The 122,804-nt window shown below is 35.8% G+C and overlaps 1 protein-coding gene across 1 annotated transcript; it reads right to left on the bottom strand.

Moving 5' to 3' along the window:
• Positions 1-2,096: 2,096 nt before the first annotated feature.
• Smurf2 (SMAD specific E3 ubiquitin protein ligase 2) lies at positions 2,097-111,090 on the bottom strand. Its single transcript, XM_027946292.2, has 19 exons — positions 110,798-111,090; positions 62,516-62,554; positions 55,805-55,913; positions 49,999-50,132; positions 47,246-47,311; positions 45,298-45,382; positions 42,805-42,888; positions 39,611-39,813; positions 36,958-37,042; positions 30,576-30,734; positions 20,768-20,963; positions 19,265-19,368; positions 16,568-16,682; positions 14,447-14,625; positions 13,135-13,272; positions 10,185-10,305; positions 7,136-7,337; positions 5,832-5,907; positions 2,097-5,497 (listed from the first exon to the last, which is right to left on the bottom strand). Exons 1-19 carry the CDS (start codon positions 110,847-110,849, stop codon positions 5,398-5,400), a joined length of 2,247 nt encoding a protein of 748 aa, XP_027802093.1. The 5' UTR covers positions 110,850-111,090; the 3' UTR covers positions 2,097-5,397.
• Between the last annotated feature and the right edge of the window lie 11,714 nt (positions 111,091-122,804).

Raw genomic sequence — 122,804 nt, forward strand, 5'->3', positions numbered from 1 at the left:
ACACACACTCAAGAGGATTCCCCCCATCTCCCCCAAATTGGATAAAAGCTAGAATATAGGCTGGTCGTCAGAGGTAGACCTTTGAGTTGAGCCTTTATAGTGTATGTGCAGGATTCTTGCAACACATTGGAAGATAAAAGAAGCATCATGGCTTCTATTGGGTGGGAGAAGACAGCAGTGAGAAGCAGCAAAGGGTATAAAGCCAGACAGTTTGCACATGGACTCAAAGTGGACAAGAGCACACCAACCCAGTCTCTGGTTTGGGCATGTGGGGCAAGAGAACCCATGCAGGGATGGTGTCCTCCATAGCAAGGAGGCTTTAGAGAAGGCCAGGAGTAGAAAGCTTCAGGGCAATTATGGATATGGGGGCCTTGCTAATCAAAGCAAGTGGCGGGCAGAGGGTACCACAGCAGGGATGCAGGGAGGAGAGAGGTTCCCGTGGAAGGCATGGGGAGGAGCTTGTGAGTGAAGCAATGCCCAAGGAGGCAAAGAAGGGGTAAGATCTGACTGTCCTGGAGTAAAGTAAGTGATTGGATCAAATACTGTGGTCTCAAGTGCTGCCCTCTTGGAATGGCAGCTGATAGAAAGTTGAGCTACCAGACAGAGACATTTTTGCTCCTGGAGCAAAACCAATTGCTTTCTCAGCCACATCTCAACAAATTTCCTGAAAAAAGGCTTAATCATGTGCTCCTCCCATCTGAACTGATTCCTTTGCTGGATGCAGACTGAGAACTGACTTTTGAGCCAGTTTGAATTTGGCCTTCACTGAGACATAGGCTGAAGCATTGGTTTGGAAATTGAGTTTTCTAATAGCCACCCACAGCTATGACACACAGCCTCATATACAGGAGGAAAGCAGTAAATATCTGCTGAATGAAGAAGTCGCATCTACTGCAAACAACACCTCCCATATAAAGTTTAACCTATTTTTTGTTTGCCAAGATTGCTAACACAGGGAGGTAACCCTTTTGTATAAATGCCTCATCTATCCTGGTGCTAGGCTCCCGTCCAGTTACATTTGTCCTTGTAGACATCTGGGATAGAAAGTACAAATAAATGTAGTGGGAAATAAAGTTAACCTTAATTATAATTAGCAAAGGGAGAAACTTCTCCGGTTACCACACAGCAGAAAAACTTCCAACAAACATTAAATCAAACTTTCAGCTAATTTGTAGACTATTAAATTATCAAAAATCTTTACTAAAACCTTATAAATTTTAGCTAAAAGCAGTTAATGTGGCAATGAGACAAAGGAAAATAATAAATTTCAAATGAATATTTAAAAAGCATAGCATGGGGCTGGGGCGGTAGCTCAATGGTAGAGCGCTTGCCTTGCACATGTGAGGCACTGGGTTTGATCCCCAACATCACATAAAAATAAGCAGATATTGTGTCCATCTACAACTAAAAAAAAAAAAAAGCACAGCATTCCCACTCTTAAAACTCTTAATACATGCTGCTACTTACAGGTCCCCCAAGTGGTCCATTCTGTTGTAGCCTGTGCTGTATAGACTCAAATAGACTATGTTTTCTAGATGAAAAAAACATACCACATGCATTTCTTTTCCCATTATGTATTTTAGCTGGATTTTCATTCACTAGCATTTACGGAGTTGTAAATCACATACCTTAAAATTCTTGGCGTTTAAGGAGAGTAGAACTGACTTTTCCTTTTCATTTTGAGGATTTTATTGCAACACCAAGGCAGGACTGGCAAATGTTGAGGTCCCTACCACAGCTCTGCCCTCCAGACCCAACAGTCCTGGGTACAGACTGGTTTCAGGACCATATCACTCTCCCTGCTAAATCCAGACAGACCTCACAGCCCTCAGCAGGCACAGGCAATTCATCAAATTGCCATGGCAGGAGAAAACATGCACCTTCCTGCTCTACTGGAGAAAGAGAAAGGGTCCTGAACTCTCTAATGTGATAAAGGATCTGTAATGATAAAGCTCCTTAATGTGATAAAGGAACAACTAAGGCATGCATTAACTTCTCATTTTATCACTCATGCTTATCACCTTTTGTAGAGCCAATCAGATTTTTTCAAGACAATTCATTACACACAATATTCTTTAAAAACTTTGATGCTGTGATAGTGCAAACAGCATTCATTTTATTGCTCAACTTCGGCATGGGCACATACATAGTTAATTTTTAAAAACCATTTATGTAGATGTTATTGATAAAGCTCATGTAACTGAGTGAAAATACAAAGAATATCAAAGCTAAAACACTCTGTAATAAATACAAATACAATGAAAATGATAAAACTTTGTTTTTAAAGTCAGTTCAAGAGAAGGAAGAAAATTACATAAAGTGAACTAATTACATCTAGAAATAAAACAACTCAGCATTTGGTACAATCATCATCCTAATGTAAGAATGTTAAATACCACAAATGGCACCCGTTGACTACGCTGCAGCTTAAACACAGAAGCAGAGGAAGCTGCTCTACCAGACCACAGAGGTGGCTGGAACCATCTCTAACTCCCGCCAGTGCAATCAGTCCAATGCACCCGAAGTTTAAAGCAGATTTAGTGTTGTAAAATAAAGCAAATTACATTGTATTTAAAAGAGGAGAAACTTGTGCTCTGGATTGTAAATACAAGAAAGAAAAAAGGACTTGATAAAAAAAATAAACCCATTCAGGGCAACAAACTATGTGCAAAACAATGTACACTATACACAGCACTATTTAAAAACTCTTTACATCAAGAAACAAGCCCTCTGAATCAAAATGCATCGCTGTACTACATATAAGCTCTACAAAGTAATCACTGTTCAAAATAATGAATTCATGATGGAATTGGCAAAAGTATGGAAAGGTGACACTTAACATTATCCGAAATAATAGCTAGAGAAAGGACAGGGAAGAAAAACAGTTAAAGGGATGTGTGGAAATAAATATTCACATTAAACATGAGGTGCAAATCCAAGTTTCAATGACACACTGCGTGTTTTTGTTTGATTAGCACCCATTTGGAAGTAATCAGTTAATGTAATTTTGAAATTGAAATCGAAATCATGTTTTCATTTATTATGTTGGTGGTACCATAGACATATTATGTAGGATAATTTCTTTCTCTTTAAGTTCTATTAAGTCATTATTATAAAGTTAAAAGGCACTCAAAAAGAGATGACATTTGCCTGTTTAATTTTTACTTATTCATATTTATTTATTTGTGTGTACGTGTGGTACTGGGGATTGAGCCCAGGGGTACTCTACTACTAAGCTAGATCCCTATCCCCTTTTGATTTTTGATATGGGGGTCTCAGTAATTTGCTGAGGCTGACTTCAAATTTGTGATCTTCCTGCCTCAGCCTCCCAAGTAACTGGAATTACAAGTGAGCACCACGCGCCCAGCTCTGCCTTCTTTATACTGTACATGAAAACTGTTAATATAATTTTATTATTACGGCATCCCTGTCAGTTATGAATTCTAGAAAGTATTCATCGTGTATTTACTTTTTACTGAAATATTATAAGAGTAGGCACAACTACAAACTGCACTCGTGCTTTATAGAAAAGAGAGATGGACCTGTAACTAATGTACTTTCACAAAAGCTAAAAATTACTGATAATCAAATAGCATTTCTGTACATTTCAAGATTTTCTTCAGTACTAAGAATGCAGTAGGAAAAACAGTGGGAAGAAAGGTTGGCATAGCTGCACATTACTGCTGCACAGTTATTATGACTAGCTTTTGTAGCAGTCAAATTTGGCCAAATAAAATACATTAAAATACTCAGAAAATTGTTTTTAAAGCAGCAAAGTCTCCACTTGTTTTATCCTACTCATTTCCCTACCCGCCCCCCATACCAACACACCCCAGGAAAGCTTACTTAGAATTCCAATATATAAAAGAAAAAATAGAAGCTGCTTTGGGTGAAGGGGGAAGGGATGAGGATAGGCTAGGCTTTCCCTCCCTTTCTAAACCATCACTCATCAGGCACCTCTGAGGAACCCTTTGGCTTCAAAAACACAGACTGGAACCCACTATATCACATGAACCAGAACATAAATGTTCTTTTCACTTGATATTTAAACTGCAAAATCCAAAAGTTGTCCAAAATATCACATCAATGTTTTTAAAAACAGAAGGTATATATTTTTTGTTGGCTGAATTTAAAAATCCACCTGTGATTTCAGATTTTTCCAAACTCTCACCCCGGAGTTTTGATTGCCTTCTGGATTGAATGACATGCCACGCACCTTGAAAGTCAGATGCAAATTTTCAACACTTAGGGAACTGGGATTCCTTTACTTCCAAAATTAATTCTTCCATTTTAAAGTGATTTGTACCACAGAGTAAAGCTTGCTAAATAATATTTAGAAGAAAATTTTCATTCTTGATAATTTTAGTTGAAGTTATGAGCAGCTAAACAAAGCTCCAGCATGGTTTACTTGATAGACACTTACACTGTAATTAAAATATAAATTAGGTGCTCTTATTAGAGGCTTTGGTTTATAAGAGTAGTATATATACTAAAGACAAGCTGACCCAGCAAAAGAATGAAAATTCTATCCCTTCCACATGCTCTGAGAAACTATAAAAATGCACTATTTCAATTTAAGGTGAAAAGTAATTCCAAAAACTCCTGATCATATTGATTCAAGATAAAAACATCAGTTTTTTTTTTTAAAAAAGTCTTCTTAAAAACAGGAACTCTTGAACATATCTTAGATAAGAAATAAACTACTAAGTTTAGACTAAATGGTTGTATTATGAATTTGATAACCAAAATTATACAGCTGTATTTCCAGGAAATCCATGCTTGAAAAATATAAAAACAACCCACATAGGCTAGGTTGAACCACATAATGCAAAATATAATGCTCTATAGAAAAACATGATTAAACATGTAAATGGCTTAATTTCTCAAAGATAATGATTTTTTTAGCCAATTGTTTACAAAGGTAGAATAATTCAAAATAACTTTATTTATTTATTTTTACAAAGAGCAAGTACAGGAGCTGTTCAAAATCATGTATTCAATCAAAATGAAATGTGACTTGTACCGACTGCTGAAGTTGTCTTGATGTATGAAAAACATGAAATCTGTGAAGCGTTCTGAATAGATTACCTTTTATAAAAATAGTAGTAGTCTTTAACTGTAGAATACTGCCTAACTCTGGAAATGCAGGAAAAGTCAGCATTCTGTAAGGTTCAAGATATTAATTTTAATAGCAGCTGAATGTGTCCTCATGGCAAAGCATAAAGACTTTTTTTTTCCTTGAAAAGGAATTTCAAAATTGTCCTTTCCCCTCACAGTGTCCTAAAATTTAAAAGGGGGGTAGGGCGTTTTCCTGTATTTCAGCATTCTTTAAACTCTGCTGAAGGGAGGCTGTCAGTCAGGGGTATAAATAGAGTCTGGGTAAGTCCTTGAAGTTCATCATTCCACAGCAAATCCACATGTTTCTTCAATGGCTGTTAGCAGCTTTTCATAGAGCTTTTCATAGCTTTCATAGGGCGGAATGTCTATTCGATTGAAGCTGTGAATAAGTAAATCAGATATTACAGAGTTCATTTAAACGATCTATATACTAAATGTGTACTACTAATACAACCATGTCAATCTTTATGTCATACAGAATGTTAAAAGGCTGTATTTCTTTAAAGTATAGATTACTAATTTGGGATTAGTAATCTATACTTTAAAGATTACCAACTTCTGAATAATATTCTTTTAAATTACTTAATTTGAGTTATTTATCATTCCGTTTAAGTGTCAATTTACTGGTAAAAACAATAAATGAAAAATCAAATCTGTTAGGAACAAACACACACCTACACGGGACAGGGAGCAAAGTTACAAAAATAATATACCAGGTATGGGCTTTTGGCAGGTTGTTAGTACAGGCATCGATCTGGTGGATGGTAAAGAGGCGTGGGCCTGCAGCACCTGCAAAGGAAAAAAATGGGTCAAATCACCATGGGTATATGTCTCCATCTCTAAAATCTTAGATTAAAACTGGTACATAAGCCACAGGATGTAGGGATAGGAGAATGCTATAAATCCACACATGCTACCTCAGGGGCAGCAGAAAAAGAATCTGGGTTTTTAAAGTTGGTTTGGGTAAGGCTGTTCGCCTTAATATGCTAGCATTTCATTTTTGGAAAAAGTGCTGAATTGAATCCTTTTGTCAAACTTCTTTTATAGATCAATATTCCAAAGAATGAGGAAAAAAAAGTAACTGGGTAAATTCAAGATAAAATACATATGCACAATTTTTTTTAAAAAATGACAACCTAATGCAAATTTAGATTTCATGACTCAAAATGGGCTAAGAGCAGATTAGTAGTTTATCATATACAATTTTAACACAGATGCCCCATATAAATATATGGAGAAGGAATACAATTTTGAGTTCTCCAAACAGGGAAAATAAACACAACTCAAAGGACACAACTTTGCCTGTGGAATTTCAAGGTATGCACTGTGCATGGCACTGACATTATGTACCAGTCTTGCTTTGTATATCCTCTCTCATCACCAGTAGCAGCAGCTTTTAAAATGAAGAGCTTAAGAGGTAAGGAAAGCACAGTGAAGTACCACAGTCATTAGCAATATTACCAACTCATCCAAAATTAAACAGCTTATTCCTCAGAAAACATTTCTTAAAAAACTGGAATATTGTTATACATCAATGGTCTGAGGCCATGCAATAATTGAAGTGCTCTGACCAAACAGATGTTTTCCATGACCCAAACTGCCTGTTTCTATTAAAAGAAAGAGTAGAGGGGAGAGGCATGCAGGAAGGTAAATATTTTGCGAGGTTGAAATGTGAACATGAAATGAACAACTTCCACTACAGGAATGTGCAACAGAAGTATAAGCAAGCAACCAGAAAACAAAAGACAGAGCATCACCATGAATAGTCCAGTCTAGCATGCAGCACTCACTACAATCACAGAGAACCCGGCAGAAAAGGCTCTTAGGAGGGGAACAAAAGAAGGAAGGAGAAGAAGATTTCATGGTATGTATTACAGATAAGAAACAGAGTGAAAAGAGAATCTGTTTATAAGCACATGGTTTGTAAAATATCTGTACAAACTAAATATTGCCATCCCCACCTCCACAAGCTTACAAGAAGCTTAGAGAAGCTGTGCCAGTCTCTCCCTCTTTTTACCTTGTAGTGCTTTGAAGCCCTGCAGAGGCACTCTAGATGATCCTGTCACAAACTGAAGCAATCGTGCTCGTCGCTCTTCATCAAAAAACTCCACAGCTTTCCAGAACCACTTAACGACATTGCTGTCTGGTGTACAGTGTTTTAACCGGGTGTTTACCTTCCAGTCATTGACATCTATTTTTCCAAGTCCACAAATAATGAGCTGTTAAAATATTGCAGAAGTAGATGAGCCACTAGAAACCAAAGCCACATCAAAAATTCTTCAAAATAAAACTTAAAGATTTGTGGTGTTAGTTCTCACTTGGTGCCTCTTAATCAAAGGTGCACATGATAAAACATTCCAAAATATATACACCAAGTCCTATGCTCAGAGGTTCTAATTCTTTGCATCTGGGTGACAGGATCTATATTTTAAAAACCAACAGAGGTATCTACTCACTGTAGATTCCCTCCCCAGGATCTGAAAATCACCACTGTGATGGACTCAACAAGACAAAAGAATTGTGAAAATTCCACAGTTTTATAACAGAATTGCATTTTTTTAAAAAAGGACAGAAATTGAGACACATAAAGTTTATTTGTGCCTTCCACAGACCCACATCACATTCTATTAGTTTCAACACTATTAGCTTTGTGATTTGGGGCATTTCAATTCCATCAGCCAACAGTTTCCTCTGCTGTAAAATGACAGTTACATCTACACCACCACATTCCATGAAAGTGACTCACAGTACACAGCAACTCATGAAATGTTGTCTTGAATAAGTGATTGACACAACTTGCTTAATAATCTTAAAATTATATTAAAATATGAAATATATGAACACATTGATATAGAACTCTGCTTAGCATCCTAATGCAGGGTTAGTAGAGATGAACTATATCAAAATCATTTGAGCACTACTAATACATCTCTTTAGGGTCCAAGACTAAGTCATCTTATTAATCTAACATGTTTATAATGGTGAATTATGAAAGTATATAATATAAAACACAATGTAATTTGTGTATCCTAGATTATAATTAATCCTATTAATCCAGTGTAACTCTAAAAAGTTTAAACAATTTCATTAGTAGTTGAAACTATAAGTAAATCCCACCCCTACTGAACAAGATCTCCAACAAAGTTTGTATAGGCTTCTAAAAGATTACTGAATCTAAGTCACTGGGAAAAGGTTACCCTAAAAGGATTATGGATGCATTCAGAACACAAAAGACACCTTCTAAATTCTTTGCTTTCTAATTTCCATTCCTCTAAAGAAAACTCATTTGTTTCATAAACAGATGAAAAGGTCCTGTATCTCAACTTTAGTGCCCCTTCTGCTGCTAGGTGTCTCTCCCCTTCCTGATTACCTCCTTCTGGCCATATTACTATGAATAATAAGTTGCAGAAGGAATGGAGATAGCACTAAGACAAACGAACCTTTTTAGATTTATTTGCAAACAGCACATTTAGTTAGGACACTGATATTAATGAATACATGTTTTAAGATAGTTGTAGACTTCAAATATTTATGCTATCCCTAATCACTAAATAAATTTGGAATTTTTGGCAGAATAAAACCTCATTAATTTTTCAAAGTAGTTCAGAAGAAACTTCAGATGTGTTTGTTAAAGATGTTTATTATAACTTTAACCAGATTGTTAAACTTTAACCTATTAAAGATGTTAATCATTAAAGGTGACTATTAAAAGATGTTAACCATCTTTAACCAGATCTGAGGTGCTAAAAAGACTAGCTTTAATCAGAAACAAACTTTTAACTGTTGAGTATAGCTACTGTTGGTATATGAATGTTTCTAAAGGTCTAAAGGTGATTAGATACTGTACAGTTTTCCTAAGTGTTTTATTTATTTCCTCTAATGATCTGTCTACTAAATGTTTTCTAGCAAAGTTTAGTACAAATCCAACTGAGCTTAGACCTTTATCCAAATAAAGTTCAATATGATAATTGACAAGGCTTTATTTAGTTAAATCAATAACCACTAAATCATGGAACGGAAAAAAAAATTGGAAGAATATACACATAAGACATGAAGTCTGTTTAAGAGAAGAAAGGACAAAAGGAAATTAAGAATGTTCACATTGTGCCAGGCATAATGGTGCATGCCTATAATCCCAGGAGGTTGAGGCAGGAAAATCTCAAATTCAAGGCTAGTCTCAGCAATTTAGCAATGCCTTAAGGAAATTTGTAAGACCCTGTGTCAAAATAAAAAATAAGAAGTGCTGGGAAGGCTGGGGTTGTGGCTGAGGGGTAGAGTGCTCGCCTAGCAAGCTAAGTTCGATCCTTAGCACCACATAAATATAAAATAAAGATATTGTGTCCACTTAAAACTAAAAAATAAATATTAAAAAAAAAAAAAAAGAATAAGTGATAGGGATTGTGGCTCAGTGGTAAAGTACCTCTGGGTTCAATTCCCAATACCAAAACAGGAGAAAAAGAAAAAAATGTTCATAATGTAAGCTTACTCAAAGATATTCCAAGCATAAAAGACTTCCGGTGAATAAGAATTCTCAAAGCATTGAACCATAAAACTTTCAAAGCAGGGAGGAAGAGCATGAGAAGAAGATTACCACTAAATAGGGAAGAGAGGTGGGAGGGAAAAGAAGGGAGAAGGGGAATTGCACGGAAGATGGAAGGAGACCCTCATGGTTATACAGAATACATGTATGATGTTGTGGGCGGGGGAAGTGTATCACATTAGATTGGGTAGAGAGAAGTGATGGGAGGGAGGGGAGGGGAAGGGGGGATAGGAAGGGCAGCAGAATAAAACAGACATTATTATTGTTATATGTATATAGGTGACTGTATTGACAATGTGATTCTACAACCTGTACAATCAGAAAAATGAGAAATTATACCCCATTTGATTCAAATGTATGAACTGTCAAGATCATTGTACTGTCATGTGTAACTAATAAAAAAAATTAAAAAAATAAAAAATACACTTTCAAAGCATTAGAAACACAACTTACCTCTAAAAACTAAGAAACAAAATAATTGCTAATCTTATCACGCTAGATGATGTCATAACATGGATGTACTGACCTCTAACTCTTTCTCATCAAATGTCTTCAGCAGGTGCTGGGGAATCACTTCATTAAACCCTTTCTGCAGAGCCAGGAACTGAGCCTCAATGCCTCGTAAAAATCTCCAGTTCACATAGAGCCTATAAACATCAGGCAGGGGTTTTGTATGATCAGATATATTTAGATTTGGTAATTAATGTGAATCACTTCTTCAGCAACACTGTACTTTATAAACATCTAGCATCAAGAATTTATTCTAGGGCTGAGGTTGTGGTTCAGTGGCAGAGCACTTGCCTAGCGTGTGTGAGACACTGGGTTCGATTCTCAGCACCACATACAAATAAATAAAAAGATCCATCAACAGTTAGAAAATAATTTTTTTAAAAAAGAATTTTTTCCAAAGTTTTTTTTAAAAAAATCTCAAACTAATGGGGATAAATGGATCCCAAGCTGTGAGGCAGTTCAATCTTGATAAAATGTAAACTTCCACAAATAAAAGCAATATCAATGAAGCAATTCTTCAAATCAGAGAAACTACTAGTAAACTAGAAGTCTACTAGAGCTCAGATAGTCTGAGGTTCAACTCCTATTGGCTGAGGGTATAGACCTGTGGTACAGCACGTGCTTCTTAACATGCACGTGGCCCTGAGTTCAATCTCCAGCAAGCATACACAAACAAACTTGATAAAATTTCTTTCTTATACCACACATTCCAACAAACCAGAAAAAAATAGCCCACTGACTCAAAAGATGACCATTTTTTCTGGCTGTATTTGAAAATGTTATCAGAATGTGTTGCTGGGTCTTCTGTTTATATCTAGGGCAGGACTATTGGGGAAAAGGAGGTAGGGAATCTTCATATCCAAAATGAGAAGAAACTAAAGCCAACAGCACTTTCTGAATAAATATTCATTGTTCACTGGAAGCTGTAAAAACTCTGGAAGATGTCACTTTACCCCCTCCCCGCCCCCCCCCCCCAAAAAAAGCACAAAACTATACATCAACTGTATAACTTGTGCTCTGACTGGAGTTTGTCATTTAAAAATAAATTGCTTTCATTTACCTGTCTACCCAGGAAACCTCTCAATCTAACACATCAGGACTACTTTTCTGTCAAATTTGTTATCAACATTTCCTTTTCCAAACTTGGATGACTATTTCTCTAATTAATAAATAATTACTTAATATTATATTGTCTGGAGGATCTGTTTGTTGGTTTAAAGGGGCAGCAAAACCATGTAACTCTTGTCCTTGTTTATCTCACTCCTACAGTTGCATAGGATTTATTATTGTGTTGATAAACACATAAGCCCTGGAGAAAGTAAATCTAAAAACTGAGGACACACTGGATCCTAGACTGACAATGCAGCAGGGATGAGAGAAATTCCCAGCCATTCTTACAGTTTTTATCAGAAATGTAACAGAGCAATCACCAATATAAAGAAAAATCAAACATTAACCATGGAGACCAAGTGAAACCTGAAAGTCCATTCTTCTGCCCTCTTTACCCTCCCTATTTTCAGGCCCCCACCTCTGCTCCCTCCCTCTAGCAAATACTATATTTGGTATAGAACCAAATAATTATACAGCCATATAATTAAAAAAAACAACAACACAATTTTGTCCCTAGGTAATTCTTCTAGAACTTGCTTCTTAAATCTTATAGCTTATACAATCTCTCTTCTTAAACATCCACATAATATTGTACTGAATGTATAATCATTTTACTCCAAAAACATTTTGGTAGTTAATTTTTCTATAAGCATTCTTTAACTGAATATCCTTATTCATATTTTGTTAATTAGATGTGTGTTTCTGTAGAAGAGTCCCAAAAACAGAACTTCCAGTGAAAGGGCATATGCAAGTTTCCTTTGGTAGCTGTATCAAACTGCTTTCCCAAAATCCCACCAACAGTGTATGAAACTGAGAGGTCTCATTTTGAAAGAAGGAAAATTTTATCTAATAAGATTTGGGGATAGGGGCTGGGGTTGTGGCTCAGTGGTAGCGCGCTCACCTAGCACATGCAAGGCCCTGGGTTCAATCCTCAGCACCACATATAAAGGTATTGTGTCCAAAAAAAAAAAAAAAAAAATGATTTGGGGATAATAATATATACAAAATAGCAATAGTATTCATGTTTCTGTGTACCTATGAAGCTCAAACTCCTAAATCTGATCCAGTTTTATATTTAGAAGACTTTAGTTACCATAGTAAGTATTAAACCAATTTCAAAATTCCTCAATTTGTATTTTATAAAACATAAAGAACATTTTCTTATATTTCTCCTTCAAACTCACTAGGTACTCATTTATAAATAGGCAAAGTGCTAGGAATACAACACAAAGTTCCCTGAAATAGCTATACTACACATAGCTTTGATGCTCCCAGTCTCTGGCATTCCCACCTATGTGCAGCCCCTCCTCCCCAATGAACCTGGGCTGGTCTGTGACTCACTTCAACCAAAACAATACAGCAGACGTCATGTTGACAGTGCCATGCTAGTTTTTAAAAAGATCTGGAAGCTTCTGCTTTTGTGCTCTGGAAAGCCAGCCACCCCCAAGAAATCTGACTGTTTTGCTGGAAGAGAGAGAGAGATCTTTGATGCTATAAAGGGAGTACCAAGGAGCCTAGTGGCAATGAGGCCCCAGACAATGCCCTCAGATGAGAGTTGTTCCTGCCAGCCCACAGCCATTTGAGCCATCCTAGCTGAGTTCTCACTTGTAAGAATGAAGAGGCCACCATGGCACTTTAGTCCAGCTGACTATTTGTGGAACAGCAATGTGCCATCCCTATTATTCTTCGCCCAAATTACTAACCCCTGGAATTGTGAAAAACAACAGTGACTGTTTTTAAGTCACTAAATTCTATGAAAGCATATTTTATAGGAATAAAACTACTTAATGTTTGTCCATACTGACATTCTAGAACATTACAAAAATTCTCAATCTTGAGAACAGATAAATGTTTACCTGACATATTCTTTTTTATTTTCTTCATTAACAGGGATACTCTTGCCATTTGGTTTGAGTTCATGCTGAATAATTTCACCATATGCGTTATGTTCAACACAGAAAGTATGGTCCAAAACACCTGTAATATCATTTTCACTGAACAGGAAACAGAAAAAGATACGTAACTGGGAAACCTAAAACATCAATCCTATAGGTTTATTAACTGGTGAGACAGATAAAACTAAGATAGTTTTATGACATGATAAACATAAGGTCAGATTCATCTTCTACTTTTTATACTACCACATACTTTTCTTGGGCAAAAAGTAAAAAAGCTTTAATATAAACACAAGTAACATTTCACTTCCTTAGTAATGAGAAATAACCTCGATCAAAGCTGAACTTTGCTAGGACCACAATGTAAGAAAAGTTCAGTTATATTTTGACATTCAGATAAAAGGCCTTAGGGAATCTGGGAACCTCCTTCACTGACCTGAGTAATCCAGAGAAAGTAATCTGTACATTTCATAAAAGTAAGTACTACCAGCATATCTTCCTAAATTATTTATTAACCTAAATAGAATTAGTTCTTATTTATGATTCTTATTTATGATTCCAACAATCAGCACTTCATTAAAAAGCAATGGATTCAGAAATTCGCTATTCTACCACATGCAAAACAGGAACAGAACTTTATCACATTGAGGAAATCATTACACATAGTACTGTATACGTAAATAGCACAGAATATATAAATTGAGTATCCCTAATTTAAAAATCCTAAATCCCATAAGTTCCAAAATCCAAAACATTTTCAGTGCCAACATGATGCCCCAAGTGTAAAATTCCACACCTGACCTCATGGGAGGGGTCAAAGTAAAAACATAGGCACACTAAAAAATAAGTATAAAATTACTTGTAGGCAATGTAGATAAGGTATACCAAAAACATAAATGAATTTTGTATTCAGACTTAGGTTCCCCCCACCACCACAAAAATATCTTAAGTATAGACAAGTATTTCAAAATCTAAAACAAATCCAAAATCTGAAAGCAATGCCAGTTCCAAACATTCTGGATAAAGGATACTCAATCTGTACTAGAATTTCTTCCCTTTTAAAGTAATAACACCTGCTAACTTTAAGGAATTTGAAATGTATAGGAAAGCAGCAGAAAGGGGGAAAGTCTTATGTGGGCCTATTACTCATGTAACTACATTTAATATGTTTTCAGCACATATTTTTTTAAGTTTTAAAATAAATAGTTTTGAAATGATTTTTTTTTAAAGCTCATATTCTAGCTATAATAAACAGATATAAGATTCCACCTACAGTATCCACACCAAACTGTTATGAAGATCTGGATCAACTAACTCCATGTCATCCAAAGTAATTGACTTTCCAAGCAACTGTTTATAAAAAGGCAATGTAAAACCACCATCAATATAATGTCCATGAAACACAGCCATTCCCATTATTCGTCCAACGAAGTGGAAATATGATAAATGTTCCTGAAATTGAAAAAAAGTTTATATAAATACTCAAGCTAGAAACTATCAAAGAAGTTTTTAAATAAAAAGTAAATATTTAAGTAGGCATTAAGATTTTTTGATAAATATCAAATTTGTACTCCGTGACTATTTAAATGGAACAGATTGTCACATCAAAGCTCAATAAAACTCAGGAATGTTTCTGTAGGGCACATTCAAGCTTTTATACATCACTATAAAATAACGTGTTACAGTTGATGCCTCTCCCAGATGGTAAAGGTACTTTGTAAAATTTCTCTTTTAGAAATCAGTCCAAATTATAGTCCCACTGCAGCTTTACTTAATTGCTTGTAGATAGGTTCTCTTCCTAAGTTCATAATAATGTATAATAGGGTTTAAAAAGTATAGCACTAGCTGGGGTTATGGCTCAGTGGTAGAGCACTTGTGTGAGGCACTAGCATGTGTGAGGCACTGGGTTAGATTCTCAGCACCATAAATAAAGTCCATCAACAACTAAAAAGAGTATATTAAAAAAAAGTGTAGCTCTATACTAAGTTCGCAATGTACAAGGTCCCACTTAACTCTCACACTCTTCTCTGAGACATGAACCATACTTATTATTTTTAGTAATTAAAAAATTGAGGCTTAAGTTAATGAGCTCACCCATATCACAACTAAGTAAATGATGAGAATAGGATATGATTCCATGTCTTCCAATCCCAGAATCTGTGTTCTTAACCATTTCTATTATTCTGCTTTATGTCATAATTTAACCAATCTTCCTTCTTATGGATAACTGTTTTGTTTTTCTTTTTTTGTTCTTCTTAGATATACATGACAGTAGACTGTATTTTGACACATTATACATACATGGAGTATAACTTATTCTAATTAGGATCCCATTCTTGTGACTGTACATGATATGGAGTTTCACTGGTCATGTACTCATATACGGACATAGGAAAGTTATGTCCGATCCATTCTATTGTCTTTCCTATTCCTATCTACCCGCCCTTCTCTTCAATCCCCTTTGTCTAATCCAATGAACTTCTATTCTCCCCCCACCCCCACTGAGTGTTAGCATCCTTATATCAGACAAAATATTCAGCATTTGGTTTTGGGGAACTGGCTTATTTCACTTAGCATGATAGTCTTCAGATCCAACCATTTACCAGCAAAAGTCATAAAGTCATTTTTTTATGGTTGAGTAATATTCCATTGTGTATATATACACCACACTTTCTATATCCATTCATCTTCTGAAGGGTACCTAGGTTGGTTCCATAGCTTAGCTATTGTGAATACAGCTGCTGTAAACAATGATGTATCTGCATCACTGTAGCTGATTTTAAGTCCTTTGGGTATATACCAAGGAGTGGGAAAACAATCAAATGGTGGTTCCATTCCAAGTTTTTGAAGGAATCTTCACACTGCTTTCCATAGTGGCTGCACCAATTTGCAGTCCCACCAGCAATGTATTGAGTATACCTTTTTCCCCACATCTTCACCAATCTTATGGATAACTATTGTTTTCAACTAGGGCTATTATAAAGAATAAACAGCCCTGTGCTTAAATTGTTGCATATATCCATAATCATTCACCTGAGAAAATTTTCTAGAAGAATTACTGAGTCAAAGAGCATGACTAGGACATGAACAAGTAATTTCTATTATAATAAACTATATTGAGCCAGGCATGGAAACTTATGCCTTTAATCCCAACTACTCATGAGGCTGAGACAGAAGGATCCTAAATTCTGGGCCAATCTCAGAAATTCAGTGAGATGCTGTTAAAAATTAAAAAGAATAAAAAGGAATGAGGAGGTAGCTCAGTGGTAGAGTATACTTGGGTTCAATCCCTAGTACCACAATCAATCAATCAATGTAATAAACTTCACTTGATATTTAGAGATAAACAAGCACTATAGGTCCCAATTCACATCATTACAACTATAAATCATACCGGATTCACTGCAGAATCAGGGTTGATCTGCAATGTATAGATGTCATCTCTTGAGTACTGGAAGAGGCCATAGTATGGATTCAACATTTCATGTGACAGGAGATACAACCATTCCCTAGAAAACAAGATATGACAAAAATTTTTTGTTAATCAATAATGTTTATTGATATACCATTCAACATTTTAGCAAATATTTTTCTTTAATTAAGAAAGGAAAACAGCCAGGTGTAGTGGCACACGCCTGTAAACCTCATACATAAATGTTTCTCATTTGTCTGGTTGTATATGATGTAGAGTTACACAGGTAATTTTGGGCAATTTTATTACATTTTATTACATCAGAGAGTGTAAACACAGCTTAAGGCAGGAGGATCCTGAGTTCAAAGCCAGCCCCAGAAAAAGCAAGGCACTAAGCAACTCAGTGAGACCCTGTCTCTAAATAAAATACAAAATAGGGCTGGGGAAGTGGCTCAGTGGTTGAGTGCTCCTGAGTTCAATCCCCATACCCAGAAAAAAAGAAAACAAAGTACTAACTGTAGTTATACTTAAGTCTCTGCTCACTCAATCTGGGGCAATTTTTTTAAATTAATTTTTTTGTACATTTTTAAAATTTGTTCTAATTAGTTATACATGACAGTAGAATGGATTTTGACACATCATACATAAATGAAGTATAACTTCTCATTTGTCTGGTTGTACATGATGTAGAGTTACACAGGTAATTTTGGGCAATTTTAATACATTTTAGCATCAGAGAATATAAACACATTACCTAGCAGTTCAGCTACTCATGAAATGCTACAGCCCCATAGTCTGCTACTTTAAATGCTAAGTAAATTTGTAATCCATGATAAATACAAAATGAAGGGGAAAACATGGCTTTATTTCAAAGCATCCATGTCATGTAGACTATCCTAATTCACTCCCATTGTGGCAGGTTTATACAAGTTTATATGGATATACAACATTCATTTACTTTTACTTTTGGACAGTGGGGTGTTTTGTTGATGATATTGTTTTAGTAAGAAAAATTCATCATCGATTTCATTATATTTTATTGAATGCAGCCTAAAGCATACCATGATAAGAATATAAGAAATCAGAAATTCTAAGGCACTTGGCATAGGTGTGAATACAAGGACCAGTCTGCATTCTCTGGTTATGATTCACACTACTTCTTCATTTCCAGTGTACTACATCAACGTTTTCAAAAACTTCACAATAAATAGTACTACTGTCCCAAACTTAATAAATCCTTGATAGTTTTCAAAGAATAAATGAATACTTGTCACTCATCTTGGTAGAAATGAAATAAAATCACTAGTCTAGAACTTCAGAGAGACAGTTCTAATCCCAATTCTTATTCCTGAGTTACAGAAAATTATTTAAAATGGTATGTTTTGACATTATGGATTAAGTAGCTTAAAATGATACATTTTTAGCAAATGGGGTAGAATTCCCAATTAAAGGAAAAAATTTCAAAATTCAATAATGTGATAGTCTAAATCAAATTACTATCATGATATAACACTTGAAAAATTACCATAGATAAAAAAGAAGTGAAGTCTCCACATATGCAGCATCCCAACAACACAATACTCACTGATATACCTTGCATGTGAATCTGTGTGTTTTTGTCAAAGAAAATCCCAATTTTTGTTTTTTTGCCCAAGTTTTTAGAATATGTATAAGAGAAGAACTTAACTATTTGGGTGTTCTACTACAGAATAAAGTTCAGAAAAAGCCATTCACTGCTAATCCCATTTATTTTGCCAAAATCTTGACAGTATATAAGGTTAAGAAAGGATTTTTATAAAAGACTACTATTTCTATACACATAGATACCACTAGCATATATTGTTTTCCTACAAACATATGAATTCTATTTATGAGTAAATCATAATTCCACAAGAACTACTAAGTTCTAAATATGATGTCCAAGAGAACATTTTTTAAAAATATTAAAAGAAATTAACCATTTGCCATAGGTGACAGAATGAAGATAAGTCTACAAATGAACACAAGTGATATTAAATAACAGCTATAGGACTTAGTGGAAGCACTATTAAATGTAAGTTGGCTTTAGAATAAGGAAACAGAATTATTTCGATAGTCCTTTCAACATTTCTATTCAGAGATATATTGTTTCTCCTACATATACATAAAGTGAATTTTCACACGTGGAAAAAAATTCTAATAGTATATATGCCATCAGAAATAAATCAAATGGTAATTAAATGTGTAATTATGAATGCAACAGAAACATTATAACTTCTGTACTGAAACATTCCAAGGACCATCATTAGACCTGCCATACACACAATTATTTAGCAAGGTAAAAAAAAACTGGCAATGGAAGAAAAAGGAAACAGTAATTTAGGTAATACATCATTAAAGTCTCGAGATTATTCCTGACAATGTAAAGCAGAGGAAATAATAAATGCTAAGAAAGAGAAATGATGAAAACACAGGGCCAGCTAGTCCTACCAACAGTCCATGAAGGGTTGCAGCTATTTTCAGAAAAAGTCTCACTGTCCTATCCTCATGAATGTATCTACAGAATTTTCCCTGTTTTGCAAACATTAGGGAATATAATACTAGAAAATAAATCTCCATGACAAAGCTATATCACAGGAAGTGTCTTAAATTTGTAAGTATAAAGATCTACATATCATTAACTGACAAGCAAGTCTTTACCTGGCAACCCCTCCATAATCAAGGCCTTCTTCTCCACGAAATTTTATCATTAATCTCTTCCAGAGATCTTTTGGTCTCATTTTCATGACCTGTCGATATGACTCCTGAAAAAAAAAAATATATATTATTATTAGGTGTTTTTAACCTATTAAACTCTCCCTCCCATCTCACTCACAAAACACAATTTAAATAAAGTGAAATTTGTCCATTAAATCAATGAATAAATTCCAAATATTTTAAAACGCACAGCATTTTGAAAAACAAAATAGATAAATATTGTATGAAAACCCTACTAGGTACTAGTAATGTTTCCACTCACAATCAAAAGAGAATTTGGTAGAAGAGCAGATTTTTTTAAAAGTTGGTTGAACTAATCTTAGATTACAGGCACCAGTAAAGTAAGTGTAAGAAAAACAAAGTTCCAAAAGAAAATAAGCAATCATAAAGTGGTCTTCATTACATAGACAGCCTTATATCATTTTAAAATATGAATAGTAGACTACAAACAAGGTCAGAACTGCTCTGAAAGTAAAAAGTGCATCCTAATTTAGGAAAAGGGTTATCAGGTTCCAAATGTCTTTTGTACAAGAATCCTCTAATGAATGGAAAACCCCTACCTTTGGCCTCTACCACGTATTATGACAAGAATTTTGAAGCTGGCATTAGGACCATAATCCAAGGATAAAAGTATATAACAGAAAGATTTTCAATAAATTAAAGAAGTAGTCCAACAGTAATCAGACAAAATAATTATTTTTTAATTAGAGTCCCTTCACTTTCAGAAGAATCAGAAAGCAAGGGATAGATAATACTTGGGGCCTTTATCTGTTATAATCTATACTAACATGGGCTGGGGCTGTAGCTCAGTGGGAGAGCACTTGCCTAGCATGCGTGAGGCACTCGGTTCAATCTTCAGCACCACATAAAAATAAAGAAACAAAATAAAGGCATTCTGTCCATCTACAACTACAAAAAAAATTAAAAATAAATAAATAAAATTCACTAACAGGTCAGGTGTGGTGGTGCATGCCTGTAATCCCAGCTGCTCAGGAAGCTGAAGCAGGAGGATCACGAGTTCAAAGCCAGCCTCAGCAACTTAGTGAGAACCTGTATCTAATAAAATACAAAAAGGGTCTGAAGATGGGACTCAGTGTATCAGTGTTCCTGGGTTCAATTCTCAGTTCCAAAAAAAAAAAAAATTGAATTAATTAAGAAAAATAGAATTCACTAATAAATAAGAATTTGCAATGCAGAGACCAAATTGAACCAAGGGGAATATGTGGCACTCTTCATTCCATTTAATGCCTATATCACATACTGAGTATCTCCAATATTACTGCCTTTACTTCCCACAATTAAAAAATATAAATGAGAATGCTTCCATTTGAGAGGGATATGAATCCCAAAAAAGTATTCTTCAAAAAGGGAGAATAAAACACTAAATTTAATTTTCCTCTGTTTTAAAATAAGACTTGTCAAAAAAAAAAAGATTTCCAAGTTTACCTCAAAAATCTCTTCCCTGGAAACCTCAATGCGGCAGTGGCCAGCCTGAGGCTGTTGTTGGGAAAGTTCTTGCCGCAAGACTTTCAGTTTCTGAACCAGGTCTCGCTTGTACCTTGGCACTGTCAGACACTCTGTCTCATCAGGGCATAATGAAACCACTTGCTGTTGCTGTTGGTCTTTCAACTGGTTCTGCCGACTGGAAGTAACAGAAATGTTATTATGAAAGTATTTTAAATTAAAAAGAATGCTATTATACATTTAAAATATCAAATACCATCAGACTGTAAATCAAGTCTAGCTGTATCATTTGCCAAGCCTTATTAGGACATATGGTCAGCCTAATTTTTTTGGGGGGGAGGGGGGCAACAATAAACCAGTTCCAAAGTTTGTTTCTTATCATCCACATGAACTGATAGAATTAGATAATGAAGTTTTATCCACAAAGCTTTATACTGCTGCTGGGAACAAATTTTTCAAATACCATTTCCATTTTCCTCTACATTTTTCCATCATCCATTTTAAAATTCAGGCAGATGCCACCACTGCTTGCTATCTGTCTGTCTTTATGTCTTATGAGTCTGTCTTTCTGGAAGAGCCAAACAAAAGTTTAAATTGGCAGCGTGGGAGAAACTCTTCTTCCTTTATCTGTTATAATCTATACTACAACAATTTGGGAGATCATGTTTAAGTTATTGTCACAGAGAAATAAGCACTTTACAAACAAGTCTAAGTACTTTATAAAAATGACTATTTCTCTGTATGTATATGTGGTAAAATAAATATAAATAAATTTCAGAGACACTAAGAAAATTCACTGTTGGGCTGAAGTGACGTCTAACTACACATATAATACCACAACACGGAAATAATGTTCCAAGTACATAATAATAACAATAATAATTTTAAGAGACACTTTACCTACATATGTTTTTATTCTCCTGACACAAAATATTCTAAGTTGCACTTGAGATTTTTAAAAAAGAACTCTATAATATAATGAAGTAGTTAATTCCAAAAGTTTGTCAGAAAATAAAGTTATAATTTATTACTGATATTTATGCAGACACAGAGTGACAAAGATGGAGTTTAAAATTAATTTTACATGCAATAGATAAGAAAATAATCTCTCTTAACCTAAAGGAAAGAGTAATGGTAGTGATGATAAAATACATGAAAATAACTCAATTTGTTAGCAGGTCATCCTAATTTACTTTACATATAGTGATTCTCACACCAGGCCAAATTTCATGTCTAAAACATAACCATACAAACAGCATTTTTGAAAATATCAGTATTAACTGTTCTTCTAAACATAATAATAAAGGTGTTATTACACATACACACACACACATACACACACACACTCAATGTTATAAAAAGTATTCCCTCGGGCTGGAGTTGTGGCTCAGCAGTACAGCGCTTATCTAGCTTGTGCGGGGGCGCTGGGTTTGATTCTCAGCACCACATAAAATAAAATATAGGTATTGTGTCCAACTACGACTAAAACAAAATATTTTTTAAAGTATTCCATAAAAATTATATAACCCTATTTTTAAAAAATTAACTTGGGGGACTAGAGACATGGCCCAGTGGTAAAGAACTGTTTGGTGTATGTGAGGCCCTGGGTTTAAGTCCCAGTACTACAGGATGGGTTGGGGAAAACTTGGGTATATTTCATACCAGATACAAAAACTAACTCAAAATGGATCATCGACCTCAGTGTAAAATCTAAAACCTTAAAACTTGTAAACAGAGGAAAATATATTTAAAACCTGTGTTAGGCTATGATTTCTTAGATAACACAAGAACAAGTGAATAAATTAAACTAAAAAATTTTAAAGAAAATTTCTGCTTTTAAAAATGCACCAACAAGAAAATGAAAAGACGAATCATAGACGAGAAGAAAATCTTTGGAAAGCATATATCTGACGTGTAAATATCCAAGAACTCTCAAAAATTCAATAATAAAAACTAAACAGCTCAAGGGGGCTAGGGTTGTAAGCTCAGTGGTAGAATACTTGCCTAGCATGTATGAGGCCCTGGGTTTGATCCCCAGTACCACATAAAACTAAAATTGCTGGGAGCCATTAGCCAAGTAGGTATGACAATTTCCTTGCCAGCGTACCCCATGTTGCAGTGACATTGCATGTAGGTGACCTTGCTCAAGGACCAGGGCGGATTAGGGTGTTCCCGGTTTAGGATAATCGGGTTTAGGGCGTTCCCAGTTTAGGGCGTTCCAGGTTTAAGATTATTCCTGCTGGGAATAGGGCGTATCCTGCTGCCTGAGTTCCCCTTGAGTTCTCACGGGATTCAGACAGTATTTTTTGGGAGACAGAAGCCCAGTGGAGGTGGATTTGGGCAGAGAACGTGGATTTCCCCAGAACGTGATTGTAGACGGCTGGTGTGAGTTCGGGAATAAAGAGTCGCTGTTTGAATCTACAAGCTGTGTGGTGGCCCGTACGGGGAACTTCTGAAGCTTAGAGGTAAAATAAACAAAATAAAGGTATTGTGTCCGTCTACAACTAAAAATATCTTAAAAAAAATAAACTAAACAGCTCAAATGAGGGAGTAGAAGACAAAGATTTCCCCAAAGGAGATACATGGATGGCAAAGAAACACTTGAAAGATGCTCAACATCATTTGTCATTACAGAGATGCACACTAAAACCAGAATGAGATACCACTACATACCAATTAGAATGTCTAAAACATAATCATACCAAGAGTTAGTAAGGATACAGAGCAACACCTCATGCATTGCTGGTGGGAATGTAAAATGGAACAATACTTTGAAAAGCGATCAGGCACTTTCTTTGAAAATTATACATAAATCTACCATATGATTTAGCCTTTCTACTCGTAGGTACTTTTCTACCCAAGAGAAATGAAAGCATATATTCATACAAAAACAGGTACATAAAGACCTTTATCTTTTATAGCCAAACACTGGAAACAATGCAGATAATATTCCATTGTAACACTAAAAAGAAATGAACTATATATGTAAGAGAGATGAAGCCCAAAATTATTTTGGGTAAAAGAAAAGAAATCAAACAAATATACTGTTAAGATTCGATTTATCTAATATCCAAAAGGTAGTGTTGTGGGTTGTTCCCTCCCAAAACATGCTGAAGTCTCAACTCTTCAGACCTGTGAATGTGACCTTATTTGGAAATAGGGTTTTTGCAGATATAATCAAGTTAAGACAAGATAACAAAGCACTGGGTTGGTCCTAAATCCAACTAGCATCCTTATAAGAGAGGGGAAATTTGGATGTAGATACAAAGAAAAGAAACCTATAAGATGACTGAAGGCAAACATCAGTGAAATGTCTACAAGCCAAGGAACACCAACGTTTCCAGAAACCACCAGAAGCTAGAAGGGGGCATGGAACAGATTCCCTCAGATCTTCCAGAAGGAACCAACCCAGCTGACTCCCCCAGTCTGGACTTCCCTCCAGAACTGTGAGGGAATGAATTTCTTTGTTCACCCAATTTGCGGTGTTTTGTTGCAGTAACCCTGGGAAACTAATACAAGGTGAAAGCAGCATAGGGAGGGAGAGGAAAAGAAATTACAAATGGGCATGAGGAAACTTTTCAAGGATGGATATGTTCACTTTCATGTGATGATAGTTTCTTGGGTATATAACATGTTAAATATGTTAAACTGTATAAAAATTTACAGTTGATTGTATGTCAATTATATTTCAATAGAGCTGGGGTCTTTTTTTTTTTTTTTTTTGGTACTGGGGATTGAACTCAGGGGCACTCAACAACTGAGCCACATCTCCAGCCTTATTTTGTATTTAGAGACAGGGTCTCACTGAGTTGCTTAGTGCCTCACTATTGCTGAGGCTGGCTTTGAACTCTTGATCCTCCTGCCTCAGCCTCCCGAGCCGCTGGGATTACAGGCATGCACCACCGCGCCCAGCTTCCAGAGACAGCAAGCTCATTCACAAAGCCTTGTGTGGAAGACTGTCTGAAGACCTGCAAATAGAAAAGGCTTAAAACTGAAACAGTAAATAATCTCAGATTCAGCCATCAGAAGCTATTACTTCTCATACACACAGGGAAAAGAAAAATACAATTACCCAATAAAGCAGTCTGTCTCTTCAACTGTACTAGGATGCAAAAGGCAGTTATGTAAAGACTAATGTCTGTGCTAGGAAAGAAACACTGCAGGTGTCAATCCTCTATCCTTCAAGATGTCTAACAATGCCTAGTGACTTAATTAGGAAATCAAACAATTTTCTTAAAATAAGTGAACCTGACATGCAAAGAAGACTCAAATTGTAAAGTCCTTGCCCATAGTGATCTTTAAAAAGAAAAAGTGAAAAGCTTCCTTTATAGTAATAACTTCCTGCAATGCCAATCAAAGGAAAGGAAATAATTACTGTTAAAAGAATAAAAACAGGGGGGCTGGGGTTGTAGCTCAGTGGTAGAGCACTTGCCTAGCACATGTGAGGCCCTGGATTCGATCCTCAGCACCACATAAAGATAAATAAATAAAATAAAGGTAATGTATCCACCTACAACTATTAAAAAAAAATAAAAACAGGAAGAGAAAAAAATACCTCTCTACAGTCAAACTGGTTGAATTCAAATCCCAGCTCTCACGCTTTTTATATATCTCTAGACAACTTATGTAACTGAGGCTCCATTTTTCTCATTGGTGAGAGGGAGACAACACAGAGTTACAATAAGGATGACACAGTGCTCAGAGCACACTATGGAGAGTGAATGTTAATCATCAGAACTGTAACGATATAGTTACTGGGTTAAAAAAATCTATAAAGTTTGCTTAAAGCAGGAAAATTATTTAAAAAAAAACAGATTTTAAATTATTTCTTAGAAGAATATGTCCTTAGCCAAGTTATTTACTGAATCCCAATGACAACATTTTGCAATAGTTTATCAACACTGTACCATCACTGACAGAGTATGTGCTGAGGCCTCACAGGTACTGCATAATCTTCATAATATAAAAAAAAAAATAACACCAATAGTATTTCAGGAGGGGCTTGAGAGTTAAGGAGGGAGAGATTAAAGTACTATATAAAAAAGGACTTAAATAATATTCTCATAAACATTTTATATATAATAGGCCTAGTACATATTTCTAAGAGTTAACTTTTCTTATCACTTCCTTTCAAAAATTTAATTATTAGTTCTTAGTTTGAATAGGAGAGTCCTCTCTAAAACATAACTTGCTCCACTACATTATTTTCTAGCTCAGATAAGTACCCTTTCTATGATTGACTGCAATCAGTTCTCACTTCCTAAATGTTGAAATAGGCACACACACACAAACAAAACCTAATTAAAAATCAAAATCATCTAAAAATATTTATGAAAGTTATATAACAATAAAATCCATACATCATAGCTTCTCCTACAATTCAGACTAAAGGTTAAACTACTTTCACCAATTCATAATTAGCCTAATAGCAATAGCAATACTCCAATAAGATTTTTTGGAAAAAAGAAAAAATTTCAGACAGAAAACAGTAAGACTACGAAGTAAGAGAACAATATATTTGACAGATCAAAGATATAGATTCAAAATTCCTTTAACCCAGACTTTTTTTTTTTTTAATACCAGGGATTAAACCCAGTGGTACTTTAATCGCTGAGGCACATCCCTAGGCCTTTTTTTTTTTTTAATTTTGAGACAGGGTCTCACTAAATTGCTTACAGCTTAGTTAAAAGGCTGAGGCTAGCTTTGAACTTGTGATTCCTCCTGCCTCAGCCTCCCAAGTTGCTGGGATTACAGGCATGTGCCACTGCACCTAGGCCTAGTACATATTTCTAGTACATATTTTATTGTTATATAACTTTCATAAATATTTTTAGATGATTTTGATTTTTAATTAGGTTTTGTTTGTGTGTGTGTGCCTGTTTCAGCATTTAGGAAGTGAGAACTGATAGCAATACAATCATAGAAAGGGTACTTATCTTTAACACACATTTAAAACACATCCCCAAAGTCTTTTAAAATAGAAATAAAGCATCAACGTAAAAAAGGAGTCTTCTATCCAATATATCCTAAGATATACAAGGATTAATGTAACAACAGTTAAATTTTAAAACTGATGCCTTATGATGTGGGGGGAGGGTGTACTAGGGATTGAACTCAAGGGTACTTAACCACTGAACCACATTCCTAGCCCTTTTTTGTATTTTATTTAGAAACAGGGTCTCATTGAGTTGCTTATGGCCTGGGTAAGTCACTGTGGCTGACATTTGAATTCATGATCCTCCTGCCTCAGCCTCCCAAGCCACTAGTATTATAGACATGCGCAACTGCTCCCAGCTGAATATCCTTTTTAAAACTATAATCTAGGTTAAAATTGTTTCCTTTACCTCATCATGATAAATTCACTTGTACATAAAAATTTTGTTTTACATTTTATATCTGAATAAAAACTAACTCCTTTATCACTTCTAAGTTAACTTCTGATATAAATTTAAATGCTGTGAATAATTTTTATATATTTATTCTAATATAACATGACTATAAACCTCAGAGAAGATTTATCAGGTTGGAGACTTTATAGATGACACTCTGTCAATTGTAGTTCTGAAATTCTGTCCTTCTTAAAAAACAAAATGAAACAAACAAAAAAACAGATACACAAATGTTTAAGCTTTTTCACAGCATAATAAGTCAAAGATATTAAAGGGAGGAGCAATACTTTGATACACACACCATACACACACAAACACACACACACACACCCCCAAAAAAAAAAAACATTTTCAGGACAGGCAAAATGGTGCCGGCTTGGAATCTCAGTGATTCAGGAGGCTCAGGCAGAAAATTAGAAGTTTAAGTCCAGCCTCAGCAATTTAACTAGGCATGTAGCTCAATGACCAACTGTCTCTCAGTTCCACCCCAGTGCAAAGAAAAAAAATTCACTTAAGAACTATCTACTAGGAATGACCATAAAACTTGGAGATAAGACAAAGGCAAATGTTGATGATATTAATGCTACTTTCTAAACAGAATTGTAAAAATAATAATCATCAGAAAAGCAGTCAATTGTTCTTCAAATTACCTCCTATAATTTACTCAAACAGAAAAGGCAACCGACATTTCTAATCATCCCATCTAGTCCTTTCTTCAGAACGCTAATTTTATTCAGTTATTTGATACAACTAACTACTCAAAAGACAGAATACCTATAACTATTCTACTGAAATGTTCACTGGCAACATCAAGTCAAACTCCAAATTCCTACTGCCTAAAGAGGTGATTCTGAGGACAGAAGATAAAATAGAGTACCTCCTGAGGCTTTTCTGGGCCTCCAAAAGAGCCAGAATTCTGAATCTTCAATAAATACACATCTACCAAAAACTTGGGTATGCTACATACTAAAGAAGGAAAAATGTATAGAATATGGGCACTCTTCTTAAGTAATTCAGGGTCCAGTGGGGTAGAGGAAGCAGGAAGGTAACAAATAATGATAATACTAAAACAAAACAAAGTTCTCTATAGAGAATGTCAACATCTCATGTATACCTTATCATCTCCCCAAATCCCAGTTAGTTACTACCATATGCCACTTAAATCCACACACAAAGGAAAAAGTCCCAATAGATTAAAGACTTGCCTAGTAAAGAAAAAAACTATAAATGCATCAAAAATTCATCTACACTTCAAATTTTAAAATTTAAAGGGCATATTAGAAAAGTAAGCAAAGGATAGAAACTATTTATATGAAATGTCATACAACTGATCAACAGGACAACAAAAAACTGTTCGATCTGAATAGTCCATGGTCAAAAGATGTGAAGAGGACTCTACCAAAAAAAAAGAAAAGAAATCCAAGCAGCCAATAAACCTATAAGAAGGTGTTCAACCTCGTTAAAAATTAGGAAAATGCTGGCAAATTATAATTACAAAGCATTAGTAAGCAAATACCAAATACTAGTAAGGTTCTCAAGCAACAGGAACTCATAAAATGCTGGTAAAAGACTCTAGAAAAACTGTGCTTCTATATTAGAATGGGAGAAAAAAATACTCTGATATTGTAATTCAACCACTAGGCAAGTGCCCCAGAGCAGTGTTATTCAAAGGGTAGACAGCAGATCCTAATGCACAGAAAAAGCCCATACTTCTCAGTATTTCTTCAAGTGCTTACAAACTGTAAACCTGCCAAATACTTGTGAATTTGTAACCAAAATTTTAGAATCTTCTATCCACAATAAAGTAAGATCTATTGACATAATGAGACTGCTAAGATAACTATATACATTTAAAAGGAGGAACCATAGATAGATATTTTAAATGCTTCATTCTGTTCTCGTAAACAACTGCTAGATACCTCTCATTTAAATGTTTTGTTTTATGAAACCTAGCTCCAAAAAAATTAATGAATCAAAGATATTTTCCATTCTGAGTTATTTAAGCTTTAACTACTTGGGGGTGGGAAGAGGGGTGGACTGGTTACTGGGTATAAAACCCAGGGTCTCATACTTGCTAGCAAATGCTTTACCACAAAACTACATCCCCAACCTTTCAAAACACTTTTGTTATGAGATAGGGGCTTGCTATGCTGCCTAGGCTGGTTTCAAACTTTCAATCCTTTTGCCTCAGCCTCCCAAGCAGTGGTTACAAGAGTGTGCCAACATGTACAGTTTGTTTTAAAATTTTAACATTCTTCATAAGTATTTGACTTTTGAGTACTTATGATGTATGTTAGGAATGAGGAAGACAGACCACGTAATATTTTTTAGACATGATAGAGTAAGTTATTCTGGAGTCAGAGAGAACCTTGTTCTTCAAAGTCTAAGGCCAAGAACCTTGTTGATATACTATTGTCAAAGTGTTTTTGCCGGGGCTGGGGATGTAGCTCAGACGTGGTGTCGGTCTCTCTCTCTCTCCCCCTTTCCCCACTCATACACACACACAACAGTTCCATCAAAATTGTTGAAAAAGATACTTTGGTGCTTTGCTTAGTAATGAAGTTTCCTTTTCTCTCTTTATTTACCCCTCCCCTTCCTCAGAAGGCAATGTAGGAACTAACAAAGTTAGGAAAAAACTAGATAGCTGAAGAAAAAAGAAAAGCAAAGATACAAATAACACCTACAAACAATGCTCAATAACATAGTTAACAGCCAACTAAAGCCAGGATGTTCGGTATGAATCTGGACATGGCCATTTACTGCCTGGTGACCTACAGAAAGTCAACCTCTAGATTTCAGTTTCCTTATACATATAAATGGCAGTAACTACCTCAAGGAATTTGTCAGGGAAAAAATTGCTAACATATATATAAAGTAAAAGAATAACACTTCACAAATAATAAAAGCTATTGAAAAGCCACTAACATTAGTTGTGCTGCAACAGCAACACAAAAATACATTGTTCAGCCTCAACTTCTGTCAAGCTACTGCCTATCGGAAAAAACACCCTCTCACTTGAGTACTTTCTTTTTTTTTTAAGTTTTAGGTGGTCACAATATCTTTATTTTGTTTTTATGTGGTGCTAAGAATCGAACCCAGTGCCTCACGCATGCTAGGCAAGTGCACTACCACTTGAGCCACATCCCTAGCCCCTCACTTGAGTACTTTCAATACATACCTTTACCTAACATTTCAAGATCAGTTCCTACTTAAGCATAGTAGAATTAAAATACTCATATGTCTGAGTAAACTCTGTCACACTCTTACATAAAATTTGATCAGTAAAAATAACTCATAAATTGAAGAGAGCAGACATTCTTTCACATTTATTATAGAAAGTATCCATCAATTTCCTCTTGTTCCAGCAGGTATTTTTATATGTATTGTTTCAAAAAACTTACTTTAAAACTAAATGCAAGTTGGCAGAGAGTCGAGGATCTGTAAATTGTGTTGTTCTGTTGTTATGGTCAACGAAATAAACTCTGCCTGTTGCAGTATTACGGATCTCCCATCCAGGAGGCAAAGGACCAAGCTCTTCACAATTGATGTTGCTAAGATCCCTGCAAAAACAAATATAAAGTAAAAAATACCTCATTGCTGTGCCTGCTGAGCCAAGCAAGTGTAAATGACATACAACAATTCCATGAAGTCTGAGAAAATGTATTGTTTCAGAAACTTGAGATGTTGAGCTGGAATCTTTAATTCCCAGTGGTTTAACAAACTTGCATGTTCAAAACCCAATCCATAAACAGCTCAGAAGAACTTATCACAAAGCCTACATTTTTAGTAGGTTAGTTTCTCGACTTTAATGTAACACAGATTTTAAATTAATATAAAAGTAATCACAACATTTGCCAACATAAACTATACTTCAATATTTGTTTGACAGAAAATACTGTGTTACAAGTATCAGTGATAAGAGGAATTAAATGTTTTCTAAAATTTCCCTCAACTATTTCTTTCTTTACTACATCAAAAATATGTGTAAATAATGTCAATTCCATGAGTAATTTTAAGCTCTCCAACAAAGCAAAACTGGAAATGTTTTTGAAATTATGATCCTATCACAAGTTCAAGGCTAGCCTCAGCAACTTATCAAGGCCCTACACAACTTAATGAAACCCTGTCTCAAAATAAAAAGGCTCAGTGGTAAAGCACCTCTAAGTTAAATCCCAAATACAAAAAAAAAAGAAGAAGAAGAAGAAATTATGATCTTGAAAATAATCACAGCATTTTTTTTAAAGGATAACTAGTTCATTTTGACTTTTGAAGTCTATGAACTTGTGAATAAAGAACCTGTTTGATACACCAAAAGACCAACACACTAAGGCTTACTACTTACTGCTGCAATGAAAAAAAGCTAATAAACTTTTGTGGGGGAGGGGGTGGGGATACCAGGGATTGAACTCAGGGGCACTCCCAAGCCACATCCCCAGCCCTATTTTGTATTTAGAGACAGGGTCTCACTGAGTTGCTTAGCACCTCACTTTTGTTGACTCTGGCTTTCAACTCTCAATGCTCCTGCCTTAGCCTCCCAAGCCGCTGGGATTACAGGCAGTTAATAGACTTTTTTTTTTTTAAGCTGTATATGGATACAATATCTTTATTTATGCTTTTATGTGGTTCTGAGAATCGAACCCAGTGCCTTGCACATGCTAGGCAAGCACTCTACCACTGAGCCACAACCCCAGCCCAGTTAATGCATTTTAATGAACCAAAGGCCACTGTTATTATATTGCACACACTTAAAATACTATTACATATAAACAAGGATTTATAGGACCTTAAAGAATAAGATAAGGAGCCTCAAGTTATTAAACACATTAAGGTGCTAGGAAGTTAATACGCTCAGAGTAGGCATGTCCTATACCTGACACTAGGCATTGCTTCCCTTTGGTTATTCATAATGAAACCGGCAATAAGGACTATAAAATCCTATCCTCTACACTGTTAGAACAAAAATCTTTCAGAGTGCAGATCCCAAAGTTACTGTCATCATCTACTGGGACAATGAAGTCACTGTCTTCCATGACCCCACTAAAGCCTCATGTAACAATGAGTAATATGCTCAGGTCATTTCAAGCCCAAGTGAACCACTTCAGGCTACTGGAATTACCCGTAAATGCTAAGGAACTGCCATTCTTTGAAAGTGACCAAGAAAGCTCAAGCATCTAGACACTAAAACTGTTTGCCTTTTGTGGTCTTTAGGGGCTTGGGGGAAGAGGGCTTGAAAAGATAAAAGCAGCATGTCTAATGTAAATTTAAACTAGAACATAATTGTGCTGATAAGATTCTTCAAAATCACGTTTTAAAAGTTAAACTAGACAAAGATTTCCGCCCCCACCCCTCCTCAAGTAACAGCTTGTTCTGGGTGAAACATGATGATGGGCACATATGGGCCCTCATAGATTTGTTGAAATGATGACTTTGACTTTTGTTTAGAGGTGCTCCAAGAGGATTCTCCTGACCTCCTCCAGGGCTCAGGATGCTGAGGGAGGAGGATGGTGAGTTCAGAGACAGCCTCAGCAAATCAGCAAGGCCTTAAGCAACTTAGTGAGACCCTGTCTCTAAATAAAATATTAAAAGGGCTGGGGATGTGCATCAGTAGTTGAGCACCATGGGTTCAATCCCCAATACCAAAAAGAGAGAGAGAGAGAGATCCTCCTACTACAAAACAACTAAAGTTTAAAGGGAAACATAATATTTGAAGACATAGCTAGTCACAAAAGAAGCAAGGGAAAGCTCCAAGAATCCTACTAAAAGAGGTAGGTAGGGAGGGAGAAAAAGAGGGAAGGGAGGGAGGAAAATGAAGGTGGAGCTAGTACCAGAGTGGCCAGTGTGGAGAGAGAAAGGCCATCAGCAAGGTTGGGAAAGGAAACTAATAACTTCCCCCAAAAACTGAGATCTCAAAATAATGAGGTAATTCCAGGAAAACTACCTAAAATTCTACTTCAGGTCTCAAAACCCCAACTAATCAAGATCAAATAATAAATTCACAATCTAAAATCACCAAACACTTCAGAAAAGAACAACACTGTTAAAGTCAGGAGAAATAATAAACCAGAATCAGATCCCCAAGCACTGTCAGAAACCAAAAAGAGAACAGCGATGATATGCAATTTTTTAAAAAATTAAAAGGTACCATTACAAAATGAACTATCAATGAAACATTATTAAAAAATAAATGTAGGGGCTGGATTGTGGCTTAGTGGTGGAGCACCTGCCTAGCATGTGTGAGGCATTGGGTTCGATCCTCAGCACTATATATAAATACATAAAATAAAGGTCCATTTACAATTAAAAAGAAAAAAATTTAAAAAAATAAAAATAAATGGTGATATTTTCTTAAATGGAACTTTTAGAAGTAAAAAACAATGATAGAAATCAAAGAATGAGAATTCTATTGATATAATGTAGAAACTAAATTTATATTATTTTATTTAGAATTTTATTGATCTACAGTCATACATGGGAGAGGACTAACTAAAAACGTAAAAAACTGGAAATATTTTTTATGTCCAACTGGGAACTGATTACAGAAAAATGGAATGTTATGCAGCCATAAAAATACAAATCTGAGCCAGGCACAGTGGTGCATGCCTGTAATCTCAACAACTCAGGAGGCTGAGGCAGGAGAATCACAAGTTCAAAGCTAGACTCAATGATTTAGCAAAGCCCTAAGCAACTTAGTGATACCCTGTCTCAAAATAAAAAATAAAAAGGATGTGGATCACTGGTAGAACACCCCTGGGTTAATCCTTGATACAATCAATAAATGAATCTGAACTTCAAGACTATAGCCAATATGCAATAAAATGAACAATTAGGCCTTAATCATTACTTTAAACAGAAATGCAAAGCATAATAAAATGGGACTTCTCAGACAAATTTAAGTGTATGGATATCTTTAAATGATAATTCAAGTTTATCTTTCTCAATACCGCAAAATCATTTTTCTTCTATATACGTCTTACCAATGACTTTAAATAATTTTAAAGAAAAGCTCATTATTTATATTCAATTTGATAAACAGAATCCAAAACACTTCCTTTCATAATTTAACAAATTCTGATTTCTAAAAGTTAGGACCTTAAATTTTTTTCCCAAGCTTAACTTAAAAGATACAAAATTCTTTCTCTACTATTAGTTAAAATTTAACATTTATACCACCAAGAAATTGCAACTTGATACAGTAATTAGTGATTGCTGGCTGCCACCCTCAAAAGATTCTAATTAAATTATATAATCAAATATTTTCATTATAATAGTTTTATTTATAAATAAATAGCAAGTATCAGGGCAACCCAACATCAGCTAGTCACATCTGTTTTTTGATTCAGTTACAGACAGAAGTCTGGGTCAGCTTTAGGAAGGAACGTTCTCTTGACACTCCCTGGGTTTTTTTTATGTTGAGGGTTTTTTTTGTTGTTGTTGTTTTTGTTTTTCTCTCTCTCTTTTTTTTAATTGGTTGTTCAAAACATTACAAAGCTCTTGACTTACCATATTTCATACATTAGATTCAAGTGGGTTATGAACTCCCATTTTTACCCCAAATACAGACTGCAGAATCACATCGGTTACACATCCACATTTTTACATAATGCCATATTAGTAACTGTTGTATTCTGCTACCTTTCTATCAAAACATCCTCACTTTACAAAGGTACACATGCACCACAGAAAGTTGATTTAGAACTTAATTTTGAATTCAAAGCTTTTTGGCAAATCAGGCTGCACTACTTGGTACTTTGCACATGCTCATTAGAAAATAACTCAACCTTGGCTGGGATTGTGGCTCAGAGGTAGAGCACTCGCCTAGCATGCGTGAGGCACCAGGTTTGATCCTCAGCACCACATAAATATAAAATAAAGACATTGTGTCCACCTATAACTAAAAAAAAATAAATAAATAAATATTTTTTTTAAAAAGAAAGAAAATAACTCAAGCTAGCAGTGAAACATGCCTATAATCCCAGGTCTACTGGGAAAGCTGAGGAAGAAGAATTGCAAATTCAAGGACAGCCTGGGCAACTCAGGGGGACCATGTCTCAAAATAAAATATAAAAAGGGCTAGGGACTTATCTCAGTGGTAAAGAGCCTCTGGGTTCAATCCCCAGTTTCAAAAAAAGGAGGAAAAGAAAAAAAAAACCAAAATGTTTGAAAAACTCAATATTTAGTACCAGAATGTATTTAAAATTACACTAATTATTAAATTGATTTGTGTGTCATTCCATATTCTTGAAGCCAGAATACAACTAATATTTTGGTTAACAAATGCAATGCCTACAGTTCAAATGTATAAGTTTTAATTTTTAAATAAAATGGAATTGGAATTAACCTAAGCTGTTTTCTTTATTCTTTTTCTGGTACTGGGGATTGAAGCCAGGGGAGCTCTACAACTAAACTAGATCCTCAGCTCTTTTTAGTTTGTTTATTTGCAGTACTGGAGGTCGAACTCAGGGCCTTGTGCATGCTCGGCAAGTGTTCTACCACTGAGTTATATCCCCAACCCTTTATTTTTTATATCAAGACAAGGTCTCACTAAATTGCAGAGGCTGGCCTTGAACTTGCCATGACCCTGTCTCAGTCTTCAGAATTGGGATTATAAGTGTGTGCCACCATGCTCAGCCACTTGTTTTCTTTTCTGCATCAAAATGAAACTATTAAGGAACACATAGAAGATCACTGAATAATTTGTATAAGATTAAAATTTTTTAACTTAAAAAAAAAGCCTGACCAGAAATAAAATAAAACTTATCATCTCCTACCTATTTTTCCCGTCTTTTTAAAAATTAATTTATTTATTCTAATTTGTTATACATGACAGGAGAATGCATTTCAATTCATAGTACACATAAAGAGCACAATTTTTCACGTCTCTGGTTGTACACAAAGTAGAGTCACACCATTCATGTCTTCACACATGTACTTAGGGTAATGATGTCCATCTCATTCCACCATCTTTAATCTCTACCTATTTTAAACGCAATGTTTTAGCCCATATTTTGGCTTGCCTTTTTTTTGATACTTGGGATTGAACACAGTGGTGTTTTACCACTGAGCTACATCCCCAGCCCCACTCCCCCTCTTTTTGTTTCCTTTTCCCCCAAAACAGGGCCTTGTTAAATTGTTGAGACTGGACTTGAACTTGATCCTCCTACCTCATTTAAAATGAGATTGCAGGGGTTAGGATTGTGGCTCAGAGGAAGAGCGCTCACCTAGTATGCATGAGGCACTGGGTTCAATCCTCAGCACCACATAAAATAAAATAAAAGTATTAGAAAAAAAAAAAAAAAATGAGATTGCAAACTGCGGGCAGTGGTGCACGCCTGTAATCCCAGCAGCTCGGGAAGTTGAGGCAGGAGGATCAAAAGTTCAAATCCAGCCTCAGCAAAAGTGAAGCGCTAAACAACTTAGTGAGACCCTGTCTCTAAATAAAATACAAAATAGGGCTGGGGATGTGGCTCAGTGGCCAAGTGCCCCTGAGTTCAATCCCTGGTACCAGAAAAAGGGTGTAGGTGTGATTGCATATGCCACAATGCTCAGCTGTCTCACTTTTTTTTAAAGGGATCAGAAAAGGGGACTGGACACTGGTGGGGGGAACTGGTGAGACTTCAGAGAAACAGGTAAGACTTTCTACTGAATGTCAAACTCAAATGATTGTCAGAGCCAAACATATATATAAACTATTTTTAAAAGTTAAATATCTTTTTTAAAAACTGCAAGAAACCCAAAGTAAGATATATATTCATTGTATGAAGAGTACTTAAAATATATTCTTACCTAGGTACTCTTGGATCATGCCATGTGCTCACACCAGTTTGAGTGTGTAAGAAATATACCTGACCTTGTTGCGTTGTCCTCTGTTCTGTAAAATAAAGAAAACTAATAAGAAGAACAAAATTCAGAATGTCCAAATCAAATACTTTTACATACTCTGGGATGACATACTAATAGGGAAAAATTTCCAAATTACCAGTCTATTTCATTATGAAAACCAGCTTCACAAATCACTTTTTCTGTTTCTTAGAAACAATTATATGAAAGTTATAGACCAGATATCTAAAACCTAACTAAACTTATAATGTAGTGCAATCGCAATGGAAAATAGAAAATAAGACTGTCACAACACCAATAAGTAAACAAGACAAAAGGTAAAGAAGCGATCTCTTTTTTTGGAACTAGAGACCGTACTCAGGAGCACTTAACCACTGAGCCAATCCCCAGCCCTTTTTATGTTTTATTTTGTGACAGAGTCTCACTAAGTTGCTTAGGGCCTATGTTGCTAAGGCTAGCCTCAAACTTATGACCCTCTTCCTCAGCCTCTGAGTTGCTGAGATTAAAGACATACACCACCATGCTGGGCCAGAAATGTATTCTTTCAACTATATTTAGGCTAAACAGACACACAAAAAAGAGGAGCTACAAGGAACACATTATAAAATCACAAACAGGTAAAGGGCTGGGATTGTGGCTCAGTGGTAGAGCGCTTGCCTAGCAAATGCGAGGCCCTGGGTTCGATCCTCAGCACCACATTAAAAAATAAATAAATAAAATAAATGTATTGTGTCTAACTACGACTAAAAAAATAAATATTTTTTAAAAGTTTTTAAAAATTCAATATACAAGACAACAAAACCATTGTTAATATTTATTAGCAGAAATTTATTTATAAGCTTCTAATTAAATCAATAAACTTAAATTGCAAACTTTAAAAAATTTTAAACATAAAAATGTTTAAATTCAGTTACAGATGACAGCTGTAATAATTTCAGCCTTGGTATCTACCTTATTTCTGTTTTAGTTGTACAAAATTTTTTTAAATCTAGATCACACGATATTATAAAAGTATAACTACTCCTATTCCAAATAGCTTGCCTTATAATCTCAAAGATAAAATAAAGTATCTTTTGCCATTTAAGATCTATACATTGACAATAACAGCTAAATTTTATTGAGCACTTTCTATACCACTCTTTCAGATACTTCACATAAAATATCATTTATTCATGCAATAAACCTACACTATTGGTACTATTACATTCCCCATATGTTCACAGAGGCTAAATACTATGCTCAGTGTAACATGGCAAAGCTGGGATGTGAACTGAGGTTTGTCTGTTTCACATAATCTAAAGTAATCTCTGAGGCATAGCACAGTTAGTGGACAGTTTTTTTTCTTTTCCAAATTATAGAGCTAAAAATGGCCCTGCACAATGGTGTATGCTTATAATCCCAGTGACTTGGGAGGCTGAGGTGGAGGATTGCAAGTTCAAGGCCAATCTCAGAAACCTAATGAGGCCTTATGTAACTTAGTGAGACCCTGTCTCAAAATAAAAATAAAAAGGGCTATGGATGTGACTCAGTGGTAACGAATACCTGGCTTCAATGCCCAGTGCCAAAAGCAAAAAAAAAAAAGAGCTAAAATATGTTATTTGTTGTTGTTTTTTTGGTACCAGGGATTGAACACAGGGCACTTTATACTACTGAGCCAAATCCCCAGCCCTTTTTTATTTTTTATTTTGAGACAGAGTCTCACTAAGTTGCAAGTTGTTGAAGCTGGCTTTGCACTTGCAATCCTCCTGCCTCACTTCCCAAGTTGCTGCCTCCTGTAAAATATGTTTTAAAATAAAATTAGAATCATGAATTTGCACAATAGTTTTTTAAATAACTCAACTAAAAATAAGAAAACTTAGATCAGGCAATTCCCAATGTTGGTCATTAGGTGTCACTATCAGCCCAAAATAATTTATCTACAGTCAGTGCTAACAGGGCAAAAATTTAGTTAGCTTTTTAGCAAGTAAGCGATGCCAGTCAAGTTCATAAAATGCTAGTGTTTGCAAGGAGTGATTTAGAAAGTCTGTATTCAATTAGAAGATTCACATTATCTTCCACATGAAATTCTATAATTCCAGGAAATTACCTAAGAGTAAAATCATCTTATACAAAAAAGTGACTAAATCATTTACGATAATCCCGTCACTCGGATAATCAAAAATTATAGATAACAAAGAACAATAGACACCATAAGAAATACACCTTTGAAATTATTCCTAAATATGTTTATCCAAAACCAAAAACCACACTGTATGTCTAACTTCAGATGACCTTTATCAATAATAATGCTACCATACCTTTATGCAGTACCTACTTGCAGAGTTGTCTCACTATGATTCAGGTTTCTCACAATACCTTGTGATAAGGTATCAGTCACATTTAATTTTAAAAGAGCATAAAATCTAAAGTAATTAGTCAAACATTGGTTAGGTAGTCTTCTAACACTTCAAAGACTTTTCAAAGTTGGGAGGTTTTATATTTGCTTTTATTTTCATGCAGAATCCCTAAGCTCAGGTTAATAAATGTTTAAGTTAATTTTTGTTCTTAGAAACTAAAATTAGTAAGCCACATTTTATTTTTCCTTTGCTAGTAGTCATACCATAGCCTTCTGGTAGGTCTGGAGGAGTGTGTAAATGTGTCCTGCTCATATAATTTCTATGTCGTTGAGACCTGACTCTCCTCTCTGCCAGCCTGGGATCTGAAGACTGTCCACATGTTGCACCATTTGTTCCACTAATTGGAGTATTCTCATCAACAAAGCAGCTAAGAGGTCTGCCAGGACTAGAATATTCAGATGCCGGTCTATTGAAAAGTAACAAGGAAACAAAGTTATCAATTTAGATATCAAAAGTAGAGTTCTCTACAGTAACAATCACTTACCACATAAGAAAATGGAATGACTGATACAAACTTAATGATTTAAGAACTCTGGCCAAAGCAAGCCTGAAAGCTTTAGGTGCCAGAGAAATGCATGTCAATTATATATTTAAATATTGGTTTTAATTGCTTTTTATATAAAGTCCAGATATTTATAGATTTGAATACCAGATTACAAAGCATAACTTGACGTAATACAACCGACCTCTCAGACCTGATTTCCCACCATTCTCCCTCCCAACTTAGCTTCTGCCACACTGATACTCTTTCTGTTCCTTGAACTTCTCAAAAGTCATTTTACCTTTAGTCCTCAAAAACAGTACCTTTTCATTCCACCTAAAATACTCATTACTCCTACTATCCCTGGGCTTGGTTCTTTTTTATCATTCAAATCATAATTTACACTTGATGCCTCCTTAAGAGGTCTTTCCAATCTTCTAAACTAAAGAAGTCAACCAGTCATTTGATAATCCAGACAGAACCCAACCTATTTTTTTGACTTTACAACAGTGCAAAAGCAACCAATGTTTATAGCAACAGTACTTCAAATTTTTATCTTTTCCTGGGCTAGCAAGTAATACACATAGCATACTCTCAAAATGCTAGATAATTGGCAGGGAACTGCAGCTGCCAGTCAGGCATATGATCACAAAAGTAAATGACAGATAGTCTACAATATACTATGTTGCGTGTGGTATGTTAAGTATATTCAATGAATTTCTGACTTAAGGTATTTTTAACTTACAATGAATGGGTTTATCAAATATTATCCAATCAAGTTGAGGAACATCCATACCTTGCCTTAGTTCCTCAACACAGCAGTTATCTCTGCTATTTTTCATTTTTTACAAATCTTGTTTTTGTTCATATTCCCCCACTAGAATATTTATTGAAAAGGGGGGTGGGTAGTCTGCTGATTTTATTCCCTACTATCACCTAGTGCTTGTTGTGTTAGTACAAGTAGCTCAATAAATACCTATTGAAGCTATTTGTCTCTATCAAGGAGCTTTCAGACTTATTGGAAGTCTTCCAAAACAAAATATTCAAGAATTCATTTTTACGATAACATTTATAAGAACCAACATTTTATACATGTGGAAATTAATTCTATCAACTAAATGAATTAGAAGGAAATAGGCTTCATTTAAACACTGACACACACATACCCATTCACTTATGCTCACTTATAATAAATATGTTTTTCAATTTCAATAAAATCCTTGACAGTTTATGCTACAAATGCAACATCTTTAAAAAAGGCAACATAAACTAAGCTTTTACTTGACAATTACAATGTAATAGAGAAATTTTATGATTCCAATGAGCTAATCAATTAATTCCCAATAAGTAAAGGAGGTAAAGCTAATGAGAAGCATTCGATAATCTATTCCTGGTGCCAGTCCTGCCCAGTAGAAGAAAAAAAGCAAACAAAACACTGAACAGAGATGACAAATAAGCTTTGATTTTGCTTTTTAAAAGAGGAAAAGGAGAATGGATAATTATGAATGTAATGCACTCCACTATTGTCATGTATGTAAGAAATAAATTTTTTAAAAAAAGAGGAAAAGGCGGGCTAGTGTTGTGGCTCAGTGGTAGAGTGCTTGCCTTGCACATGTGAGGCACTGGGGTCAATCCTTAGCACCACATAAAAATAAATAAATAAAGATATTATGTCCACCTACAACTAAAAATATATTTTTTAAAGTGGGCAAGGAGAACTAAGTCACTTACTCTATTCATTTTCAGTTACTTTAAAAGCATGTCTTTATAGTTCTCAAAAATGAGCTTGCACCCTGATGTCTTTCTAAATTAAGCTCCATAAAAAAGGGACTATATGTCTACCATTCTTCAAGGTTTAATTCAGAGTCACCTCCTTCACAGTTTTCCTTTGCAACTTCAACCAGCTCCTCATCACCCACTCTAAGGTAGGTGCCCCTCCATAGTGTTCTTATCTTGATCACAGACCTTACTTGGACTTGATATAATATGATCTCTTTATGTGACTGAAAGAATAGAGACACTGTACAAATATTTTATAATGACCATTCAATAACAGATGTAACTACAAGCTCAAAAAAAAACCCACAGATACCCAGAAATAAAATGATTATTCAATTTATTCAAGTGATTCAATTAATAAAGATATATATTGGTACTGGGGAATTGAACCCAGAGATACTTTACCACTGAGCCACATCCCTAGTCCTTTTTATTTTTTGAGTCAGGGTCTCACTAAGTTGTTTAGAGCCTTGCTTATTTGCTGAGGCTGGCCTCAAACCTGTAATCCTCCTGCCCCAGCCTCCTGAATTGCTGGGATTATAGGCATAGACCACCATGCCCAGATCAATTAATGTTTATTAAGTAATACCATAGACCCTGGTGCTCCAATACCAGGATGACCTGTCAAACAATCTTTCTTGATGATTATTACTATTTGGGGGTGGGTACCAGGGATTGAACCCAGGGGTGCTTACCCACAGATCCAGAACCCAGCTCATTTTTTTTTTTATATTATAGACTGTCTCCATGAGTTGCTTAGGGCCGCAACGCTGAGGCTGGCTTTGAACTCAAGATCCTCCTGCCTCGGCCTCACAAGTCGCTGGGATTATAGGCGTGCACCACTGCACCCAGCTGTTGATGATTACTTTTTTTTTTTTTTTTAATTGTAGATGGACACAATACCTTCACTTTATCAATTTATGTGGTACTGAGGATTGAACCTAGTGCCGCATGCATGCAAGGCAAGCACGCCACCACTGAGCCACAACCCCAGCCCCGATGATTACTTTTTAAAAATGATAGCAAATATCTGCTGTAAAATCTATGAAAACAATCTAGTAAAGATGAGAGATAAAAAGAAAGGAAATTCAAGAAAGTAACTAGCAAAAACTATCAGAAATACCTATATGTTCTTACCGTGTTGGGCGTTCCCATTGTGTAGTTCTTGTTATGTGGTTAAGATACTGAATTCTTCCAGAGGCAGTTCGCCTTTCTTCCCAGCTTAAATAAAAATATTGAAAGATAAGGCATTAATAAGATTTAATAGGAAACTAGGACACCGAAGATTTTCACTGTGATCACAAAGGTTATCTACTATCACAAATCAGAACAAATGGAAGGATCAAATCACAGAATATAGATTTTTTTTCAATTTACTTTAGAACTACATGATATATTTTATGAAATGCTGAGCTTCTAGAATATTTACACTGAGATGTGACAAATATCTTTCCATCAGCTACAGTGAGAATTTTCAATGATGTAACACTCAAATTATACTAATTTCGTGAAAAATGGCACTATTAAAAATATGTTTAACCATAAATTAATGTAGCTAGTAAGCACAAAACTAAGCATTGGAATCCAGGTGGCCTAAAAAGAAAAATCACTCTCAATTTTTTAAAGTCAAATTTCAAAAAGCATATATTTAAAAAGCTTTCAAAGCAATCTGTCTATCCAAACTAATTTTTTTTTTTTTTTTTTTTGATGGTGCTGGGGATTGAACCTAGGGACTTGTGCATGTGAGTCAAGCACTCTACCAAACTAATTTTTAAAAAATCAAGAATGCCACTTATCCCTCAACTTTTTATTGCAAATCATATAATGAAAAAGGCAAAGGACTACAGATATGTAATATTTTCACCAAAATATTAGCAGAGTTTTGGGGAGATTAAACTTTTTAGCAGAAAATGAAAAAGATGCTAGGGGTTCCTCCCCCCCCATAGTACAATAGTCATAGGCAAATTAGACTAATGAACTTTATAGTCCATATTGCTATAACCTCTCAATATTAATTAATTATTCAATCTAAACCTCCTCTTCAAAAGTATCATATTCTACCTCACATCCAGGAAAGACTTAACAGACATATCAAAAAGCTGAAGTGGTCTATAAACAGAGTTAATTACAGCAATTTTTAATAGTTTAAATAAATTGGGCAAATACCACAGCTTAGATGTAAACATTTCTGTCAAAAGCTGGATGAGATGGAATACGCCTGTAATCCCAGCAGCTGGGGAGGCTGAGGCAGGAGTATAGCAAGTGTAAAGCCAGCCTCAGCAACTCAGTGAGGCACTAAGCAACTCAGCAAGACCCTATCTCTAAATAAAATATAACAAAGGGCTGGGGAACAACAAAGTAGCTCAGTGGCTGAATGTCCTCGAGTTTAATCCCAGGTAGGAAAAAAAAAAAAAAAATCCATCAAAAATAATTTGAATTGAAACAAAACCAATTATATACTTCAAATGGATCCAATTGATTGTATGTAAATTACACTTCTTTAAAGTTAACTAAAAATACTTTGAAAGTTAAAAAAATTAAAGACAAATTAGTATCAAGGATAAAGAGTAGTGATAGGGCTGGGGCTGGAGCTAGGGCTGGGGCTCAGTGGCAGAGTGCTCGCCTAGCACCTGTGAGGCACTGGGTTCGATCCTCAGCACAACATAAAAAATGAATATATAAAATAAAGGTGTTGTGTGCATCTACAACTAAAAATATTTTTTAAAAAAAGATAAAGAGTAGTGATAAAGATCAAGAGCTTAGGAATTAAAACTTAGGTTTGTGCTCCAGCTCTGCCACTTACTATGTGAGCTTAGACAAGTTACTTCACTTCTCGAGCCTCAGTTTTTTTAAATGTAAAATGAAAGAGTGGCAATAATGGTAATAACAGAAACAATAGTAGCTAAAATTAAACACTATATGCAAGATACTAAAGTGCTTTAAGTAAATGATTTAATTTTCTCAACAATTTATAGGGTATGACCTATTATCAATCATCCTTCTTAATAAATAAATAAATATAAACTGAAGCTTATAGAAGTTAAATAAATCAATTAAGGTCATAAAGCCAATAAACAGAAGAGTAAGGACTGGAACCCAAGTGATCAAACACCAGAATTGTATGTTCTACACTACCTTCCAAGATGTTTTAAGAATTAAATGATGTAATGTTTATAAAGTGCTTATAACAGTATTTGATCCATACATGTTCAATAAATGCTATTTTGTCATAATTACTATTACCCAAATTATCTTTTCCAACCCTCTAAATAGAGCAATGTTTCAAATTTAGTACCTGAATGGTCTCTTTGGAATAATTTAATCAAGCAAAAAAAGTTTTTCTTTTAATAGATAATATGTGTAGAAGAGTTATATTTAGCAAAATATTTTCACTTTCTTCTTTGTCAAAACTTTTTTTATAAAAAAAAATCAAATTTAACAGACCAAACTCATAGCTTATTTTATAAATTTGTTATGACAAGATCCTTCTAATTTTCCAATTAGAAAGAAAATCTTCATTATGAAATTGATCAAGCAAATTTCTAAAGCATATAGTAAATATCAACTTTTTTATTATTTTACAGATAATCCTTATATATTTCTCTAATGATTTTAGTGATATTAGCTTACCCATCTGGTAAATCATTATCAAACAAACGACTGCAGTCCACAACTTGTCCTCCTGTGCCTATTCGGTCTCTGGACTGAAGACTTACTATTGTAAACAACAGAAACATTACTAAGATTCATTGAAAGAACTATTACAATCTAAAATATCTATCTTTAGAAGGCATCTGGCTTAGCTTTTTTTAATACCTTAGTAAAATCTGTAGTTTATTTTCACATAATCTCAGCTACTGGGGAGACTGAAGCAGGAGAATTTCAAATTCAAGATCTGCTAGGGCAACTTAATGAGACCCAGTCTCAAAAAGATGAGGATGTAGCCAAGAGGTAGAGGACTCCTGGGTTCAATCCCCAGTACTGGGGGGTGGAGTGGGGGATTAAAACATTTGTTTTCTATGTAGTATACTCCAGTATTTCTAATGTAAAACAAAGTATCCTCTTTTTATAAATGTAAATTTATACCCAGTAAAATGATTTTGTTACTCCTAGATATTAGTTGGCAAGCATTACCTAACATCAAATCAAATACAGTAGAAGCTATTGCATGTAAAAGGACTGTATGCCAGGATTTTTTTTTTTTTTTTTTTAGAGAGCGAGAAAGAGAATTTTTAATTTTTTTTTCAGTTTTCGGCGGACACAACATCTCTTTATTTGTATGTGGTGCTGAGGATCGAACCAAGCGCCCCGCGCATGCCAGGTGAGCGCGTTACCCCAGCCCCCAGGATTTATTTTTGACATGTTTTTTACACCTTTCTCAATTAAGAATGACAGGCATTGTCAATAATTCTGTAATGCAAATACTTCCCTGGGATAAACCCCAAAAGAGCTTTGTTATGTGGCTACTGTGGCAGTTCCCCAACTATGAAACTAATGCATTGCCTTGTAAAATGAAGTCTTCCAAATACTCAGGAACTAAAACCTTTCTGGCAGACTCATAATAAAAATCAGTTTAGTCTAAATTCTGCTCTATCAAGAAGTATAAGATTCCAATTGCATTTTCTTCTTTTAATTAAAGAAGCTTCAAAAGTGCCTTCCTCAGTGTCCTACTACACCGTGCATCTTCATCAAATCTCAGTATACCAATTCTTTTTGTTGTTGTTGTTTCTTTAACTTGCAGTCAATTTATTAAACTCTGCAGGTTTACAACTTCATATTAAGTAGCCTCCTTCTATTTCATATGGTTTCCGTGTGATTGCATCAAGGATTAGCCCCATGCCCACTGAAACTCCTCCAGTACTTCCGGCACATAGGGCTTCCTGCACATCAGTGCTTGGGTCTTGTCTTCTGGTGCTTTGTGTGCTTGTGCCTTCTCCAGGGAGGCCAAGGAGGCAGCTCCGCAACAGGCGTTCAGTATACAAATTCTTAAGAAAAGGCTCCAGAAATATTGTATGAAGCCTTTTTCTCTAGGTCAATTTAAGACAGTCTATTAGCCCATTTCTAACTGAATGCCTTATGACTCAGGTGGAATTTCATCCTTATTTCCATTTAGTGTTACACTGCTATTGTTCATTTTATTTTTTTTTAGCACCATTTTCAAAACTGTAAAGCATTCAACATTAAACAAAGCATTAAATTTAAAAAGTTTAATATTCTATTCTTACTCTTACTCAAAAACTAGTTCAAGAATTTTCAGAAAACATTAATAACCATCTCCCAAGTTTACCTCAGTGTTCTACCATATTTGAGTACTTTGAAAGAATTCCTGGCTTAAAGAAACAAAATAACAACACTAGAAACTACAAATTTTTTTATATTAAGATTTTTAAAAATTAAGTTAACCTGGATTCTGTATATACTGTAGCATTTTTCATGACTAATCTTTAATTAATGCCAATACAGTGAAGCTGTATTTATTATATTTTGAATTAGAATTTATTATATTTTGAATTATATACTTGAATTATTATATTCTAAATGAGGTCAAAATTCACATAAATTTAAATTGTACACTTACCTACTATCTGTCCTCTAACTGTATCATTGTCATTTGGCCCAAGTTTGCATAGATCCAACCTCTGATCTATTTCAAATCAACAACAACAAGAAAAAATTTTAATTAGCTGGTATTAGAAATTCTAACATCTATTAAGTGACAATTTACATAATCCATTAGAAATCAGATCACTTAAGGAATTAATCATGTTTTAATTATAAAACAAATGTTTAAAATACTCTTAGCTGTATATATAATTAGTATAAATATCTCAACAAGTGTTGGTAATTAGGACTTCAAAAATCACAACAACAGTGGTGTATTACATTGTCAATAGGCAGTTTTTTCTTTCCAAAGCTTTCAGACTACTTCAGTTTTAGTTGTGGCTTACATCTTAACAGCTGTTGGTCTTAAACAACCTAAGCCTTGGTTTTCTCATATATGATAAAACTTGCCTTAGATTTTTTTTATAACTTTATTTATTTATTTATTTTTATGTGGTGCTGAGGATGGAACCCAGGGCCTTGCATGTGAGAGGCGAGCGCTCTACCTCTGAACCATAACCCCAGCCCCTTACCTTAGATTTTTTAAGGATTAAATGAGATAATTACAAATCTCAGTACAGTATCTGGCATGTAAGTGTTCAATAAATGTTAGTTGACATTATTATTATTTTTATGCAACCATTCCAAATGACACATACACACAATAAATATTAATAAGAAGCCAAAGGAAAACTTAAGATCTGGGTTTGATTTATTCTGCCACTAATCATTTAGGGGCAACAAATTTATTCTCTTCAGTGCCTCAATTGTAAAACAAATACAACTTTGACCTGGCCCTCTAAGGAACAATGTCACCCATTAGCATGCTGGTTTTACTTTGATTATAACACATATAGCTAAGTTATTTTGAAACTTGCTTCTTAAATAATCATGAATTGGTAAAAGGAGGAGACCATATCTTAGTCTTTGTATCCTCCAATTCAATCTGGAAGAACACTACATCAGGTGCTTAAAAATGGCTGATACTAGCCCATGGCATACGCCTGTAATCCCAGCAGCTTACGAGGCGGAGGCAGGAGGATCAGGAGTTCAAAGCCAATCTCTGCAATTTAGCAAGGCACTAAGCAACTCAGTGAGGCCCTGTCTCTAATAAAATGGAAAACAAGGCCAGTGGTGTGGATCAGTGGTCAGTGCCCCAGAGTTCAATCCTGGTTTTAAAAAAAAAAAAAATAGTTGATACTATTACTACATATCAAAAAGCTCAAATAAATTAATGCTATAAAACATTTACAAGCAGCACAAAGAAAATTCTGTACACTGAACTACAACTGCTGGCTATCCAGACAAAAACACAAATGTTTTTTCCCTCTGCAAAATAAATGGTGCTACTGGGTTGGCTATACAGTGGATGTCTGCAGAGCATGTTCCCTCTTCTCCTATTCAGTTCTTCCAATGTGGCATACACCCTTTGTCAGAGGCTTTTGCTTTTACTTCTCAGTCAACAAGATCCATGCCTTTTTCATCTTTGTATCACCAAGGTTCAATAAACATTGTGTAACCTGAACAAGGGATAATGCCAGACATTTGATCTATAAGTTTTACGTTTGCCTGCTGGATTGGGAAATAAATGTTTGTTTTTACATGTAGACCTTTTCCAAACCCAACCTCTCTTTCCTATTGGTCATCACCCTCTTAACCCAGAAATTTAAGGATTTCTCAGATTCCTTTAAATTCCTGTGATTCAGAATTTCTAGCTCTATTTTCTCCCTTTTTCTTAACAGGTGAACATTTGTAAATCTGGGCTGTGGTATTGCAGTCCATTAAAAGAGTTCATCTCTTAATATATATTCAATGCTATATTTACTGTTTTTTAAATTTAAGTTCCTTAGTTAAATTTTATGAGTTTATTAGTACAGGCATCTGGGCCAAAATTTCATGATAATAACAATATTTCTTATATTGTATAAAAAAGAATTTTGTAGAAACAACAACAAAAAAATCTGTTGAAAAAGATATTTACAGGCTGGGATTGTGGCTCAGCGGTGGAGCGCTCGTCTCAGCACCACATAAAAATAAAGGCATTGTGTTGTGTACATCTACACCAAAAAATAAATATTAAAAAAAAGAAAGAAAAACATATTTCCATCTATGTCCCAATGGGAAGACATTAAAAAAATATAGAAATAATTTTTAATATATCTTTATCATACATGCCACTCTCAGCTTTGTCAATTACATGAATTACACTTGTTAAAAATCAATCTGTCCATCTGTTATGGATATAACTTCTAACATCTTGATTTTGGTATATCTCCTAAAGGCCAGGCTGATGATAAACTGAACCTAATTTACAGTTAAGTAGTTAATACAACTACGTTGCACTCAAAATAATGTCTTATCTTTCTTTAACTTTTAATTTTGTTCAGCAGTTTTATATAACAATCTTATCCACTAAAAATTCTCCCTTAACTGCCACCTTAAACACTCCAATCACCTAAATAAAAACTCAATTTCATCTCACAGATCCACCAAAACCAGAAAAAGATGCTAAGACATTTAAAAAGGCATATGTACTTTTAACACCTTTCTTTTCATCCTTCTGAAGTTCACAAAATAAATACAGACCAGGATTTCACCAATGTTTCAGACATACAGAAGTTAGATTTCTGAACCCCTATAACATAATTAAAATCATTGTAACAATTAAAATAACATAATAATAAAATAATAACATATTTTTTAATTCAAAAATCACTAGTATCTACTCACAACCAGTGTCTTTGAGGCGGTTGATAGCATTGGAAAGAAGACGAACACAACCAAGAAATCCAGCACCTTGTTTTTTATGGATCTTCTTGTGATTCCATACACTGATTGTAACTGAATCAGACTTTCCAATATACCTAAAAAATAAGATGGCTACATAGGTAACTTGGTAGTTACAAGTGGTATAAAATTTTTCCTTTGTCCTTTTTATATTCCGAAGTTACAAAAATATTTCAAAGTATGGCTAGCCAGGTCATGCAAAATATGTTTTGATTTCAATCAATCTCCAGGTCTGAATTTAAATTTTTAAAAATCTTAAAATATATAGAAATAATTTTTAATATATCCTTGTCATACCTGCTACTCTCAGCATGGGCAACAATGCTTGCTAATTTTAAAAAATAAAATAAAAAATAAAAGCTCTAGCAGCTAGTGTCTATAACAAGGGAGTTTATAACAATTATTTCTTTCTAAGAACAAAAATCCTAAAAAGTACTTCTATTGGTTACTCTTAAAATATAGTTCAATCACATGACCTACTATCTCAGAGACTTATTTCACTTTCAAGGGACATTGTCAAGGCTGACAGACCAAAAATCTGACCTACCTGTTATATTTTTAAATGGTGTAGAACAAAAGCTGTTTGTAACGCTTTTCCCCTGCTTCTTCCCTGTATGCAGGCCTTGAGCGAGCAGGACTCTTGTAGATTTCACTTTACTGCCTGCAGACAAGCAGAGCAGGGAAAAGCGTTACTGTTCTTGTCTATGCATATGTCTGCAATTACATAAAAGCTCCACCACAGCCAATTGTTAACATGGAATCAACCCATGCAAAAACATATAACATAATTATATCAGTAGAAACTAACTTCATTTCAAGACTCTTAAGATGTCAAATTTTTGGTCCAGCAACCTTGATCATAAAAGTGTCATTCAGTTTTAAAAAAATTACTTACTATATAAAAAAGTATGAACTACTTAAATGACGGCTAAAACTTTTAAATAAGAACATGGAAGGCATACTTGAGTCCCTGGATCCAGCTATACCTAAAGAATGTCCACCCAGGGTTCTTAATTATACAAACCAATCATTTCTTTTCTAAAAATGAAGCCAATTTGAATTTGGCTTCCAATGCTTATAAATGAAAAGATATGAACTAAAATATCAATCAAGACACAAACACCAATTTTCCAACACATCTATCACATATATCTTGGTATGTATTTACTGCATGCTATGTCAAAATTCCAGAACCAGGATCAAGCATTAAACAAATAAATCACCTCAAACCAAACATTAAAAAAAAAAAGGCATGTTAAATCAGTTTCCCAACTAGCTGGCCTGAACTGTACATATGCTGAAATACGGATTTTAAAGGTATCAGAAATTTAAAAAAAAATTTTTTTTAAGTTTTGGAGTTTTTAAAAATTAAAGCATTATACATAGTAGTTGAGTTCATTTTGACAAAAATCATACATGCAAGGAATTTGATTTCAATCCCCATTTCTCTCACCCTGGCTGATCCTCTCCTCCCTCCCCCTATTCTCCTTCCTCTACTCTACTGGTCTTCCTTTAGCTGCTTATTTAATTTTGATTGGTACTTTCTAAATATGCATAAAAGCAAAATGCCCTTTGTTACCTTTATATATGCATGTAACATGATTTTGTTAAATTCATTCCATATTTCCTTCCCTTTCTCTTCCTCACTCCTCATTCTCTACCTTCTACTCCACTGATCTTCCCTATACATTTATGATATCTAATTCCCCTGGCCAACCTTCTTTCCCATATTTTGCTCTAGCTTCTACATATAAGAGAATACATTCCCTGATTTTCTGAGTCAGGCTTAATTCACTTAGCATGATGTTCTCCATTTCTATTCATTTACCAGCAAATGCCATCATTTCATTCTTCTTTATGGCTGAGTAAAACTCCATTATGTATATATACCACATTTTATTGATCCATTCATCTATTGACAGGCATCTGGGCTGATTCCATAATTTGGCTATAGTGAATAGTGCTGCTATAAACACTGAAGTGGCTGTATCACTGCAGTATGCTGACTATGGTTCTTTTGGACAAATACAAAGGAGGAGGATAGCTGGGTCATATGGTGGTTCCATTTCTAGTTTTTAAGGAATTTCCATACTGTTTTCCAGAGTAGCTGTACTAATTTGAGTCTCAACAATAATGTATCAGTGTATCTTTTTCAACACATCTTCACAAGCATTTATTATTATATGTGTTCTTGATAATTGTCATTCTGATTGGAGTAAGATGAAATTTTTGTGTAGTCTTGATTTGCATTATCCTGATTGCTAAAGATGCTGAACATTTTTTCACCTACTTTTTGGCCATTTGTGTTTCTTCTTTTGAGAAATTCTATTTAGGTTTTTCTGCATGCATACCACCACACGTTTTATGTACACTATGATGTGAAAAGATTGGAAATCTCTACATTAAGCTGTAATACACATTTGGTAATTACAGACCTTCTGGAAAATAGTCAAACTATGAATTACTAAAAATTATTAATTATACTGTATTGCTTAAGTGTACATGTCACAAACATTCTGTCCAAATATCCTGAGCCAGAAATGAATCAGAACTATAATAATTTTTTACACCTAGTGAAGTATCTGTTCTCAATTTAAGGAAACTTCATTCAATATAACATATAGCACATAAAAGTCAATCATTTTATAACTGAAAGTTAAACAGAGGCTTCTATTAGGTTCTACTAAAACTTCTTCAAAAAATATATGATTTATAAATAAGCCTCAGGACATTATCATATAGACCAAAATATGATGTATACATTAAAGATTTTTGGCTAAAATATAATTATCAGAATTTGTAAACTTGGCCAATTTAAGGTAAAGATTTTGCAAAATGATTCTAAGCATTTCCCTGATTTTTTTCCTTTCAAGGTGTATCTTGGAAACAAGCAAGATGAAATCTAGGGCTGGGGATGTGGCTCACTGGTGAGGTGCTTACCTGATATGTGCAAGGCCTTGGGTTCAATCCCCAGCACACACACGCATGCACACACACACAGAAAGGAATCTAAGAAGTACATGAAAAGTTGCTCAGTATTGCAGTTGGGCACAGTGGCTACACACCTGTAATCCCAGCAATTTAGGAAGCTGAGGCAGGAGGATCCCAAGTTCAACTCTAGCCTCCACAACTTAGTAAGGCCCTATGTAACTCATCAAGACCCTGTCTCAAAATGAAAAATAAAAAAGGCTGGTGATGTAAGAATGTAGCTCAGTGGTAAAGTATCCCTGGGTTCAATTGCCAATACCAAAAAAAAAAAAAAAATGTTCAACATTGTTAGTTAAAACCCACAATGAAGTTATCAATTCGTACCCACTAAGATCACTATAATTTTTTAAGAAAAACAATAAGCATTAGCAACAGAGGAATAGAGAAAATGCCCTGAAATTTTTCATATGAAAAACAATAATCAGGGCTGGGTTGTGGCTCAGCAGTAGAGCGCTCGCCTAGCATGTGCGAGGCCCTTCATTCAATTCTCAGCACCACATAAAAATAAATAAACAAAATAAAGATGATATTGTGTCTAACTAAAAACTAAATGTTAAAAAAAAAACAATAATCACAAAAGACCAAAATTAGGACACCATTAGCAATAATCTAAACTTGTACTAATCCAAAACCCATGCTGTTCCAGCCACATGGGATTAGTGAATATTTCAAATGTGGTTAGACCAAACTGAAGTGGGATGTTAAGTAGAAAGAAAATAAACCTCTGATTTCAAAGACAATATATGATATAATAGCTCAATATTTTATATTGAGTGTATGTCAAAATGTCAATATTTTAGACACTGAAATTAAATAAAATACATTATGCTTAATTTCTTCTGCTTTTGTTTTTCAATATGGCTACTGGAAAATTTAAAATTACAAATGAAATCCCACTTGTGGCTCACATATTTCTATTGACGCTAATCTAGACCTTAAAGATAATGGAATAATGTATTTGAAATTTGGAACAAAAGTTATATCTGGGGCTGGGGATGTGGCTCAAGTGGTAGCGCGCTCGCCTGGCATGCATGCAGCCCGGGTTCGATCCTCAGCACCATATACAAACAAAGATGTTGTGTCTGCAGAAAACTAAAAATTTTTTAAAAATTCTCTCTCTCTCTCTCTGGCTCTTTAAAAAAAATAAAAAAAGTTATATCTGACCTTACAGTCTATACCCAAACTATCAGGTAAAAAGGCGAAATATATTATTAGATCATATCTCAAAAAATTTTTTCTATTTTTGCACTCTCAAAATGACAGTGGAAGATAGACTTCACCACAACAGGGGAGTAAGCAAACCACAGGAAGTCACTGGAGCTAGAAGAAACAAAGGCAATTAATCCTGACATAATAATAAAGGCAAATCCCAGGACAACTGCAAGGCAATTCTTAGAGAACTACCAAACCAGATTAGAGTAAAAGGACAGAGGGCCCTGGAAGGATGTCTCCAAGAAGAAAAATCCAATGGAATATCTAATAGGATTGAATGTATGGTGAGGATGTTTACTTCCGTAGTAGAATTTGGGAATTAATTAATGAGACAGAAAACAAGACAAATGACAGAGATAACTATTAACTTCAGAAACAAAAGTGGTCAAGACAGAAAAAATAATTATTGTACACCATGTGATACAGCTCTGAATATTTACAAAATCATATTCATGTAATCACAGAACAATGATTTAACTACAAAGGTTCATATAACTATACTACAGAGCTAAGAGAAAGGAAGGGGCAAGTGAGTATCATTATGGGAGTGGGGATGAGTGGTATTAGTTTTAAAAGCTTAATCATCTTCTCAGGTAGGAAATCTTAAAACATCTAAAACCAGGGCTGGGGATGTGGCTCAAGCGGTAATGCGCTCGCCTGGCATGTGGGGGGCGCTGGGTTCGATCCTCAGCACCACATAAAATAAAAACAATAAAGATGTGTGTCCACCGAAAACTGAAAAATAAACATTAAAAAAAAAAAATTCTGTCTCTCTCTTTAAAAAAAAAAAAATCTAAAACCAGAAACAAAAAAAATAATGGAGATGCTATAAAATATTTTGAAATAGAAGAAAATATCAGAATAAATATCCAAACTCATTAAAGCAGTTAGTTTGAGAATGAGAATGGGACCAAGAATACTGTTTTCCACTAAAAACCGTACAGTACCATGTGCCTTTTTAAAAAAGTGAATATACTATGATTAAAATATAATTTAAAGAAAGTAGACACCCAGAGAAGCAATTCTGATTCCTAGTTCTATACTTTTAATTGGCATAGAGTGAATTAATACTTTTATTTCATTGAAAATGGGGGAGGTTCTATATTATGAGCCAGTTTTCCTTTTTTTTTGTTGGTACTGGGGATTGAATCCAGGCATGCTTTACCAGTGAGCTATATCCCCATTCTTTTTATTTATTTATTTTTTTAAACTCTGACACAGGATCTCATTGTGTTGCTGAACATCTCACTAAATTACTGAGGCTGACCTCAAACTTGCAATGTTCCTGCCTCAGTATCCCTAGTAGCTAATATTATAGGCCACTATGCCTGGCCATTTTATTCTTCACAGGCTTTTTAGGGGTACTGCATCTTTCAAAACCAGGTATTAATAGGCCAAAGCACCTTTCCAGGAACTGGGTTTTGTACCTTTCCTGTGAACACCAAATTATACCTTTTCTAACTCAGACAATTTTCTATGATTCTTTTCATATACTATATCAAATAATATTAATTCTGTATTTTATTTCAAATTAATCATTTAAACCTACAGGTCATAATGCTGATTCCACTTTGGATCGAGTGTATTCTTCACAGTATCTGTAGAATGGCATTGCCCAGATCCATCAACCACCACTTTAGCAAATGGATCAGGAAGGCCTGTGAAGAAAGAGGAAGATTAGTGTTTTAAAGAATATTTTACCATGTAAGATAAAGGATTAATTACATAAAAATTACCATTTGCTACAAAACAAAAGATTATTCCATTCTTTTTCAAAAGTTTAACATTCAGCTACAAATGAAAGTGGCCTACTTTAAGCCACTTAAAGTCACTTCCACATCAAATACCAAAAGTATATTTTTTCTTGTTCCTGCCTCAAAACATTCTCAATTAAAGTACCAAAGTACCACCTCATAATGTGGAAGTTTCCAAGGACTATTACCAGCCCTTTGACCTCAGGAAGGTTCATGGCTCACCCTTTCCAAATGGCTCCCTTGGTAGCTCATTTAAAGAGCTCTTTAAATATAGGTTTTCACACAAGAACATGGGCTACAGATAATCAAATTAACCAACAAATTTTACTGGATAATTAACCATGAGCAATTACAGACTAAACAAGAAGGGTAAAATCTTCCATAAAGGAGCTTACTGTCATAATGGAGATATAAAACATAACAAAAACAAGTGTTTGGCTGTACTGATTAAAATAGCAAATACTTATAATACTATATCAGGTAATATTCTAAATGCTTTATATACATATATCCTTAATCCTCATAATAACCCTATGAGGTAGATACTGTTATTATCCCTATTTTACTGATAAAGAAACTGAAGCACCAAAGGATTCGTTAACTAGCCCACAGTAATAAGTGGGCTAAACTTCAGAGTCTGAAGTTTAGATTCTAAACCCATACATATACAGGCTGGCTTTCGAATACTTGCTCTCAACCACTATACTTCCCATTTATCACATGTTTAAACAATAAGTACAACAAGTAAGAGCTCAGGAAACCAGGAGGACAGTTCAACTTCAAATAGTATAAAAGGGTGATGGGGCTTTATTATTTAAATAGTAAATAAAGAATGCCAAGGAGGGTATAATAATATTTAAAGGGCTTAGAGGAATCTAAACAAGGTATTTGTGCTAAAAGTAAGTATTATTTGGAGAGATAAGACTGAACTAGTAAGAGAAGCTTAAAAGTCAGAAAATAGGTTTGGAATAATTCAGCTTATCAGCAAGGCTACAAATTCTTGAACATGGCTGTAAATACAGTCATATTTTTCAGTTAGTAGTATTCAGGGTAACTAGGGAAAGGAAAGATCATAGGCCCAGAGATTTCTGTGAAGTTGTTATATAATCCTGCAGCAGGATGAGAAGCCTGGAATTAGGGAAATCACGTGAAAAGGGAAAGGAAATGACAGTTAAAAGACCTACTCTATTAATAAGAAACTAGTGTTAAAGATGTCACCGCAAAAACAGTCAGTGGTGCTTTCGACAAAAAGAAGAAAATCAGAGGAGGAACTAAAAGCATTTAAGAAACAAAAATGACAATTTAGATGTTAGATATAGTGAGAGCAGACTTCTTCATGAAAAAGGCTAAAAACACTAGAACAAAATGCTAGTAGGTGTTGATAACTGGAAAAATTTTGCATCTCAAGATCTACAGTAATTTTTTAAGTCAAGATCTAATTTTTCAAGATTCATAGACAGACAGAAATCAGTTATCCAAAGCTGGGCACAGTGGCTCACACCTGTGATCCCAGAAGCTCAGGAGGCTGAGGCAAGACGATCGTGAGTTCAAAGCCAGCTTCAGCAACTTAGAGAGGCATTTAGCAACTCAGCAAGATCCTGTCTCTAAATAAAATATTAAAAAGGGCTGGGGATGTTGCTCAATGGTTAAGTACTCCTGGGTTTCATCTCAGTACCCCACCCCTGCCCCCAAAAAAGAAAGAAATCACTTTATCCAGTTCTCCAATTCTATGATCTATTACCTTCAAATAAACAAGGGAAAAACCAAACTTTAAGCATTAAGTTTTAAAGAAACTTAAGTTAGGATATTAAATCTATTTAATTATATTACTTTTAAAGTTTAGTCCTATTCATATTCATATTATTTCAGTAATACCTAACCATTTGTAAAAGTGTTTAATGGAAGAACATTTTTACCTCTTCCTTCAATAGCAGTTAAGTATTTTCTGGGAAGAGTCCACTCTAACTTGTTCTCTTGATTCTACTAAGTAAACATATAAATGTATGCACGTATGGAAACAAAAGCAAACAAAAATCACATTTCTGGCTTTTCCTTTGGGTGTTATTTAATTAGTTAGAGAATTAAGAGAAATAACTATTTCCACACAAACCTCCAGGTGTGGCATCCAGATCCTTAATGAAATAGAAAAGTCTGAGTCCTGGGTGCCTTTGTTTTTCTTTTGTTAAATGACACAACAAACCAAAATATAAGCTCTGGACACACACACACACACAAAAAAACAAACAAACAAAAAAAAAAAACCTGGGTTTCAACCTGATTGTTATTCTACAAAAATTTGAGAGTAAATTTACTCTAATGTGGTCAAAAGTGATCAAGTTTTCCGACACTAGTGAGACCTCTAGTGGTAAATATAAAGTGGCTAAGTGTTTTCTGTATTTTAAAAATTTCTCAGTTCTCCCCATAATTTCAAGAACCTCCTTACTACAAAAATGTACTCAGTGAATGGAAAGAAAAATGAAAAAAAAAAAGAAAATATATATATATATATATATATATATATATATATATATATATATGCGCGCAGTTGTTCTAGAGAAGCAAGACTATTTGTTTTTATTTTTATATGGTGCTGAGGGTCAAATCCAATGCCTCATACATGCTAGGCAAGCAATCTACCTCTGAGCACACCTCCAGCCCTGAAATAAGTATTTTAACTTAAAATTGGATTTCTTTCCAAAAGAAACAAAACTTAATTTTTGATAGAATAAAGACAAAAAGAAAACATTTAATGAACACATCTTGCTTCTGAATGACTTTGATTTGGCTTCTATAAAATATTTTAATACAGCATCTTACACAAAAATATTTTTGAATGTTGCATTAAAGAGAGAAAAAAATAGCCAGGCACAGTGATGCACGCCTGTAATCCCAGCAGCTTGAGAGGCTGAGGCAGGAGGATAAGAGAGAGAGAGAGAAACACAAAGACAATATCTCTAAAGAAAATAGATAATGGACATATCGGTAGATACATGATAAAACTAACAGTAGTAGAATTTACATGTTTCCTCATGGTTGAAAATTTTCCTGCTGAAATTTTGGGGGAAGGGGGAAGTATTTTTTTTTAAGAGACAATGATCTTGAAAACAGTTTCAAAATATGACTTAACAAAACTTTGCTAGCAAGGTAATTAACAGTTATTATGCCTTGGAACAATTGGTATCTCACATGCAAATTACTTTACAAAAGACAATACATGGCAGAATTTTTTTCAACATAGTAAAAAAATATTTATCTATTTCCTTACTCCATAGTTATTTTCCATAGTAAAATTTACTTTTCTCATTGAACACAATTTAAACTAAATCACAAGCAAAACTTACCTATGTTTTACTATTAATAATAACTGCATTCTGGGCTGGGGCTGAAGCTCAATGGTAGAGCGCCGCCTCGCACGTGTGAGGCACTGGGTTCGATCCTCAGCACGACATAAAAATAAATAAAGATATTGTGTCCAACTACAACTAAGAAAAATTTTAAAAAATAATAACTGCATTCTGATCAATCATATACTCAAATTTAAAAATTTACAAACTCACTTTTCTCTGAAATTAATGTGGACAAGTCTCAACTTATAAAGAGGTCAAAAATATCCCAAAGTATAGGTGTGAATCTATCACAGCAGAGATCTAGAACCATGGTCAGTGTGAATCTGCAAGATATTTCCTCTCCTGGCTGACTCCTTCCTGAAGGCCTAAGATAAGCTCTCCTGTTTCCCTTCCCGGGCCATTAGGTATCTCCCATTCTGAGTTTTAAAAATAATCACAGTTTTCCCTGATCTTATTATCCCTATAGCAAATCTCACTCTTTTTTCTTAAATTATTATTTTTTTAAGCTATAAATGGACACAATACCTTTGTTTTATTTATTTATTTATTTTTATGTGGTGCTGAGGATTAAATCTAGTGCCTCACACATGCTACAACCCCAGACCCAGGTTCATACTTTTAAAATTATCATTTTTACTGCCTACACTAATGCATAAGGAAGACAGCCTTCTTTCTTTCAACTACAACTTAAGGAAGGTCCCATAAAGGATTACACTCAATTCTCAGAGGCTTACAAAGAATTGAAGTAAGATTCCTCTAGATTTTCAAGGAAAACTATCTGGACATTTTATTGAAGAAGCCATGCCTTGGGACTATGGGGGAAGTAAATGAATCTAAAAAGGAAGGTTGAGAGACAACACTGAAGGTTTTATCTTCAAGCCATAGCAGATGTCCTAGAAGGTACAGAAGTAGCTGTAAGAGTGCTCCCTCACTTCATCCCTTTTCTCCTTATCACCAGCCTATCTAATCCTATCTGCTGCTCTGCAGTTTTACTAGGATAAATCCTATCTCAGATCAATCTTAAGGAAAGTTAAGGAAAAAAGCTCACCTTGGTTATTAGGTTATTAGTATCAAGGAGGAAGTGGGTCATTGATTGCAGCATGATAAATTATAAACTGGTGGCAGCAAGGAGAGACGGGGAGTTCTATGGCCACTGAGCTCTCCCCTTGCTGTGACATCTTGTGTGATCAAGAGCTCATGGTATATGAATTAAAGACTGCTTGCAATTTTCTTCCTATGTTTCAAATTATTCTATTAAATGGCTTTCCCGTGTAAACACAAAGGCACAAGAAAAGATGTAACTTTATAGATTGTTATTTTTAAAACCTTAATTCAGGTTCTACTCTAGGAATTTTATTCCATGTGGAATAAAGTAAGTATAATTTAAAAACACAGTGGTGCATGCCTGTAATCCCAGCAGCTCAGGAGGCTGAGGAAGAAGGATCCCAAGTTCAGTCAGCCTCAGCAATTTAGTGAGATCCTGTCTCAAAATAAAAAACATAAAAAAGATGGCCAGGGACGTCACTCAATGGTTAAGTACCCCAGTTTTCAATCCCTGGTACCAAAAAAAAACAAAACAAAAAAAAACAGAGCCTTTTTAAAAAAAACAAACACCTAAAAATTATACCATACCAAATCTGTACACACAGCGTGTTTTTCCTGAGTGACAGGCCTTAAATTTTAAAATCTAATGAATTGCTTCTGTTTCTAATTTCAAATATTTTACATATAAAATTCTGTTGAGTAAGACATTTTTACTAAAAATTGTGTCATTTTTACTCAATAATAACTATTGTAAAGCATGAAATTACAAGGGTAAGATTTTTCACACACAAAAGGTACTTCCCAATCCTCTCTCACAAAACTTAACCCTAAATAAAGCCACAAAAAATTTTACAACCACTTGTTTGCCATACTCATAGTCAATTCACTACACATAAGCACATCTACAATCTACAATCAAATGTGACAGACTTCATTCCTACAACTCTGTAAATTCTAAGAAGGCTCAATAACTTTTTTTTAACCTCCCATTAAATTCTAAAATTTATTGGTAAAATTTCCTACAAAATGTGAAAAAAGAAAAAAGTATTCAAAAAATATTTTCTTAAAAATTTTCTAAAAACCTAGTAATATGCACAACTTTCACATGTATTACATACATCTGCATATACACACATTCATATAAATATCTATAAGGGTAAATAAAAGGAAAGGGATTAAGGGTAAAAAGCACAAAATCCCCTAGAAAAATGTGATGCTTAATGGCTTTGAACCAAAGCATTCATAAAATAACACTGAGTATAAAACAACAATAAGTGTTGGTGAGGATATGGGGAGAAAAGGCACACTCATACATTGCTGGTGGGACTGCAAATTGGTGCAGCCAATCTGGAAAGCAGTATGGAGATTCCTTGAAAAACTGGGAATAGAACCACCATTTGATCCAGCTATCCCACTCCTCAGTTTACATCCAAAGGACTTAAAACAGCATACTACAGGGATACAGCCACATCAGCGTTTATAGCAGCACAATTCACAATAGCTAAATTGTGGAACCAACCCAGATACCCTTCAGTAGATCTATGGATAGGGAAACTCTGGTGAATATACTCAATGGAATATTACTCAGCATTAAAGGAGAATAAAATCATGGCATTTTCAGGTAAATTGATGGAGTTGGAGAATATAATACTAAGAGAAGTAAGCAATCCCAAAAAACCAAAGGCCAAATATTTTATTTGATATGAGGATGCTGACTTATAATGGTAATGGGTTGGGGGGGAGCATGGGAAGAATGGAGGAACTTTAGATAGGGCAAAGGGGAGGGAGGGGAAGGGAGGAGACATGGGGGCAGGAAAGACATGGAATTAGTTAGACATCATTATCCTAAGTACTTGAGTGAAGACACGAATGGTGTGAAAATACTTTGTGTACAACCAGAGACTTGAAAAATTGAGCTCTATATGCATAATATGAAATGAACTGCATTCTGCCGTCATATATAACAAATTAGAATAAATAAATAATTTAATCTAAAAAAAACCACTGAGTATATCTCTGAATAGAGAAATTCCTAAACTAGGCAATTCTGAAAATATTATCTAAAAAAATTTACAAAAGATATGCAAGATTTATATTTAAAGTTAATTTACTTACGGAAAAAATCCTTTTTCACCAAGTTTTTTGCACAGAGTACTGTAAAGGAAACAAAAAAATACATGGGAAAAATTAAAATAAAATGGTAAGATTGCACTGTTTCATTTTAAAACACTGAAAACAACAGTGGATAATTAAACCCTTACTGCAGTGCTTGTATGAAATATGATCACAAACTTTCATTAAAGACTAACAAACAAAAGACAGCTGAACAGCAATGGTTGCAACTTTAGCAATGATCACCAGTAACAGCTGAGGGCAAGAAATGTATAAATCTGATATTCTTAATTAAGACCCAATTCCTATCTTCATCAAGACCTATTAGAAAAATCCAATGGCAATGAGAAAAATAATTCTAAGGGAAAGATATATAAATTCAGGTTGTCATGTCTATTTTAAGGATAAACTAATTTTACATTTAAGAGGATCATACACAAGACAAAAAATGAGACATTTTAAAAATAACATTTTGTTACTATCAAAATGCCACAGAAACTTTGCAGGAGAAATAAATTACCATCCCCTAAATCATCAGTTCAATGACATGATGGGCCTAATCTTTTAAAATTTAAAATTAGTATATTAAAGCTAGAGATCACAAATCTGAATTTTCTTGCATTAAAGTAATACTTAAATAGAAGTACGTGAATATATTTAAAGTCATTGAATTGAACACTTCACAAGGATAAATTTTACAGTATATAAATTATATTTCAAATTAAAAATTGCTAGTTATATAGAGCCATAAACTTACATGTCTTTAAATCAACTTCATTAGAGAAAAAGGTCCATTTTCATATATTCTTAATTAAATCTATACAATATATATGTAAAGTAGGGCTAATTTGTATCCACTTCTATTTGCAGTTTTAGTGATCTGTTTCATTAATTATAATTACTGGAAGTTTAGAGTATAAAACTCATTTGACAAAATAAACTTGGGGAAAAGTCTAAATTTAAGCAATCACTTTAGAAATATAAATAAATATTATTTTGAAAACAGATGTTATCAGTAAATAAATGAAATAGCAAGTAAGCACAATGATTTACTTGTCAGAATCTCAGACCATGTTTTTAAAAAGTTTTTAAAAACATAAAAAATCATGGAAACCAGAGCTATACCTAAGAAATACCAAATTACAAACTGGATTCAAAAGAATCTCTCCCCAAATTTTTATCATCATATAAACATACATTCAAATCCAAAATTATAATCCTTGATATTAATGAGGTAATGATTTTTTAAGTCATGACCCATCCCATAATTCACTAAGTGAAACCATTTCAATTCCTATTTTAAAGAAATTTTTAGAAAATGAAAATTTCTCTAACTTCTTGTCACAAACTTACTCTTTTCATACTTTTCCCCCCATTTCATTTACAATGCCCACTCTCCGGTCTCTAGATCTCATATACACTCTACCATGTTCTCAGGGACCTCGAGTGCCACCTCGCACATCTACCTTGTCTCCACTTTGTCAGCATTTAAATTTACTCAAGTCTTAAGCAAGTTTCCCTCTAGCGGGCTGGGGATGTGGCTCAAGTGGTGGCGCGCTCGCCTGGCATGGGTGCGGCCCGGGTTCGATCCTCAGCACCACATACAAAGAAAGATGTTGTGTCCGCCAAAAAAAAAAAAAAACTAAGAAATAAATATTAAAATTCTCTCTCTCTCTCTCTTTAAAAAAAAAAAAAAAGTTTCCCTCTAGCAACCTGTTCCCTTTCTTATGATACTTCTTCAAAAGAACTGTCTATACTTTGATTCCACTTCTTTACCTCATTCCAACACCTCAACCCACTTAATTTGTCTTATTCCCTCATCTCAAAATGCTTTTCTCCAAAGGCTTAGGGGCCTAATTATTAAATCCATTTAAAGGATATTTCCATTCCTTATCACGCCGGACCCTCAGAGGCATTTACCATTATTGACTACACTCTCTTCTGGAAGCTCTCTCTCTTTTTGCTTCTGTTTAAAAGCACATTCATATAGTGCATAAAACTCATTCTAAGTCTTCCTTGCCAAATCTTCTTATACTCCATCCATAAAAGTTGAAGTTCTTTAGGGTTTTGTCCTAGGTCCTCTCTTTTTACTCCATTACCTGAGGATTACAGATGCCCATTTTTTGGTAAACTTTGGAATTACATGTAAATTGCTATCAGTATGTGTATTTTTCTAGGAAAAGAAACTCCTAACTTTCCTGGAAGAGAATTCACAAATTGATAACACTCTTCCTCCTTCTATAAATATAATTTTGAAGGGCTGGGGTGGTGGCTCAGTGGTAGAGTGCTCGCCTAGCATGCATGAGGCACTGGGTTCGATCCTCGGTACTACATAAAAACAAACTAATGTATTCACCTAAAACTAAAAAGATACATACATAAATAAATATTTTTAAAAAAGAAATATAATTTTGAAGAGTCGCTTTTCCATATATTCTCCTGAGTCTTTACTCCTTTACTCTATGGTTTTAATGATACCTCAATCTCAAAACCAAAATCTTAGCTATATCCTGAACTTCAAGTCCACAAAACTAAATATGTTCACAAATGAAATCACCATCCTCCTCTGCCCCCAAAACTGCTCCTCCCTCCAGTTTCATTCAATAAACAGCCTTGCTTTCCTCTCTTTTGCCCAAGTCAGAAACTGACACAGCAACCTTCACTATTCCTCTCTCTCCCCATCTCTTGGCAATTACCAATTCTAATCAATTCCCTCTCTGATATATCCCTCATCTGTCCACTTCTCTCTAGAACGAGTACCACAGCACCTTAGTTCAAGGTCACTATCAACTAGTGTCTAGAAAATTGCCATAGCCTCCTAATTAAGTCTCCTGCCTCAAGGATCACCCCCACCAGTTATATATACTTGACCCAAAGTGATCTTTCTAAAAATGTGCTCTCACCCATTTCCCTTCCTCTCATCCTTAAAGAACGGTCTTCTGACCCAAAATTATATTGGCTTCAATGCCCTTCAAAAGCTCTGGCTTCGTGGAGCTGGCCTCACACGTTCAGGGCCCTGGGCTCGATCCTTAGCACCACATAAAAATAAATAAATATAAGGAAAAAAAAAAAAAAAGCTCTGGCTTCTATTACCTCTTTGTCCTCATTTTTTTTTTTCATCAAAACTCCCCATTAAATCCCCACCTATAAAATCCAGCCATACTAAACTTTCACTTTCTCAGAGGCACTCCCATTTCTCACACGACCACAGCCCTGAGATGCCATTTCCACTGTCTCAAAAACATTCCGCCAGGCTTCTTCACCTGCTCATCTTTTAAGTCTCAAAAAGGGAAGGAAATCTTTTACAGCATGTTTCTCTTAACCCTTGACAGACTTGCATTTTCCCCATACTTATGACAAGCACTTTTCACATTTCATTATAACTTTTTAAGTTTAAATTTTTCTTTATAACTATGGCGGTAGCAAACTCCATATGGCACAAATCATGTCTCCCTTATCTCTTTTTATCTGGCATCTGATGAGCACTTAGTATCTACAGAATGAATGAAACTGACTCCAAAATAACTCAAAAATAGTTTCATTAAACAGGATATTTTTTAAACTATATAGCGGAAAAATTACCAATTCTGATATAATCATGATTTTGACTTATGAAATCTATTTTAAACACACTTTCAGGTCATGTTTAATACTTTCTTTTGAAAATCACAAATCAGATGCTATTAAGGGCAACTAAAAAATTAAAATGAACATTAAAACAAGTTTGAAAGTTTATGAAGAGAAATTATATTTTATTAATTAAGAGACTAGGAAAGATAACATCAGGGTCCTAGAAGAAACAAGACTTAGTTTAAAATATTAAATTATCAAAATTATCAAACTGCTATCCTTAATGCTGGATTCTCATCAGCTCCAGCCAGTTTTGCATAATTATTTTATGACCTGGAAGCAAAAACTCTTATTTGTAATTTTTAAAAGGAAGATTACCAAACATGATCTGAGAACTGGTAATTTTATTTATTTGTATAAATAAATTATTTTCACCCAGATTTTACTGAACTGTTCTGGTTTCCTGGGAATTTATCTCAGAGACTAGACCAACAGCTCTGTGGCCTTTCATCCATGTAAGTACCAATTATAGGAGTTTAGTGAAATGCTCATAAATTTCAATATGACAACTCCTGATTACTTCACAATAATGAATTTTCAATTAAGAATGTGTATGAGATTATTCTGAGGAATGTACACAGACTCTTTTTTTAATAATGAAAAGTAATAATAAGTTGGGGAGTTCTGAGGCTCAGGAGGAGTGGCAGTCTGGAGGAGGTTTTATTTCTTTTTTATGTTTCTTTCATTTTTTAAAATATTTTTTAGTTGTAGATGGAGACAATATCTTTATTTCATTTATTCATTTTATGTGGTGCTGAGGATCGAACACAATGCCTCACCAGCTACAGAATTCACTTGGGACAATGTCTCAAACTATCTGTAGATGCACAGTAGATTAAATTTATAATACTACTTTGATCATGTTATTATCTTCCTTCAAAGTATTTCTCACTCTTAAGTCTACATCCCCAAAACCTATCTTGTTGTATTTAGTCCACTTGCCCATTCTTCAGATAAATGATTTGAAATGATTAGGAGATACTCCAAATAAATTAAGATAAGCTATGCTAAAGTATACCAATAATGTTTATTTCACATGAATACAGCAATAATCATCTTGAGATGCTTAATGAGAAGGGGATACTTCCTACATTTCTTAACTTTATTTTTACTTGTCTTCTTAAAGAAACATAAAAAAGAGGGCTGAGGTTATGACTCTGGTAGAGTGCTTCCTACATTTTTTTCCTTCAATATTTCCTGAACATTCGCTTTGTGCCATGTACTAGAATAGATTCCTTAGCTACAAAGATAAATAAGACATGATCCTTTGCCCTTAGAACTCACAGGTCAGCTACAATTCAAATATTTTGTCATGAGTACCTTTGGTTGTTTTGTTTTCCTCAAGAAATGTTTAATAATTTTGTAAAATCTCTTTTGTGTATTTTATTTGAGGCAGCAATAAAACCATTTGCAGAAGTAGAGTTAACAATAAATATTATCATTTAAATTAAGTCAACAATTTCTTTCTTTCTTTTGGGGGGGGGGAGAGGAAATATCTACATGCAAAACACCAGGTAATAAGATCAGAGTAAATTCCAGCTGTAGGAATAAAATTCTATGCTGTTTTTTTATTGAGCTAGATTCATAATGAATGACTGTCTATGCTTAATGTGAATAAAGCTCTCAACTGCACAGCATCTCCTTGCCAAAAATTTCCCTTCCTCCTCCAGAATGGAGCTGCATTCCAATTACATTGCTGATTGGAATGAGACTGCCTGAGAGAAAGGAAAAAAGAAAGAGGGGGAGCTCAGACATCCCATTTTCCTTTGCCCCACAAAAAGAGATTGTATAACACTGTTTCTGCAACTCAAAAGTTGTATAGATTATTTTTTAATAGAGTAAACTTCTCCATATTTCTCTGGATGTTCTTTGAACTTATATTATCATTGAAAAAATAAAACTGAAATCCAGAATAACATTTCAATATGAATTTCAGCAAGTTACCCCAGTGATTTACAAATATATACTAAGATGCACCATTTCTGATCATCCATACAACAGGTTAGATCTTTCTTTTCCAAGAAACAACCTCTACTTCAACCCCACCATGAAATAAAAATGAAATTTAAGTTCTACAGAAAACTTAGAGACAATATAATTTTTACATGTTTTACAAGATTCACAAATAAAAGAATTATTATAAAATGTTGCAGTGAGCTAAGTATCAGATACAACCCTATGAGCCTAACAATAATGAAGCCATTAAGTAAATCATGGCATGTTGAAATACTATTAGACAGCCATTAGAAATTATGTAAAAATATTCACAAGTAGCTGAGTGCAGTGGCACATACCGCTAAACCTAGCAACTTGGAAGGCTGAGGCAAGAGAATTTTACTCTAGGCCAGACTCAATAACTTAATGAGACCCTCCACAACTTGGCAAGACTCTCTTTCAAAATAAAAAATAAGGGGCTGGAGTTGTGGCTCAGTGGTAAAGCGCTTGCCTAGCACGTGTGGGCACTAGGTTCGATCCTCAGCACCACATAAAAATAAATAAAGGTATATGTCCATCTACAACTAAAAAAAAAAAAAATTTAAATAAATAGTAGGCCCAAATCTTTATCACGTCAGATTAGGCCCCAACTTCCTTAACAAGACTCCTAAAGTATAAGAAATAAAATCAAGAATTAATAAATGGGATGGATTCACAAACTAAAAAGCTTCTTCTCAGCAAAAGAAAACAATCAATGAGGTGAAGAGAGAGCCTACATTTTGGGAGCAAATTTTTGCCACATGCACGTCAGGTAAGGCACTAATGTCCAGGATATATACCGAACTCAGAAAACCTAACACCAGGGCTGGGGTTGTGGCTCAGCGGTAGAGCACTCGCCTGGCACGTGCAAGACCCTGGGTTCGATCCTCAGCACCACATAAAAATAAATAAGTGAAATAAAGATATTATGTCCAACTACAACTAAAATATTAAAAAAAAAAAAAAAACACTTAACACCAAAAAACAAATAACCCAATCAATAAATGGGCTAAGGTACTAATCAGACACTTTTCGGAAGAAGATATACAATCGATCAACAAATACATGAAAAAATTTTCAACATCTCTAGTAATTACAGAAATGAATATCAAAACTACTCTAAGATTTTATTTCACTCCAGTCAGAATGGCAGCTATCAAGAATACAAGCAACAATAAGTGTTGGTAAGGACATAGGGGAAAAGGGACATTCATACATTGCTAGTGGGACTGCAAATTGGTGCAATTATTCTGGAAAGCAATATGGAGATTCCTTAGAAAACTTGAATGGAAACACCATTTGTCCCAGCTATCCCACTCTTTGATCTATACACAAAGGACTTAAAATCAGCATACTATAGTAACGCAGCCACATCAATGTTTATAGCAGCTCAATTCACAATAGCTAAACTGTGGAAGCAAACTAGATGCCCTTCAACAGATGAATGGATAAAGAAACTGTGGTACACATACACAATGGAATATTACTCCACATTAAAAGAGAATAAAATTATGGCATTTGCAGGTAAATAGATGAAGCTAGAGATTATCATGCTAAGCAAAGTAAGCCATTCACCAAAAACCAAAGACCAAATGTTCTCTCTGAAAAGTGGATGCTGGGGATGGGGGCTTTCAGGAAAATAGAGAAACACTGATTGGGCAAGGGGGAGGGAGTGGAGGGGAGTAGGCTATGGGGGAAGGAAAGATGGTGGAATGTGATGGACATTATTACCATATGACTGCACATATGGTTAAGTGGCTACATCGTATACAATCAGAGAAATGAAAAATTGTGCTGCAACTGTGTACAATCAATCAAAATGCATTCTGCTGTCATATATACCTAATCAAAATAAACAAATAAATTTTTAAAAGTAAATAAAAAATAAAAAGGACTGGGGCTGTAGCTCAGTGGTAAATTATCCCTGGGTTCAATCTCCAATTCCAAAAAAAAATTTTCACGAAAAATATTTTCTTATATGCTTTTAGAAAATGTCTATTTAAATAGTACATTTAATAAAATACAATTTTAACAGGGAATATAAAGACACTGGATAATATTTATCAAATAGTTACTATGTGCAAGTGTGTATCATTTGTGAAGTTAGTATCTATATTTCTTAGGATGAAGAAACTGAGAGTCAGGCACAGATTTATTAAAACATTATACTATAAGTGACACAGTTGAAATTCCAACTCAAGTTGTCTAATAAAACCCAAAGTCTTAATCATCATATGAATGAAGCATACTCTCCCAAGTCTGATCTTCCTTCTTACAGGATCCTACTTAGGTTAAAGCAATTATTAGTGACAAAGGTTCATAAAATCGTTTATCGAAACCTAGGTTACAGAAGGACCTTCTCCAAAAAATCAGTAATTCTACTCTTTCAATACATATAGCAGTTTACCTCTATAATCACAATAGCCATGCTTTATTTAGCTAAATGTCATGTTACAGCTACATTTTTTTTAACCACTACATTTAATCAAGGAATTTTAGCAATTTATTTCATGCATGTTGCAGAATAAACTAGGCCTCCTAAGTTTAACTTAGTACCTGGCAGATATTTAATATAATTGGTATGTTAAATGACATATTAAAAACAAGTTCTTTCATAATGAGGTTAAACCTGACAAAAATAAACAAGTAATATCACCATTTAAACATTTCACCAAAGGCAAAATTGGTTCTGATTTAAATTTAAAATGACCTTTTTAAACCACTCATATCAACTTTTTAATTTTTTTAAATTTCAATAAACATGGAGATTTGGGATTTAAAAAAAAAAAAAAAACCTTCCCAAACAAGTTTGGTTTTTATTTTTAATTTAATTTTTTTTTAATTGGGAGAGGCGAGGTGGGGATGCCAGGCACAGAAGCACATGCCTATAATCCCAGTGTTTTGGGAGGCTGAGACAGGAGGATCACAAGTTCAAGGCCAGTCTCAGCAACTTAGGCCCTAAGCAATTTAGCTGTCTCACACTAAAAAATAAAAAGGGCTGGAAATGTAGTTCAGTGGTAAACTGCCTCTGGGTTAAATCTCCAGTCCAAAAAAAAAAAAATTGTGTGGAGTGTGGGGGTGCTGGACGCTGAACCCAGAAATACTTGTCCTCTAACTATACTCCAGTCCTTCTTTTGTTTTGTTTTTATTTTTTTTATTTTAAGACAGAGTCTCACTAAGTTGCCCAGGCTGGCCTCAAACTTGCCATCCTCCTGACTCAGCCTCCCAAATAGCAAGGATTACAGGCATGCACCACCATGCTTAGCACAATTTTTTTTTAAATGAATAAAACAAGACAAGGGTATACAAATGATTTTTTTTTAATTAAGTGCAAGTTGAACTTTTTCAATAAAAAAATAATAATCTACTTTGGCATAATAAATGCAGATATTATTTGTTCTAGCCATAGTAACGATGTTTCCTTACAATATCAGAATTTTAACATGTCTTTCAACTGGCATAATAATAAAGATCTGATTCACAGGTTAAACTTAAGCCAAACAGCACATTCAACATGAGATAAATACATAGTATGTACTCTATTGATACCTTGCACATAGAAACGCATTACAGAAGCTATATTTTGAAAACCTATCTGAAAGCATTTTAGCTATATATCTTAAATCCGTAGTTCTGTGAATTATTTTCTCCAGTTTGTGAATGAATATTTTCATAAAGGTACCATCTTCCATTTACAAATTCACAATGTTTTAGGCATCTCCTATGCTGTTTGCAGACCAAACATTATCCTAATTGAGACTCATTCACCACCTCCTTTAAGGGACACCTTCATTCAAAAAGACCCACTCAGCCCAGCCTGTAATTCCAGACTCCAAAGGCTAAGGCAGGACAATAGCAAGTTTGGAGGCCAGCCTGTGTCTCAGAAAAGAAAAAAGAAAGAGAAAAGAAAACAATAAATCAAACGGAGCCACTCCTAACTGATGGTTGTCCAAGAAGTTGAAAGAGAATACCTAAATTAAGCCAAACAGTAAAAGAAGCCACATACCAAGGGAAGGAAGATTGTATTTTAAGATTCAAGTATTTAGCCCTTTCCATGAAGCCTAAATACTTAGTTTATATGTAGGGAAAGATCTATAACACTTTCTGGGCCACTCCCAAGTTTTCCTCCTTTTTCTTTATCTCTCTTTTTTTTTTTTTTTTTGAGACAGTATGACTTATACTATAAGCACCATAAACACTGAGGATCAGAATGCCCTGAAAACTACTTAATGTCACTTTGCTTCAGAGACCCTCATCTGAAAATGAGGATAAAATGAGGACACTAAGTGTCACCTCACAGTGTTGTTTTAAAGATTAAACAAACTAAAACACATAAAACATTTTGCACCTACTACATAATACTCAATAAATATAACTGTCATTCTTCCTACTCTAAAATTTCTAAAGAAATTCATTCAGGCTGCAAGTACCTTAAGAAAGAAATAAAGGAGTCTAAGTTTGGCAAGAAGTTTATCTTAGCTTGGGCTGCCAAAACAAATAGTACAGTCTATTAACTTAAACAACAAACACTTATTTATCTGGAAATAAGTTCTAGAAGATGGAAAATCCAAGATCAGGTGCCAGTAAGATTAAACGTCTGGAGAGAGCCTTCTTCCTGGATTGCAGACAAGTCACTACTAAAAGTCAAGTCAAGGAACTCTACAAAAAAAGAACTCTTGCTGTTTCCTTGCATGGTGAAGAGGAGAATTGTGGGAGGCCATCCTCCCACGTGATTTGAGATAACCCTGGCTGTGCGAGAGGCGCTTAGGCACAGCAGTGTCAGTGCTTTCCCCGCCCTTCTCCGGGTCTGAGGGCTTGTCTGTGCAAAGGTCTGTCTGGCCACTACCCCGAAGACCCAATCGTCACCCCTGACCTTGGGATGCTGCCCCCCTCAATCTTCATTGGGTGGGATTTTCCCCAGAATTTTTTGTTTTCCCCAATAAAAGTTTCTCTCTCTCTCTCTCTTTTCCTCCCTCCCCCCCCCCACCAAAATTTCCCCTTTTGTCAACTCTGGTTTAATATTGTTGTTGAATATGATTTAATCTTAAAAATGACAGAGACATTCCTCATACAAGACATGGTGTAACTACTGCACATGCAGGCACTGAAGTAGGTTCATTGCTTAACACACATGGGGAGTCCCTATTTTTCTGTTAAATCATTGGAGAATTTATTTAACTGGAAGAGTTAAACAGAAACTTTGTATAACATCCTCTTAAAACAGACACCCTACTGTTGATATTATCTCTGAAGTTTCAGAGTACCCTAGTTTTCCTAGCCTAAATTTTGTCAGTAACATTAATGGCTATACCATCATTCCAAACCTGATATACTCAGTATTATGGCCCCAAAGTAGCTAACTTTCCTCACTGGAAAGGACTGCACTTAAGAGGCTCATTTCAGGTCCCCCTCTCAGTGGCTACAACAGGCAAGCTTCAAGAGGCCCATACATGGGTTTATGTTAAAGCAAGCTACCAGTCTGGAACAGTGGATTTCTATGCCCTTAAAGGATCTTCTTACTGAGTCTTAAAAGGCCTTCAAAAGTAAATGACCCCAAGAAACACAGAACTTGCACCATAACCCCAGATCAAGTTAAGGACAGATAAAGACAGCTTCTATACAACCTATCAGAAAACAGAATCATCTGTTCCTTTTTTAAAAAGATTGTTACAGTTTATGCTGGTGAGTTAATTCAAATAAGAAGTAACCACTGTTTTCTCTTAGCACAGAGGTACTGAGCTTAATTTATTTAATGTGTGGTTAGTCTATGCACTGGCAACTAGCTACACCCTATAATTTTGTCATGGGCACATTCAATTAAGACACATACACAAGCCACTGCTTATCTGGTCAACAAATATATATGTATCACCAGCCTATCAAAACATGCAGAGATTTTGCTTTCCAAAAAGGGAACAGGGACATTTTGTGGTTGTTTAGTTTTAAAAGACCTACTCCATTTCTCTCTCCCAGAAACTATTCTGTCAGATCAGTTTCCCTGCTGGGCAGTAAAACTACTTTATTGGGTACTCAATTTTTGTTCTCTAATAAGTCTTTTTCCCTTCAATAACTATTTCTAAGATTCTCCCCATTATTAAATATTAACTCATCTTTCCTTCTTCCCCTCAAATTTAACAGCATCATCAATCCACACAGTCATCAAGAAAACCTGAAAGTTAATCTTTATTCATCATCCATGTACCTTTACAGTAAGTTTTCTAACACAGAACTCAAGACTGTTTTACCTGCTTGCGTAAATACCCTCAAGGCTTTCCAACACACCTAACCACACATGGAACTTTATGATATGGTCCCTGATGTCCAATACAATCTCACACTATATCCTCCACAAGTACCTTTCACTTATCATTTTCCTTCAATGCAAAATGCCTCCTTCATTATTCCTCAGCTTATATACCTGAATAAATCCTATTAATCCTTAAAAACTGAGCACAATCATCGTTTAACCTCTACTCAGAAAGTGATCTTAACTCAGATCTCTACTAACCTAGTCAAATTAGATTTTCCTTTCCTAGTCTTCTCAGGATATTGTGTTTATCTCTAAAGTATAGTGAAATACCATATTGTAAGCTACCTTATAAATAATGCCTTAACATCTCCTCTACCACAGTCCCTGACACATATCAAGTACTCAATATCTCTTACCCAAATGAATTATGTTCTCAGCATGTTGGAATGTCACTACTCTAATGGTCTGAGGTCTGTTTCTTAAGGATGAAACAAAAACTTTAGTGAGTAAATAAGATGCTCACTATCTTCTAGGTACCATCTTTCACATAAACTGGACTTTTTTTTTTTTTTATTGGTTGTTCAAAACATTACAAAGCTCATGACATATCATCTTTCATACATTTGATTCAAGTGAGTTGTGAACTCCCATTTTTACCCCAAATACAAATTGGAGAATCACATCAGTTACACATTCACAATTTTTACATAATGCCATATTAGTGATTGTTGTATTCTGCTGCCTTTCCTATTCCCTACTATCCCCCCTCCCCTCCCCTCTCATCTTCCCTCTCTACCTCATCTGCTATTGTTTAATTCTCTCCCTTGTTCCCCCCCCCTTTCCCCTCACAACCTCTTATATGTAATTTTGTGTAACATTGAGGGTCTCCTACCATTTCCATATGCTTCCCCTTCTCTCTCCCTTTCTCTCCCCCCACTCGTCTCTGTTTAATGTTAATCTTTTCCTCATGCTCTTCCTCCCTGTTCTGTTCTTAGTTGCTCTCTTTATATCAAAGAAGACATTTGGCATTTGTTTTTTAAGGATTGGCTAGCTTCGCTTAGCATAATCTGTTCTAATGCCATCCATTTCCCTGCAAATTCTATGATTTTGTCATTTTTTAGTGCTGCGTAATACTCCATTGTGTATAGATGCCACATTTTTTTAATCCATTCATCTATTGAAGGGCATCTAGGTTGGTTCCACAGTCTTTGCTATTGTGAATTGTGCCGCTATGATCATGGATGTGGCAGTATCCCTATAGTACGCTCTTTCAAGATCCTCAAGGAATAGTCCGAGAAGGGCGATAGCTGGGTCAAATGGTGGATCCATTCCCAGCTTTCCCAGGAATCTCCATATTGCTTTCCAAATTGGCCTCACCAATTTGCAGTCCCACCAGCAGTGTACAAGTGTACCCTTTTCCCCACATCCTCTCCAACACTTATTGTTGTTTGACTTCATAATGGCTGCCAATCTTACTGGAGTGAGATGGTATCTTAGGGTGGTTTTGATTTGCATTTCTCTGACTGCTAGAGATGGTGAGCATTTTTTCATGTACTTGTTGATTGATTGTATGTCTTCCTCTGTGAAGTGTCTGTTCAGGTCCTTGGCCCATTTGTTGATTGGGTTATTTGTTATCTTATTGTTTAATTTTTTGAGTTCTTTGTATATTCTGGATATTAGGGCTCTATCTGAAGTGTGAGGGGTAAAAAATTGTTCCCAGGATGTAGGCTCTCTATTTACCTCTCTTATTGTTTCTCTTGCTGAGAAAAAACTTTTTAGTTTAAGTAAGTCCCATTTGTTTATTCTTGTTATTAACTCTTGGGCTACGGGCATCCTATTAAGGAATTTGGAGCCCGACCCCACAGTATGTAGATCATAGCCAACTTTTTCTTCTATCAGACACAGTGTCTCTGATTTGATATCTAGGTCCTTGATCCATTTTGAGTTAACTTTTGTGCATGGCGAGAGAAAGGGATTCAGTTTCATTTTGTTGCATATGGATTTCCAATTTTCCCAGCACCATTTGTTGAAGATGCTATCCTTCCTCCATTGCATGCTTTTAGCCCCTTTATCAAATATAAGAAAGTTGTACTTTTGTGGATTGGTTTCTGTGTCCTCTATTCTGTACCATTGGTCCACCTGTCTGTTTTGGTACCAGTACCATGCTGTTTTTGTTACTATTGCTTTGTAGTACAGTTTGAACTCTGGTATCGCTATACCTCCAGATTCACACTTCCTGCTTAGAACTGCTTTTGCTATTCTGGGTCTTTTGTTTTTCCATATGAATTTCATAATTGCTTTATCTATTTCTATAAGAAATGCCGTTGGGATTTTGATTGGCATCACATTAAACCTGTAGAGAACTTTGGGTAATATCGCCATTTTGATGTTAGTTCTGCCTATCCATGAACAGGGTACATTTTTCCATCTTCTAAGATCTTCTTCTATCTCTCTCTTTAGGGTTCTGTAGTTTTCATTGTATAAATCTTTCACCTCTTTTGTTAGGTTCATTCCCAAGTATCTTATTTTCTTTGAGGATATTGTGAATGGAGTGGTTTTCCTCATTTCCATTTCAGAAGTTTTATTGCTGATATACAGGAATGCCTTTGATTTATGCGTGTTGATTTTATATCCTGCCACTTTGCTGAATTCATTTATTAACTCTAGCAGTTTCTTTGTAGACCCTTTTGGGTCTGTTAAATATATTATCATGTCATCCACAAATAGCGATAATTTAAGTTCTTCTTTTCCTATTTTTATGCCTTTAATTTCTTTTGTCTGTCTAATTGCTCTGGCTAGTATTTCAAGAACTAAATTGAATAGAAGTGGTGATAGAGAGCATCCCTGTCTTGTTCCAGATTTTAGACGGCATGCCTTCAGTTTTTCTCCATTTAGGATGATGCTAGCCTGAGGTTTAGCATATATAGCTTTTACCATGTTGAGGTAAATTCCTGTTATCCCTAGTTTTTCTAGTGTTTTGAACATAAAGGGATGCTGTACTTTGTCAAATGCTTTTTCTGCATCTATCGAGATGATCATATGGTTCTTGTCTTTAAGTCTATTGATGTGGTGGATTACATTTATTGATTTCCGTATATTGAACCAGCCTTGCATCCCAGGGATGAATCCTATTTGATCATGATGCACAATTTTTTTGATATGCTTTTGTATTCGATTCGCCAGGATTTTATTGAGAATTTTTGCATCCAAGTTCATTAGAGATATTGGTCTGTAGTTTTCTTTCTTTGAAGTGTCTTTGTCTGGTTTCGGGATCAGGGTGATGTTGGCCTCATAGAATGAATTTGGAAGAACTCCTTCTTTTTCTATTTCTTGAAATAGCTTGAAAAGTATTGGTATTAATTCTTCTTTGAAGGTTTTGTAGAACTCCGCTGTATACCCATCCGGTCCAGGGCTTTTTTTGGTTGGTAGTCTTTTGATGGCTTCTTCTATTTCTTCTTTTGTTATTGGTCTGTTTAAATTGTGTGTGTCTTCCTGACTCAATCTGGGTAGATCGTATGACTTAAGAAATTTATTGATATCTTCATTATCTTCTATTTTATTGGAATATAGGGTTTCAAAATACTTTCTAATTATCTTCTGTATTTCTGTAGTGTCTGTTGTGATACTGCCTTTTTCATCCCGTATGTTAGTAATTTGAGTTCTCTCGCTTATTCTCTTCGTTAGCATGGCTAAGGGCCTGTCAATCTTATTTATTTTTTCAAAGAACCAACTTTTAGTTTTTTCAATGGTTTTTTTTGTTTCAATTTCGTTGATTTCTGCTCTAATTTTAATTATTTCTTGTCTTCTACTACATTTGCTGTTGTTTTGCTCTTCCTTTTCTAGGTTTTTGAGGTGTAGTGTGAGTTCATTTATTTGTTGGTTTTTTCTTTTTTTGAGGAAAGAACTCCAAGAAATGAATTTCCCTCTTAAAACTGCTTTCATTGTGTCCCATAGATTCCGGTATGTTGCGTCTGTATTGTCATTTCTCTCTAAGAATTTTTTTATCTCCTCCTTTATGTCTTCTGTAACCCATTGATCATTCAGTAACATATTGTTCATTTTCCATGTGATGTAGGATTTTTCCTTCCTTCTTTTATCATTGATTTCCAGTTTCATTCCATTATGATCAGATATGGTGCATGGTATTATCTCCACACCTTTATATTTACAGAATTGCCCTATGGCATAATATATGGTCTATCTATGGCATAATATATGGTCTATCTTTGAGTAGGATCCATGTGCTGCTGAGAAGAACGTGTATCCACTTGATGATGGTTGATATATTCTATATATGTCGGTTAAGTCTAGGTTATTGATTGCGTTATTGAGTTTTATAGTTTCTTTGTTCAGCTTTTGTCTAGAGGATCTGTCCAATGGCGAGAGCGGTGTGTTGAAGTCCCCCATAATTATTGTGTTGTGGTCTATTTGACTCTTGAACTTGAGGAGAGTTTGTTTTATGAACGTTGCAGCACCATTGTTTGGTGCATACAAATTGATAATTGTTATGTCTTGATGGTGGATGGTTCCTTTTAACAGTATATAGTGTCCTTCTTTATCCCTTTTGATTAACTTAGGTTTGAAGTTGATTTTATTCGATATGAGTATGGCTACTCCTGCTTGCTTCCGAGGGCCATGTGAGTGGTATGATTTTTCCCAACCTTTCACCTTCAGCCGGTGTATGTCTTTTCCTATCATATGAGTCTCCTGAAGGCAGCATATTGTTGGATTTGTTTTTTTAATCCAGGTTACTAGCCTATGTCTCTTGATTGGTGAATTTAAGCCAAGTTACAATTGAAATATGGTTTGTACACTTCCAGTCATGTTTATTTATTTATTTATTTTAGTTTGGCTAGTTTTTCCTCTTTGGTTATTTTTCTCCCCCTTTACTGAGATACCTCCCACTGTTAGTTTTGGGCACTATTTTTCAATTCCTCTTCTTGTAGTATTTTGCGCAAAATGCTTTGCAGTGCTGGTTTTCTGGCTGCGAATTCTTTTAGCTTTTGTTTATCGTGAAAGATTTTAATTTCATTGTCAAATCTGAAGCTTAATTTTGCTGGATACAGTATTCTTGGTTGGAATCCATTATTTTTCAGCATTTGAAATACGTTGTTCCAGGATCTTCTCGCTTTCAAAGTCTGTGATGAAAAATCAGTCGTTAACCTAATTGGTTTACCCCTGAATGTAATCTGCCTCCTTTCTCTCGTAGCTTTTAATATTCTCTCCTTGTTCTGTATGTTAGCTATCTTCATAATTATATGTCTTGGAGTTGGTCTATTACGGTTTTGGATGTTTGGGGTCCTGTAGGCTTCCAGGATTGGGCAATCCATTCCATCTTTCATCTCTGGGAAGTTTTCTAGGATTATTTCATTTAATAAGTTGTCCATTCCTTTGGTTTGATCCTCTGTGCCTTCTTCTATCCCAATGACTCTCAAATTTGTTTTTTTTATGAGATCCCATATCTCTTGGATAGATTGCTCGTGAGATTTAAGCATCTTTTCTGTGTTGACTATATTCTTCTCAAGTTGATACACTTTGTCTTCATTATCTGATGTTCTGACTTCTACTTGATCTAGTCTATTTGTAATATTCTCGTTAGAGTTTTTAATCTGGTTTATGGTTTCTTGCATTTCTAGGATTACTGTTTGTTTTTTTTTTTTAAATCTCTATCTCCTGGTAAAGCTCATTCTTTGCAGTTTGAATTTGTTTGTTTAGTTCGTTTTCAAAATATACTTTCAATGCTTGGACTTGCTGTCTCATGTCTTCTCTAATATTCCGTTCCATCTGAGTTAGGTATGCCTTGATTTCTTTCCCTGTCCATGTTTCTGATGCTTCTAGGTCCTCCTGTAGACTTAAGTTGTCCTGCATTGTTTGTAGTCCTTTTTTCCCTTGTTTTTTCATGTTGCTCACGTTATTTTCCAGCTCTGTTTGACTGCTTTGTAACTGCTTTCTCCTATACATTTGTTTTGGCTTTGTATATCTCTGTTGTCTCTCCTTTGTGGTGGGAGATTATGTCTAGAAATGTTGGGCTTTATTGTACTTTAAAGCTGATTCATTCAATTCATAAAAGGCTTCCAGGTTCTGTATGCATATAGTGATTTGTTGTTTGTTCTTAGGACTAAATGTTTAGGTTAGGTGCTATGATGGTATGAGGCTACTTTAGAAGATTGCTCTACTGAAGGTGGATACTAACAGGCAATTGGATCAGGGTGTTGGTAGTAGCTAGGTATTTAGGAGCCCTATAGACAGCCTCGAGACATTCACCTATTTGCATTTAGACAATTACACGTAATGGAAGACGTAATGCTTGGGATGAAAATTGGGGGGTAGGGAAATGAAGGTGCTCTTAAAAAGAAAGAAGGAGAGAGAAATAGATTAGAGGAGAATGAAAAGAACAATAAAACTTGAAACGGGAAAGAAAGAGAGAAGGAAAAGGGGAGAAAGGAACAGAGAGAGAAGAAGAAGAAAAAAATATATTGAAGAGATCCATTTTCTTCTCTTCCAGTAGGCGGAGCTGTGCCCTCCAAGCGGAGCTTCTGCTCTCTACCTGCCCATAGCAATCCCTGTAAGGCGTCTGCTGGGAGTCTCTCAGACTTGTCAGTCCAGAGCCGTTTCACTACTCCGGCCCTTACCCCCCTTCCTCCTGTCAGCCAGCCAGCCAGGTCCTGTTCACCAGAAGCGGTTCCCCAGAGATCTAGTTACACTTGCAGCCCCACCGCGTGTCCCATTTAAGCCCCAGTGCTGTGGTAAACTGGCGGCTAAGACCTTGGGAGTCACCACTGGTGATATGAGGGGTTGGGGGTCGGGGATCCCCTCTGCTTCCCTACTGACACGACCCCTGAGAGGTCCATGAAGTTTCCTAGCTGCTTGTATCTGGATGGGGAGGGAGTCACACACCTGCTAAAGTGGATTCTGTTGGGAAGGAATTCCGTCAGCCATACTCCGATGACGTCACCTCTCTGCTATGGTGGGCCCCAGGCTCCTTGCCGGAGTGTCCGAAGGGAGGGGTGGGACTGGTCCGTCCCCAGTTGGCTTCAGCTCCCAGCTCGCTATTTCATGAAGACTTGGCTAAAGACTTCTTCCTGCCAAGCTGCGTCTCGGAGGCTAGCGGGACCCAGTCACGTTTGCTGCTGGCGGACAGGCCGGCAGCCGCGCTGCGGCGCACGGACTGTGGCTGGCGGGTCTGGAATTGCGTCTCCTGGCAGGGATTCGCTCGTCTGGGGCAATCTGTCGCTTCAAAAAATCCTAGTAGCTCCCAGGCAGTCTCTCTTCAGTGGAATTTTGCTAGGAAATTCTCCGTTGGTAGAATCTAAGCGTTATCTATGCGTCTTTATGACCCCATCACTGGGGGGGTATTGAAAACGCTGCCTCTCCGCCCGCCACCATGTTGGATCTCTCCTAAACTGGACTTTTAATAGCACATCAATTGAATGAGTTGGATATAACTTTCCTTATAAGAAAACTGAGACTAAGAACTTCAAAACTACCAAGTAGAAAAAGGATTAAAATACAAATTTCTTATCTCAAAATTCATACTATTTCCACTACAATTTTGAAATGATTTTTAGGTGTACTTGACAACACATTTCACACATTTAAAATGTGTGATTTTTTGAATCCGAACATAGTGACATATGTCAGTGATTCCAGCGACTCCTGAGGCTAAAGCAGGAGATTGCAAGTTCAAGGCCAGCCTGGGCAACTTAATAAGGCCCTGTCTCAAAATAAAATTACTTTAAAAAAGGGATGGAGTGTGACTCAGTGGGAGATGTCATCTGGGTTCAAACCCGAGTACCACCAAGAAATAATAATAAACTATAAAATTTTGAAATATATAAAATATATAACAGAATTAACTCTTTTCACTACATTTTGCTATTTACTTATCAGTAAAATCTAGAGAGAACAGAGCTCCCCTCATCTGCTATGGCAACTTCACCTCTCGCCAAAACCTGATTATAAATTGTAAAGATTATACAAGAACTCTTAGGCAAGTTAAAGCAATTATCACTGCATTGGAATTAAAGGGACAACCAGTCCAGGATAAACCCTAAGTTTCCAAAGAGATAAAATTTCCAGGGGAACCAAATGATATCCTGAGAAGCTATCTTAGAGATGAAGATTTATGTCCAAGGGGAAAATCTTTAAGATAACATTGGCAGGGATACTGGGGATTGAACTCAAGGACATTCAACCACTGAGCCACATCCCCAGCCTCTTCTGTATTTTATTTAGAGACAGGGTCTCACTGAGTTCCTTAATATCTCGCTTTTGCAGAGGCTGGCTTTGAACCTGAGATCCTCCTGCGTCAGCCTCCCAAACTGCTGGAATTACAGGTATGCATTACCATGCCCAGCAAAGATGACTTTTTAATAATACTGCAGTAGAAAGAAAAATCTACCAGGTAAACCAATACTTAAAAAAAAAGAGGCTAAAATGAACACTATGTTAATAAAATTTTAATAATAATACAGCAAAAGGAGACAAAAAGCAAATCAAAAAATAGAACTAAGAAAAACAAAAGCTAGGAGAATCAATCATAGTAATAAAAAGGTAAACAAACTTTCCACAACAAAGGAAAGCCTATTCAGAACTATAGAAAGAGTTGCATTGAGAGTAGTTTTGACTTGAAGTCTATTAAAAAAATGAATTTGGGGGCTGGGGCCATAGCTCAGTGACACAGTGCCTGCGTCACATGTGTGAGCCATTGGGTTCAATCCTCAGCACCACATAAAAAAATAAATAAAGTGAAAGTAATCTTAAACCCTGAGGAAGATATAGAGAAAACTTAACAAAGACAACAACCCTAAGTGTTAGTTAGGTTTAGAATAATTTGGGAATCTCAAAAAACAAATGAAAAAAGTACCCAGAAGGAGCTGTATTAAACAAGTCACATGCTAAGATACATGAAACTACCTATGTTTCAATTACATACATACAGAAACTCTCTCAATATGAAGACTAGTTATAAATCTGACCTCAGTAAATGGAGTAGATTTACAAAAGGACAATAAAATGACAGGCTGGTCACCTGGGGTGAATGGAAGAAAAAAGCACCTGCTTGTGCCCCAAGGAGACGAAGTATAAAGTTAAAGCAGATGAAGCAGTTAACAAAAATTCTAGAAGTTGTTTTGTTTATTTACAAGCTGCTTCCAAAGTCTTCTTGCCTACATGAAGTAGAAAATCATTTGAGAGATTATCAGCCTTTTGGGAGTTTCTAAAAATATATGATCCTGTTCGAATTAAATCCACAAAAGAAGAAAAGCCAGTTACTCTGTAAGTCTATACAGAGTGCTTACTGGCCAAAACACAAGAAATTAGTTCCTACCACCACACCCAAACTGGTGCAACAGGTTAGATATGAGCAGTAAAACAAGAGAACTATCTGTTAATATTATCAAACCTAAAAATTTATATTTAAAGCCACTAGAACAACTATGGCAGGGGAAATGGGTCACAAATGATGGTCCATTCAGAGTTGAAACAAGTTTATTAGCACAAATTTTTTTTTTTAAACTGTTGTTAGAAAATTATAAGAGCTACTCAGAGTCTGCCTCTCAATAGTTGAACTGATGATGAGAACAGTTGCTTTTACAGGCTTCTTAAAGGTCCCAGTTAAGGGCTTTCTCTGTATGAGTTGGGAGAACTTACAACATGCACCCAGAGGCCCTACTTTCACCAGCACTCAATTAGGTCTTGGGTGTCCCCGAAAAAGCAACTGAGATACAGGCAAGTAAATCAGAAAAGTCTGTTAAATCACTTAAGAACGGCATCCTCACCAAGAACAGTATTACAAGAGTAATGGACAAAATCTGAGTAGCTGCTTAAATGAGAAGTGAAAACACAGAAAGGAAAGCAAGGCTATTCTTTTCTAGAAGTCCAACCTGAAAAAGAAGAATGGTGGAAATTAAAGGAAATCTACTAAGGCAGGAATTTTAAAGATGAGAGACACATGGATATTTAAATTCTAAAAGAAGTGGAAAAGCGTACTTGATAGGACCAGATAACAGCTCTAGAATTAACCTTATCAAACCTGGACAGATAAGGAATGCGTCTTAACTGATATCTGAAAATCAGCCTGACTCCTATGATATACATTCAGAACACAAAATGTACTTAATCACCTCCCTCCCCAAAAACAAAAAATGTGAAACAAAATAAACAAAAAACAGAGAAACTCTAAAACACCCTAAATTCAACTCCTGCCCTTATGATCACACACTCTTTACTGGACATGAGAAGTATCTGCACAATAATAACTAACATTCATTGAGTGTTTTCTATTTCTCAGGTACTTTATATGGGTTAGCACATTAATTTCTCTGGATTAATATATTCTCACTCTACAGAAGGAAATTAAAGATTAGAGAGGATCAGCACTTTAGTATCATACACTGCCTCTCATCATCAATTAACCATTCCATCCTATTATTCTAAGCCTCTCTATATATAAAAGGGAAAAAAGGCAAAGCTCTTAATCTCCAGAAGTTTCTATTGCTGGAACATTAATCACAAATTTCTCCATCAGCTCAGAGGTCTGAAGTTAGACTGGCTGAAGTGTCCTGTGAAATCCACACAAGGTTAATAACTGACCATGCATGCCCCAACATACTCTTAGCCTCAACCCTACCACAGATATGTGCAGATTAAATCAAATGAATCTCCAATTGACAAGCAGCTGTGAAAAAGAGACACAGGGGAAAAGGAAAAAACAAACAAAAAACTCTCTTAATTCAAATCACAGACTATCTGACCTAAAACCTGGTTCTAAAAAAGGTCAGAAACACTTCATCTGCCCTTAAAAAGGGGGTGGCGGGGGGATTAGACAAACAGTAACTGCTTAGGGGGAAAAACAAATAAAAACCAAGTGTTCAAAGGCCTCCAAACTTCTGTCAAAAGAGCTAAACAGGGGCTGGGGTTGTGGCTCAGCAGTGGGCCCTGGGTTCGATCCTAAGCACCACATAGAGATAAATAAATAAAAATAAAGGTACTGTGTCTAAATAGAACTAAAAAAATAAATATTCTTTTAAAAAAGAGCTACACAATTTAGGAATACACTATAATACAGAGCTTAGAGTCAGAAGTAAAACACAGTTGGGTTCAAATTCCATCTCCCCCAACACCTAACTCACTGTGAGCCCTTGAACAAATTATTCAACCTCTTTTTGAGATCAGTATTTTCTTGTGATATGTCATATGCATACCCACCTACTTCACATTGCTTTGAAGATTAAGTGAGATGACTTAGGTATATAATTTCCAAAAATATGGCAATTAATACACACAGGGGAATAGGGATGTAGTTCAGTGGAAAAGCACTTGCTTAGCACACAAGAGGCCCTGGGTTTAATCTCCAGCAACAACAGGGAGCTACCGAAATTGATGTACAATTTATTATTAGAATAGAAGATGGAATCCCTAGTGATAGTAACTGATTTCTCTATACCCAGGTATTAAGAGTTGATATGAGGGCTGGAGATGTGGCTCAAGTGGTAGCGCACTCGCCTGGCATGCGTGCAGCCCGGGTTCGATCCTCAGCACCACATACAAACAAAGATGTTGTGTCCGCCGAATACTAAAAAATAAATATTAAAAAAATTCTCTCTCTCTCTCTAAAAAAAAAAGAGTTGATATGAAAGTTGATCCGGGTCCCTTGAAACAGAGGAAATACAACTTCAAAGAAAAGACAAAGTATACAAACAGAAGCAGAGAAAGGAGACTTTCTTCTCACTAACCCCTCCATAACCTATCCTAGTATCTATCATTCCATTGGAGGTGAAATGTATTAACTGAGTAATAATAATAAGTATGGTTGTTTATAAAAACCATTTAGTATATATTTAGCATGTAACACAAGAAGAACCATTAAATGAGTAATCTGCTTTGTTGCAAGTTTAAATTCCAGAATCACTACCTACATTGGTCTATTTTGTTCCCATAACATGAATGATCTCACAATTTCAATTAATTATAGGAATTATAGGTAGCAGTAAAATTCTAGTCCCTACAATTAACAGTAGCATGCACCTGTAGTCCCAGCTGTTCAAAAGGTTGGGGAAGTAGGATCACATGATCCCATGTATTTGGAACAGCCCTATCTCAAGGTGAAGGGAATGTCATTATGTATGTGTGTGTATACAAAAAAAAAAAAAAGCTAAAATACTTAATGCTAGACAGGAACATCTCAGCACTATTTTTAAATTTTTAAGTTGTTGATGGACCTTATTTTATTAGTTTACATGTGGTGCTGAGAATCAAACCCAGTACCTCAGACATGTGAGGCAAGTGCTCTATCACTGAGCCACAGCCCCAGCCCTCAGCACTATTTTAAAAACTAAAAACATAATGTAGGGGCTGGGGATATAGCTCAGTTAGTAGAGTGCTTGCCTCGCATGCATAAGGCCATGGGGTCAATCCCCAGCACCACAAAAAATTAAAAAATAAAATAAGTAAATAAAGTGGCTTGTCACTAAATCACTTAGGGAAAAAAAAAAAACAGGGGCTAGTGCTGTGGCTCAGCGGCACAGCGCATGCCTAGCATGTGTAAGGCCCTGGGTTTGATCCCCAGCACCACATAAAAAAATAAAGGTATTGTGTCCAACTACAACTAAAATATAAATATTAAAAAAAAAACATAATATAAACACTCTGGAGGAATTCTGGAACTATATATTTGATGTATTTCCTGCCTTTTGAAAAATTCTGTAGTTTAGCTGAAATGCCACGGACTAGAAACAAAATAGCTACAAATAAATTAATGTTAAACATGCAGTACTAAATTGAATTCCCAAAACATTTAGAGTCAGTACAAAACGTAGTTCAAAATAGGAAAGTTCAATTAACAGGACAAAAAATATTTATCAAGCACACAATCATATGAAAGCACTGTGTATGGAAAATAAACACTATTAAGTTGTATCATCTAGCCGGTCTGGGGATGTGGCTCAAGCGGTAGCGCGCTCGCCTGGTATGCGTGCGGCCCGGGTTCGATCCTCAGCACCACAAAGAAACAGAGATGTTATGTCCACTGAAAACTAAAAAATAAATATTAAAATTCTCTCTCTCTCTCTCTCTCTCTCTTAAAAAAAAAAAAGTTGTATCATCTATCGGTTAAGACAAACAGCAGAAAGCATTATATGACAAGTATCTTATTAAGTACAAGAGGTTTCAGAGGCAAGAGCTCAAGTTAGCTTCTAAATTATTTGAAGAGCCTGCACAAGGGAGGTATAATTTTAACTGAACTCAAAGAATGAGGAAGAAGCAGAGAAAGGACAACCAGAAAAAAGAAACACACAAAATTTAAAAACAAAAAGGGTAGGATTATATGAGAGGGTGAAAAGAAACATTTCAAATTTGCTAGACCTATTAAATAAAGGGGAAAAAAAAAAAGACTTAAAAGATAGAATGGGGTTAATTTTTGGAATGGCCTGTTTGAATGATAGGTTAAGGAACCTGAATCTGATCCTCTCAACAACAGGGAACTACTAAAAATTTCTGAGAGGACATGATTAGAATGATCTGGGGTGTCCAGAATGCTATATATAAGTCCTTTCTCCTGTAGCCCAGAGAAAACACCCGTTTGTTAATTACAGCAACAATCTCAGTCTAAAGTCAAAAGGACTGAATTACAATAGTAAAATGAGTTAAGACTGGAAACAAAGGGATGGGTCAAGAGAAATTTCAAAGACAAATAATAGGGATGGGGCCTGGAAACACGGCTCAGTGGATGAAAGATGGAGCAATTATAAACCCCTTGCTTGGACACATTACACTAATCCTACCTTCTGATTAAAATCCAGACTCCTTAGCCTATCATATATAACCATACATAACCTTGCACTTTCTACTTTTTAATGTTGATTACACTTCTCTCTCCACCTGGAGATTAGAACAGCTTGGCTCTAAGAAGTAAGCTGAGACCATGAAGGTAATTTGTGCTAATAGTAGGACAGGAAAGATTTCCAAAAGGAAAAGTAGGACAAAAGTTACCAGAAGAAGAGGGAATGAATGGATAGGCAGATAAAAACCAGAAAGCATCATCTACTTAAGTATTTGGTAGTTTACAAGGTAGGGAAAGGCACTGGTAACTGACTACATCTGGGGCCACATTTAAGAAAGGAGAGAGGGCTGAGGTTGTGGCTCAGTGGTATAGCACTTGCCTAGCACGTGTGAGGCACTGGGTTCGATCCTTAGCACCACATAAAAATAAAATAAAGGTACTGTGTCCATTAAAAGAAAAAAAAAGGAGAGAAATTAATTTTTTTTCATTGTACAGTCCTTGGTACAAGCTAAATTAGTCACACATATTTAGCTTTAAAAACTTAAAATTATGTACCAAAGACATAAAAACTGAGTAACACCTGATTTCTTCAAGCCATTTCAAATCAATCACACTATCAGAATAAATCTCAAGTCTTGTTCTTCATAGTTCAAGCCAAATAACACTACCTCAGGGCAACTCTGATCTTTCCCCTCAAAATTTTAAAAATTTTAAATAGGAAACAAAACTTTCCTTGACTTCATATCAATATAAATCACTTATAAACTTAGAGAAAGTAAATTTCCCAGGCTGGAGTTGTGGCTCAGTGGTAGAGTGCTTATCTGATATGCATGAGTCTGATCCTCAGCACCACATATAAATTAATTAATTAATTAATTAAAAAGATCCATTGACAACTAAAAAATATTTTTTAAAAAATTCCCTATTAAGGTATATTTTTGAGCCAGGGCCTATTCAAAAAGAAAATGTTTCAATGTATTCCAAAATGTAAGGTTATCTTTCAGTAGTCATTTATTTTTCTAGCACTTTATGGTGACTTTCAAAATTTCTAAACTGTATGTATACTATGTTGTAATCAGGTTTTTAAAAAACTTCACAAAAACAACTTTCAATCTTTAAAATACAATCAGCCTTCCATCTCAGCAGGTTCTGCTTCTAAGGATTCAACCAACCACAAATAAAAACATTCAGGAAGAAAACTCTGCATTTGTATTGAACATGTATAAATTTTTCTTGCCATTATTCCCTAAACAATAAACTATTTACACAGCATTCACACTGTATTAGTTATTACAAGTAATCTATAGATGATTACAATAGATGGGAGGATGTGTGAGGGTTACACATAAATAGTACATCATTGTCCATGAGGAACTTGAGCATCCATGGATTATGGTATCTGCATAGAGTCCTGGACTCAATCCCCCACAGGTAGTAAGAAACAACTCTACATCCTAATAACTTTAATTATTTAATAAAAACCTTAGAATTCCCCTTATGTGCTGGGCACAGTAGCACATCCTATAATCCCAGCAACTCAGGAGTCTGAGGCAGGAGGATTACAAATTCAAGGCCAGCCTCAGCAACTTACTGAGACTCTGTCTCAAAACAAAAAACAAACAACAACAAAAAAAAAAAACAGAAAAAGAAAAGGTGGCAGGGTCCTGGGGATGAGAATCAGTGGTAAAGCACTCCTGGATTAGATCCCCAGTATCAAAAAAAAAAAAAAAGAAGAAGAATTCCCTTATATGCTTGATACAAATTCCTTAAACTAAATCCCTACCCCAAGTAGGTTTCCAGTCTCTACAATAGAAGAGACAAAACATAGCACTATGCATAGTAACAGTTCAAGGGACAAGTTACAAAAAGGTATTTAGTAGTCCTTAAATTTCATCTCCAAAATTAACTAAAAGCTTGAGAGTTTGTAATGTATATCCAAACTACATTATTTAAGACTTCAATGCTAAAATGTATTCAAGGACAAACTCTAAGACTGTGAGATCCTGAAAGTGTCAATAGATATGACTAACTAGGACACAAGATTTACATTTCAAGGGGAAAAAAAAATCAACCTTATAGATTAAACAATGCTAAAGTTGTCTCTGACACTCATTCTTTGACAATTCCAAAAATTAATGTAAAATTTGTACACGGGAAGGAGGAAGAGAGATAAGCAGAGATGCAGACTTAAAGAATTTTTCTAGGGCTAAGGTATAGCTCTGTGGTAGAACACTTGCCTGGTGTGCACAAGGTCCTGAATTCAATTCCCATAACTGACCAAAAAAGAAGAAAAAAAAGACATTCAAAGAATTTTTCAAGGGGCTGCAGTTGTATGCTCAGTAAGAGCATTTGCCTAGCATGTGTAAGGCACTGGGCTCAACCTTCAGCACCACATAAAAATAAATAAAATAAAGGTATTGTATCCATCTACAATGAAAAAAATATTTTTATTTTTTATTTATTTTTTTTTGAAAAAAATATTTTTAAAGTAAAATTTTTTCTATAACTTTTTCCACAATTTTTTCCTCACAGAGAATAAAAATCTTATTCTCTAAAATGCTCAGGACTATTTTTAGTGATTTTTTCAAAAGATTTTTTAACATAGTATATTACTCAAGAGAAACTCTTGCTGGGAAATGTGGCATACACCTGTAATCTCAGCTAATCAGGAGGCTAAGGCAGGAGGACTGAAGTTCAAGGCTGGCTTCAGCAACTTAGTGAGATCCCATCTTAAAAAATAAAAAGGGTGGGCTAGGGTTGTTGCTCAGTGGTAGAGCGCTCACCTAGCACATGCAAGGCCCTGGGTTCGATCCTCAGCACCACATAAAAATAGATATTTAAAATAAAAGTATTGTGTCCAACTATAACCAAAAAAATAAAATATTAAAAAATAAAATAAAAAGGACTAGAGACGTAGCTTGTGAAGAGCACCCCTGGCTTCAATTCCCAGTTATCGCCAGAGCAAAATAAAGAAACTCTTATTAGTTCTTAGATCCTAGTTATTAATACACATTGTTCAAGAAATTTTAAGTTGATCATGTAACCAAAACCACACCAATTCAGGAATGAAGATGGCATGATCTAAGAGTGGCATGCGATCAAAACATGATTAAAGAGACCACTTTTGAGTAAGTCTCTTAACTTCTCTGAGCTTCTTTTTCTGTAATATGAAAAAGTTGAGCCCCATGCCCGAGGGGGGGAAACTATCCACATAAACAATTTTACACATAATCCAAGGGATTCACAAAAACCACCTGGAGCCAATCCACAAGTTTCTTGAAGATTTACAAAGCACAGATTCAGGTAATTTCCTGGATCTCAGCCAGCTCAAAGTTTCAATGTTCCATAAGAGAGTATTTTAGCAATAAAAAGAAAGAAAAATTCCCAACAGTAAATAAAAGTGATCAGGTTCACTAATAATAAAAGACTTCCAAATTCAAAAATGGTGGAGGGGAGCAATAGCTCAGTAGTATAGCTCTTGCCTAGATGCACAAAGACCTGGGTTCTATTCCTAGCATCAGAAAACAAATCAACTTCAAAAAAAATTTAAATATACTGTTTCTCTTATCTATGAATTTCTCTTATCTAAAATATGGATAATGTTCATTGCTGGCAACACAGTGGGTTTTAGCCATTTGTAAACAAGAATCCTAACGCAGACTCCCTCCCAAGAAAAAACACAAGACTTTGCATAGATTTCCAGTCTCCTAACCTGGATTAGTTTGTTCTTCTTTTTTTTTTTTAAGAATTTTAATATTTATTTTTCAGTTTTCGGCAGACACAACATCTTTGTTTGTATGTGGTGCTGAGGATTGAACCCGGGCCGCACGCATGCCAGGCAAGCGCACTACCGCTTGAGCTACATCCCCAGCCCAATTAGTTTGTTCTTTAGGTTTATTAACCCTAAGCTTTCCTTTGCCTCCATCTTTCCCTTTGTATACAAGAATCCAATCATCCTTATATTCCTTTTCCACAGTATGGCCCCTCTTTTTGGTTAGCAATCCCCTTCAACAGCTTCCTAAGAAGGGACAGTTGGCAATAATTTCTTGAAATGTGACATGTTCCAAAATGCCTTTATTTCTGCCTTCACCCTTGACTAAACATGTGGTTAGGTTCTGGGCTAGAAATTATCTTCCCTCAGAAATTTGAAGACATTGCTCCATCATCTTCCTCCCTCTGGTATTGCTGTTGAGAAGCTGATGCCATTTCTAATGTGAAAGTGAAAAGTCTAATGTCTGGGTGGTAAGACCTCTCCTTCCCCACTTGGCAACTGATGGCTTCCATTACAGAGTGTATGGCAAGGTGATCTGGCTATTTCTGTGGGAAACTCCAAATTTCAGAAGTGTTTCTTCTGAGGCTATCCAATTTTTTTTTTAACAGAAAAAAAATGTTCATAAAGGTTAAAAAACACACTTGGCTTGGAGAGCAAGGTGGCTGAGAGTTTCACCATGTAAGATGTAGCCAGTCTCCTCATTTTCAGGTGAGCATTTTTCCTCCCACTTCTACAGTGCCAAGTATCTCTAGGGTCTGGAACCCATTTGGTTATCTTTCTCCACAAAATAAGTCTTGAGCTTTTTGAGGGTGGGAGAAGAACAGTCACTGGCCTGAGCTGGATGAGGTATATACAGAACCTTTCACAGACTTTAAATCACTTCTAGCTTTCAGTCACATAGCTCACCTACACCCTCAGAGACACTGCTGCCTCCAATTCTTCAGTCTTTCTAGAGATTTGTGATATGAACTAGCTGGAATTCTGACTTTATATCTTACTCTACGGATATTTTATATTCCATTTTCTCAGCTAAATAACCTTCTGTAATTATTTCTTGAAATTTTTTGACATTACTTATTTACTGTCTCCTGTTCTTTTTCTATTTTTCTTTTTTTTAATGTGGTGCTGAGGACTGAACCCAGTGCCTCACGTGTGCCAGGCAAGTGCTATACCACTGAGCCACAACCCCAAGTCTCTTTTGTATTTTATTTTGAGACAGGGTCTAACTAAGTTGCTGAGGCTGGCTTTGAACTCATGATCCTCCTGCTTCAGCCTCATAAGCTGCTGGGATTACAGGTGTGAGCCACTCACCCAGCCCAGTTTTGTTTTTCTTGTTATTGAGAAAGGGTCTTGCTATGTTGACCAAGCTGGTCTTGAACCTATGGACTCAAGTGATTCTCCCACCAAAGCCTCCCAAGTATCTGGCCTGCTCCTGTATCTTCATACTAATCCCTTTATCTCATTAAATGGGGTTTGGGGTTAGAACACAAACAAACATGGTGTTTTAATCCCCCATGCTTAAAAATAAGAGTTCTTCAACAATTTTATATGATCCTAATATACATCCTGGGGTACATGTAGGTATATGAAGACTAGAATTTATACAGTATGAGGACCCTACTTTATTAATAATACAGAATTAGGCATGAGAGTAGATATTCAACTTAAGAGTAAGACAATAACTCACAAATTTTAATAAGCTGACAAACATCACAAACATTATAAAAACCAGAAAATAACAATATTTTTGTTACAGGCTTTTTGAAATTTGTTTTGAGATAAAAGTTATATAAACATGAAATCCACCATTTTAAACTATACAATTCAATAGCTTTTAATATATTCACAATGCTGAACCATCATCACCATTACCTAATTCCAGAACATTTCTATTATCCCAAGAAGAAACTATACTACCTATTATAAATCACTCTCCCTCCCCATCCTCTGGTAACCAGAAATCTACTTTCTGTCTCTATGGATTTGCCAAGTGGAACCCCATGTGTCTGACGTCTTTCAAACAGGTCCATCCATGCTTAGCACATATTGATACTATATCCTTGTTTACAGCTAAGTAATATTCCACTGCATAAATATGCCATCTTTTTTTAATCCATTCATCAGTTACTGTATATATGGGTTGTTTCCACCCAACTATTTTGGCTTTTATGAATAAAGCTACAATGCACAAGTTTTATGAGAATGCATCTTCAATTCTCTATGTATACCTAGGAATGGAATTGATGAGTCAGATGGTAATCTGTGTTTAACTTTCTGAGGAATTGCCAAACTGTTTACTACAGTAGTTGAACCATTTTACATTCCCACTAATAATGCATAAGGTTCCAATTTCTCCACATCTGTTAGAATACTTATTTTCCTGTTTTTTTTTTAATTGTAGACTTTTTTCACATTTTTTAAAGATTTTAAGATGGACACAACGTCTTTATTTATTTATATGTGGTGCTGAGGATTGAACCCAGTGCCTCACATGTGCAAGGCAAGCGCTCTACGGCTGAGCTATAACCCCAACCCCTTTTTTTCACATTTTTATTAGTGCATTTTGTTGTACATAATGATGGGATTTATTGCTACATATTCATATATGCACAAATATAATAATATAATTTAGCCAGTTTCACTCCCCAGAACTGCCCCACCTCCCACCCCTAGGTTCCTTTCCTTTGTTGATCTCCCTTTGATTATCATGAGATCTGCCCCCACCTTTCTTTTTCCTCTACAGATTTTTGCATATGAGAGAAAACAGTTGTTCCTTGACCAGAGTTTGATTTATTTTGCTTAACATAATGGCCTCTAGTTTTATTATAGACTTTGGTGAGTATAAACTAGTTATCTGATTTGTAATTGTGATTTGCATTTCCCTAAGAGGTATGTGGGGGGATATATACTTTTTGGGTTTTTGTTGTTGTTGTTTTGGTTTTGCTACCAGGGATTGAACACAGGGGCACTTAACCCCTGAGCCACACCCCCAGCACCGCCTCCCTTTTTTTGTATTTTATTTAGAGATGGGGTCTCACTGAGTTGTTTAGGGCCTCACTAAGTTGCTGAAGCTGACTTTTAACTCAGGATCTCTTGCCTTAGCCTCCTGAGCCGCTGGGATTTCCGGCATGAACCACCAAGCCTGGCTAAGGTTTATAATATTTCAACATCTTTTCACATTTATTGGTCACTGAAATATCTTCTTTGGAGAAACATCTATTCAAATCCTTTGCCATTTTTTAATGGGTCGGTTTTCCTTTCATTGTTAAGCTGTAAAAGTTCTTTATATATTCTATATAATAGATACTTATCAAATATATGATTTGCAAATATTTTCTCCCATTCTGTAAATTGTTTTTTCACTTTCTTGATGGTGTCCTTTGAGGAATAAGATCTTTAATTTTGATGAAACACAATTACCTATTTTGTTCTTTGGTTGCTTGCGCTTTTAGTGTCAATTTTTAGAAATCACTGTCTATCCAATGTCTTGTATTCCCATCTAAGAGTTTTATGGATTTAGTTTTTATATTTTTTTTTAAGAGAGAGAATTTTTAATATTTATTTTTTAGTTTTCGGCAGACACAACATCTTTGTTTGTATGTGGTGCTGAGGATCAAACCTGGGACGCACGCGTGCCAGGCGATTGCACTACCGCTTGAGCCACATCCCCAGCCCCTAGTTTTTATGTTTTATCTTTAATCCATTTTGAGTTAATTTTGTATATGGTATGAGGGAGGAATTCAATTTTTCTTGCATAAGGGAATATCTAGTTATTCTAACACTATTGATAAAAGTCATCTTTCTTCATTGAATCTGGGCACCCTCATCAAAAATCAACTAGCTACCATGTTAGCCAGCTTTCTATCACTGTGACAAAATACCTGAGATAAACAAGGTTTTTGGCTCATGGTTTGAAAAGTTTCAGTCCATGGCACCTGGTCCCACTACAGACCTGTGGTGAAGGAGAACATCATGGCAGATAGCACATGGCAGAGATCCTTACCTCATGGTGGCTGAGAGAGACAGAAGAGGCTGGGGACAAGTTATACCCTTCAAGGGCACATCCCCAAATATCCTACTTCCTCCAATTAGGATTCCAACTCTGGAGTTTCTACCACTACCTGCTACCAACCCATTAAATTAGGAACCTATCATTGAATTAATCCATTAATGAGGTCATACCCCTCATGATCCAACCACTTCCCAAAAGCCCCACCTCTCAACATTGCTGCCAAAGTTAGGACCCAGTCTTCAACACATCAGCTTCTGGAGGACATTTAAAATTCAAACCATAACAACCACAGATGTACAAATTGCTTTCTGTACTCAGTTCTACTCTACTGATTTATATGTCAATCTTTATATCAGTACCATAATTTTTCATGAGTTTTATGTCATTTTCTATTGGGAGAACAGAAAAATAATTCAATCTTTCATCTGGCATAGTTAAAATTTTTTTGTTGGGGGGGTGGGGCACAAGGGGCACTTGAACTCAGAGGCACTTGACCACTGATCACATCCCCAGCCCTATTTTGTATTTTATTTAGAGACAGGGTCTCACTTAGTGCTTCAATAAATTGCTGAGGCTGGCTTTGAACTCTTGATCCTCCTGCCTCAGCCTCCCAAGCCACTGGGATTACAAGTGTGCAATACCGTGTTGGGCTAATTGAACACATTTTTGTTGTTAATTGATGGCTTAGACGTTTCTTTAAGCAAAGGGTCATTTTCTGTACTGCTTTGTAAACTTTAGGATTGTCAAACTTGGGAAAACTCTTAAGTGTTTTTCAAATAAAGCTATAAGAACTGGAATAATTTTCCACCAACTAATTTTTAGTACCAAACCTTATTTTCCCTGTACTCATCATACTTCATGTGCCAGATGACATAAGACACATTCATACCACTGTATTACCTCTAGCTCTGCAGAGGTTTATGCCACAATACCAAATGGGTTAGCAAAACAGGAAGTATTTTTAGAAACCATTCCTATATGGGATGGCTAGCAATGCCCTGATTACACATAGACAGACTGTGAACCACAGAAATATAACCTGCTAAAACCCAACCAAATGTATTCCCAAATCACTTTCCTCACAGTCAGATCCCAAAATGCCCACAGCCATTCATTCCACTGCCACCCAACACGATAAGTGTAACAGAGGGGAAGTTGGAGTAAAAAGACAGCAATCTTAGCTGACTGATTAAAATAAGTTTGCAAACTTCAAAAATCTGTAATCACATATTGGCAATATTCTGTTTCTTGATCTATATGCTGGTTATATAAATGTGTTCAGTTCTGAAAAATGCTAAACTACATATGCTTAAAATTTTTGTACTTTTTCTATGCATGTACTCTACACCAAGAAAACATTATTTTAAAAAGGACCATGTAAACAGATTGCTAGAGTACTTCCCAGTCCCTCAGATTGGGTCCTAAAAATTAATATCCATTATTTTTCACAATAAATCCACCTTTGTACTTAGCAAACTGGATATGACAAAATATGACTCCAGTACCAATTCAAAATGAACTTGCTATGGGACTTAGAAAATTCATATGTGACCTCCCTAAATAATTTTCTCACCAAGTGAGGAAGAAGTAAGTGTTCATATACCAGGTAAATGCAACACACACATACACACACACACACACACACACACACACTCACTTCTGCCCTGCAAGAAGTTCCAATCTATTAGGAATAAAAACAATGAGAAATAGGGAAAAAATAATCTGACTAATGTATGGATTTCAGTTAATAACAGTGTACCCTTACTGGTTCATTAACTGTGACAAATGTACAATACTAATGTAAGATTAATAAGAGGAGAAACTGAGTATGGGAAATATACGAATTTTCCGTGGTAACTTCATAATCATTCTGTAAATCTTAATTCTAAAACTTAAAGTTTATTTTTTAAAATATTTAGTTATAGATGGATATAATACCTTTATTTTTTATATTTATGTGGTACTAAGGATAGAACCCAGTGCCTCACATATGCAAGAAAGCACTCTAACCACTGAGCTACAACTCCAGCCCTAAAGTTTATTTTTTAAAAAAGACTAATAAAGCTGGGCATGGTAGCACATGCAATCCCAGAATCTCAGAAGGCTGAGGTAGGAGGACTGCAAGTTCAAGGCCAGCCTCAGTAATTTAGCACTAAGCAACTCAGTGAGACCCTGTCTCTAAATACAAAACAGGGCTAGGGATGTGGCTCAGTGGTCAAGTGTCCCTGAGTCCAATCCTTGGTAAAAAAAAAAAAAAAAAAATTTAATTGAGTTACATATGTCAAGAAATAACAAAAATCTGTAATTATTAAAAATTTTCTGGAAAATAAAGGCATTTGATTTCCCTAATAACTTGATTAAGTTCTTCCATTCTGTTGAAAATTAAAGAATGGAAATTACCAATGTCTTGTGAAAAGCTATTACCCATGTTTGGGGGTGCAGATCAGTGGTAGAGTACTTGTCTAGCAAGCATGAGGCCCTAAGTGCATTCCCCAGTACCACCCCCCCCCAAAAAAAAAAAAGTTACCCAGTCATTGGAGCCATGCCTTCTCAACCTACTTCACTAATATTTGGATTTGTCTCTGGTGGCCTGGAAGGCCCTCTTACCACAGGACAATGTCCCATTTGGGATAGCTGAGCAATGTACCTTTCTTTTATAAAAAGGAGGGTAGAAAATATGATAGACTGTTCAATTTTTAGAAATTAGAAACAAAGTCTCCCTAAAAATATCCATGAGCTTTTATTCTTTTATTTCACCCCACTGCATATTTCTAACTGTAACACTATTTAGTTATTTCATCCATCAAGTCCTCTCATCAGTCTGTTTTCACTGCAAGTTCTCTGACAGCAAGATCACTGTCCTAACCTCTTCTTCCAATCTCAGGCCTAAACCTCAGTGTTAGATACATGTAAGACTCTTAGAAAATGTTTACTGAATGAATAGGAAAACATGAACAAATTTCACCCTAATCCAAGTCTTCTTCATGGATAGTTAAGAGCCAACTAAACTAGAAATCAGAGGAAATTAAACCATCATCACCAACCCTCATTTTAAAGTAATAAAAATGTCAGTTTCCTACATAAGCTAAAAATAAGAAAAGTGTAAAACAACTAGAAAATAAGAAACTAAATTATACAAGAATTCAAATTTTATTACAAAGAACTTTTGATGTACCTATCCTAAATTTTAAAAATTGGTACCAACTATTCCCTTGAGAATCTATTATTAATTCCTTCATAAGAGTTTTTAAAACCATTTTCATCAAATTAAAGGTGTCCATTTCACTTTTTTTTTTTTAATAGAGAGAGAGGGGAGAGAGGGAGGGAGGGAGGGAGGGGGAGAGGGGGAGAGAGAGAGAGAGAGAGAATTTTAATATTTATTTCTTAGTTTTCGGCGGACACAACATCTTTGTATGTGGTGCTGAGGATCAAACCCAAGCCACATGCATGTCAGGCAAGCGCGCTACCGCTTGAGCCACATCCCCAGCCCTCCATTTCACTTTTTCCAGTTCAGAATAACTACAAAGACAAGATCTGAATAGTAAGGAAATGAGAAATTTAAAAAGCAAAAAATTAAAAATTAAAAATTTTTTAAATATTTTTTTTACTTGTCAGTGTACCTTTATTTTATTTATATGGTGCAGAGGATCGAACCCAGTGCCTCACACATGCTAGGCAAGCACACTTCCACTGAGCTACAACCCCAGCCCCAAAAAAGCAAACACTTTAAAATCAGAGTTCTTAGCCAAGAATGATGGTGCACACTGGGAAGGCTGAAGCCGAAAGATCACAAGTTCAAGGCCAGCCTGGGGAATTTAGAAAGACCCTGCTTCAAAATAAAATTTTTAAAAGTACAGGGGATGTAGCTCAGTGGCACAGTATTTGCCTAGCATGCACTAGGTCCTAGATTCAAGCCTCAGTATCACAAACAAAAACAAAAAAACCCACAGAGCTCTGAAATAATTATCAAATTACTAAATCATCTTCCTAATATTGACAGACTACTCATGCAAGTGAAATTTTTTAGGTGATACTCTACAGGTGTATATCTAGTGGATATTAGTCTGGTCTTTATTTTGTTAAGAAGCTAAATTTGTAGAGCATAGTAAAGGAGTTTTGTTAATCAAATCAAATATTAACAAAAGAACTCCTCAGTCTTCTTTTGTGGGTGCGAGGTACCAGGGATTGAACTCAGGGAATCTGAACTACTGCTCCACATCCCCAGCCCTATTTTGTATTTTATTTAGAGACGGTCTCACTTGAGTTGCTGAGCCCCTAGCCATTGCTGAGACTGGCTTTGAACTCTTGATCCTCCTGCGTCAACCTCCAGAGCCCCTGAAATCACAGGCATGCATCATTGCTCCTGGCAGTCCTCTATCATTATATCTTAATGTCATCAAAATTACTAAGATATATAGATGTCAGTTAATTCAATGATATCACAAAGAAAAATTTTATTATTTGTTTTAAGTGAGGTCCTAACAACAATGAAAGCCTCTTTGAATTTCATCACTCTTTAATTCACATTTACTGAGGATACATTATGTATCAAATACTATGTTAGAGATAGTATTTTGAATATATCGAATGTCACATTACTTATCTTAAATTTTAAGGATTTTTCCATCCTTCCTTTACAAAATTCCCAATCCAACCAACATGTTTTATTCCTCACTGGAAGAAGAAAGTTATATTCAAAACCCAATAATGAAGGATCATACAAAAATAAAAGTAGAATTAATTAGTTTGTAATCCTGATAGGATGAAATAATTTTTGTTTCTCCTTCTACAGCATGTAGTATTTAAAGAATTTATGTAAGAAAACTATATTGAAGTATGGATTTTCATTAGAAGCTTGGGTCATGTTTCAGTTTCTAATCCTTCAATTAAATTTAACCCAAATACACTGATATAGACCTTGGGTTTCAGTTTCACAAGCCTTCCTCAAGCTTGACATCTACCTACCTGCACAGAAATATCTCCATCTACTGGCAAGAGGTGAAACTACAGGCTATCTTTGAAAGTGCCAGCCCCACTACATGGAAATAAATCAAATCATAAATACTTGCTCCAAACAGAGGCCCCATCTACAGCCTCCATCCCCAATCCTAAATTATCTAAAAACTATCCTCCAAAGGTCTGCTTATTAACAAAAATTTGGGGAGGGAAGGAAGAGAGAAGTAAAATTGTTTGTCTGCTAGAGTACTTTAAGATACAGTATTTAGCTGGGTGTGGTGACACATGCCTGAAATCCCAGGGACTCAGGAGGCTAAGGCAGGAAGATCACAAGTTCCAGGCCAGCCTCAGCAATTTAGTGAAACACTGTCTCAAAATTTAAAAAAAAAAAAAAAAAAAAAAAGAACTGGGAATGTATCCCAGGGGTAAAGCACACCTGGGTGAAATCTCTAATAAAAAAAAAAAAAAGATAACTATTTCAGCACATAATCATCACCACTGCATTAACGTGTATTCTCAAGTATTTCATGCATCCTACTCTTATTCCAAAAAGTTTATACATAAATGATTTTTAAGTAACACCAGCATTTTTTTAATATTTCACACAATGGTTGCATACAATAGCACAAATACAGTAATTTTTTTTTAAAATATTTATTTATTTATTTATTTTTCGTTTTCGGCGGACACAACATCTTTGTTTTATGTGGTGCTGAGGATCGAACCCGGGCCGCACGCATGCCAGGCAAGCGCGCTACCGCTTGAGCCACATTCCCAGCCCAAAATACAGTAATTTAAACACCTTACGATACACTGGTTCTCCAAGGTACAAGATATTTTATGCCTATCTTAATAGACAGATCATTTTTCTTCAATTTTTTTATTTATTCTTTTTTAGTTACACATGTCAGTAGAATGTATGTTGACATGTTATACATACATGGAGTATAACTTCCCATTCTTGTGGTTGTACATGATGTGGAGTTACACTGGTCATGTATCCATATATGAACATGGGAAAGTTATGTCCAATTCATTCTGTCTTTTCCATCGCCATGTTCCCCATTCCCCCATCCAATCCATGAACCTCCGGCTCCATAGCCCTCCAATTGTGAGTCAGCATCTGCATACCAGAGAGAACATATTTGATCTTTGGGTTTTGGGGATTAGCTTATTTCACTCAGCATAATAGTCTCCACTTACCATCAAATGCCATAATTTCATTCTTCTTTATGACTGAGTAATATTCCAATGTGTATATATACCAGTTTCTTTATCCATTCATCTGTTGAAGGGCACCTAGGTTGGTTCCATAGCATAGGTATTGTGAATTGAGCTGCTATAAACACGGATATGGCCATATCACTACACTATGCTGATTTTAAGTCTTTAGGATATATGCCAGGGAGTGGAATAACTTGGTCAATGGTGATTCCATTCCAAAATTTCTAAAGAATCTCCTACTGCTTTCCAGAGTGGTTGCACCAATTTGCAGTCCCACCAGCAATGCATATCATTTAAATCAATATCTGTATTAGTCACTGTTATCTGCATCTGCTCATATAAAATAGAAAATCGGCTCTAATTTATTTTAACACAATCTTGGTCAAAAATAACAAAATATATTTATATAAAATTTTACAGATTAAACAGTATTTTTCACATACACTATTTCTTTTCTTGCAGATTTTTAAAATAACACTGTCATTTTAAACATGCATTTAAAACTAAAGGCACAGGCACAGAGAAAATGCGTGATTTGCTTCAGGGCACAAAACTTGTAAGTGGCATAATTAGGAAGTGAACCCAAATTTTCTGTCTCCAGATTCTATACTCTTTCCACAATATTCTGACTGCCTTCCATAAAATTACCAAGTATATCTTACAGAGAAAATACAATCCTAGGTACATGTATAAAGACAAGAATGGTGGACTCTACTTTGTGTACAAGCAAAGAAATGGAAAACTGTGCTCCATTTGTATACTACGAACTGAAATGCATTCTGCTATCATGTACAACAAATTAGAAGAAAGAAAGAAAGGCAGGAAGGAAGGAAGAAAGAAAAATATAATCTCCATTATGGGTTTCTGCTTTGTGGCAGTTCTCAGGAATGCAGTCGTCAAAATAGTCTAGTTAGATTTTAATATAATTTTCTTTCTTTTGTCTTGTAGAAAAAAATAAGCAAAAGCAGTAAGTACTCATAATCCAACCCACATTTAACAGAACAACCCTTTCTGTGGTCACATTTTAGATATTTACTCTTTTTTAATTGACACATAATAATTGTACATATTTATGGGGTATAGTGGGATGTTTCAATACATGTGTATAATGTGTAATGATAGATATGTTTTTCTTTATATCCCACCTTTTCCAAAACTGATTTGAAGGGGCTGATGGCTGGCAGACAGGTAAACTTTATTAAAGTCAAGCTTGCGGCAATCCACATTTATCAGTAAGAAATGAAAACTAATTTAAAATTTTGAGGTATGCAATAAAAATTTTAAAAAGAAAAATGTAAGGCCCAAACTAGGCTTATTCTGATTTCTTATATTTTTCACATACACTATTTCTCCATTCATGGCACTGTAATAAAAATTATCAGCTGGGCATGTGGCTCAAACCTATAATCCCAGCTACTCAGGGGGCTGAGGCTAGAAGATTGCAAGTTCGAGGCATGCACTACTGTGGCCAGCAAAAAAATTTTTTGATATTTATGGTCAATTGTAAAATGTACCCAAAACTTGGCTGGGGCTGTAGCTCAGTGATAGAGCACTTGCCTAGAATGTGTGAAGCACTGGGTTCGACCAGCAGCACCACATAAAAAAATAAATAAAGGTATTGTGTCCATCCACAACTGAAAATTATTTAAAAAATAAAATGCCAAAAACTGATCACTAGAAAAACTAGCATCAAGTGAAATATTAATAAGCTCAATGTCTACCTGGGAAAATTGCTCTAATAAAGCAAAAAAACATGTAACTGCATTCCTAAATACAAGTTATAGCTAAGATTAGAAAATAACAATAAGTACCAGAAATATAAGTTAGCTGAAATTAAGTTAATATACAAGAAGAAAATTATAAAACTATCCTAATCAAAATGGATCAAATCTTGAAGAAATGTAAAAAAAATAAAATAAAATTTAAAAAAGCAGTCTCCTGGGTGAGAAAACTAAGTATACTTAAATACCTCATTTTCACAAAGTGCAATTCTCACAATAATACAAATAAAATTTCTCTTTAGAGTTCCATATTTATACCAAAGAGCAAATGAGTGAGCCAGGCACAGTGCCACAGACCTATAATCCCAGACTCGGGAAGCTGGGGCAGGAGGAGCTCAAATTCAAGGCCAGCCTGGGGCAACTTAGGGGGATGTGACAGTGGTAGAGCTCCTGATTCTATTCCTGGTAAAACACATGTATCCCGTGTGTGCGAGTGCATACACACACACACACACACACACACACAGAGCAAATTAGTGAAAAAAAAAATATTTTGGCCTAATGGGATTTTTTTGTGGGAGGGTTTGGGGGGCTGGCAATTTAAACCCAGGGTCTCAGAATGCTAAACATGCGCTCTACCACTGACCTACACTCCTATGCCACAGTGAGAATATTAAATTAAATTATAATGCTATAATAATTAAAAAAAACTATAGCATTATCAAGAGACAGATTTGACTCTCAGTAATTAAACTGAAATAAAAATCACAAACACTGTGGAAAGGAAGAATTGGTTAATAAATATTGATGAGCAGGCTAAAATGGCAATTTGAGGGTAAATGGTTTCTTAAACCTCTTGGGGGGAGTTACTGGGGATTGAACACTAAGGGATGCTTTGCCACCAAGCTACATGTCCAGTCCTTTTTTTATTCTTTATTTTTAAACAGGGTCTCACTAAAATACTGAGTCTGGCCTTAAACTTTCGATCCTCCTGCCTCAGCCTCCTGAGTCAGTGGGATTTTAGGCATGCATCACCACTCCTAGCTTCTTACACCATTTTTTAAAGACACTAAAATAAAATGAATTTAAATACCAAGTTTCTCAAAGAAATGGGCCTTCCTAAGTATAAAAATAACAATTACAACAAATAAAATAACAAAAAAAAAACTTCACAAAAGTCGAACAAATTTGACTCCTAAAATAACAAATTTCTGCATGTCCAAAAACAGTCAAAATTAAAAGACAAAGAGTACCATAGAGATGTTATTATCAAATATGACAACAAATTAATATATTTTAAAGTCTCAGGCAGATCAATAAGAAAAACACTAAGTCTTAGGGACTAGAAAACTAGAACAAGGCCAAACAACTCAACAATGAAAAATATAATTAGTAAGCAGAAGAAAATATTCAACTTCATAAGTAAACGTTTAAATAATAAAACTAACATAAAATATAAATAACATAAACTAACAAAGACTTTTTAAAATAAAAGCCAATTATTATGATGGGATAGTTTTTTGTTTTGTTTTTAAAGACACTATTCATTCATTACTGCTCTAATAGGCACAACTCTTTTAGAAATCAGCCTAAAGAAAATTTAGTCAAGAACGTAAAAAATATCAATACACCTAAACCCAGTAACACACTTTCTTTGGAAATATCCTAAAACATAGTACTTTTTAAAAAATTATTATCTACACCAAGATGTTTACAGAAATTATTTGTAATAACAAAATTTGGAAGTGTTAGAACAAAAAAAAAATCTGAATAATGGTCACTATCAAACCCCCTTAACTGATTATCTTAAAGCCAGTCTTCACAGATCCTATTGGAATCCTATCCTCCACGTCATTCCCAGACTGTTTTTTTTTTTAAATAAACCTTTTATTTATTTATCTATCTATTTATTTATTTATTTTAGTTGTAGATTAACAGAATGCCTTTATTTGCTTATTTTTATGTGGTGCTTAGGATCAAACCCAGTGCCTCACACATGCTAGGCAAGCACTCTGCCACTGAGCTACAGTCCCAGCCCCCCAGACTGTTTTTAATTAGAAAATATACCAAAGCTTCAAATACTTTAATGGTTCCCACCATCTTAAAATAAGTTTTATTTTTAACTTCTTGGAAAACTATAGTAATATCCTAAGTAGGCTAATTTGTCAATAGCCTCATCTCATCACTCACATCCAGTGCATTAGCCATAACAAACTACATGTACAACTATATACAGAACTACTTGTATCTCTGCATTCATTCAATAAAAAACTAAAAAGCTCCTAATCCATGCTGACACAAGGACCTTGCCTTCATGGAGTTTACAGCGTACATATTTACAATAAATGCCTACCAGGAGTTAGGTTTGATAATGGAGAAAGAATTTCTTAAGAGTCATAGGGGTCAATACAGGTCAGGAAAAGTTCTAGGGATAATGATAATCCTTGAGTTGAACCTTAAAAGGTAAGAAAGAACTGCAAGGGGTGAAGGTAATTCCAAATGAATGTAATGTATTTATTTTATTTTTCCACACAACTCTTAATTCATTTGAAACAGCCTTTCTATAGAGACAGATAATTTGGGTTCTAACATGTACTTAATCTCTTATTTCACAGAGCTATTGTGAGAATTAAAAAGTGATAATAGATGTGAACATGACAATGTCTTGCACTTAATACATTTGTGTCATAAATATGTAATAATGCTGATTACAATAGTGTATTACAAGGATCCAGGTCCTAAACATGAAAGTAACACCAAAAAAAAAAAAAAAAAAAAAAAAGTCAAGAGAGAAAAATCAGTAAGAACACAAAGTTAAACAACATATCATATTTAGCCAGGGTCAAATAGTACTGCCTACAGACCATGATGATATTCTCACTCTGCCCTATTGTAATTATACAACAATTTATATTCATAATAATGAATCACAAGGACAACATTATAGTCTGTTAAGTATGGCCTACTTTTAAAAAGTAGGAATACTATATCTTTAAAAGGCTTTCACCAAAAATGACTAAAATAAAATATTTGTGTTCCTTAAGTGTGACCTTTCATTTACCTTGAAAATTGAATTATGTGCTAAATAAATGTTGTGACGATAATAGTCAACCAACAGAAAAAAGTAGAAGCCATGATTAAAACCAACACACACACACACACACACACTTCACTCACCAAGAAACCCAAACTGTGTGAAGCACCTAGGCATGTTCTGCTCCCTGTCTGAAGGAGGTTAGACAACAAGAGAGAACTTAAGAGAAAAGGAAAGAGCAAAGCCACACTGGCTTCCTCCTCAGAAACCAAGAAAATAATATGAACTGGGGACTTTCAAATCAATCACTAATGTCCCTAAAAGAAGTCATTATGGTGTACAGAAACCTGCAAGTTGCAATCAAGTTGTAATTTTTAAAGGTTTGTTATCAATAAAATACACAATTAAATAACATTAACCAGAATAAAGTAGGATTTTAAAATTAATTTTCTTTAATTTATAGATCCAGTTAACCTTACTACCAAGATTTTTATAAGATAATAAGATGAGAAATAGCATACAAAAACATCAAACTTACAAAAAGTCTCAAATAAATGTTCTAGAGAAATAACCTACTATTTCTCCATATCTAAGAATTTAAAATAATAGAAATTACACTGAACTGCTTTTTCCAGCCTTTGTTTTTTAAAAACAATATGGTATTTAAAAATATATATATATATATATACTCTCCTTTTTGTTTTTACTATAAGCAAACATAAAGAGTACTTTCTATACAAACTATTTCTTACTGTTGTAAGAAAACCCTGTATCAAATAAGCATACTATACCAATTACACTTTGTAGAATCAATTTGCACTAGAAATACTAGTCAAAAATTGATAGTATTGCCACACAGACCATTTTAATGATCAAGTGTTAATGTGTCATAAAGAAGTAATTTGAGGGCTGGGGATGTGGCTCAAGTGGTAGCTCGCTCGCCTGGCATGCGTGCGGCCCGGGTTCGATCCTCAGCACCACATACAAACAAAGATATTGTGTCCACCGAAAACTGAAAAATAAATATTGAAATTCTCTCTCTCCCTTTAAAAAAAAAGTAATTTGATGGACCAAATCAGATTTTAACCATCAATGTTCTAAGGAAGCTCAAATTTGGGATTAGCCCCGCTTTCTTAGCACCAAAAAAAAAAGTTCATTAATTAACTGTGGTTTTAGGAACAATATGTGGAAAACTCTTATTATCTATTGTGGACAGAGATATCGTGACTTAAATACTTATCCTTCAGAGAGTGTGTGTGTTCCTGCAAGATATGTTAGCATCTCAAAAAAAAAAAATTGTTACCACCTTTCAGTAAATGAGCAATTCTACATTAAGGATATAATTGAGTAGCTACAGTTCATAAAGCACCTTGGAATCAAAAGCACACTACAAATTTAAATATTAGTATGATATGAACTAAAAGCACAGAACAATAATTTCAAAACATCTTACAACCCTAATGTACTGTAAAGCAAACAAAATTCACTGTGGGATGTGCTGTTTTCTGAAGGTTTTGTTTTGTTTTTGGTTGTTTTTTTTTTTTTGGTAATTTTTTTTCCCTCCATTAGGAAACCCAGATCTAAATGAACTGTTAAACGCTTCGTCTAAAGGTATGCCAAACATTTCTTAAGGTCTTAACAAAGAATCAACTTTAAAAAAATAAAATAAAATAAAATGAGGCCTAGGTTAAATATTTTATTTGGCTCCTCAAGATGGACTGAGAAGTTGGGCACCAGCTCCAGACCAATTCCTGGATGAACATCAAACACAGCCCTGTCATTTATCCAGTCAGTCAAAACAATCTTTTCCATCTAACTCTTTAATGTTTATGTCCTAAAAAGCTGCTAATTGAATCCAGTTCTTGAGATCTATTTGTTAAAATCTATACTATCTAATTTGTAAATGATGAACAAAACTGAAAAAATATAAGATAACTTTTCTGGCAAAACAGGAGAAATTCCATCATATGTAACCAAAAGACATGGTGGGGGAGGGGGTGTTGTTAATATTTGTCAAACTTTAAAACTATTCAGAGGCAAATTCCCAATGGCTTTAAGAAACTGTAAGAGTATGTGGGCTGTTTTACAATTGTATTTAAAATTCTTCAGGAAAATCTAAATATACAAAATCATTCTATTTAGTCCAATGTTTCCTTTCCCTACCCCCAAAACTAAGTGTAATCTTTCCTAACAAACTCTGCTTATGAATTTTTTATAATGAATCATATGCAGTAAAGAAGCACAGAAAAATACTTCAAGATCTAGTGAATCACACTAAAAGCCTCAAAACTCATATTACCTGCAGAAAATCAAAATCCCTGTTTTCTCCCTTATTTTCTCTGTATGTATATAGCCTAGAGGGAAATAAATGACATCATTCTGTTTCAATAGTTTTTGCACACCTAGGATTCACAGTCCTTCCAGGACTGCTAGCACAGAACTGACTCCTGATAAGAACAACAACAGATAAACTAAAGCAACAAAGATCCCTTATAAAGGTTTCCACTGACTTCCCCAAAATAAGGAAATTGAAAGGGAGGTAAGGACAAGCATCCCCCAACCTAGGGTTTCTATTAAGAACCACTTAGTTAATGATTCTTTGCAATTTTCCCTAGAGAAAGCAAAACTGTAAAGAAAGTAAAATTTTTTTTAATTTCAGGCAACATACATTCAAGCTGAATTCTCAAATACCAAACTCAATGCAAGTTTTTATCTAGAAAGTTCAGCCAGTGGACCGGGATATGCCATGAGTATTCGACTAGAAAATTAGTCCATATAAATCTCAAAGTCTACTGTGGGCAAACATAATTACAGTTTATTCTTACACTCGGGCACATCCACACAAATCCTCTAAGGAAAATTTACTCAACACACATCCGAACATAAACGGGGACAACGTATCAATGGTAAATAATGAAACTACTATAACCACACTGATTTCAATTACACTTTCAAACCAAATAAAGTTTTTCCTTAAAATGAAGCTGACAAGTTCATATAATACCAAAAAACGGCAACGTAAACAAAACATACCTGTAACGTTAAAGATTTCATGCACATGGAATCGTAAACACTTTGTAAGAATAGTCTTCTATCTAGCAAACCCCTCTGGACATTCTTTTCCATTTAGAAAAGGGAAGGGGGAGAGGGGAGAGAATGAGAGAAAGTTTGCTTGAAAGTTTGTATGAGCACATACTTAGAAATGTTACCCCCCCCCGCCCCCAAAAAAAGGGTTTCTACAGCAGATCTAAAGTCAGACTGTGAGCCACATTCTGCGGCCTACAAGGAACAACACAAAACATGCTACCCTACAATCAAACACTTCCAAAACACAGAGTGTACAATAAGCCCGAGTTGTGGGATCAGGCAGACACACCGGAAAAGTCAACCTCAGTCTCCTTTCCTCTCCTCAGACGTGAGTTTAAGGTGTGTGGCACCGGCCACACTGGCCGGCAGCAGAGAGTCAAGATTTTGCACGCGGGCATAAGTGGGTGTCCAAGTTAACAACCCGGGAACACACACACACACCCTCCCGTTAAGCACTCCATCTTTAAGGAGTGTTTACTGCGCGCAGTCAGCAACCGGATTCAATAATCCCCTTCACGACCCCACCTGGGCAGCAGCCCAGGGGCTGCTCGCGGTCGCGGTGGGGGAGAGAGGCGAGCTCCTCCGCCCAGACGTCCCGACCTCAGATCCGCCAGAGATTCGGCCCGGCGTACCCCTCCCCTCCAAAAAAGACCTCCTGGCTTTTTCAAGAATTTCCAAACCCGCGCGAGTGGTCCTCCCACGACTCTCCCTGAACTAGGCCTTCCCACGCCGCGACCCCCGAAGCACCATTGATCGCGACCCTGGCCCTGCCCAAGGCCACAGGCACCCCCCGCCGGCTGGCCCACCCCGCCGCTGCCCGGCCGCCCGCCCGCCACCCCCCTCACCTGTCAGGCGCAGCTTGACGGGCCCGTTCCTCCGGCCTCCGGGGTTAGACATGTCCCCGGCGGCGGGGGCGGCGGCGGCGGCGGCGCTCCGGGCCGGCGGGCGGGGCGGGGGCGACGGCGAGGCGCGGCGGAGTCACCACAGCGGCCGGGGCTGGGGCCCGAGCAGCCGGCGCCGCGGCCGCCTCGGCCGGAGGGTCCCGGATGTGCAGAGCGTCGTCGCCATGAGCCGCTGGGGGAGCGGGACGCTGAGCTCCCCCCTCCTCCCACTTCTCCTTCCCCGGCCCCGGCCGCACAACAAAGCGGCAGCCGCGGCCGCGCCGCCGCCGCCCGCGCCCCCGCCGCCGCCTCGCGGCCGCCGCGGCCTTTCCCCTCCACCCGGCTCGGCAAACCCCAGAGCCGACGAGGCTAGTCGGCTGAGGCAGGCGGTGCTCGGCGCGCCGGAGCAGGACCCGGGGCTCGGCCGCTTCCTCCTCCACCCGCCCTCTTGTCTGAGGGAACCGGGTCCTGGGGCCGCCGCCGCCACCACTCGTCGGCTCGGGGGGCGGGGAGGAGACAGGAGGCGGAGCTGGCGGGGCGGGGCCTGGGCGGGGCGCGGGCGCGCGCCGGGTGCCCGGGGCGCGGGCCCGCGGGGAACGAGTGCGCTGCTGCCCTGGGTCGGTCTGGGGGCTTAGCGCAGGATCCCGCAAAGCCGCAAAGCTGCGACAGCTTGGCGGCACCTAGAGGTACTGTGTGCAGCCGGTTTAAGGGAGCGCTTGTGTCCGCGCAGAAAAGACCGCATTTATTATACGCCCACTTGCGTGCACGGTGCTCTAAGAGGCCAAGGCGAGCAAAGTTAGAACCGACTCCGTTGCCCACCCCCACCCCCCACTCCCAATTTATCGTCTCTCAGGCGAGCGAAGGGACTATATTCCGTACTCAGTGTTACAGCAAATCCCCTGGAGTGCTTTGCTCCTGGTATTGTAGTTGCCGCCTCCACCCTGGACTCACCTGGTGGACGAGATCAGGTTACTCGCCTGCCCAGGCTCTTTTTCCAGCTGCAGCACAAGGATAGGGAGATGATACTAATACCATAAACGATTGTTAATAAGATAAGCCTTGGAGAGACTTGGGAAAAGCTTTTTGTACAGTACTGTTTGTTTCGTTTTCTTGGGAGGAAAAAGTCGAAAATGAAATAAAAATAAATATGACTTACCCTTTGACCCTGTAATTGCACTGCTAGGAATTTATTCTTGACAAATAATACAGAAAATGTTCTTTGCAAAGTTTGGCTAATAACAAAAAGGGGTTGGGAAATGAGCCTAATGGTGAGTTACATCAACTGCATAGATTTTTTTATAGTCATTTAAATGGCAATTAGGACGATCATGTAACATGGAAGAATTTATGTACAATGCATTTTAAAAGCAGAATAAAAGTTGTATATAGTGCCAAAGTACTATAATGAAAACTACAGCGTGAGAAATTTGTGTATGTGTGCTTTGTTAGCTTTGCTTAAGGCAGTTATACCTACTGAAATGAAAAATGTTTAATAAAGTCTAATATATTTTAATTCTAATCAATGTAATTTGTTGCATTTAATTCATCAGGGAAGTCACTTCATTCTCCAGATGAAGTTACCTCCAAGAGCATTTCATCGGTCTGGAGACACCCCTACAACTAAAGGGATCCTCAAATTATATAATGTTCCGGAAGTCAGACTAAAAATACAAGGACAGTGCTAGAAATTCATTCAATAAATGCTAAGTACCTAGTATGTGCAAAGCAGTGAACACAGTTCTTTAGAAATGCTTCCTTGTACTACAGAAGATCTGATGATACAAGAATCAATTTAAACAATAGGTACTCTCACTATGCAAGAGGCTAAACAGTGACAATGAACTTAGCAAACTGATGAATACATACACATTTGCCTTATGGCACACACTTTGTTCCAAACACACACTGACATAATTTGTAGCTTTGTATTACGTAATATAAGTTAGTATTCAGGTGATAGGGAGCCTGGGAGAAGACTGCTTGTTGTGAAATTTAAAGTAGTACATTCAAATGTATAAATGACAGTGCAGGGAAATGGATCCAGGCATAATATGCAAAGGAGGAACTCTGTTTAGACTTGCTTGTAAGTTTAAACCTATAGTTTAAAACAAAAATTCAGATAAGAATAATACTTTAAAATCATTCAATATATCAGGAATAATCTTTTTAAAAGATGTTCATTTTATTATTGTTGTTATTCTTACCATGTTAAATGTTATTTGACAGACTTTAAATATTTAATGGAGGGCTGGGGTTGTGGCTCAGCGGTAGACCGCTCGCCTCACATCTGTGGGACCCTGGGTTGGATCCTCAGCACCACATAAAAATGAATAAGTAAAATAAAGGTATTGTGTCCAACTACAACTAAAAAGTAAATATTTTTTAAAAATATTTAATGGAAAATAAGTAATCAGAGGTTTATAATAAAGTAAGACAAATGACAAAGTGGAATAGTACTAATAGGAAAGTCATTTTGAATGCATCTCTTAATTCAATGAATTTAATGGCCTCAACTAGTACAGGCCCAGACTACAGAAATGCTTGGGCCAGAAGCCTTTAAACTAACCAACTAACACACACACACACACACACACACACACATATATATATATATATATATATATATATATATATATATTCATATGTATTCATAAATTTATATGAATTTGTATATATTTATATGTCCTGGAGATTAATGCTCTGAGGTACAGTTGGCAAAGATTTTTCTCCCATTCTGTAGGTGCTCTCTTCACGTTCTTGATTGTTCCCTTTGTTGTGAAGAAGATTTTTAATTTTATACCATCCCATTTATTTATTGAGTCTTGATTTTACTTCTTGCGCTTTAGAAGTCTTGTTGAGGAGCTCAGTTCCTAAGCCAACATGATGGAGATTGGGGCCTACTTTTTCTTCTGGTAGGTGCAGAGTCTCTGGTCTAATGCCTAGGTCTTTGATCCACTTTCAGTTGAGTTTTATGCAGGGTGAGAGTAGAATCCATCAGACATAACTTTCCTAAAATGAATACATGACCAGTGTAACTCCACATCACATACAACCACAAGAACAGGAAGTTATACTCCATGTATGTATAATATATCAAAAAACATTCATGTATAACCAAAAAGAACAAAAAAAGAATAAAGATGTCTAATAAAAAAAAGAAAAAAACACATATATATATATATATATATATATATATATATGTCCCCCCCCTCCTTTAAGATATTTTGAAAGTGTACATTATAATGAAAATATGCAGGAAACTATCAATTGATACCTGGAACTTCAGAAGGACAAAGAAGAAAATTAACTGGGAGTTGAGAATCTTACATAATATTGCTTATATTCATTCAAGCAGAAAAATATTTCAGAAAAGGAAAATAGCATTGAACATGAAGATAGGGCCATTCTACAATAAATTCTATGAGATTCATTCATTCACCTTTTTTTTTTTTTTTTTTTTTGGTACCAAGGATTGAACCCAGGGGCACTTAACTACTGAGCCACATTCCCAGCCCTTTTTGTTGTTGTTGTTGTATTTTATTTAGAAACAGGAACTCACTGAGTTGCTTAGGGCCTCACTAAGTTGCTGAGGCTGGCTTTGAACTCCTGCTTCAGCCTCCAGAGCTGCTGGGATTACAGATGTATGTTTACCACCAAGCCAGCTCATCCAAGGCTTTTTTTTTTTTTTTTTTTTTTAAGAATTTAACCTTTGTTTATTTGATTTTATATGGTGCTGAGAATCAAACCCAGGGCCTCACTCATGCTAGGCAAGCACTTTACCACTGAGCTACAAATCCCAACCCTCATTAAATACTTTTTGAGTTCTTTCTATGTACCACAACACTATACTAGGCCTTGAAAGATACTGTGATGGAAAAAAAATAATAATTAAAGCTCAGACTAGTAGAAGAGAATTTGGGGAAGGAAAAGAAGGAAAGGAGTAAAAATGGGGAACAAGGGAGAGATGGAGAACTTGTATTGACATAGACTTAATTTAACTAATAGTGCTTTTGGTTAAAAAGCTTAGTAGCTCCTTAGATTATTTGGTGTTGAAAATACAGGTTCCTAAGCCCATCCCAGGTCTTCTGAATCAGAATTTCTTGAAGTTGGTTTCAGGAGTGCTTATAAAACTTCACAGGGGACTGTGACCCACAACCAAGTTTAGGGACTACTAACTCCAGTGGTTCTCAAACTTCAGCATGCATCAGAATCACCTGAGGAGCTTGCTAAACACAGATTGGTGCATCCCACTGCAGAAGGCATGATGGGGTCCGACTAGAATTGAACACTGGTATTTACATTTCTAACAAGTTCTCAGGTGATGCTGCTCCTCAGGGTCAATGCAGTATCCTGAGTTACACTATTAAGAAAAGCTCAACCTTCATCAGATTAAATTTCAGCATTCAATGTACTACCTCACTTCAACATAGCAACACGTTTAGATGTGCTTTTTAGAAAGGGAGGAATTAGAATTCTTATGAAATTCAGCCTTCGCTTTCTCCCTAAAATAGAAATCCACTTCGAACATAAATTGTGGCTGTACATACCCTTAATGGGTGGGGAAATGCAGAAAATCTTTTCAAAGGCATCTTATTCCCTTATGGCTTTTTAAAAAAAATATTTATTCTTAAGTTTTAGGTGGACACAATATCTTTATTTTACATTTATATGGTGCTGAGGATTGAACCCAGTGCCTCCTGCATGCTAGAAGGGCACTCTACCACTGAGCCACAACCCCAACTCTCCCTTATGGCTCTTAATTTGCTCTGGGGTAGAATTGTATACTTTTTATCAATCATTATTTCAGGCATCTGTCTCAAGTATACTAACATCACCTATTTCATAGCAATAAAATCAATTTTTTTCCATAAATACCACTTAGTAGAAACTTCCAACAAAAACGCTAAAAATAGCAATGATTAAATATAATTTTTGAGCAAAAGCTTTGTACTTTTTTTAAAGAGAGAATTTTAATATTTATTTTTTATTATTTTTTTAAAAGAGAGAGAGAGAGAATTTTAATATTTATTTTTTAGTTTTCAGCGGACACAACATCTTTGTTTGTATTTGGTGCTAAGGATCGCATGCCAGGCGAGCGCACTACCGCTTGAGCCACATCCCCAGCCCAGCTTTGTACTTTTTCATTAATGTATTTTACTAATCACTTAAAATGGTACTCTTTATGATGGTCTCCTGGACCATAGGTGAAAATCTACACAGTTATGCAACTACTTAAAATCTTTTGTTTTAAACATGTTCCTGTTTTCTAGGGCCAATGTTAAATTTGATATGACTTTGCAAGAAAATGCTTACCATCTGTAGTTGGTATTTCTTCTGCTCCAGCCATTAATATGTTTTTTTACATGGAAGAGTTGTCTCCGGCAATAAAAAGTCTGTCTGAGGTAAGGTTATGTTAATAGTGGTACTCTTGTGAAGCTATTTTTATAGTGTAAATTTCAAATTTAATACAGTGTATGCACTATGGAAAAAGCAAGCCTTGGGCACTCAGCAGCTTATACCACTGTGTAAAAGTCAACATTTTTTTTTTTCATTTTTAAAATATCATGGATTTAACTTAATTTAACCTTAGGTCTAGTTTCTTGCAATTGAGCTTGAAACTGATAAAACAGCACCCCCGGTAGTTACTGCCATCAACCTAACCTTCCCGCCCACCTTTATACTCATTTTATCCTCTGCCTCTGCCTGTCCCAGTTTTTATGAACTCAAATTTGGGTTCATAAAAACCATCATGGACAACAGTCCCATTCTGACAGGGTTTAGGATTAAGTCACATTCTGAGCTGTTCTCTAGGGCCACTTCGATGATCCCCACCTCCCAGCAGAACTGGGCTCCATCACTACATATCTCCTTGCCCTCTATCTTGGCATTCTGAACTGGCAGTCCCTACACACATCCCCTTCTAAGGAAACCTGCCCTCACCTATGACTCTGAAATAACAACCTGGGTTCCAACCCCAGAAGTTCCCATTTACTTGGTTGGGACGAGGCCCATGAATTTGCTTTCTAATACTGCTGGTGCAGATAATCCACTTTGAGAACAACTGCCTTCCACCAGGGACAAGTCTGGGTAGCCATAAGCAAGCTTGACCTCAATGGAGCTAAGGGTGGATAACTAACCAAGAAGTCAAACAGATGATGATGGTGGTGACCATGATGATGATCCTTTTTCCTTTTTCTCTAATTTCAGTACTGGGAATTGAACTCAGGGATAGTCTCCCACTGAGCTACATCCCCATCCCTTTTTAATTTTCTATTTTGAGACATGGTCTTGCTACAGCTGCCCAGGCTGACCTTAAATTTGCTACCCTTCTGCTTTAGCCTCCTGAGTAGCTGGGATTACAGGCTTGCACCATCATGCCTGACACCAGATTTTTCTCTCCTTGGAATGTGTGATGGGTCCCCCTGGAAAACTGAGCCGTGGGACCTGAGTTGAGAGGGCATAGAGTTAGCAACCGAGGAAGTCTTTTTAAGGCCTTTCAAATAGATCAATAAAAGAGGAAATGGTTCTCTCCAAAGAGACTGATAAAGCAGACTGAGAGAAGCTGAAAACAAGCTTCCTCACCCTGAAGGAGATACAAAGGGATGAACAAATTCCCTGCCAGCACTCCTGGCCAGGTGTACTTATTAAACTTCATCTCCAAGGGATTCCAAATTTTAGTGTGACCTGTTCTTTGCATTCACTTTATCTCCATTTGGAACCCCTTCCCTCTTCAGGCTTGCCTGTTCTTCCCCAGAACTGGAATCTCACCGGCAACCAGCCTATGGTTTAGACCTTATCACCAAAAGGCAGCACTACTAGAATCCTCGTCAATTTAATACACATGCTATTATGCACTTGAAATAGTGAGATGTGCTGCTGCAAGTGTAAAGTACACATTGGATTTAAAGACTTGGTGTGGAAAAAAAGAAAAATATCTTATTAATATTTTTTAATTGATAACAAGTTGAAATGATATTTAGGATTTTTTTTTTTTTTTTTTTTGGTACCAGGGATTGAACTCAGAGGCACTTTACCACTGAGCTGCACCCCAAGCCCTTCTAATTTTTTGAGTCAGGTCTCACTAAGTTGATTTAGGGCCTTGAACTTGTGATCCTCCTGCTTCAGTCTCCAGAGTCATTGGGATTATAGGCATGTATCATAAGAAATATTGAGTTAAATAAACTTTAGCATTCAAGTTAAATTCACCTATTTTTACTTTTTGCAATATGTCTACTAGTTAATTTGAAATTACAAATATGATTTGCTTTCTATGTCTTTTGCATGGTGCTGATCTAGAGGGGAGGACCATCCACCCATACACCTCCAGAATGTTCATTACTCACTGGATTCCCCACCAGTGGTCTTTGTGGTTTTCCCAGTATCAGATTTTGCGTGCATTACCCTTTAGACCTTTCTTTACCCAACCAGTTCTCCAACCAGTTTCTACAGTGGTCATCTCAACAGTCCATCTGACCTTCATAAGAGTGGAAAGATCTGATGCCACAGGACCCTCTTCCAATCCTCCCACACTTACCTGGTTTTGGCTGAAGTTGACCATCATGTCCTGTGCCTAAGTATCAGAATTGGACAGATCTTATATCACAAATTCATGTTTCCAGTAGATAGTGAGATAGACAACCTCTGTTATGTGTTGAATTGCCCTCCTCCCACAAAAGATGTGTTGATGGCCTAACCCCTGGGTACCTGTGAACATGACTTTATCTGGAAATAGGGTCTTTGCAGATGTAATCAAGTTACAATGAAGCCATAGAATGGGTCCTACTTCAACATGAGTGGTGTTTTTATAAAAGGAAAATGCCATGTTAAAGACAGGGGTACACAGAAACAGTACCGAGTGGTGGCAGAGACAGAGATTGGAGAGACAACTGGGAGCCAAAGATCACCAGGGATGCTGGCCCCCACCAGAAGCTAGGAAGGGGCAAGGAAAGAGTCTACCCAGAGTCTCAGAGGGAACACCTTGACTTTGAACTTCAAGCCCTCAGAAGGGTGGGAGGATAAATTTCTGTTGTTTTAAGCCACTCAACTTGTACTTTGTCATGGGGAGCCTAGGAAACTGATCCAACCTCTAAGTTCCGTACATACCTTGTCATATACAATGCAGGTGGCAAAGTCCATTTCCCAGCTGATTTTCATTATTTGTCGCATTTACAATACTGTGCTATTTTATAAACAGAAAATCATGTAACATTAGGTCACTTGTGTGAACCCATTTTCAAATGTCTTAAGTATACAAACTAGCCTGTTACACTATGAATTCTGAGTTGAAAGAGAATGTAATTTGAAGAGATTGCATATTTTCCAAAGCCAATTTGGTGATTTAAGCATGGAAGTATTACAACAAAATGTTTGAAAAGTTATCTGTGCATGTTTTGCTGTAAGCTGATATCATGAAGCAACACATCTTTTCAGGATGAGGTAGCAGCCTCAGCCCCCAGGGAAAGGGAGCGGGGGGATCACTCCACTGCAACTACTTTGGACAACTGAGCAACATGAGCAGACTCAAAAAAAAGTCATCTCCAATCATCTTCAAAATACAAAACTGTAGTAGCTACAATGCAATTCTCTAAGGGTGGGATGGGAGGAGATGTGGAAATATTTGTATGATGTAGTCTTGATGGGTAATGCAGAGAATATGGGCCAGAATGAGATCAATGTGACTCCTAAGCCCATGGGTCAATGTCAAACTGTTGCTTACAATCCCTCAATGGTTGCTCGTTCCCTTGAGGATGCAGTCCAAATGGCTTTGAATGGCATTCCTGGTGCTGCCAGGGCCCTGCTTGCCTCTTCAGCTTCATTTCCTCCTTCTCTGCTCAACCTGTGCCAAAGGACTCAAGGCTGTCATCTTTCATGTTCCCATCATGGTCAGTTTCTCTGCTCCCCTTCAGACTGAAGCTGGCTTTGAACTTGCAATCCTCCTGCCTCAGCCTCCTAAGCAGCTGAGATTACCGGCATGCACCACCGGCCCAGCTCAGGTAACTGAATTCTAAGAGAATCTCTAAACTTCACAGTGGGGAGTTGGTTTACCTTTCCAAAGTCCTGAATGAATTTTTAAAAGATGGAGAAGTCAGGAGCTTCACATTAATTTATCCTCTTCTATAGGGAAGGAAACATCAAGGTTCGAGTCAGAAACTAAGTCCCCTGCTGTTCATTCAGAGTAGACTCAATGAATTTTTCAAAATCCCTCTAAAGCGATGTCATTTTCTAATTCCCAAATGATGATAGAAGAAATGTTTAAATGTGTCCATTTCCTGGGAAAGCTGATATTGTAACTGTGGAGATATTTATGGAGCAAGAAGAGTCCCTTACCTACAGAGATGCATAAAGACAGACACTAGAACTTGCTTGGCAGGGTGGCACATATTTGTAGTGCCACTTAACTTGGGAGGCTGAGGTGGGAGGAAAGCTTGAACTCAAATGTTCAAGACCAGCCTGGGCAACCAGGCAAGACCCCATTTCAGGAAAAGAAAAAATATGTATATACTGGAACTAGAATTTCTTTATAATTGTTTTTGGTTAGACCTTCAGTGGTCATTCCTTTTTTATAACTTGTTATTGTGGGTTTAAAATCTTACCCACTGAATTGATTTTAACCATACTGAAAAGGAATTTACAAATAAATATCAAAACACACGTTACACCCTATAATTCCATTCCTAGGAATCTATTATAAGGAAATAATCAGAGGTATGCATAAAGACATATGCAAGGTTATTCATCTCAATACTATTTACAAGAACAACAAATTGAAAACAATTTAAATGTACAAAAGGAGATTGGTTTTTAAAATAATTGGTATAGTCATATGATAAACCATTATGTAACCATGGAAAATCGTGTTCCCAAAGACTTTATTTTTTTTTTCTTCAGATGTTTTTATATTTAAAAAACATGAAAATTCTCCTCCCTCCCTCCCTCCCTTTCTCCCTAGAGGAAATAACCATCTGAATTTGGCATGCATGCTTTCTGTACAGGTTTTCATACTTCATTTACTTAGTGACATAAAGGAATGTTTATAATATAAATATGTATGAATTTTAAAAGAAAAAAAACCAAAAAAATATGTCTGAGGAATAACCCTAATCCCAATTGTTAAATAAAATATATTTCTGGGTTCATTTGTTCGAAATAATATATGCTAAGAATATACCAGGTGGCTGAGCACTGCTCCTAGAGTGTGTAATCTAGTGGAGGAGGACAGATAACCAACAAGGACGTGTTTTGTATGTGCTATACAAAGGATAAGAAAAACTATCCATTGCTTCATAGCATGACTTTTCAGTACTGAGATAGTGAATCCCAGTGATTCTCCAGTTTTACTGAACATGTTCAAAAAAAGATGTCACCTCTTTTCCACTGAACATGAACCAAGGACAGATACTTCTGGGCCCTATTGTGGCCCACAATGGTAGACACTCTTTGAGCTAAGATTCAACATAGAGGAAGAGAGACCAAGAGACACAGAGAGAATTCTGATCTTGATTATCCTATGTGAGGCCCTGTATCCAGCCATTCCTTAACCACCACCTTGGGTCAGGTTTTCAGTAACTTGCCACAAGTATCTTAACTAATCATTCAGTGAAGCAAAATCTATCTGGTGGAAGTTGCAGTTAACTAGGTCCCACATGAATCTTCACTGAGGAAGCAAAGCACTGGCTCCAGAACAGGCAAGATTGACAAACTTTTGTAAAGGGTCAGATGAAAAATATTTTAGGCTTTGAGGGCCGTAGAATATCCATTGCTACTACTCAAGTTTTTTTTTTTTTTTAAGTTTTAAAAATTATTTATTTATTTATTTATTTTAATACCTTTGTTTTATTTATTTATTTTTATGTGGTGCTGAGAATTGAACCCAGGGCCTTGCACATACTAGGTGAGCACTCTACTGCTGAACCATAACCCCAGCCCCTACTACTCAAGTTTTAATGCAGAAGCAGCCATACATGAATGGGTATGGCTGTGTTCTAATGCAATGTTATTTACTAAAGCATGCAGTGGGGCTAGTTTTTGGCTCACTGGCCATAGTGTCAACCCCTGCTCCAGACCTAAAGGCATAAGTAGAAAGGAAAGTATTAAATTTGAGAGAATGAAGAGGAGTCACTAAGTCATTTTTCCCAAAAGCTGTGAAATCAGAAACCACTTAGAAGTTGAAGGAAAGAATCCAAAGCAATCAGGCTAGAGATGTAGCTCAGTGGTAGAGCACTTGCCTAGCATGTACAAGGCCCTGGGTTCAATCTCCAGTACCACATCCACACACTAAAAAACCAATATAACCATAATAAGAGCTTCATCCATAGAGTTTCTATGTGCTAGATATTACATTAAGGAAGACCATCTAGGGTACTTAGGTTAATTAGGACTAAATAACCTGACTCAGGCTTCAACAATAAAGATTAATCACCTTTGCTAACAAGTAGTTTTGAGATAGGGTAGATTACATGGTTGGAGTTTCAGTAGTTTAATAATTTTTTTAGGGTCCCAGGTTCTTTCTGTCTCATGCCTCTGCCTTCTTCACGGCTTGGCTTCGACCCCAACTAACTCTCTCTATGAATACAATATGGCGGCTCCCATTCTAAGACTTACACCCAGACCAAAAAATCTTAAGAAACAGCATCTCTTCCTTGGTCTTCTTCACAGGAATAAAGAAATTTTTGCCAGAAGCATCCACAGCAGCATGTTTCCTTTCGTCAGAATTTTTAAAAATGCTCACTCTTAAACTAAGCATTAGAAAAGAGAATGGACTTAAAACCAAAGAAGACAGAGGAAAATCAAGAAAAAGAAATGGGATTTTCAAGATTAGTTGAGATTAACCAGGAACGACCTCCCCATCTTGACCATGAATTAATACCTGAGTAAAATCAGAGATCTGTCAAGAAGAAGTATGGGGAACAGGAGTGGATAAGTAACCACAAGTGACATTGTGAGACAATATTAGTTTCCATGTTTTACAGAT

Source organism: Marmota flaviventris, chromosome 17, assembly GCF_047511675.1.
Source record: "Marmota flaviventris isolate mMarFla1 chromosome 17, mMarFla1.hap1, whole genome shotgun sequence".
NCBI classification, from domain to species: Eukaryota; Metazoa; Chordata; class Mammalia; order Rodentia; family Sciuridae; genus Marmota; species Marmota flaviventris.

Bases quoted from the DNA above. Each gene is read 5' to 3' on its own strand.
- Smurf2 (XM_027946292.2), bottom strand. From the start codon at position 110,849: ATGTCTAACCCCGGAGGCCGGAGGAACGGGCCCGTCAAGCTGCGCCTG. The intron at 16,683-19,264 runs GTAAAGACTTGC...CTTGTTTTCTAG, and splicing joins GATTATGGAGGGGTTGCCAG to GGAATGGTTGTATCTCCTGT. The intron at 5,908-7,135 runs GTAAAAAGAGGG...TTTCCTTTGCAG, and splicing joins GGGCTTCAAAGCACTACAAG to GTGCTGCAGGCCCACGCCTC.